This window comes from Pezoporus flaviventris, unplaced genomic scaffold, assembly GCF_033815535.1.
Source record: "Pezoporus flaviventris isolate CSIRO_AGI_PZ_B2104156 unplaced genomic scaffold, CSIRO_AGI_Pfla_v1 ptg000013l, whole genome shotgun sequence".
In the NCBI taxonomy this organism is placed as follows: Eukaryota; Metazoa; Chordata; class Aves; order Psittaciformes; family Psittacidae; genus Pezoporus; species Pezoporus flaviventris.
In genome coordinates this window covers 30,048,730-30,152,322 of record NW_026892561.1, presented here as the reverse complement: position 1 = coordinate 30,152,322, position 103,593 = coordinate 30,048,730, and the positions used below count along the sequence as shown (strand labels likewise).

Below are 103,593 nucleotides of genomic sequence, written 5' to 3'. Positions count from 1 at the left end.
TGGCTAAGGTATTATTAAAGCTTCACAGAACTGAATGTACTATCTTGTGGGCAGGGCACACTGAATAAATTCTTTAGAATTCTTACAGGTACTTCAGTCGGTAGAGGTAGTGAGAAACACATTGCCACAGCTGCTGAGGGGCCTGCTGCCATCAGCTCTGTGTTGGCCGCTTCTGCAGTGTTTTTTTTGCTAAAATCCTGACTTTTTCACCTGTCAGACCGGGTGGGTAGTGATAAAACTTGTACAGGAGTCACAGGACAAAAGGCACAGTTAATGTGTCCAGGTTTGGTTTCCTTTGTGCTCAGGCAGTAGTGATGGGTTTGGTTCTATGCCACTGCTCAAGTGGAGAGTCTGGTCCTTAGCTGCGCTTCCACTGCTCAGAGTGGCCGCTTTCCACACAGTGCCGCTGTGGTCGTTGCTGAATCTCCAGGCCTTAGAGCAGAGTCAGTCCTCTCGGTACCTAGGAAAAGGGACGAGTTTTCCACCTCGTTTCTTCTCCAAGCGTCGCTCCGGCTGTGTGAATCCCTGCAAAACGAGCCGCTGCCGCAAGAGACCCACCCCCGTACCTCAGCAAGGTGGCTCATCAACAACCCAGTACTACCGCACTGCCGACGCCACTCCCTACGGCCCTCCAGTCGCGCCGGCGCCAACGCCGGGCTGCCCACCAGCCCCAGCATGCCTCGCGGCGGGCTGTACCAAGTGTGTATGTTGAGGAGCAGTGGTGTATGCCCCTGTTCCGGGCTAGGGGAAAGGTGAAGAGGGGCCTCCGAGTGTCTTTTGGCTCGCCTAGCGGGGAGCGGCCCGCTCCGGCAGCTTCGCTACGGCAGTACCTGCTGTCTCTGCGCCGCCGCCTCCCCCTGTCCACTTCGGCGTGGAGCGTTCCGCTCCACAGGTGTGCGCAGAGTCCCACGGGGAAGAGTCCACGTAGAGCGCGTGTGCGGGGGGAGTATACAGGAGGCGTAGCGCCCGCCCTCCCGGACGGCGGAGCTGCTGACCGGGCGCGGGCGGTGGCTCCTCCCTCCCGCCGGGGAAAGACCTGTACTCCCCTCCTGCACCGTCGCGGCTCCGCGCTCACCCTCTGCCCTTTCTCTGGTGCTCCCCACCCCGTGGTCCCGCCCGGCCTGGCGCTGTGAGGAGGTGGCGGGGAGCGGCGGGGGTCGCACAGCCGCCTACCGCTCCCCCAGCACTCTTCTCGTTCGCCGCCCCGGCGGTGCCGCCTGCCGCGGGGTGGGGGATGCCGACGCAGCGGGACAGCAGCGGCAACAGCACCATGTCAGCTCCGGGCGGCGGAGGGGGCGGCCTCGGCGGGGACAGCGCCCACCAGGTCCGGGTGAAAGCGTACTACAAGGGGTGAGTGAGGGCGCGGAGCTCCGGAGGCGGTGGGAACAGGAGGTGGGGCCCGGTCAGTTAGAGAGGCGGCGGCCGGCCGGGGCGGAGCGGTGCGGTGGGGCCGGCGCTGTCCTGCCCGGTACCTCGGGAGCGGCGGGTGCTTGGCCGTAGGTCTGAAGGCGACCCTTCTCTGGGACGTGTGGAGTGGGCTCCCTTCTAGTGCGGGGTTTGGTGGGTCGAGAACGTCTCCGGCTCCCCGGCGGTGGCTGAAGCCAGGCACGGCTGCCCGCAGATTTCCGTCAGTGGGTGGCTCCTCGAATGAGAGGTCTTAAAAAGGAGTTTTTCGGTGCACTTACTGTAATTTTAACATTTCGAGTCCTGGACATGCACTTACTCGTAGGGGAAAGAAGGAAGAGGGAAGGGGGAAAAACGCCTCTTGATAATAAAGAGTGCGTTAAAATGACTTCCAGTGCTGCTCTGAACCTGGGTGATCTGGAGGATTTGTTTGGAGGAGCCTCTCCTGGGGTTTTGGGTGTCAGCGGGGGCTGGGGGCCCTGAGCGCCGGCACAGCCCCTCTCCTGTCGTGGTGGCCTTGCCGGTGAGGATGGATGTACCAGAGGGGCTTCTGCTGCCCTGCTCACCCCGCTTTCATGCACCCCAGGGTTCTAGTTGTTTACCTCTTGTCAGTAATGACTACATATTCGTTCATAACCCCTTATTGCAGAACACATGCCAAAATTCCTACTTGAGAAAATATGTTCAGGGTTCAGCTTTGGTCCTGGTCCCTGTGCTTTAGTTGATATTAAGGTCTAGAGGAAGAGGGTGTTTGGTTAAAAACCTATGTCATCAGTTTTTAGGCTGTTTCTCTGGGATTGAGTGACTTCTGAGGGAGTCTGTGAATGGTAATTTAATACGAATCTACTGTTAGTTATGCTTCCAGTGTAAAAAAAAACAAACAAACAAACAAAAACCCCAACACAACACCAAACAAAAAAAACACCCAAAACCAAACCAAATAAATAAACCCAAGCCAAACAAAACCCAACGTGCTAGAGGTCTGCACAATGCAAATCTGAATTTTGCTGGTCTGATTCTCCAACAACTATATATAAGGCAGGAGAAGCATCTGGTTTGGCATCACAACCCCCTATTAAATAGTAACAGTTATAGCACCTAACTTTAAAAGTCTTGAGTGCAAGGGTTGGTGGTGGTTCATTGGGCCATTAAGTTTGAGAGAAGGTGATCTAAGCAGAAAAAAATGTAGGTTGTGTTTTTGGATTAAGAGTGAACACATGATCCTCTCGACAGCTTCCTTCCAGTTATCTGTGTAAAGTACAAGAAATGGTTTATTGCATTTACACTATTTATTTTATTATTTCTCTTATCTCTACCTCTGTAATTTTAAGAGACGTACAGAAATCATGCTGAGTGTTTGATTTTTGTCTTGTGTCTACTTTGGGGCTTTTCTTGTCAGAAATCTCTAAAAGTTCTGTAGAGACTGGCACAGTCTGTGGCTTTAAAAGATGAGTGAAACACTGTCCAAGTCATAGTACATGAAATTCTAAACTCTTTGTTTTACAGTTCCTTTCTTAAGGATGTGGAGATACCCCTGGCTATTGGCTGGCAGAATTTTTCATTTGGTCCAGCAGTGAACTTAAAGTGGGAGCTGTTCTGGGTTAAAACCATTTATTTTTCTTCTGCTGGGTCAGTTTTAATCTTGATCATTTCTGCATGCAATCACATGAATCCTTTAGCACAGGGAGGCTGTGGTGCAAGAACAGAGAAAGCAGTTCAGGGTTGTGGGAGTGAGGAGGAAAACTGCTACATTGGACAGGAATGCTGGCTCATGACATTTTAAATATGAGGTAATAATTTCACAGAGAGGAATGTTTCTTTTGAGTCTTATCTGTTGACTTTTTATCTGTTAATGCAATTATCAAGTTTACTTTTAATAATGATACTGAGTCACATAGGGTGTTGGTTAACCATTGCAAATACCAACAAACTAACAAGCTGAATGCCTTAGTCATAATTTGTTTCGAGAGCTAAATAAATTATTCCCTCTGCTTCCTTAAAATGGAAGGTGTCATGCCACCTTCTTGGACTAGAGCTAACAAGAAGTGGGTATCAAAGCAAAACACTTCTCCTACACTTACACTGCGGCAACTTGGAGACTGAGACTCTAAATGCTGATTATCAAAGGCAGTATTTTCCCCTTTTGTGAAATAAAGTGTCTCAAGATTAGAGCTGGAGAGAGGATTTAATGGGAAATAGTGTTAATCAGGAAATGTTAATCTCTCTTAATTTCATTTTAATAGAAGTGTTTAAGAAGGTTGTAGAAGTTATTGTGGAAATCTTGACAGGAAGGGCTTTTCATCTTCCAGAAGGAGTTTCTGGTTAAAGAATAAAAACTCAGTAACTCGGAAGCACAGATTTGTTCTTGAAACAGTGGGAATCTGATAGTCGGGATACTCCTGGGGCCTGAGATGCCTGCTTACTGACTTAGAGCAAAGAGCTGAACCTGAATCCCCAAAACAGGCTTAGGCTGGCCAAGAGCCTAATTGCTTTTCTCAGCCAAGACAAAAGCTTTCATGAAGAACACTTTGAAAGGCCTTTATTTCATTCAGCTGTGCAGTGGTAATTCTTTATCTTTAATTAATGAAATATGTGAAACCAGGAAGGAAAATTTTCCTAAAATGAGCAGTGATGATGACAGTAAAGGGGTGGGGAATTCTCAGGACTTCGAAATTAAGGTGTTAGGTTGAGTTTGCCTATTTCCTTCTCTTGGGTAAGCCATGCTTATTATCTTTCTCACAGGGCTGGTTGTTTAAAATGCTGAAAACAGTGTTGTTTTAAAGAGTTACCCTAATCCACGCAGTGTATGTAATACACTGAGTTCTTACGGATTTACTGTTACACTGATGTTTACTCTACTTTTTGATGATACAGTAGCAAAGTGTAGCAGCTTCAAAGGTGAACGGCATCTATAATTACAACCATTTCAGCTTTCTGATATTATTCCAAGTTTACCTTTTGTCTTATCTCATTTCTTCTAGATGCTTTGTTGTCAGTTCAATACAAGAAGCTATTATATCATTAAGACAGGATTGCATTGTAGTAGTAGAGAGCAGATAGGAGTAATACACTGCTTGTGCTCTAGGAATCCTGTAGAATTAACACTGTTGATTTAAAAAAGAAAACCAAAACCAAACAACAAACTTGAAGAACCGTTTTTCTGTCATGATTAGGACTACTAGCTTCCATGCTTTCAGTGCCCAATGTAGATTTTGCTCTTTGCCTACTCTGTGTAGGCTGTAATGTAGGTTAGAATTTTAATATAGTTAAAGGCACAGGTTACCAGTGGTTTTCTGTTTGGTTCAAATGAAGAATGCTTCTGACAGTTCCCTCATGATACATGTTAAACTTAATTCCAGGAAATTAATTTCTTAAGAATTTTTGGGTTCACACGTCCTTTATGCTTTGATCAGTTCTTCAGCTCAATGTCTTCTATTGCTTGTTGAGGATCCGGTTCTCCATAGGAGAGTGTTCAGCTTGAGAAAGCTTTGGTCTAAGCCTGTGAACACGTTTTCACCCCTTCTTGATGTTTCAATACTGATTTGATTTTCTGGTGATAAACTTTTTCCAGAAATAGATTATGGATGCAAGCAGTTTGAGACATCTGTTTTTACAGTGATTGTTCTCTCAGAAGTTTAACCTCAGAAGTGAAAAATGAGATGCAGATACTGAATTGCATTTAACTGTTGGCATTGGTGTTTGGGTTTTTTGTTTGTTCTGGTTGGGTTTTGTTTGTTTTTGTTTGGGTTTGTGGGGTTTTTGTTTTTTCTTAAGGGATATTATGACTGTTGGATGATCCGTTAAAGAAAAGGCATGAGGAAAACTGATCTCAGGAAAGGTCAGGAAGATAGTGATGGGGTTCATGGTCTTCTAGAGATATTTAAAACTTGTTTTGTAGCATTTGTGTTTAGATCTGTCATTTGTATTTTCTCAGTCTTCCTGTGATTTATCCTCTACTAATTTTTAGATTTGCAGGGTAGGGATTCACACAGGCCTTTCATTAGTGTGAATAAAATGATCCTTTATTAATATTCATGGAAGATATAAATGACAACGTGCTAAGTGACAGTAATTCAGGACAAGTGCTCTCTTGTTTATTTGCATGTTTCTTACTCAGAAGTCCCTGATTAAGACCTATTATAATAGTCCTAAAACAAGTTCTAAAAACCACATCCAGATGTGGTGATGCAAAGGGTGTGCTTTAATCAGATTTTCTTCTAATTCCTCATGTGTATCATGAGAAGACAAATAAGGATATTATGCTTTAGAACAGCTTTATAACAAACATGTTTATTAAAAGCAGCGTATAAGCTTATCTTCCTAAGAAGGCAAGGGCTGTTGTCAAGATTATGTTTGCCCATGTCTTAGTGAAGGAAAGCATTTTGTATTTTTTAATGCAAGGCAGCAGGCTATGGTCTGCACTAACTTTCCTTTGTTCTTTAATTTGGCCTCCTAATTTTTGTTTAAAATGCCAAATTTTTTCTCAGTAGAGTTTTGACTTTGTCTTAGCTTGAATGAATGCAGTTTTGTTGGTTTTTTTTTTTTCTATTGAAGACATCATCGGTGTATTTTTCTGGTGCAAGAAGAGTGGAAAACACCATATTATGCAAAGGTGTGGTAATAGAACTACTCTGAAAGTGAGACCTGCCTCAGTAGAAAATGTCAGTGTCATCAGTGTAGTTAACATGGCAAAATAAAGCTCATAGGAAAACCTGTAATCTTTCAGTTTCTGTGTTATGGAAAGCTGGCTTCACATCTCTGGGAAAAGGGTGCTACATGTTGCTTGTGGAGCCTTGTTCATATTCATATATTTATATTGCTATTAGCTGGAGATCCCTGAAAGCCTGATTAGTATTTGGTGTGACAGAGATGATAACATCTTCCAAATGGGTTTAATAACTGTCCTGTGTCCTGTAATTTAATACATGTCCTGTCAGAGGTATTAGAGTAGTAATTTAGGGAACTTGCTTAAATTCTGAAATATCTGAACTTTCCTTTTACTCGAAGGGCAACTATTTTGCTCCTTAAAAGTAGCAACAAGTAGCAAGAGGTTTTTTTTTCAGTTTCTCCTTATAGATACAGATACTGAGCTGCTCACTATGTGGTATGTTGTGACTTTTTCTTCACTGAAGTACAAATAAATCTATTTTAAGTGAACTTGAATCATCAAGTTTGAAAACCTGATGAATAGACTTTGTTAATATATATACTTTTTAATCTTGATTTTTGCTAGAGCATCAGTGATGACAGTCTCTTGAGATTATGCTCTGTCACCTAACTCTCTTTGCTTGTCTGACAATAAATAAGTCATGTAGTCACCACTTATTTTAACATACCCTTTCTCATTATATACTAGTTCAACCACAAAATGAACTGCAGTAATCGAAATACTTAACTCTGACTTCTCAGTGCCCTTCAGAACTTAACTTTTGTTTAAGAAAATATTCCAAAGTGAATATATCTGCACTAAAATATAAATAAATGAAGGGATGGTAAACTTTAGCACAAAATCAGTGAAGCTACTAAGTAAGCAGTGCCTCATTTCCGTCCCTGAAAAACAGGAAATACAGGTTAAGACTTTGCCTCCTAATAGGCCCTCGTGGGTTTCTCTTTGGTTGATGCCTGTGTGTCGGTAACAGTAACACACTGTTAAATCCACCTCTGTTCATAGAGACAAATGTTGGCATTGGGTTTGCAGTTTGTGCATTTTGATAGGGCATGTGAAGGGAAAGCTTTATGAGCCAGCACAGTTTGCCTTGTGGGATGGTCGCAGTCAGGTGTTTCAAACAAAGCCCAGTTTGCCCCAAAGTACTGTACTGTGTCTAAATATTGGGATCCAAATACTGGTTTGTTTTGCATTTTCTCTTGTGTGAAAAGAGGAGGAGCAATTCCTTAACCAAATACCTTAGCAGCTTTTTGACTGCCTTAACCTAGGTTATTGAAGAGGGGTCATTTCACTGCCCTCCTTACTGGAGTCTTTCCTGTAACTACACTAACTCTGATTGTGCTCTTAAATCCAGAAGTAGGCTCGCTGTTCTTCTTGAGTGCTTAGAAATTGCTAGTTTGTTTTATTCATGCTGCTGAACTTAAAGGAGCCTCAGGCAGGCATGTTTATCATGTGTGTTCTCGGCACTCTTGAAAGTGGTTCAGGTTCAGTGACCACAGCATGTCATGTTAAGTCACCACCTTGATACCAGTCTGCCCAACACACAGGATTTGAAGGTGTTTAACCTGCTGTATATGTGTACTTGAGCCTGGCAGGAATGTTGGTGTCAATTTTGACCAGATAGAAACTTTGCCAGTTGCTTCAGTATTTCCCCTCCCATGTCTTACCAAATCAGTGGCTGGCTCCAACTGAAACAAAACCCAACTAGCTGAGCTTTTTATGGGCAGATTAGTCTCATAGCTCACATATTTGGCTTATAAAAGATGTTTGCAGAGTAGTGTGGTAAACAGCCTTCTGCCTCCCTCTGCACTGTATCTCTGAAATCCTTTGTTTGAAGGACTGAAACCCTGAGTCACCTGTTTCCCCCTTAAGGCCAAGCAAATACCAAGACAATAGGTCAGCATTTTATGTTAACACATTTTAAACACCTGGTTAATTCAGCTTTTAATCTTAATTATAACAGAAATACCTATTCTGCATAACAGTAAAGTAGTAGATTTTTAACTCTTCCCCATCACTGCAGTGAAGCATTGTGGGTTCCTTTTTCTAAAGGCACTTTATTTGGAACATTCCCTCAGTCCACTAGGAAACCTGTTTAATGATTTTCATTAATTTTTTTACGACATCTACATGATCAAAATGTAGCTGAACACATGTACACTCTTAACAGCATTTTGCTAATGACAAAATAACTGTTAAAGCACAAACCCAGCTATTATGTGCTAATCAGGTCCCACAATTTTGTTAGCATTTCATTCTTGTTTCCATTGGTATGTAATGTATCTCATTTATGTGTGTGGTTAATATCTGCTGCAACTCGCTTCAACTATTTCAACATTTAAATCTTACTTTTTCTTAAGCATATACCTGGAGGATTCAGTGTCAAGTAGTTGGTAATAAAAACCACCTGGAGCCTGACTGCTGTAGGAAGGGAACTTATGTGCTTGACTAATATTTTTCTAGGGGCTGCAGCAGGGATGGGTTTTATATTAGTGGTACATGGCAAGTGTTATCGGTGATGATCAAGTGCTGCATATTACAGAAGTTCACTGATTTATTTTTCTCTTTCTCAGGGACATCATGATAACCTATTTTGAACCTTCCATATCATTTGAGGGACTATGCAGTGAAGTTCGAGATATGTGCTCGTTTGACAATGAGCAGCTTTTCACCATGAAATGGATTGATGAAGAAGGTAAATCAATGCTGATCAATGTGTTGCTCAGCCATCTAGCCTTCCTCTCTTTGATCTTTTCCTTTCCCTCTACCTTTGTAAGATAAAGTTACGAAATGTATGTCATAAGTGTATTTTTTAGAAACAGTATAACTGACTCCAAAAAGAATGGTTATCCAATGCCTCTGTAAGTATATCTTGATGAAAAGGTTGTGGCTTCAAACTGTTTAGTGTATAGCATGCTGTTTTAATCAAATAAAACCTCAGTGACTATCAAAATGTGAATTCAGTGTTAGGATTTATTATGAGAGGATTATACTACTGAAGATGACCATGGTTCCCCTTAAGTCTCTGAAAAAGATCTAAACTAACCTTAAATTATGCAAATTACAGTATTTATCTAAAATATTGATACAATTTAATATATAGCCAAATTGTACGTGTAAGCAAAACCATTATATTTTGAGTGTATGAGTTGTTACTTTAGCAACCTAAAGTCTGTTAACGCATAGCTATAAATAAAATTCTTTGAAAATATTAAAAGAGAAATTACTTGTCCAAATGATACATAGTAACTTTTCATCGAAGTGCAGTAACAGTCTTGGTTGAGAACTTTTGTCATCTCCAGCATTAAAGTTATCCATGTAAGAGTTTACCTCAGATGAAAAAAGAGTTGGGAGTCTGTTCTCCCTTTCTCCTAACAGATGTAGTCCAGCTGAGCTGTATGCATACACTAGTAATTTTTTTGAAAACAGTATTTGTAGTTCCTGTTTTCTTTGTGGAATTGGTGTATTCTATATGCAGTTTTGAACTACATGGGAGAGACATCTAAATTATGAAATAGCTGTTGGGTTATTTTAGCATGCTAAGTACGTGATGCAGTACATAAAAGGCCATAATGTGCAATGATTTGTTGGCAGTGATTAGTATTTGTGTGCAGTGATCAGCATAAATGGTGCTTATAGAACTGTTTCCTCCCCTTCTCAGGGCTTTCCTAGTCAAAATTGAGTGACTGCCAGCTTATTCAGAGCTTAAAGTTAAACATGGACCAGGACTGAGTTTTTGGAAGTGCTATATGGGCAGGTGTGTTGAAGATCACGTACTCTTGGGAACCTGAGCAGGTTTTCCTTCTTTCTTTTTGCCTTCCATTTTTTTTTTTCCCCTTCTTTATTCCCCTCATCATTCCAAAGTTATTTATACCAGGCAGATACAGTAAAGTAAAATAAACTGTTTATGACTGAACTGTGTAGTGGTGCTGTTTGGGTTGAACATTTACTTCACAGTAATATGTAAATAGTAAATAAGCTGGCTGCTTTGTTTTATCTCGAGGAGGAAGATAGACTCCTCACTGAAGAGTCTGCAGTGTCAGTCATAGTAAGAAGCACAGATCTTGCTTTAATAAAACATTTACAGAAAATTTTGTGTGGAGTCAGTAATTTACTCGAAGCAGCAGTCTGTTCTGTCTCAGTTTCTGCTCTATAATGAGAGATAGGTTTTTTGCCTTTTTTTTTAAAGGAACATTGCAGTTTGTGAATACATGAAAACAATGTAGTCATAGGATTCAGTTTTCACAAACAATCCGTGTCTGCCTTAGTCATTGACTTCCAGTTTAATGTCAGTGGAGAAAAAGTTAATCTGGTGACAAGGAGCATGTTTAAAAAAAAAATCCCCCCAACTTTATTATGAGTCACTCTTGCATCTGCAATGTATGGCTTCTTGCCGAGACCCCTGCCTCGTCTTCCTCTCTCACAAATTCTCTTCAGTGTTTTCAGTTGGTATTCTTTCTAGAAACTCATAATTGTCTTTCTTGGAGAGTTCCTGTGGTACATCCTCTTTGCTAAAACTGAAGTTTACTCTTTAGTCGTAGCACAAAGAAATACGTATACTGTGGACTAGTACTTGTTATGCTACTACCTGTGCTTCGCATAGAACAAGGCAAGCAAGATACAGGGTCTAGGCCATCTCTTTGTTAATTCCTGACTAAACTCCTTGATCAGACGTGTGATGAAACCATATTTACCATGTCATCAAGGTTTTTATTTGTCATATGCTAAATGTCTGTTTAGCCTTTGCAAGATGCAGAGCATCATGAATAACTACTTTTATTTCATAGAGGAAGTGACAAACAAGGCAGATCTAATTTGAGTGGAATCACTTCAAAAAATGCTCAAATGCAACTGGAAAGTAGAACAAACTGGATTTGATTTTAGACAAATTTCTACTTTACTTGTATGCCGTCAGTCTGTCTTACCTGTCTTCTAAAATGGCCTGTAGGATGGACACTAGCCTTATGTTTGTGTTCAGTCTGTTGTTTCTTGCTGTATAACTGGAAAGTAAACGTTTTCCTATGACACTTCTCCCAGCTGTCTTTGGCTGCGAAATTCGTCCTACTATTCTGCCCTTATTGAAAGGGTATGTCTATAAACCTCCTGCTTCTAGTTTGAAATATGGTGTGTGTTCTTGAGAGCCTCCTTTTCTTCTGCCAGAGAGAAACAAAAAGCTGTTTGCACAGGTGTCGGAAGCAAATGAAGAAAAACTGGTTTGTTGATTCTTGTAGACAGCCTGGATAGATACAACTGTTCCTTCTCCTCCCCCATGCTCTATGCTATATAAGTTTGTGCAGTGGGTAGGCAGGTTGATGTCCAGATAGGCTAAATTGTAGGGGGGAAGTGGTATGGTGAAAAATGACTACATCTGCCTTCAGAGATTCATTTTGAGGATTATGACATGCAAAAAAGAATAAAGATAGAATGTTGCAAATGGGTACTTTAAAATTATTACTAATATTTTGGCAATAGAAAAGAATGTATACATTAGAAACAAAAATTAACTTAAAAAACTTCCCATAGGATGAATTTTAAATGTTCTTCCTGCCTGCTAAGGGGGTGGTTCCACTGAAGCCTTAGCAGCACCTGTATTAATTTGGTATCTTGTAGTACAAAACAAAGAGAATAGTTAATAGACTGTTTCTAGTTAACTTCCAAACCATGATTTTGTCTAAAGACTCAAAGTGGTAAAACTTTCACATTGTATCTAGTTCAGCTGAGATGGAAATTGTTCTGCTTCCTCCAATTCAATTACCCACAACCAGTTTACTACTTAAGGGTGTGGAAAGTAGTATTTCTGATAAAAACTGGAAATGCTATATGAAAGTTAACTTGTTATACGTGTTTTTGGCTAGAAAGAAGCTTGTTCTGCTGACATGCTGGAGTACGAGCAGGCAAAGAGAAATCCCACAGACATCATCTTGTGTAGGTGGATGGAGGAGGGAAAGTTGAACCGATAGTCAGAAGTATTTTCTTTCTTTGGGCCTGTGATAATTCAGATGCAACAATTTTTCCCCTGCCTTAGTGCCCTTTCTTTAGGGTTTTTTCCTTCAGATAGTCCTGTGAGGGTGAAAGTAGTAGTTAAAAATCAGAAAAATGGGGTGTTTTCATTTAAGTTACATGATTTGCCAAATGCCTTGATTGAGGTTTGAGGAAAGACTGGAAGCCAAACTGCTTTTGCACCTCCTCATTAAAGTTTTGGCAATGTTGAAGCAGCTGTGAAAACAGAAGTAGACTCAGTTCCAATTAAAAATCCACAAAATCCAATGGAATCTTAGAAGGATTTCAGGTGCAAGAAGATAACCTGCACCTCCTATACTGAAACACTGTGTAACCATTCTTCTAGCAGATCAAACCAATGATGTTTCGTGATTATGATATGCTTGCCTCTTGGGAATATCTCATATTTTTATTTTCCCTGAAATCATTCAATATGACTATATTTTCAGATTCTCTCTGAACAGCATTGAAAGTAAATGCTACCACACTTGAGAATATTGTTCTGTTTTGCTGTGTTAATTATCTTGGATCCAACTGTGAGAGAAGTGTTGAGTAATACAGAACTAATTGGATTGAGTTTTGTATTGTTCTCTCTCCTTTCTACAGGAGATCCATGTACAGTTTCTTCTCAGCTGGAGTTGGAAGAGGCCTTTCGGTTGTATGAACTAAACAAGGATTCAGAGCTTCTAATTCATGGTATGGTGACATTTAATATATTGCTTCTCTTGTTTCTACCGTGAATAAGTGGAATTTTTACCTTGACTTATCTGCATCTTTTGGACAGCTTCCTTGATGAAAGCCTGTCATGGCATTCTGTCAAAGAGGATGCTGAAGAGCGTGCACTGTGCTTTTTCTCTGTCAGCACTCTGTCAATGTTCTTTATTAAATTAAGGGAGGAAAAAATACTTCCTGTTAGTTTATTAATGAAAAACAGACCCTGTCTCTTTCATTCATTCATCCCAAGCGCCTTTGTATGCTTGCTGGCAATGAATGGTGGAAGAGATACAGGACAGTGTCCTATGCTTTGTTGTTAAATGCTTTAGAGCAGCACCTATATTAGCAAAAAAAGTGGATGAGCTCAACTTGTGATGCCAGATTAGTCACAAGTTTGATTTTTCTAAAATTAAATAGTTTTGAATCTAGTAATACTGTGCCCCTGTTTTATGTGTAATAGTTCGATTTTTATTTTTCAAGGTTATACACCTGTTTTGGTAGCTTCTGCAGTATATTTTTCTTTCTGTTTATACCTTTTTACAAGTAGAAGATAGATTTTTGTTTAACAGAGATAATAGCAGAAAAGCAGAGGATCACTCAAGCATGTTAGTGGGGGCGTTACACTACGGTGTCTTAACATGGTCCTTCTCTAAAAGGATGCAAAATATCTAGTTCACAATCAGCTCATTGTAGTAGGAGGGACAGCTTTTCAGCTATCCACAGACTTTTAAGAAGTGGAAGAAGAATGTAACCTTTTGCTCTATATATTTCCACTCTTTCTGTGTATGTTACGTCAGCATGCTTTTTGATCTGCCTTTTCTCCATTTATTTTTGTGTCTGATAAGCTTCTGATTAAAATGGCACCAGGGTGCACTCTGGCCAGTTATACTGCTGAACCTAAGTAAACTGAAATAAAGAAAAAGGCTAATGTAGACAAGATCATATGTAGCTGTTGGGACACTGTAATATAGTAAGTTTATAGTCAAGATTTCCAAATACTGACTGTGATGACTGGTCACATGAGAAGCCAGAATGGTTACTTTTTTCTAGTTAATTTCCTTAGGAAAGAACTTGGTTTATTCTGCTTCTTGGTTGTATTTCTCATGTATGTCACTGTCCTGTCCAGCAACAGGGTTTTGTGGCAGTTTTTCAGCTCACCTGCTTTTGCACAAGGTTTTGTTAAAACACAGTATGTGCTGAATTCCTGAATGGTTGAATGCCTTTCAGAAGTGTTGTATTTAACCTAAAGATTTATTTTCTCTCAGAAATAAAAATTAATCAGATGCTAATGTCTGTCTTGCAGTATTCCCTTGTGTACCAGAACGGCCTGGCATGCCTTGTCCTGGAGAAGATAGTAAGTAGGCTTTTTAGTTAAAAAAATGGAAAATCAAGAATTCAGATTTCCTTTTTTAAAAATGTTTATGTTCTGTGTTGTTTTGTCCTACACTTAGGATTAGTAATAATCGAATATCTACAAATTAAGTATTTAAAAGGAATAGAAGTCTTGCTAAACTTAAATGTTGTTTATCACTTCTGAATCGTTGTTAATAAGCACTTCACATTCCTGTTAACTATCCATGTCACTCTGCTTTCCTTGCTTTTGCCTCTTCTACCGTGACAATTTTTTATCTTGCTTCTGTCTTTGGTAGTTACCAGATTGCTGGCTGAGTAATGTGAACAGAGGTTTGTAACCAGTGGTAATCATTTGTTGTTTCACCATTTAAAGATCACTTAATTAATTATAAATTGATGTCTAGGTACTACCAGGAGTATTCTCTGGAAACCTCTTAGGTTACGTTAGCTGGTATAGGTAGTTTTCCCTCTGTCTTAAAGTTTTGTGTATGCTATGCACACACACACATCTGTAAGCTTGACATCCAAGCCTGATAAATGTAAATGTGCATGCTTAAAAGTTAACTTCAGCAGTATGGGTAATGCTGCTTTTTTGAAAAAGTGAGGCTGCAGGATGAATTAGAAATAGACTGGCAGCTCAGTGTAGTTTTGTATATTGTAGTTTTCAGTTTTGGTTCCTGATATGTCCCTACTAATAAAGAGTAAAAATCAAAACCAAACATTGGCAGCTGTGAATCTAAACCATTGGAGGATTTGTGCAAGCAATCTTGTCAATGAGGGCATGCTGCTGAAATGCACATTCTTTCCTCCTTCCCCTAGCTCCTCCCCAAGTTTAGCTAAGGCAGGTGCATACTTTGCACACAAGTGTTTGTATTGTTTGGGCAGTTTCCCTTCTCTTCAGTGGCTATTACTTTTAACTTTGGAAAAGCAGGATTAATTTTGAGTTGATAGGGTTATTCTGCTTTAGATTTGCTCCAAAACTTAAAAAATAAAAAAGATACTTGGAACATTACTCTGTGTTTCTGTGAAGCGCAGGAGTGAAACTACTCTGCAAATCACTCTGCACAGAAAACTCCACGAGAAGATGTTGTAGTTCTGTATTTATATTTTTATGGATATAATCATATGTTTTTCCTCTTAGAATCCATTTATCGCCGAGGCGCCCGCCGGTGGCGAAAGCTCTATTGTGCAAATGGTCACACTTTCCAAGCCAAACGATTTAACAGGGTGAGATTCTTGTTGGGTACTTGAAAGCATGATACAGGGTTGTCTTACTTTTGTAATTACAATGTCACTTCCTTGAAAAATTCTAAGGTATTTTTATTCTCATTTTTGTTGTTTGTCTGTAGCAGCTACACTTTTGGTAACCCTGTAGTTTCAGGAAACTTAAGTTCCTGATAATTTAGTAATGATTATAATAGAAAAATAAATTGGTTGTAATTCACTTTACATATACTATGAGACCATGATATTGATTATACAAAGGCTCCTGTGTTCCCTTAAAGTCTTTGCAGAGGTCAAACTTGAATACTGGCATTAGATGGCTGTGAGCTGAAAATACATTTTCAGTTCTTTCAGTTCTGGGCTTAAAAACATCTGAGCTTGCTTACATTGCACAGACTTTTCTTTCATGATGTTTAGACTATAAAATTGAGATGTTTGTCCAAAGAGCCTGCTTGTGATGGCATGTAGTCAACTGAAAATAAAAAACTGTTTGTAATATTTTCAAGAAGCAATGGTCAAATACAATTAGCTGATGGCCAAGAAGGCTTAAGGAACAAGGAAAAGCAAACCCAAAATACTGGAATAAGCCAGGTTCCTTGACAGCTTCAATAATCTTTCCTTATTTTCTGAGCTTAGTGTATTGTGTGCTTAATGCTTGAGATTGCCTCTACTGAATTTCATCTTGAGCATCCTTCATATCTAACTTCTAAGCCCGCTTCCTCCCCCCCTCCCCTTTTTGTTTTTTTTTCTTTTTTAAACTCTTTCTGGTCAAAGGCTGTCAAGGCACCATAGCTTAATCACTTTCTACTCTTGCTTTCATAGGCACCCTGTTTTCATAGATCTTTGAGTTGTTTTGTGAATGTCCTTCAGTAATCTTCCCATGTCCTATTATCTGGTGGTTTAATGTGTCAAAACTTTTGCTCTCCTGCCTTACTCTGTACAAATGTAAGGACTCATCTACACAGATGAGGAGATGCATAGCAAATTAGCTCGGTCACAGCAGCCTACTGATTCAGCTGCATTGTTCTGACTTGGAGTTGATTGGCTCATGCCTCCCTGGGGCTGTGTGCAGCAGAAGAGGCTGGCCATGCCTGCACCTGTCCATGTAGATGCAGGCTTTCTGAATAGCAGTTGCTGCTTATTGTTCAGTTGTAGTTTTTGAACTCCTATGCATTGTATCTGCATGTTTGTTCTCAAGGTTTTCAGATAGACACTCTTGATGTAGTGGCAAGTTCAGCAGGGATCTCTGATCTCCTATCCTATGGGTTTTGTTAATGATAATCTGGCTGATTAGTTTTTATTGTTTAGTTTTGCTCTTTAATTGGTTTTGTTGATTTGTCATTCTAGAGAGCTCATTGTGCCATCTGCACTGATCGAATATGGGGCCTGGGTCGCCAGGGATATAAATGCATCAATTGCAAACTCCTTGTTCACAAGAAGTGTCACAAACTTGTCAATACTGAATGTGGCCGACATACACTACAACCAGTAAGTAAAACAAAAGAAGAGTTGTCCTGAAAAAAACAACCACCAATCAACCAACCAAACCCCATGTTATATTAACAGTTTTTGAGCTACAGTCTGCAAATGATCACAGTAGATGAAACATCATTCTTTATGGTTACTGCAACACTTTGCAAGTAAATGTGGGATTCACATAGCAAAAGGCAGTTTAGTGGCAAGACAGGAATCTAATTTTCACATCTTGTATTTTTCTAGTGTCTAATATAAGCCTAGAAGTGATGTTTATCTCATTCTTCGCTGCTCTGTTACATCACACATTATATATATACACATGCATTAGTGAAGAGAAGTACAGGTGAAGTAAATTCTCTAAATATCTGTTAGATTATTAGATTATTTCTCATTTTACAGAAAAGGAAGATGAAGTGCAGAGGTTTTGTCTTTTCTCCCAAGAAATCCAATCATCTTTAGTTCTTAAGTCCCCAGAAAATTTTAGATGATTATTGCTCCTGGCTTAATATTAAAAGCAGACAACTACAGGTCTACCTTTTGTGAACTCATTTGACTAATGCATGTACTGCTGAAGTACTTGAGCTTTTCTGTCTCATTTCTCATCTGCTATACTTCTTTTCTCTGTTGTCCTAAGTTGTCACTTCACCAGCTTCTGGAAGCATGTTGTAACTTCCAGAAAATTGGTAAAATAAAGCCTGCAGTGGTTTCTTTTATTGAGTATGAATTAGAGCAGTATGTATGTTGATTAAACAAGTTAAAAAGTAGCTCACATTATATTCCTTGGGGATCATTTATTGTCTCTAAAATAATGTCTCTTATACTTGGACAGTCTAATACAAAAATCCTGTCTGTATTTGCAGGAGCCAATAATGCCTATGGATCAGTCATCAGTGCATCCAGATAACGTAGAATCGGGTAAGATGAATAATTTTTCTTCTTTAAATTACTGTAAGTTGCTGAAACATGACCTTTGGGTTTTAAAATGAAAAAAAAAAACTTTAAAATTATTTTTAAAACCATTCTTTTTTCATAGAACAAGAAAAATAAGACTTGTATGCTCTTCTTAATGATAAGGGGAATATAAATACAAAAATTCCTGTTTTCCATGTCCTACCAGCTTAAGAAACCTGGCTAAAAAGGAAGAATTTAGGCTGTCATAATTTTTCCATCAGTAAGCCATATACTTTAAATGCTCTGATCAAAAAAACAAAACCCCTTAGCAGAACTAGCAGGGCGTCTACTGGATTTGTAGCCAAACAAGTTCATTGTTGTAGCAATAAGAGTGATGGGCCTAATGTCTGAATTTGGATATAGAAGATGGTCAGTTTAAAAAACAAACAGACCACTGTTCTGCACAAGATTCTCTGTGTGTGGAGTTTGAAGAGATCTCCAATTATAATTACAAGATTTTATATTAGCCATAACTGATTACTAATGCAGTATTGGGAAAGAGTGATTATGATGGTTTACCCTCCTGCACTTAAAAAAAAACTCAAACCCAGCAGTTTTGAATACTTATAGTAGAAGTATTTAAACTGTGTATCTCTCTGAGCTTTTGTCACATTGGTCTAACAGGTTTTTTTTGCACCTTTAGTTATTCCATATAATCCCTCAAGTCATGAGAGCTTGGACCATGTTGGTGAAGAAAAAGAGGTAACGTATCTTAACTATGCGATGTGTATTCAGAGATCTTAAAGCCTGTGTCTGTCAATTTCAATATTTTACTAATTTAATTTGTCACAAACAAACAGCTTACAAGCTGTTTTATTTTGAATCTTGAGTTGAGATATGCTTTATTAAGGAAGTCTTCCAAAATCCTTCAGTCTCTTATGTTTTCTACCTGCCAAGTCTCCTTTGCCTCCTTTCTTTCCCCTCACATTCCTCTCCAGGACAAAGCAGTTTTAAGAATAACAAGTGTTAATTGAATTACATGCTTATATTAATTTTGCTGTTCTGTTTGAAATGCTGACTTTTGCAGTTGTTAAAATTGGAAAACCTGCTTACTCATTTCAAAGTATCTTTACCAATAGGCAATGAGCATTAGAGAAAGTGGTAAAGCTTCCTCCAGTCTGGGTCTTCAGGATTTTGATTTGCTCCGAGTTATAGGAAGAGGCAGTTATGCTAAAGTACTGCTTGTTCGACTGAAGAAAACTGAACGCATTTATGCAATGAAAGTAGTGAAGAAAGAGCTCGTCAATGATGATGAGGTAGGCAAGCCTTTTACAATGAATCGGGCAGCTCTTCCAAAGAGCTTCAGTATTTCCCTCAAGTTGGGAGATTAGTGGGAATTTGTCAGAAATTGCAGTATTAAACTGCTGAACACATGCTGTTACCAAAGATTTCCCTTGTGTTCTTTAGGCTACTCTGAAAAAGAATCGAGTGTCTGTGGTTTGCTATCCAAGAGGTTTTGTATTTACTTCTCTGTCTACCATTGATTTGCCTTTTTTTTTAATGCTACTTTGCATTTGTCTGCACCTGTTTCTTTTATAGATGAGTGTGTTTTCATTCAAAAGTATAGTCACGTAATGAGGCTAAAAGTATAGAATGCTTAAGACAAGAAAACCCCCCAGTATTCTGCATTGTCTTACTTCACACTGGAAAACTGTATATTTAATTTCTTTTGAGTAAAATGAGGACAGCAAAACACTTGAATATCTTTCTGCTAATTGTCATTAATACATACTTGACTTAAGAAAGGCAACAGTCCTTTTCTGAATGTCACTTTTCTTAAATAAATAGGATATTGATTGGGTTCAGACAGAGAAACACGTCTTTGAACAGGCTTCAAATCATCCCTTTCTTGTTGGACTACACTCTTGCTTCCAGACAGAAAGCAGGTAAAAGTCATAAGATAATAAGAAGATAATCTTATTTGAAAAATACTTCATACTGTTAGGCATCTCAAAGGCCTATTTAAATCATTAAGTGTTAGGCAGGTAGTGAAAGACAATGTACCATAGTATTTTACGAGCAAAAGGCCATGTTCATCATCTAAGCTTTTCAGATTGCAAAGATGCAACAGAATGCAAAGTACCGATAGGTATGATGGGAAGGATTCTGGACAGGAAGAGAGGTGCAGCTAGCATACAAAAAAAAAAGGCTTAAGGATATAAGGTAGAAGACAGAGCCTGGAATGAGTGGAAGAAGAAGTTTAGGGAGAGAGAAATCAGAAGTACAAAAAATTACTGGGATGGACTGTGTGACGGTGAGACTCTGAGCAAGACTCAGAAAATAGTATCTGAATTTTTAAAAGGAAAACAGAGTAATAGAGATGAAAATTATTATTATACTATGTGTTTATTTTTGTATATATAAAATATAGTTACATATTTAAACAATATCCTTGCTGTTTGAAAAGGTGACAAGATAGAGGAGGGAAGTGAGAAGAAGGAGTGTTCGTAATATACCAATAGTATTAACTCTGAACAAAGAAGATTAAAGGGATAACGATGGAAAATTGGAAAAAAAAATCTGGTTTGTGCACAGAAACTTATGTGAATCTATTTATATCATCACATATGTAATAATGGCAAGGAGTAGCTTTAATGAATTAGGAATGGGAGAAGGTCTGCTTACTTTTCTTTTGCAATAAGGGAATTACCTAGAGAAACTCCATATACTTGATTTTTAAACTAGGGAATTTATTCAAAGGGAGGCAAAATGCTGAAACTGGCCATGTTACCAGAGAGATGGGAGGAACTGAACTGACATTGTTCAATAATAGATCTGTAACATCTCAAACCTCTTTCAGCCTTGGAGAATATAATTTATATCAACCCCCTGTGTTTCAGGTTATTCTTTGTTATAGAGTATGTAAATGGGGGAGATCTAATGTTTCATATGCAGAGACAGAGAAAGCTGCCAGAGGAGCATGCCAGGTATGTCTAATTTCAGATTTTTTTTGCAGCAAAACAGTTTGTTTTCTGGCACAGTGCAGTAGTGAAGAGATTATGATGATGAGCTAGCAAATCCTCTCCAGATGTTAAGGATTTAGGAAATGTGATACTGCATCCTCATTTTAATGTTGCAACCTATGATATTTTTGTTTCAAGGAGGAACTGTACTAGGAAGCACTTCGGTATTGCTTGCCTTAGCATTACCCTACATGACTTCAGTCTGATTCTGATTTTTTTTTTTTTTTTTCCCTAGAAAAACACTTCTGTGGTTGTGGTTGCTTTTTTTTTGTTTTGTGGGGTTTTGTTTTTTTTTTTAATTTCTAATGATTTGACATCAATGTGTTTCTCTTAGAACAACCACTACCAGCTGTCCCGGCAAATGCTGAGGTTTTGGTGCATATGCTTCATCTCAGATGGTGAGATGAAAGGGATGATTGCAGTAGACACTAATATTAATTAAAAATAATTTTTGAAATGACTGTGGATGGAAACATTTGTATGATTATAAGCAATTTATATACTTATCTGATGAAAAATAACAATACATGTGATTATATTTAGAGAAGTATCATACTACAAAGACTGTTGTGGTTTGGGTTTTAATTATTTGAGTAATCAGTATGTTCTTTCTACACTAGGTTTTATTCAGCTGAAATCAGTCTAGCCTTGAACTATTTACATGAACGAGGGATAATCTATAGAGATTTAAAACTGGATAATGTACTACTAGATTCTGAAGGGCATATTAAACTCACAGATTATGGCATGTGCAAGGTAAGCTCTAGTTCCTTGCTAACAAATAATATCAACAGTTAAGAAATTGTCATAAATTAAAAGATGTAGATGCTTAAAAATGTAAAATTTCAAGGTATTCATTTATACACAATGTAGATTGGCATTTTTCCTTCTTCCATTTATAGAAGTGAAATAAGTATACAGCCTAAATGCAGACACTAGATATATATACTATTTATGATTTTTATAAAGCAGCTTTATCGACTTGACTGAGAGGGGTAGGCTAAAATAGAATCATAGAATAGTTTGGGTTGGAAAGGACCTTAAGGTCATACAGCTCCAACCTCCCTGCCATGGGCAGGGATACCTCACCCTAAACCAGGTTTCTCAAGGCCTTGTCCAACCTGGCTTGGAACACTGCCAGGGATGGAGCAAGACAGCTTGATTTCAAGAAGAGCAAGAGGTTGAAATGTATCAGTCGCGCTTGCTCCCATTGAGAATGTATGACACTTCCCCTTTTTTCTCAAAACTACAAAGACACTGGAGCACAGGCTTGACTGCCATGAATTGCCATTATGCTGACCTGTTAGAACTATTTTAAATGCTATAATTTGGCTAAGCAACTGAAAAGCATAAAGTAGTACAGGTTGGAAAGGGCCTTGGGATGTCTAATCCACCCTCCTGTGCAAAGCAGGGTAAGCTGTCATATCAGGCTAAGTTACTAAGGGCTTTATTCAGTTTGTCTGTGAAAACCTTCAAGGATGAAGCCTGCAGAACTTCTTTGAGTAACTCCCTCCTCATTCTGCATCCCATGCTCTTCTCTGTAAAGCTTGTATCTGTCCACTGCAACACCTCAGTCATGTAAGCTCCTCCACCATGCCTTAGTTATTCCCATTTCCCTATCACTGGAGATGTGATGGAGCTTACTACTGAAAACCTTAAAAGATGTTGTCATCAATGTGTGCCATCCTCCTGAGACTTTAGATGAGTATTTACTTTTCTAGTAAAGCTATAATATATAAATAAACATAAAATATGTAATATATAAATACACAAAAAATTGTTTAATTTTGAAAAAACAAAAGTTTATTCTGGATACTTAATTCAAAATCAAGTTCTCAGCAGAGGGGGGAATGTGTGATCCTTGGCTAACTGTAAAGTATTTTCTTTCCCCCTTTCTTAAAGGAGGGCCTGAGGCCTGGTGACACAACCAGCACATTCTGTGGGACTCCAAATTATATTGCGCCTGAAATTCTCCGGGGAGAGGATTACGGTAAGCTGAATTTTTCACTGCTACCATGTAACTTTTACCTTGTCTCTTACAACTGACTCAAGCTGCTCAGCAGTAGAAAGTCTAAATCTCAGTTAGAAACGTGATCATTCTTAATTAGGCATCCTGTCTGGAAAACTAAGTGAACCCTTCAAAGGAAAGGCAGAGAACATCCCTTTAATTGTAAAACCTGTTAACATCTTGTTCCATTTAAAAAAATCCCAACAACCAAACAACAAAACAAAACCCCAAGAACACAAACAAAAACCTCAAGACAACAGAAAGAATTTGTTTAAAATCTCGCATTTTATTTCTGTGGGATGTCTCTTCCAGACTGGCTTCACATGTTCTTTCCTTATCACAAACTTTCTAGGCCAACCAGACTGTATCAGTCCCAGCCTAGCTACTGGAATACTTCTCTAGCAGTGAATAGCAGAATAGCCGTGCTTAGCTCCATAGATGACTGCCTTGCTACCATTAAGAATCACATACTTCCCCCTTGTCCCCTGCCCTGGATAATCCGCTGTTAGTAATGCCTAGGCTTAAATATTACCTAAACCTTTGATAAGGTCCTAATACCAACTTTTAAACTTCCTGCATTTCCTTTTCTTTGTACAGCATCCCCTCCTGTAGAGCATGTAATGAACCAAGTAATGCCATGTACAGTCATTACCTCTTTAGCTGGATAATCAGAAAACTGGCAGTACTTAATTTTTTTAAATCATTCTTTTTTTCTCAAAACATGCTTGTCTTTAGCCCCAGAAGCACTGGCATTTTTGCTTCAAAATGCTTTCAGTGGCATTTTCTCTTCTGACTTCTAGGCTTCAGTGTAGACTGGTGGGCACTTGGTGTGCTTATGTTTGAAATGATGGCGGGCCGGTCACCATTTGATATTGTTGGGAGTTCTGATAATCCTGATCAGAACACAGAAGACTATCTCTTCCAAGGTAAGTACCCTGAGTAGCGTTTCTACTTAACTATAATCAAACTTTAAAGATGAGAAGGCTTATAGGAACCTCGTTTTCTTACAGTAATTTTGGAAAAACAGATCCGAATTCCCCGATCCCTCTCTGTTAAAGCAGCAGGTGTTCTGAAGAGCTTCCTTAATAAGGTAAGATCCAGCTGCTATTATTTGAGACTTCTTAAGAGCAGCTAATTTGTTTTGTTTTGGTTTTTTTAATCAGTTGACTAATTGATGTGTAGGCATCATACATAGGCAGACATACTCTATCTGGGTAGGAAAAAAAAACAGGTAGAAAAGGTGTGAGCTTAACGCAGACTTTCAGTGGAGCTGGTAGACCTATTCTAGATACTTGTGTTGAAATCTAGATTCTCCGGCTGGGGTTGTGAGTAAATTTCAAATTGAAAGGCATAGGAATATTCCAAGTGATTTCTTTAATTTAGGGAACTGGACAAACTTACCAGGTTTATCTTGTTTCCTAAAGAGAACAGCAAATCACTCTGACAACTTCTGATGACTTTGTCATGGGAACTGCAGAGGCTGTATACACTTGCGGATAGTCAAAAGGTGCATATGTGGTAGTGGACTAGTCCTAGCCTTTATTTAGTAAGTGTAATGTGACTGGGGAGAAGGAGGCATGGGAAAAAATAGATTTGGTTATATTATTTTAAGGAAGTAATATTTTCAAGAATAGTGCTTCAGTTTTAATTCCTCAGTAACACGTGATACATGTACGTGGAGGCGGCACTGTCTTGTTAAAATGATCTTCTGTCCACTGTATTTATCAGTAACCTGCAGTTACTCCTCCAGTGTGATTGCCTGGCACAATCAGTCTGCTCAGGGACGGGCAGGGAAGGAACACATTCACTTGTAATCTAACCAAGTTTGCTCTGAAAGATACAGTATGTTTAAACAGGTCTGAGTAAAAATAAAGAAAGATAGCATGAGTGTTCATATAAATTTCAGTTAACGGCTTCTATATATTCATGCCTATTTCAGACAGTAAATTGAAAGAGTTTCCAAAATAAAAAATTCTAGCTCAGTTCTTCAGTGTCCCTTCTAACTCTAGTGTTTCCTTTCTCATTGAGTCTGTAGCATTTGCATGTTATTCATGTGTAGGCCATGGCACTCATTTAGAAATATTTTCTTCCTTGCACAGGATCCAAAGGAACGTTTAGGCTGCCATCCTCAAACAGGATTTGCAGATATCCAGGGACATCCATTCTTCCGCAATGTTGACTGGGATCTGGTGTGTGAATTGGCTTATTTTCTTCATACGCAGTGATGGCTTAACAACTTGTTTTGAGATCAGAGATGAACTTAAGCTCAAAAACCTTAAGCTCTTAACTTAAAATGTATCACAATGATAACACAGAATCTTTTAACCCTTTTGCACACAGTAAGTACAGTAGACTAATAGAATGATTGTACAAAGTATACAGAAGAAAACTAACAGTAACTTCCAGCCTTGTTTAAAAATAATTCCATATGTTGTAGCTCATTCTTGGTGTCACTAACTGCATTTATTCTTAGATGGAGCAAAAACAAGTGGTGCCTCCTTTTAAGCCAAATATATCTGGAGAATTTGGTCTGGATAACTTTGATTCCCAATTCACCAATGAACCTGTACAACTCACTCCAGATGATGAGTAAGTAATAGAATAGAATAGAATTTAAGAAGTTCTGATAAGCCAGTGAAGGAGCTGTAAAACTTCATTTTAACAGCTGTACTTGTAGCACATAGAGTATACATAAAGTAGTAAATATAATTTTCTTGAGTTAGTTTGGAAAAAAATCTATTATGTCTTCATGATAGACTTAGCATGGCTGGATTAAGTCTTGTACTCTAGCAAGATGTAAAAAACAATTAACAGTGGGAAAGTTGCTATAAAGAATCTTAGCTCAAGGAAAGGTGAATAAGTGTTATTTTACAAGTTTCAGTGGTATCTTCTGCAAGAAATGAACATGTGAAGGAAAAGACCTTTTTTGTCAAATGGTTTATTTTTGCAGTACTTTAAGCCATGATATTTCTAGAATATTTGGTTTAAGTTGAGTTCATCTGGGGTGTTCTGAACAAGACCTGATGCTTTGTTTGGCTTGTTTGGGTATTTTAAGTTATTAGTTAGCCAAGTGAGATTATGCTGGCTGATAAACCCTTGATAAAATGCATGATAATGCATTTGATTTAGCAGTGGATTTGTGGTTCCTTACTTCTGAGGGGCCCAAATTTGGGATGAGAAGGGAAGTACCTTTCTAGTTTGACTGAGCCACTTGTTCACAATTTAGGACTTTTTCTAGGGTTTTATATATTGTTCATGTAGCACGTAAACACAAACAGTGAAAATAAAATGTTAGCTACGTACCTTAGGTCTGAGATCCAACTTCCTTCTTCATCTATTCAAATGCAAAATGTACAAACTAAATTGAGATAAGTTGCTGATGCAGGTACAGTGTCTATCACATTCTATTCAGCTTTTTACGAAAATTACTGTTTTAGAAGTTTTAAAATGGCAAACTTTGTAGATTGCTTTGGGGGAAAAACAGGGACAAAAAATAGATTTTCTCAATTGCAATCTGCTGTACTGGTCTAAATTTTAAGACCAGCTCACTTAATACTGTCATCTTTTTAGTTTTCCTGAACTAATGACTGTTTTCTAATCTTAACAGTGACATTGTGAAGAAGATTGACCAGTCAGAATTTGAAGGCTTTGAATATATAAATCCTCTTCTGATGTCAGCTGAGGAATGTGTCTGAATTCTCCACTTCTGGACTGTGCCAATTGTTACTCTGTTTCTGCATGGATAAACATCTCTTCATTTGGATGCACTTGCATAAAATGAGAAACTGAACATTTTACCCTTGCCACATAGTGTGAATTACTCACTAATTTCCTTTTTGTATTAATTTTCGTCCAGGACACTTGTTATGCTGAACCGTCAGCTGCCACATTTTAAATGTTCAACTTTCCAACAGTCTTGCCAAACTTGAACTTTAAGATCAAAGTTGGTCTCTGGGGCTCCAGACTGCACAACAGGATAATCTGCCAATACAGTGTTCTGATAAAGGAAAGCTTTCTTACTATTTTAAGAACACAAGTTGCATTAGGGGATGTAGTAAAATATCATTAAAGGACTTCCATTTTTCCAGCAAGAGAAGTAAGACCTTATGACTTCTGTCATTCTAAATCTCTCCTCTCTGATATCTAATTTCCTGTTCTTCTGGACTTAGAGCTGTGTTACTGCCCTTTGAGTTGAAAAGACAGTAAGGAGAGCAGGTTTTAAACTGAATAGGTCAAGAATGGCTGCTTTCACAGGGTGTATTGATCCTGTTCTAAAGGATATGATTATTAGAATCAATAGACTTTCCTCCAGAATTACACACTAGGAATTGCATGCTGAAACGCAGAGTGCCTTTCTGAGCCTGTCGCTTTCAGTGAGGGTTGTCCACAGTATAAAGTGTCAGTTTAAATAAATGGAATTCACTTAATAATTTCAAAAAGTTAAAATCTGTACCGTGTAGGTTAGTGATAATGGGCAGCTAATATTGACAGACATAGAACATCATGCTATTACTTCTTGCTTTTATACTTCCTGTCTGCACTGTGTTGGAGCTGCACATTACAGCCACCGCCTACATAAGGGCATTGTTACCTTTTGTTAATCTTACTGCCATACTTTTGGAAATTCATTCCACTTTGCCAGTGGAAAAAACACATTAGGGGGGGTAGAGGGGGAAAGGTGCTGTCCGTAATAATTCCCTTCACTTCTCCACTTGCAGATGGCGATTTGTGATCACAATCAAACCTTGAATGTTGGTAATAGACTCAAAGTTAATAGGAAAGCAATTGGAATCAGTTGAAAGTACTGTTCAAACTAGGACTTTTGGGAGATGTGATTCTTAGATTTCAGGTTAGTGGACAGTGTAATATACAGCACAGATGATTCTTATTTTTAATGCTTGAGGAATAGTTTTGGATGTCTTAGGCTGAAGAAATGCCAAATGTACCACTTTCTTATTATTTTGGGGAAAAGGGATTAAGAGACACTGAAGAAAAGCATCTGTGTTACGTAAGTAAGAGCTGTAAGGAAAGCTGAGTGTTACTGTAAGCAGATCTAAGTATCTGTAAGCACAAGTTAGCAAACCTTACCTAAAACTTCTAAGAAACCTGCTTGCTCGTTGTGTCTCCTTGAAAATCCTTGTATGGCCACACTGTAAATCCATGGCACAAATCTTGTGGTGTATGTTTTTTCACTTGCATGTTAGCTTCAAGGAGAGAGATTGCACAAATGAACATTACTGTCATGGTACATAGTATTTAGTTCATATTTTTCTTTGCAGTGTGAATGGGAAACTTTAAGTATCAGGCTGAGTTTTTCAAAACTGGGAAGTGATTGGAGGGGCCTCAGTTTCAGGAAAGCATTGACCCTCCACACTGTTAAAAATCAGGTTCCCTTAAATTCAAGTTATATATTTTCAAATGTAAAATATTGCATTAAACTTACTTCTAAAGAGCAGCTAATAACTTCAGCACATTTAATTCATGTCAAGTGAACTGCTTATGCGCAGGTTTGAAATTGTGATTGTTTAGCCTCTGACTTCTGCACCTGCATGCCTAGTTTTAGACGTCAGGACTTAACACTGGATATTAAACTTGGAAGTTATTTAAAGCAAACAAGAAAAGCCTTGTCTCTACAGTGGCTTAATTTCATATGGGGTACTGAGTAAAATGGCTTTACATAAGGAAGGGCATTTCTGCTATTCATCACAGCAGAGTAACGGAGTAAAACACTGTCTTCTGTGCTTAAAGCAGAAATTAATTTTTTTTTTACAGATAATGTCACAGAGGATATACTTTTTCTATGTACATGTCTAACCATTAAGAATGTTGCTAAGTGACAGACATCTTAAATGACTGTATATCCATTTTTGAACCTTAATTTTCTCCAAAGTGCCATGATATTAACGGTTATTTTTCATTGTTAAGTATATAGCAACAGTCAGAAATATTCAGAAGGGACATTGAGTGTAAACAGTCCAGTGCTGTAGACTTTGTCTTTTGGAGAAAGTGTCTGCATCAGAAGCATGATGTATATATGTGGATTTACCTCCTTTTTGTATGTGAATTGGATTCTTATGGGTACTCTGCTAGTTAATATTGTCACTACTATTTTCCTGTTTCATATGGAATATGGTCTTGAATGTTGTTGTGTAATCATTCCCTTTATTTGTGCACACTTTTTACTTTAAATAAAACATTTGTATTAGGCCTCTGTGTGTTAACTTCTAAAACAAATAGTGTGAAATGCTGGGCTTTGCTTGTCATCTGACCCTTAACTATCCAAGTCACAGGAGAGTTGTTCTAATCTTGTCATTCCTTCTAGAAGATGGCACTGGGATGACCACAGCAACCTAAGAAACATCCCACTCAGCCTACGTTCCCCAAATGTATCTTAGAATGCGGGTCCCTCTCTAATGTGGATTGCCAGCCTTATGTTCATCATGCCTAGTAGGTTCTCTTTTGTTCCAACAGCAGTGGTCAGAAAAAAACAGCAAGGTTTCAGTCAGCTGCATAGATACAGAAAGCTTTCAAGTAAAACATTTGTAGCTTGCTTGACCAAGGACCTCTTTCAGCTGGAACTTGTAAAACATCATCTCAGCTGCCAGAGCTGGGGATTTGGAGCAACATTCTCCTCTGCTGTGCTTACTTCTGCATGATTTCTTTCTTTGTTTCTTCAACTCTTTCCCCTGCATTCCCTCAGATTTCTGACACGGAGGGCAAGGACACTTACCATATATTTCCATCTATCTGTATTTCAGTATCTGTGTATCTATATTTTAAAAGAGATTTCCTCTTGCAATCTGGCTTGTTATTAAAAGTGTGTATCGGCAGTCCTAGGCAAATGCTGCAGATGGTTGCATATCTTAAATGCTTAACCTCCCCCCACGCACGCTTCTTGTTTCTGCTCAGTTTGGTGGCCAACTGCTCTCGGCTCAGTCTGAGCAATTGTTTATGTTAAGACACTCTCTAAAAGAAATTAATAGCTTGTGTAATCTATATATATACTTGATACCTTAACTGCTAAGCACGCATCCTCACTTCATGATGGATGGTATAAGCAGTTTAAGCAAGGAAGTTATCAGAAATTGCCTTTAGATTATTATTTTCCTGGAAAGAAGAAAGTGGAGTAGGAGCCCCTTTCGGAAAAGGGATTTTATCCTATCTTGCATCTTCTTGTGAACAGTTCTGTTAAGAGTTTTAAGACTTTTTTTTTTTTTTAATCCTGTTTATGATAAAGGGATCTGAACTGTATACTTGAAATGTGTGATCCTACTATTTAATCACCACCAATTAACAGCAGGGAAGCATCTACCTCCTAGATCCATCTGGCTTTTGGAGGTGGTGGGCTTTGTCAGGTGTAAATAGAAGCAGAAACCTGTTGTGTCTGCATTTGACTTCTGAAATTAATGAAGTGGGCTGAACCCCTCCTGCGTTGGACAGTGAGGTGTCCAGCTGCGCAGCTGAATTTGACTGTGATTTCAGATGTAAGAGATACAGTACAGTTCTTCATTAGCTGTTTTGTACAGACCTGCTTCTAAAGTAGCTTGTTTTGTAAGATGCAGCACATGCTAAAATGTATCAACCCTTTGTGCGTATAAGATCTGTGATCAGGTATCTAATACTGTGTCTTATCTATGTTATTTGATATCAAAGGAGACTTCATAAGCATTCTCCTAAGTATTACAACTTACCATTAAGAACTGCCACAGAAGTGGGTTTTTTTTTTTTTGCTTTATCTGGTATCTTCAGAGAATAAAATGCACAATTCTTGTTGTATGGTCAGTGTTAAATTGGGCTTTTCAGCATCTTCAGAGTGTTTTTGGGAACAGCTTAAAAAATAAATAAATGAATGCTTCTTTCTGTAGACACACCCCCCGTGTTCATCAATATGCAACTTGAATTTTACTTCTAAAACTGTGACAAAATTCTTTACGCACTTAGCGGTTTGATGAACAACTTTGTGTCTATGTTAATCAGCTCAACTGAAAGATCATTTTACTTTATTTTTTTTTAACATGGTATTTGGCACTTCACTGTGAAAGCAGTAGTTCAAAAGAATTTTTTATTTGCACTCAGAAAAGCAGATTAGTCTGCCCCTCTTCCTAATGTGCAAGTAGAAGAGGTATCGGCCCCAGGGACTGTCCGAGGTGGTCTGCAAGGAATTCAGAGGGGCATGTGTGAAGGGAGGGCAGGAATTACTTGTTTTTTAAACACCTGTTTTTTATTTCATGGTATTTTGGAGGTCTGTCTTTGAGTGTGTCCTGCTTGGTATTATTTTGGAAATACATGAAATAAGTTATATACATTCCTGAATATTTTATTATTTTATCCCTCATTTTTTTGTTTATGAATGAAACTTTCATAGTCACTGTTTAATTGTAAAGTTAAAAAAAAAATTTAATTGTAACTCTTTTTCCTTAGAGCTGACTTAAAGGCAAAAGTTCAGTACAGGCTGCCTTGGTGTTAAACCTAAAGTATTAAAACTTAGCAGTGAAGGTGCCATTTGTGCATTACATCTTAAGACCACCTTAAATGTTAATTTTGTATGCTTTGAAAGAGTGTCAGCACCTCTTAAAAATTCAGGGGTGTTAATAATAAAAGAAAGATTCCTCCTATGCTCTGTTAGCTCAACTTATTACATCTTGCAAAGGCCTGTAACTTGAGTTTTAGTTGCACAGTGTCTTTGGAGCTGCTTTTCACAGTCTATAGTAGAAGTTGTAGGCAGAGTTAACATCTTTTTTTAGACAATCTTCTACCTACCAACTTTGTCTTACATTGCCTGATTATTGTAGCTCTATAGCAACACTATCATTATAGCACAATAGCTACCAAATTTGCAACCTGAAATGGATAATGTGCAGCAGAACCTGAACCCCCTAAATTAAATAATACTACTGAAAGCTTCTATGACCTCAGTAGGCGTAATAAAAGATTTAATGTATCTGCCTACGTACATTGCTTTCCCTACATCCATAGATCAGTCCAGCTCTGGTGTAATAAATCTTGTGTTTTCTTCAGTAAATTAAAAATAGAACTAGAACATAGTATGTTTCACTGACTGGCATTTGAAGAGAATTTTTTATTTGGATCCTAAACTCCTAAAGGTTGAAGAAGAGAGGAATGTCCAGAAAAGAGGATAGATGTAGATTAAATACTAGGAAGAAGTTCTTTCAGGATCAGCTCCAAAAGCTGGTTGGTGGATCTGGAACTCATTTTACTTGGCTGTACTGTTGTGGCCTTTCAACAAACTGGGTATCTGCTTAGTAAGTGTGTGCTGCACTTTTCCATATTCCTGTTGATGCCTGATTTCCAGGAAGACTTTCCTGTGTCTCCCTGCCCTGCACAAAAGCAGTTCATGTTTTCATGCATGCTAGCAGCTGTACTGAAACTGCTTTGCCTTGTGTTGTCTGCTTAACTATAAATGGAGAAAAAAACAACCCAACTCAGTCTTTCTAAGATTCTTCTGCAGTTTCTGGGATACTTTTCTCTCTGCATTGGCCTACATGGATGGGAAGGAGTTTATGCCTTTCCTTAATTTTCTGTGAAAAGAGAAGTTATGGTTTTTTTTTTTTACAGGCATTCTATGAAATGTTAATTTCAAGCAGCTTAAAAAAAAAAAAAGTACACTTAATTTCAGGTAATTTGGAGGTCTACATCCCTCAACAAAATTAAAGTTTCTTTTTGGTACCCCTTCATTTATAGGAAAGCCTTCTGCCTGAGTGCTGCAATATGGCAACAGTAAAATGAGAGTCCTTACTCACACACCTTCCATTGAATATAAAGATTGAGGTCGTGCTCTATTTCAGCTTTGAGACTCCTTCAACTGTAGCTGAATTCTTTCGTAAGAGAAAGGTCAAGTGGTTTTCTTTAGGTTTTAAAAAATAACTATAACCATTATTGTCTTTGCCATGACAGAATTATCATTAAAAGCCCAGGCACTGCTATTTTTATTTTACATATATATATATATATATATATATATACACACGTATATACACACTGCTATTTATATATACTTATCTACATTTTCATATATATATATGTTCTGATCTCTATTATACTATTTAGTTGTCAACAGTTCATTATTTTTGCAATATAAAGCACCACAGGTCCCCAAGATTGCATGAGCTGCTGTGCAAACAGAGGATAACTCCTACCTGCAAATGTGACCATCTAAGGTTAGCAACAAGGGGAAAACCTGTGCACAAACCAGCACCAGCAAACCCAGATCGCTCTTTGTCCAACCATCATCAGAAGGAATGCAGATACTGTTAAATACCACAACTGATGTAGTGTTTTAAAAGCAAGTTAAGAGATGACTCGCAAAGCAGCTTTGCAGTGATTCTCAACGGCCCCTGCATCAGCAAGCGCTGAGGGAATCTAAGTGTATCAAAGGTGTGAAGTCACGCATTATCAAACCCCTCTCTCGACCAGCAGCAAGGCAGGTTTTGTGTGCTCTGTGGCAATCCTTCTGGCATGGTGTTAGGAAGTGGCACGGGAGTGAGCTCACTCCCTGGGGGCTGTGCTGGCCAGTGTTAAGTGGTGCCTCGTGGTTGTGCAACTGCCCCATTTTCATGTGCTATGCTTTTATATTTGTATCGCATCAAAACATGTAACTACGGGGTAAAAGGCAATGGCGAATTGCATTGTGCCTTAATCTCAGCTGAAACGCTGTCTTCACAAAGACGAGGTAAACCAAAAAGCTTTACGCTTCTTGCAGACAGAAGAAACTTGTAATACGTGAACTATTTGTACTAAGCAAGCCCTTACGAGCATCTTCCTCCTCCAGTAACAAGACCGAAGTGGAAGAAGCCCCTCAAGTAAATGCCTCCGCGCAGAGTTGGTTGTACTGTTTCCCAGCCAGGCTCTGGAATGTTTTTCTGACACCTTCCCCTGTGCTTCACCGTCTCCTCACTCGCGATGCTGCACAATGAGCCTGCGACTGGAAGGAGAGGTCTGTGAAACTGTTTAGGGAACAGACACCATCATGTTCACCCACTTTCCCCCAGCAGTGGGGTGTCAGAGCGGACACCACCGTTCATGGAGACTTCTTGCCGGGAGGCGTTCAGGGAAGGGCAGTCACTGAGGCATAGTCACTGAGGGCCCCTCTCTGGGGCAGGCACCGAACCTCCGCTGAGGGACGCTCGCCGCGCCTCAGGGAACCGGTTGGCCTGACAGCTCCCCGTCAGCTCCCGGGCCTCCTCCCTCCTCTCCCGCCGTGGCTCCTTCCCTCTTTCTGCCATGGCTGCTCTCGTGTCCCCCTTCCCTCCCCGACCCGGCTCTCGGCGCCTCGCCGTCTCCCGGGGCGCTCCCGGCCCCGTGCTCCCCCTGGGGCTGTAACCGCGGCAGGGCGGCCGGGGCTGTGTCTGGCCCGGGTGGGCTGAGGTGCGGCTGTGGGGCTGCGAGCTAAGGTCGGCATGAGTAACTCCTTTATTGTATGTTCTATGGTTTTCATGTCTCCCTTTCCTGCCAGCGGCAGGGCAGGGCCGGGCTGGGGGGGGGGGGGGGAGTTGTTCCCGGTACTGGGGCTACAGCAGGCGGGGGAAGGGCAGCCGCTCCCGCCGCTGCCCCAGACAGTGGGCGGAGCTACGGCGGCGCCGGCGGCGGGAGGGGGAGGGGGCGGTGCTCGCTGCCGGCAGTTCGTGCCCGCGCGCCGCCGCCGCCGTCTCGGTGGTTGTCTCCGCCGCCGTCTCCGCAGTGAGGTCACGGGTGGGCGGTGCGTGCGCGGCGCCTGCTCCGCTCCCCCGGTGCCGGAGCCCCGCCGCGACGGGTGAGGAGCCGGGGAGTTACCGGCGGGGGAGGGAGGGGGTACAGAGGGGGCGCTGCCGGCCCCGCGGCGGGGGAGGGGCGGGAGCGCCTGAGGGGGATGGGGCTGCGGCGGGCGGAGGGAGTGGCGGCGGCGGGCTGGGGGAAAAGGGGGTGCAGGAGATGGAGCGCGGGGGTGGTGGGGAGAGGGGCGGCGGAGCGGGTCGGGCTGTGCCCCCGGGGAGCCGGGCTCGGCGGAGCGGCGAGACCGGCGGGAGGGGGAGGGAGAAGGAGAGAGCCCTGTCTGAAGCAGTGCCGCTGGGGCTGAGGTGAGTCAGGGCGCGGGAGGGTGCGAGCGGCGGGATGCGGCGTCCCGGGCCCTTCCGGAAAGGGGCTGCGAGGAGAGGGTCCGGTTCCCCGGCGGAGGGGAGGGATGGAGAACGGCTCTCGTCGCTCTGGAGTCCCCGTCCTTGCAGAGTGTGCGCGCTGGGAGAGAGCCGCCCCGGTGCCGCCCCTCAGCCAGCCCGCCCGCAGCTCGCCCAGCGGCGAATGCGGCGCCCCGGGAGTTGTCTGCGGCAGGCGCCGGCAGTGCCGCTCCGCCGGGGTGACGGTGGGGCTGAGGGTCTCGGAGGAGAGCTCCGTGCGCGCTGGTCTCCCGCGATTACCTGGGAAACTGGTATCTCCTCCCTTTCGACCCAGCAGACTCGTGTTTTGGAGTGGCTTGTGCCTGACCTGTTCCCTTTTTCACAGGCTGGCCGGAAGGACTGACCTCTTCGTTAGCACCAGACATGCACTGAGCCGATGGCCGGGATCCTACCTCTATTACTAATAACGTGGGGTGGGAAAATTCTGACACAAACCAGTGACATCTGTGCGAAAGGTGACTCTCGAGGGACGTTCAGTTTTTGATGACGATTTGGACCAGTCTTTAATTTGGGGATTTATTTGTGAACTGCCATAGTAACTCTCGTGGCAGCGGTGAAATCATGAAGTTGGCAGCACAATAAAGCAAACCCTTAAGGTTGCATTTGATCTCCAGGAACGGAAAGTGCCGAATGAAATTTTCATCCGACTTAAACTATGGTTTGGATCAGCTGTGTTAAGATCGGCGTTCTTTGAACCAAGACCATTTTTCTACTTTAATGTTTAAACAGGGACGTACTTGAAAAGGCAGTATATTTTTTACAAAAAAAAAAAAAAAACGATCAAGGATGCACACTTGCTTCAACACGTTTTTTACTGAGTTGCTGTACTAGCCTACTGCGTGAAACAGTGGGAAGGGTATGAAGGGAAGCTTTTTTATACATATTGCAGTGGGGTTTTTATCTTAGAAAACTGAACAAATAACTGTTCAATTAGAAAAAATTGCGCAACCCTCCATTATTGATTTTATGGTACAGTGTGCAAAATGTGTTACAGTTTTTACCGTTGGAGGTTGAAGAAGTAACATTTTACTGAAAGGGGTGCAAAACTTGGTGTACTTGAGCTTGGTAGTCAAGAGCACTTTGGGATTTTTTTCATGAACAAGCAGGAAAATGCACATTCAAGACTTTAATTAATTAAAGTTCTGGTGTTTAGCAATGGAAAGCCCGCGAATAAACTTCCCTTTAAGTCTAGTTTCAGACCAAAAAAGGAGTGGGATCCAAGAGGATGGGAGTCCTCCATTAAAAAAAGCAATGACAGAGATGCATGTAAATGGCAGAGTTGAAGTTGTAATGAATAAATTGCCAACCATAAAGAAGGAAAACTTGGACGAATATGATGAAACTCCTGTGGAGGCTGATGGGGAAACTGCCAAGCCAAACAGTACTTCGCTTTCTGAGCCTTTGAATTTAAATCCAGGTTTGAAACACACATTGGCACAGTTCCACCTCAGCAGCCAGAGTTCTCTTGGTGGACCAGCAGCCTTTTCAGCTCGTTATTCCCAGGAAAGTATGTCGCCCGCTGTCTTCTTGCCTCTTCCGTCACCACAGATACTCTCTGGTCCGCTGCTCATTCCTCCGGACAGCTCCACGGAACTCACCCAGACTGTTCTGGAGGGGGAGTCCATCTCTTGTTTTAAAGTTGGAGGAGAAAAAAGGCTTTGCCTGCCTCAGGTGTTGAATTCGGTTCTCCGAGATTTCTCACTGCAGCAGATCAACACAGTGTGCGATGAACTGTATATATACTGCTCGAGGTGCACTTCTGACCAGCTTCATATCTTGAAGGTTTTGGGAATTCTTCCATTTAATGCTCCATCCTGCGGGTTAATTACACTGACCGATGCTCAGAGACTATGCAATGCTTTATTGCGTCCTCGCACTTTTCCACAAAATGGCAGTTTTCTCCCTGGTAAGAATACCTTGGCCCAGTTGAAAGAGACTGGCAGTGCCTTTGAAGTAGAGCATGAATGCCTGGGGAAGTGCCAGGGGTTGTTTGCACCTCAGTTCTACCTTGCGCCGGATGATCCATGTATCCAGTGTTTGGAGTGCTACGGGATGTTCTCACCCCAGACATTTGTGATGCATTCGCACAGATCCCCAGACAAGAGGACATGTCACTGGGGATTTGAATCCTCCAAGTGGCACTGCTACCTGCATATTAACCAAAAATACTTGGGAACGTCGGAGGAGCAGGAACTGAAGCATCTCTTGGAGGAAATGAAGGAGAAATTCAGTGAGAAAAATCAGAAAAGAGCTCGGTCCAAAGTAAGTTCACTTACTCTTGTAAAACTCCTAAATCTCTTTTTGCTCACATGTAAATACTTGTTTTGGAAGTGCCTTGCAAGTGGGAATACTTGCAAATCAAGCCTAAGTTGAATTTGTGGGAGAGCTTCACCATGGAAATACTTTGCTCATTAAAATGTGCAGTAATTTCTTTCGGTTTTGGGCTGTAAGTAACTTCATTTGAGCTGGTTTGGCTTTGTTGGTGCTTGTTCTAAGGTACACGGTCTCTGGAAAATTCACATCTATTGTGGATATTTTCCTTCTCCCATTTGACCTTTGAGTGTGCTTTGTGTGGTATGTGCTGCAGCAGCTGAGCAAAGCAGAAAGGAGCTTGAAAATCAAGTATTAGGAACTAGTTCTACATTTGTCATTTTTACTCCAGACACGTATGATGTATGGCGACCTGGCTTGCTAGCCACCCATTTCATGACTATGAGCAGGGTGATGCTGCATTGATAAGTTGCTGTTTGGAAGCCCAAAGTCTGCTTGTTCAGCAGTAGCTTTCTGTTCAAACTACTTGTATAGGGAAATAGGCCCAAAAGAGGGAGTTTTAAGCAGCCCAAGTAATGAGCTGTAGGCTGGTATCTTGACAATGGTTAATAATAGATGTCATGTTTTTTTCCTAAAATGCTGCTGCAAGTCTATGCTGTGGTTCAAAAACACCACATTTCCCTTAAAGAGCTTCTGCTTTAAATAATAAGTACCAGATAAATGTTGAACATCATACATGTTTCCATTCATAGAAGGTACAATCCTTTGGGTATAGTCTGAATGTAAGAGGATTTTAAGTGGTTCTTGGCCCATGATTGTTTCTCTTCAGTGTATTTGGCATTTATATGTCTGCTTGGTGGCTACTGATTTGATTATATATCAGTTTTGCCTGCAAGATGTTTTGTTGTTGATTTTGAAATAGCAGCAAGAGCAGTCCAGGTGGCTGAGCCCAAAAAGCTGTGCTGTGAGTTTACACCTTTCAGGGTATACCTCTGAAAAGTTAGTATTGCAGAAAGGCTTACAGTAGTAACAGGTATTTTTACAGTTGTGCCAGTCCTCAGGAAGGGATTTCAGCAGAAAATTTTCATCCAGGTTGGCACGCTTCCATATGCTGAATCAGTTGAAGGTGCAGATAAGTTCATAGCAAGGAGACTTTGCTTTTCATCTGATAAAGGCATGGCAGTCTTTATCCTTGCAATGCCAGTGTAGGTATTAAACTGTAGTATGGTGGATGCATCAGTGAAAATAGGTTTCCATATTCATACTTACAATCCCACTTCCCTTTTCACAGTAGCAGATTTCAGCCTGCAAGATCTCTTGGTTTCATCTGTACAGGTGAAAAAAAAACAGCTGAAATTGGCAGTAGCAGTGCTTTGGACTGGAGTGGTGCAAATGAAAGACAAAAACTTGCTAGTCTTCCATTGCAGAAGTATAGTTCTTTTTTACAAAACAGCATACGAAATCAGAATAAGGGAAAACTCTGAAAACTTGAACAGAGATGAAATGGTGTGAGAGGGTTGGTTTGTTGTTGGTTTGTTTGTTTTTTTTTTTCTTTCTTGTCTCATGAATATGCATCTGGAAAGTACAAAAGAAGAGTTTAATAGAGCAGTGTAGGAGCACAGCCTCTGTTTTCTTGTCCTGGGACAGCTTGGGCTGTTTCAGTCAGCTTTTCTGTCCTTCAGTTCTGTGGTGTGAGAGAGGTAGCAGGTGCAGTGTGTGGGAATTCCCTTTTCTTACACTCCTAGCAAAGTTTATTTGCAAGATGTGCTGTTTGCTGTTCTATCACCTTTTTGTCACCTTTGCTTTTACCACCTTTACCAGCCTCTGAAGGGCTGCTGTATCTTTGAGGTTATGGTGGAGGGCTCAGGAAGAACCGTTGCCCTTGGCTATGTCTTTGTCTATAAAGTAATAATAAATTATCAATTAAATCCGTAGTCTGTGGAGCATCCTAAATCTGTGCCTTGCCTTTCTCCTTAGCATTTCACTGAGTTCATTCACCTCACAGTGCAAATATGCTTTTGCTCTCAGTGTTTTAAGAGCATACAGTGTACTTGCCAGGTTAACTCATTTCTGTTGTGCTAGTAAGAAAGCTGTAAGCTGTATACTTGATTGGCACCGAGTTTCTCATTTTTGGTTGAGTTCTAGACTGCAGCGTAACATCCACCTGCTCTTGATGGAACAGCTGTTGTGGTTGCTGCTAATGTCTGTGCTGTCAGATCTTCATTCCCTTTGACTTTGTGACAGTTTCTGATAATTGCTCTGTACTAAAACTTTGCCTTGCTTCTCAGACTACTTCCTTGAGTTGGTCACTATGCATGGGGAAAAGTTCACAGTGTGGATAGTTAACATTTCTTCTGAGCATTTTTGTAAATCCCATCTCTGCTAATACTACCGGCTTAATGATTAGCTGAAACCACTACTTACCCTTTTTTCCTTAAACAACAGCTTTGTTCAGCTAGCTTAGAAGAAAATTAAGACATTTTTCATGTAGCGCTTCCAGAGAGTTTGGGTAGAAGTCATTTGATTTAACTTGGTTATATTCTGTTTACAGAATTCTTTAAGAGTATCTACACTAAACAGGTTGTTAGCTAATGTAATATACCTGTATATATTCAAGTAGATGCTTTATTTTATTAACCTGGATGATGGGGAAAGAACAGACTTAGAAAAAGACTTCATGTTTATTCATGGTTACATTTCATTTCCTTTCCTAAGTAAAAAATTGGCTTCATGTTATGAAATTCATTTGCAAAATGCACACTAATGGGGAGACAGTAAAGTTAGTTTCCATTTGAAATAGGTGGGAATGCAAAAATCTGATCAAATAACTTGAAAATAGCAATTACCCAATAGATAGTTTCAAATGTAAATGTATAAACGTGTTAAATGGACAAATGTGATTCAGAAGTAAAAATTGGGTTACTGTGTACTAGCTACAGGACAAGTAGAACATGTGTGCATTATTAAAATTATTAGAATGATCTGAATAAGCAGAAAAACTTGAGAAGTTTCAGGATGAGGCAATTTTTCTGAGATGATTAACTTTATTTCAAATCTTTGTTACTTAAAAGCTTATGAATTTACTGTTTTGGAGCTTAACTTCCTTGTACCCTCCCTCCTTTCTCTTTGTTTTGGAACCCATTTGAGGAACTGCAGGGGTGGAGTTAAATTTCAGTTTCATTGCTACTCAATTTAGTGGGCTGGAAGTTTTGACCAGAGTATTGTAGATGTGATTTGGTCTCTCTTATAGTCAAGTGGGGCTTGATTCTACAGATTTTGGTACAAGTCACACCTGTGTAGCTGGGAGCTCTCTTGCCTCCCAGAGGTGAAGTTCTGTGACAGTTTATTTCAGTGTGCATAAATACAGACTTTCCTGGTAACATATCTTTGGTACAGTAAAGTTTTGTTGTTATTGTTGTGGGGGATTTTTGTTGGTTTGGGGTTTTTGTTTGGGTTTATTTTTTAGCTTTATAGGCTTTTTTTTTTTTTTTTTTTTAATCGACTTTCAAAAAGTACTGGTTTTGGCTGGAATGGTGTTAACTGTCTTTGTAGTGGCCTGTGTGGTGCTGCAAAGAGATACTATTAGACTGTCTTTATCTTGACCTAGGAGCTTTCTTGCCTTTGTGAGGGAGTGGCTGCATGGGTACTTAGCTGCTGGCTGGGGTCAACCAAGCACACCTTAGTCCAAAACCTGCTTCCCAAGGCTATTTTAATACAGTGAAATTAAATTTCTTAGCTATGTGTCGTGTTTAAGTATATGACAAAATACCTTTCACTTGAAATTAAGAGTAACTTTGCAGCGGGGCACAAGGTATCACTAGTAACTTTGACTGAAGAGTAATTCAAAGAGTATTTTTGGAGACAAAGAGAACAAGAAGTGCTATCCAAATACAAAATACACAAAAGTTTTTTAAGATCATGTATTCTGATGCAACTGAATTAATTTGTTTGTTACTGCAAAGGGAATGGAGTTGTCATGTTACTGCAGCAACTTTGCCCAGTTCTGTCATAAGAGTAATAAGTATTTGTGACAACTGAAGAAAGTTCTGTGTCTGAAACACCAGTAATTCTTCCATTTTATTCACAGGTTTCATTTTGTAATAATGTATCTGGCAGGTGTTTACTGTGGTGTGGATATCTTATTGCAGAAGGCTCCTACTACCTTTTGGGAATCTTAATTTCTGCTGTTTCTCCCAAACATTTTTGGCATGCCCTTGGCAGAGTTCTGGAAACTCAGCAGGGCTTTTATATATGTTTGTAAAGAGATTTTCTTTTAATTTTGTTGCTACTTTGCTTAACATGGGAAACTGAAGATCGAGAAACTTCAGTGGTTTGAGTCACCCTGCATCTATGCCAGAGATGCTCTGTTTTCTACTATCCCAAATCTGTAGTGTTTATGTATTCATGGTGTAAATGCCATTCCACTGAGGAGCCTTTATGAAAATGTAGGTAACATGTACCCATCTTCTACTTACCAATTTATTTTCTTTTCTTTAGGCGGAATCACAGCAGACCCTGGAATTATCCCAGTGGTATCCAGTGATAAAGCAAGAAGCAGAAACTGATCCTCAGCCACCCTCCTTTATCCATCCAAGGTAACTCAGTTTCCTGTGTAGAGCTATAAGCAGTGTATGGACAAGTATTTAAATACTTGTGGCTACTTAAAGATAATTCAAAATGAAAAAAATGTACTTGCTCCTAAATTGTTAGGAAAACTCTTAAGACATTTCACAGGAGTAACTGCACCCTAGCTTTTTATGCATTTCTTAGTGTAAATATTAATGACCTGCTTATGAGGAGGGTTTTGGTACAAGACTCAAGCTGTGATCTGAGTGTTCTTCAGTAGGCAGTATAATTAAAATGTTACAGTTTCCCTTTTCAAAATAGAAATGACCGAAGGTAATTTTTGATCTTTCATATTATAATACAATGCATGCATGTGGAAATATGCATAGGGCATATTTACCATTAGTGCAACTTAATTCCCTTTCAAAAAAAGACTTGTAAAAGGTGTTTGAAGGCTTTCTTCACACTGGAATAATGGCTGTGGCTGAGTTGTCTGTTGATTAGTTTCCTGGTTTTAGAAACCAAGTGCATTTCCTTAACATAGTACACAGTTTGTCATCTGCATTAGCAAGGGAAGTTTTTCTCAACATAGCTCTTCCCCTCCTCCCTGTGTGGTTGTGCATTTACCGTATATGGGTGAGATCAGACTCTTGGCTAGCAGCATGCATCAGAGCAACACACACACATCAAACCAGTTCCCACGCAAGCGCGTGAATGGTGGAACTTCTGTCATGGTCCTTCAGTTCTCTGTTTCTGTCGGTGCCTTCCTTCAGAACTAGGAGAAAGGGAAGCTTTGAACGCAGCAATGAGGACTCCAGCATAATGACACTGATTGTTTTGGCCCTAACCTTAGCACATTTGGTGCTCTTTTCCCTCTCTACTAGTTAAAAGTTAGTAAATAGGTTAGGGTGGTATAGAAGGATGCTCCCAGGATTCCAGGAGCTGTGAAAATACAGATGTATTGCTCAATATATGTGGGAAAGGAGGTCCAGCATTGGTCTCAGATAATACCCCAGCACTGTCAGTATACAACTTTGCTATTTAGAGTGTCATTCCCAGCACACTGATCACTTCCCCCATCCTCCATTGCTAATACAAGGATTATGAAAGTGCTGGAGAGTCTGGACTCTCCAGACAGCAAATTTCACCCTTTGCATTTAAATGAAGACTTTGCATGATTTTCCATACAATTTTTTTTTAATCAGTCATGTTTGGAAAATCCTCTTGTTTGATAGCCCCAAAACCTTATCTGGATAGTCTACTCAGTAAAGATTAAGTGGATCGTTAGGATTTCCTTTTGCGTAGGAAAAATTTAAAAGGGCATGCTTATTTTTCACTGAAGCTTTTAGAGTTTGAAATTATGTAAAGTTAAATTTATGCTCTCTACTAGTCATAATCTATTATGTTTTACCTTTCGTTCTTAATTTTACTGTTCTACTGTTTCAGTTACTACCTTTATATGTGTGATAAAGTGGTTGCCCCAAATGTATCTCTTGCGTCGCAATGTAAGGATGTTGCAAAAACAGCAGTCAGAACTTCAGAAATAATTAAATCCTCACCTGGACAGTCAGAGAGAAAGTTCAGTAGTGGAAAGCACAAAAAAGCTGCCTCCTACCCAGACCTTTCTCTGGAAGAACAGGAAAAAATTGACTTGAAAGCAGGTGTGGAGCAGCATAAACGTTTAGGTGAGTAGTGAAAATTTCATTGGAGTCTTCTTTTTTTATACCATACCATTTTGGAAAGCTCATCATCAAGCTATTATTTTGTGATGTCACTTCAGTTCTCCAAAAGTTGTTTTGACCTTTTTATCATCTTCTGTTTTCTTCGCTTTTTCTTCACTCTGGAAGTTTAATTTTCAGTGATTATTATGCTGTGTTGTTCTTTTATCTGCAGATCCACCCGTGTCAGCTCGTTCTGCAAGAGGTGGAAGATCTGAACGTGTTTCTTCCAGAATCACCCGAGACTCTAGTCGTATTGAAGTAGGTAATGATGTACGAACCTTGTCCCCTACTCTCATGAAGGACATCAGTTGTGAAGATGACAAGGGAAGGATTATGGAAGAAGTAATGAAAACCTACATCAAACAGCAAGAAAAACTAAATACTATTTTACAGAGAAAACAGCAGCTTCAAATGGTACAGTGACAATATGAGTGCATTTTGGTTTTTTGCCTTTGACGTCAGAAAACTCATGTTAGCTGGCTGGTTTTAGATTGATATCACAGATTACATTCATTTAAAAACACAAAGCACGCAGATAAATTCCCCTCCAGCTTGAATCCAGACACCAAATCTTTAATATCCCCTGTGCTCATAAGATTTGAGTCCACTAATAATTGATGTCTTTTCAGTTTGCAATGGTGTTCAAGCAGATCTTTCTTTTGTTTTATTCAAATGTAAACCACTTCTTTAATTTCAGAATGTTTCTCAAGTATTTAAGTGTTTTGGCAAATATAGCTTAACTCCTCTAAAGTTTCTCAGTTTTCAGGATTTTAAAAATGCAGACATCAGTGTTCTAGGAATGGTCTTATTGCTGCCCTGTATAAAAAAAAAAAAAATAAAATACCACCTTCCTCTTTCTATTCAATAAGCCCTTGGGTTTAGGGGGTTTTTATTAGTCTTTCTTAATGGATGACATTAAAAGCTGGTGTTCATTTGTGATTCTGCCTCCTTTCTGTTTTCTGGATTAAGGTAAACACTGTCTTTGCTTTTTACATTCATACCAGAATCCTCTAGAGCTGCTACTTTTAAGTTGTTCTGCTGCTGGAGGTAAAGCTTGTAAATAAGTTAAAAAAAAATTAAGACTTAAAAAAAAAATCCCAAGATGCTAATGGAAAAATAAACACATTTATTCTGTTTTCTCATGATGCACTTCTTACATCTTCAAAGTATATTCTAGTAAATCAGTGCTTCTGCTTTCTGAGGTTCATTGTTGGAAGTTGTGAATCTGTTTCTAGAAGTCCTGTCTATAAGTAATTTCTTAAAAGTGAAATGCTTGGTACAGAATTCCAGGCTGTCATCAAGGAGATCCCTACCATTATCAGTTTATTGTTATCAGTAGATAAATGTGCCCTTTTTGGCCTCATTGTTTACAGATACACATTTAAATGCAGCTTTGTGCTTTCCTGATCTTGGAGCCAAGGTGTATATGATCCTGGTTTTTCTTGACAGGAAGTGGAAATGTTAAGCAACTCTAAATCTATGAAGGAACTAACTGAAGAGCAGCGGAATTTACAAAAAGAACTTGAATGTCTGCAAACAGAGCATGCTCAAAGAATGGAAGAATTTTATTTTGAGCAGAGAGACTTGGAGAAGAAACTGGACCAAGTGATGAAGCAAAAGTGTAGCTGTGACTCCAGTTTAGAAAAAGACAAAGAAGCTGAATACGCAGCACAGGTGAGAAGGGAAAGTTGCTTCAAACAAAATGGCATTTAATGTATCAGGAAATTGTGAAGCTGTTGCTCAGCCGCCTTCAGGTTTCTTCTCCTCTGTGTGTTTTGATACCATAGACGAATACCAAAATAGGTCGCAGTGACAGCAATATTTATTTCCCTGTTCCTTGACTGAAACCGAGGTAGAATGCAGCTTGCAAAAGTACGTGCTGTTACTGACAAAATAGTAATCTTTAACATAAGGTCTGTTAACTCCTCATTTAAAACAAATTGTGTTTTTAATGTGTGTAGTCTTGCCTGTGTTATAGAGTTAACCATTCTCATTTTAGTTACAGAAATAAGCTATTTCTTTTTTTTCTTCCTTGTATGTTAAAAAACAAATCCAAACTTCTCAACCACCTTTTTGTCAAGATCAGTAGCATACCTTGGTCTTTTTCTGATCTTTGATGGTATAATCTTCTGCTCTGTCTGATAGAGCCCCCATCTGTGCTCTGTTAAAGCATTCAGGCAAGAGTTCTCTTGGAAATTAAATTTTCCATTTTTTTGTCTCTCATTCCTGCCTCTTGGGGTTTATATGTCAAAACCTGTGGTGATTGTTTCACTTTTTTTTAAACTTTTGTTGCTGCTTCCAGTGTAAGGTGGAGATAATTCATGCTATTCCAATGGGAAAAATATAGTTAATGCCCAAGGGAGCCTTGGAATGCCTCTTCAAAATCAGTTGCAATTATGATTAGATGTACAGTGATGTTTTGTATACCATGTCACAGGAAAAGAGTCTTCACAGCTTTTCAAAAGTAAACAAAACTAAAACTTAAGCTCAGGAAAGCTTTGTGGTCATTTGATTGTAGCTTTGTGTGTTTCCTGTTCTTGTTGTCTCAAACTAAGAAACAAGCAGTACTTGAGAGACAGGTTTTGGTATTTTTGGGGAGTAGGGCAGAGACTAGCATCGTAAATTCTTCTCATTAATTTAATTTGATGACATCCCACTCCACAGATTCGTGGCCTTCCTGCCAGAAATAATCCTCTCTAAGGCCTGATTTACTAAACATCTGGTACAAGCCCTGTTACTGCAAGTAGCAACATGTTCTAATTTATGAAGATAATCATGTATAGCATGTTTTATATGGCTTGTGTAGCTTACTTTCTTCAGAGGGTAAAAAGCCATACATTGTTCCCCACAGAGATTGGTTGATTGTTTCTTTTGAAATTAGACTTTGGAAACTAAATACGTTTCTTTCAAGGAAGTTTACTCTTATTACCTGTGTGGTAGAGCTATTGGAAACATATAATGTGGGACTTTTTCTCTGTTTATCACATCTTACAATAGATTTTGGACCCTAGGTTCCAAGCAGTTGTCAAAAATACCCAAGTTAAACAGTGGTCCTGGCAACAGGCAACTTCCCCAAGCTGTGTGTACAGCATTTTAAAAAAGCCTTCATCTAATGTCTTCTTGAAGCAGCTGCGCAGGCTGCCTTTTCTGCCTGAGAACTGTGAACTGGGAGGAACCCTGTCCTACATTAAGCAAAATGAGTAATTTGGGGTTTGCAACTTGCTTAAATGTCTGTTCTTCTTTCTAGGCCTGTCTGAAGATGCAGTGTCCTCTCCCCTTTCTTGACTTTTTTAATGAATTGTGTAGTTTAGTTGTTGCTTTACCCTGTCAATTGAAATAGTGTAACCACAACTGAAACCTTTTCTTAGAGCTGGAAATTGAAACTCAAATCAGAGACGTGCTTATCTACGTGTTGCAACATGTAGGCAATGGGCATTATTGTACTGCAACAGTTTACTTCATCAAAGTGGTGGAGTCAAAAGACTTGCATTAATATCTAAGAACTGCTTCAATATTTCTGGTTAGATGAAGAACCATTTAAATATTTTGGATGATACAAGTGGAGAGGAAGGTTGCTGAATGCAGTATTTCTCTAAAATCAGCGCAGCAGTTCTTTTGCCCAGCAGTTTTACAGCAGTTGGTGAACACCAGTGATCCTGTGCACTCCTGCATCTTTCGTTCTCATGAGCTTAGTGATGATTTATATCAGATAGATACCTATCATTATAAAGGCAGATGAATTTTTAGATTCAGTGAGGCTTTTTGTCTTTTTTTTTTTTTAAGAAATAACTCCTTAAAATCGGTGGTAGAGAACTGATTTCCAGTCTCCTCCCTGTTTAACTGCTGGTAGTATATGGATAAGCAATTTGACAGCAACTTTCCCACACTTGAAAAATTCATCAGTTATTTCCAGACCTCACTGTGAATAAGTTCTGATGACACTCTAGGAAGTTCAAGTTTTACTGTACTCCAAAGATGAAAAATACTACTTAATTTTTGTGTTTAAACACAAAACATTTCGCCAAAAAATGTGCATGGACTCATATTTGAGCACACATATAAATGCACAGGCGTTATGTTCAAGGTTTTCTGAATGTCATTTATGGTAAGTCTGTTTCATTTAGACTAAAGGGTACTGAAACAGTGTTGGTGGTTTTGTTTGTTCTAGAAGTGCATTCAGCCTTTGAAATAAAGGAGTAATACTTTGTCAGTAAGAGAAAAGAAGCTGATAAATGGAAAAGTGCTCTTTATTCCGGGATTTGTGAAACATCTGATTCTGACATAATGACAGTCTTCCTAACAGATTGTATGTGTTATTACATGGTCTAGTGTGACAGTTAATATAACTACAATTTATATGTATATGATGTTTATGCAACTTTACGTACTGATGTTATTTGCTAATGGTGTAGTATGATGCATGATTCTTGACAACAGTAGAAGAGGAGCTGATAAATAACTGGTGAATGAAGTCCTTTCATCTGATGCATAGGGTAGTCACCAGTGGTGCCTTGAAGTGAATAGTTGATGTTACAAATAAGTTCACTAAAATTTTCTCTGCCTCTCTTTGTCTTTTTTACAGCTAGCAGAATTGAGACAGAGACTGGATCATGCAGAGGCAGATAGACAAGAGCTTCAGGATGAACTGAGACAAGAACGAGAGGCAAGAGAAAAGTTAGAAATGATGATAAAGGAGCTGAAGCTGCAGATCTTGAAATCTTCAAAAAATGGGAAAGGAAAATAGAAATTGAAAGAGGAAGCTTGACTGAGTCCTTCAAACAGGGTGTTTTCATTTTTAATGAATTTTGAGCAGTTTAGTGTGATGAGAAGTATTCTCTGCAGATTTCTATTTCCCAGACAAGTCCAGATGAAGATATATATAAATAAATATAGATAGGCATACATTTTTAGATTTTCCTAACCAATGAAAATCTGCATTTATTTGTACTGGTGTTTTTCTCAAACAATGAAAAATGCAAACCTCTTGATTTAAGGTGACCGGTTCTGTCTATTTCTAATGCAGTCTTGAGGACTCTCTACCTTTTAATATTGTCTGTTAAAATGTATGTGGTGATCTTTTATTTTGCTCTCAGTTGCACATCCAGCTATAAAAGTACATTTAAAACATTTTGAGTTCTTCAAGGACAAAAGTAGTTTGGGTTTCAGTGTAAATTATTCATTCTTGAACTGGGGAAAGTAAAGGCAGTTTTCCATCTGTAAGGTAATAGTCAAAATTTCCACAGAGACAAATGATGGATCATCAAAAGTGATTTAGCAGCATGAGTTTTTCCCATAATTTCATTGTGTGAAGTCAAGCTGATATTTTCAGTATTTTCTATTTAGGAACTCATTAATAATCTAAAGAATTTTAGAGCCAGCATTTGCTTGCCTTGCTGGAAGAAGAAAATGTTAGGGTGTTTTTGTAAATGAAAAAATCTACAGTTATTATGGAATCTTTGGGAATTAAAAACTCGCTTTTTTTTTCCTTCTATTTAGTAGGTGTGCAAGCAATGTTAATAAAAAGCTTAGAGGTGGGGCTTTTCCTTCTAGAAACTGAGGAGGCTTGACTTAACTAGTTTTCAGATAGTAAAGCTTTCAAGAAAAGTAATATTTATTAAAAAATATGTATTAGTTTCTCTCGTACCATAAGCCTCCGCACTTTGAGCTTCTTGCCAACTTGTGGATTTTTCTTCCATTACATAGAACAGGCCTTAACTGACATTGTGATAATAGCTTAAAAAATAAACTTCTGACATATGGCACTTTGAAAACCATTTTGATAGTCTCTGTATTTGAACGGCACGGTAGTGTTACCATGAATTAAGAAATTCAGCATGTTTGTTAAGCTATAACATTTGAAAGTGTGTGATTGTACAGAATTGCTGTTTTATGTATATATAATGTTTGAGTACTTCAGAAGTCTGGTTCCTAGTGGATTAAACGCATGACTACAAAGTTGGATGAAGAAATACTTTTTGCACTTCTTTCCAAAAAGTTTGATACAGCTGACAGACATTAGCTGATTTATGTCAGTGATTAGGAATATTTTAGTAATTCTAGCATTTCACTATGTAGTTTTAACCTGTGCTTTGGCTTCTGTTTTTGAGGTACTTAGGTTTATTATTCTTGTAATAATTCAGTTAATTTGGGATGAAACCACTAGTAAAAGCCTACATTGGTATTTTTTTAATTATTTTTTAATCTCCCCCCTAACTAGTAAAACTGAAAACTTTTGAGTTCACTTTTGTTTCTCTTTCAGTGGTATGACAAGAGTGAATATCACAGAGAAAGATAAAATTGCACAACTCTTTAAAGTGGATGAGAAATCAGGTGATAAATTCCCATGGAGTCACAGAATAATTCTTTTATAGCTGTGTACAGTTTTGTCTCTGAGCTCTGTGTCATATATACGCTGATGATTAAAACAGGTTAGATGGAAAAAAAACCCAGACCATTTTCTTTGTCAGTGTTGATCAGAAACTATTACATTTTTTCCCTTCATCTCTAATTTTTTGCTCAAAAAAAAAGAAGGGAAAAAGCCTGTGTTTGCAGCATGGTTTGGCAGGAAAGGTGCTGACTGTAGATGGTTCCGGTTGTTTACACGCCACTTGCTTTAGAAACACAATGTTTTACTGTAACAAGCACCAAAACCATGGTTATAGGGAGAGTAGGCAAGAATGGTGATAAAAGTGATTGTTAGGGAACGGAGCTTGAAGTAGTCATTGGTGGACTGAACGTATGTTGGTTTACTTAGATGGGCAAGAAGCAAAATGCTGTCCTAGGAAACAGAAAAATTTCAGCTGAGTGTTACTAAAGGAGCAAAAGAGAGCATTTCTATTTGCTTTAGCAGTGTTTTGAACCAGCCTTGTTTGTTTGTCAGTATAGGTAAGGCCATACAAACTTGTTTAATACAGGTGCAGTAACTAAATTACCACAGTATTTATATTTTAGCTGTTTAATTTATGGAATCCTCATGGAATTATTATATTAGAATACTGTACAGTCTGTTTCCATTCAGGTCTTGTCTGTGTTACGTAATTTCTGCTCAAATTTCCCCTTTTGCCGCTGGTATATCTTCAGCAGTGGCAATTCCAGCAGAGTGCTGGTGTAACTTGGGTTTACTTTGTGTCAACCAGCTGTTAACTGGCTTACGCTGTAGACTATTGAAATGCTGGTGTCCATAATTTGTACTAGCATTTTCACTGTTTCAAGAACTCAAGCAGCTATATGAACTTTTAGCAATTCCAGCTACAGATGTGTCCTCCTAATAATTTAAAAACATCTGGCTGAAAAAGCTGATGGAACATTTATTAAAATAACTTTAAAAGTAGCTTTGTAAATACTCCGTTTAGTTCATCTAAAGTTAGAATGCATTTTAAATTATTGTAATCCTCTTAAAATTCTTAAATATTACTTTCAGGCTCTTTAACATAAGCAATTTTCATATGTGTAGACTTAATTTTATACTGATTTTAAGTAATAATGTATACATAAATGTGCCATAGATTTTGCGTGTTCACAGCCTTTGAAAGATAGTTTTTTAGTAAATTGTAAATAATGCTGTATCAGTTCTAGAACAAATATGTTGACCTTTTTTCACTACCTTATGCTAGTTACATTGAATGGTTTATTTTACAGCCTAATATAGGAACTCAGAATGCACATTTAAGGGCCCTCATTTAAGTGCACACTTAATGGTAGAAACTAATTCTGTCATTAGGTCCTCCCTTTTAGTCATAGCATGCTCATTTTCTGTATTAATACTTGTTTTGTCTTCAGTTACTGCTTGCTAATCTTTCAGGCAGGAAGTAATTTTCCTGGATAGTTGTGATGTGAAACTTGTAGGAAAAAAACTCCTAAAATTGTCTATAATCTTGAAAGTTGCATTATTAAATACCCAGACTGAGATCAAAGTTGCTAGTGTACCTTCTGGAGCAAAGTAAGTAGGATTCAAGGTGAATAGCTAGTTTCCCCCTATATTTCTTTCAAAAGAGAACTTTCACGTTGCTTTGTGTACGTCAATCAACAAGAAAACCTAAGAGCTGAAAGAGTAAAACTCCTGCAATTTAGGCAGTCTGAAAGCACCCTCTTTTGCAGCATAGTGATGTATCCCAAGACAAAAGAGATTTTTATCTGAATCTCCAAACTTAGTCTGTGTTTCAGTTTTTATAAAGCATATTGTTCAATTTGAGTATTTAGATAAATGTAGTTATGTTTTGCGTTCTTAAACTTATTTTATTCTATATTTAATATATTGATAGCTTAGGTGTAAAATCACTTGTATATAATAAAGGCATAAAGCAATTAGTGAAGTAGGAGAAGTTGAGTGGGAGCATAAAGCTACTGGTGGCCTGAAAGAGTAAGTCTTGGCCCATATTTTAGAAGTCACAATGTTTCCTTCATACAGTCTTGTTTTCTGTTGGGGAGGGGATAGCTAGAATGTGTTACGAGATTTTTGGAAAAGTTTCCTAGCATTAGGTATGAAGTTGGCCTTGACATGCTGACATGGTTAGCTTCCTGGAATTCACTTGTTTGTAGAATATATATTTTGATTGTCAGTTAAGATAATGACTTTGTATTTTTTCTGCACTTAATTCATGTATTTGACCCGCACAACAGTTCTCTATAGTGTGGTGAAGTCAACAAAAGACATAATTACACCTATCTGTTAATGTGTGCTTACAATATTTCAGTAATTTTATTTAAGCTGTCAGTAGTAAGCAGAAGAAAGCTGCAAATTTTAATTTTCTTTTTTCTCATTACATTGGCAGTTTGAGTAGTCATCAGTTTTCATTACAGAAAATGTGTAGAATTTTCAATTTGTTGCATATTTCAGAAAGACACCCAATTTTCTTTTAGCTTTTGTGAAAGCAGTTACGACTTGCGCGACAATGTTGTATTGTGTCTTCATTACTTGGAAAATTGTGTATTTTCAGGGTTAGTGGTTCAGTTGGAAAATGCTTGAAAAATGAGTTCTAAGCACTTCATCAAGCACAGCAAACAAATGGTATAAAATTTTGCTATTTGAAAATTGATTAAATGTAATAGTATCAATTGATTTTTTTTTTATTTTTTCCTTCGAATATAGATACCTCACTTAAAGGAAAGCACAGCTGTACTGTATTTAAACTAATTCTAGGAAATAATAAAAAATCGGTCTAAAATACTTTGTTGCTGTTACGTTGCTTTCTGTGATTGACAAAATCTGGTTTTGTGTTTTCATACTCTTGGAACGTATTGATGCTGACATGCCGGTATATAATTATCTCAAATTACAGAAAGTAGCTGCAAAACAACAGTTTGTGTTAGCGCAAGGCAACAGGTTGGACGGCTATTCTGAAACCATAGTAAAAGCCTGTGAAAAATGATCAGTGCATTCAACAATTTTTAGTACTTTGCCAATGATGTACAGTCGTATTGTTAAGAGTTGCTGTGGTTGCATTACATGACACACAAAACTGTCCTCTACCTCACGTGAGATTTAACAGATATTTTATATGGTTTTAGTAAACAAGATGCATCTATCTGGTCACTTAGTTTACAAATTTTAAATTGTATTTATTGAAACATGACATACTGTGCTCTTAGCTTATACCTCAATTGTATTTTGTGCTGTTATCCATTTTCATGCTTTGTAAATACCTGTATAGATTGTGGATTCAAAAAAATAAAGAACTGTAATGTCAGAACACTTGTCTGTGATGTTTTTAAACACTGACTTCTAAACTTGACTTCTTGGAAGGTGTTTAACAACACAGACAGACTCTTCCTTGCTTTGGGGACAGTAAATTAAACCCTGATGACACTGACCTGTTTGCAGAGCTCCCACTGCCTGCCAGCAGGTCCTGGTCTTCTATAGGGTATATTTACCAAAATTGACAAGACAATGGCCTGCCCTCTTCATCAGTCCATTGAAGACTCCTAAAGCTCTTTTGACTCCACAAAGAGATTATTGACAGTAAGATTTCTGTGTATCTTGACGTAAATTTGGTGTGTATACGTGTAAGTACAACCACTTGCATGTTTGGGTTGTACTCTGGTGCTCAGCTTTTGTTGCTACTTGGAAATTCCAGCTGTGTTTGAGTTGTTCACACCTTTAATAGCTTAGTAATGAACAAGATAAATCACACATTACCAGATAAAACGCTGAGACTATACAAACTTAAAAATCGGAGATGAGAATTCTACTGAATTGGCTGAAAAAAGACCCCTGGTAGAAAACATGCCCGACAGTGACTCTCAGGAGTTCTTAGTTTTTGTAAATTATGATTACATTGCTTAATATTTCTGTGTATCATCAGGGAGCCTAAATAACAGAACATTGAGAATAGGAGAGAAGAGGCAGCCAGTAGGAAAGTGGGAGCTGTTCCTATAAGCTGCATATGAATGGGACTTCCATTTAGGTTAAGCTTCCACCACTTACAACAGCAAGCTATACTCTATTGGTTACTTAAAATCCCCCTACATCGTAGCAAAAATTACAACTTTTACTACAGATATTTTGGAGATTTTTCTGTGTTATTTTGTTCATACAGAAAGGTTTTTCCTGACAGATACGCAACTGTGGTCACATACAAGAGATTTTTTTCCTTCTCGAATTAGAGCAAAACTGCTTTGTCCTTGTTTCAAGGTACTGCTCTTGCACGTAGGAAATCCTGCTTATGTTTCAGATTATTGCAAACCCTTAATGCTACTATGTACTTGCCTGTATTTTATAGCTGAAGAGAGAAATGAGTGGAATGAGCCAGGCTGAAGATGAATTTTGTAATGTTTTGATGAGCTCAGCCCCTAGTATGGAAGAAAATTAATAACTAGCTGTATCATTTAAACATGTTGACTTCAGCATCCCATGTTGTATTTTTATTCTGCTGTATTTTCAAGTGAGGGAGAAACTAACAGGGTGAAAAACCTGCAAAAACCAAGTTCAAGGTGAGTCATTTCGTATGAGAAAAAGCCATAGGGTGTTGATAACTTGTGTAAGTATGACTAATTGAAATGCATATCATTTGTCAGAGAAAACAATGCTGCTGATCAAGGGAAATCTGCTGGAGTGACAGGGTAGAAAGATTGATGTTTCAGCTGTTCACACTTGCCAAAACAAATAGCTTTAAAAATGGCAAATTTTAAGGGTATTTCCTTAAGTGTATCAGTTTATTTAGCATATAGCTGGGAAGTCATTCTTCTTTGCTTCTTATTTTATTGATCTTGTGAATCATTGTTCACTTGTAGCATACTTCTATTCACTTAAATATCAGTGGTATTTGTAACAGTGGCAGAATAGTAAATGTTTCCTGTCTCTAGCCATGTTAACAAAATACTTCAGACTGGGCACCAGGTTGAGTACTGTTGAGTTATTCTAGCTACTAATGTGTAAAATTTACTTTTTGCCTGTTGAGCTGCTACACGCTCTGGCAAATAAAATACATTTGTGAAGGAAAACATGGCAGTGTTAAAAGCTTTAGTGGTTAATAAAACTGTAACTGTAGGGGTCTGAATTATGGTAGAATGTGCCCATGGCCTGCACCTTAATATCTCTCAGTATTTACAAAAGTCTTTTTTTTTTTTTGTACATTAGGATGTGCTGCACAATCACCATGTGAAATGCTTCTCATTTCAGCTTTGGAGTGAAATGGGATATCAAGATGTTGCAAAATTTTCTGGTATTTTGAAGAAATCGAGAATGCTTTGAAGTATGTTCACACTAAGTGTTAGTGTGATTTCAGAGAATATGCATGGGTTTTAACTTCAAAGGACTGTGTGGAGACAGTCCTGTTAGACAACAGAGGTTGGTATTGCTCATCCCAAAGTGGTTAAGTATTCTTATTTAAAGTTAGGTGAATGAAATTCTAGACTTGAAAAACTGTGAGCTATATTAGCAAAGGAGAGAGGCAGGAATGTGTCTGTTTGTGTATTCTCCTTACAATATACTAGTATATCTCCTGAAGAACAATTAAGCAGGAATATTGTTTGGGGAAAGATTCAATCGATCTAGAATCAAACCCTTGACAACATGAAAATGGTGGTTGAATGTAAGGAACAGCAGGCTTCACCTGAAATGGCTGCAGTGGAAGAATAAGCTTCGTAGAAAGATGGAATCACATTGGGAAAGTCAATGAAAGGCCAGCTGGCAGCAAGACTTCACAAAAATACCATGGGCCAGGTAAGGAGTAGCCCACAATATAAAACAAAAGTAACAAATAAATTTCTATTTGTTACAAAAGCTATTCTCCAAAGGTAATTTTCAGCTATTTGTATTGTAACTCCAGCGTTCAGGTAAAGCTTTGACAAAACAAAACTGTGGCCTCATGTCCTTGAATTTTGAATATAAGGAGTATGTGATGGAGCTCAGGATGATCCTGGTGATGTTTTTCACTTTATTTGCTAAAGAGTGGGATAAAATACAGTTGGATGAAGAGCAAGATAGTTTTCTTTCCCAGCACTTGGAGTAGAGTAAAAACCAATAATAATAACAATATCTTGGTGTGTTGCTTCCGGTATTTCTCTCTCACCAGCAGCTCTAGGAATGAATCAAATTCATTGTTCTCTCGTTTTCTTGCCCGGTTTTGCCCTTCCTCTGTGCAGTGGGGACAGCTCTCCACTAGTGGTCTCTCCAGGCATGTTTCATCTGCATAGATCCGAGGTTCCCTTCACAGAGTCAGAAGCGCTGGAGGACAGCAGTGACTAGGGATGTGTTGGCACACACTAACATATATGTCTGTGAAAGTACAGATAGGAAAATACCCTGCCTGCCTATTTCTCCTGATGCAGAGCGGGCTGTGAAGTTTCTCTTTTGACATTTTGAAGTAGCTGTTCCCTGTTCCGTCAGGTAGACTAAAATTTACACCTATAATGAATCCAAGTAAACAGCATCTCATTCTAATTTTAGCATTTAGAAGTGGAAATAGGTGCTGTTAAACACATATTTGAGAGTCCATGAGTGTTAATTAATACTTCTAAAACCCCAGGCAGAAGCAGAGTACAGTGATGGGTCTCATCTTTTTGCAGTTACTGAAAACATCAGGAAAGACTCAAGACTGATTTTATCCTTTTACTGCAGCCATGCTGATGGCTTTGATGAGATTATCAATTCCACCTTTTGAGTAACTTTGTCCACTCTATTTCTTGCCCTATATTTTTTCCATGAGGAGGTACCAGTGTGGTCATTTGTCTTCAACTCAAAAATCCTGCTTTATTTTTAGTCCCTCGATGCTGTATTTTGAATAGTCAGGCTGTTTGCATTTGAATAAAGCAGCCTGGTTTGTTTTTCAAGCATGGGTGGGTGTAATTCTGCATCTCCTCCTCTCCACACCCCTCTTACTCTCTTGATTAACTGGCAGAAGCTGGGGCTCCCTGCTCGCTCCTCCCATGTGTTATAGGGTTGGAGGCAGCTCTAACCCCTCCCAGGGACAGAGCTGGGCAGAGGCAGTGAGTGCCTGCAGCACATCAGAGACCTCATCCTACCAGACCCCCATCCCTCCAGCTTGCAGCAAGTCCTAGCAGACCGGATCCACAGCAGGACACTTGCCAGCCAGCTTTGCTGAACCCCTGCAGGTGCTCTGCTGTCCAGCTTGCCCCAGCAAGGGATCGACATGGTGGCCACCTGCCTGCACCTGGCCGGATTTGTCTGCAGTTTCATAGGGTGGATCGGGGTGGTTGTGGCAACAGCCACCAATGACTGGGTGGTGACTTGCGGCTACACCATCACCACCTGCAGGAAAATGGATGAGCTGGGGTCCAAGGGGCTGTGGGCAGACTGTGTCATGGCGACAGGTCTCTATCACTGCAAGCCCCTTGTGGACATCCTCATACTGCCAGGTACGTGTGCCTGACCTCCCCTTCTCTCCCGGAGGTGAGGAGCAAAGTCTTGCTCTGAGCAGCGCAGGTCCTACTGCTGGAGGAATTGATGGCGAAGCTCCTTCAACTTCAGCAGCTCAGGAGATGGTTCACAAAATACACTAAGGAATGTGAAAAATAGCTTTCAATATGATTGCCTTAAATTAATACTTAGTTTTAATTGTACCACGTATCATGAGTTATCTGTGGCTGTTAAGGTCCGGCTGAAGTTTAATCGTTGCTCTTAGGTGCTTGCCTTTTCACGTCTTGTAGCTATAGATTGCATTGCAAAACATATATAGTATATTGAGGTATAATGGAGTATTTCAGGTTTTGCTTTTAGATTATTAAAAATGTGAAGGTTCTATTCCTTAAATTGATCTTGAGTATAATGAATCTTTCAGCATCTATTATTAATGCTGCTATGGCTTTTAATCTTTTGGAACATCGTCATTAGTCTTTGATGGTCTTGTGCTTCACGCGTGTTCTAAAGCAAGACATTACTTTTACATGGCAAACAGATGTAACTCTTCCTCTTTTCTTGATCTTTTCTAATTATATAGTAATTTCTATGTAATTTACTGCAAAGCAAAAATTAAGCAAGGTGTTTAATCAGTATGAACGCATCTTTTGAGCCAATTAAGCATGCCAAAGTCTTGTCCCTGTAAGTTTAGTTAGTGATCTCACCTGTTGCAATCAGTTAACTCTGCAGTGCTTCTTCATTTTGATATGTTTTAGATTGTACCTCCTCTAGCATGTCAGAGATGCCTCTTCCAAAGCTGACAGGGTAGAAATAACCATTCCTTGTTGTCTTCTTTAATGTTTCTTTGTTTATTTGTTTAAACTGCTGTGAAAATAATTTCACAAGAGCTTAGAAAGATTAGTCCCGAATTTTTCTCTGTTAGAGAGCCTACTCTGTGTCATAGAGTGCTTAGCAATATTGAATGTCTCAGACTAGCTCGTGTTCTCCCTTTCTGTGTGTGTGTATACTTTTATTTCAGTAGGTTTGCCTTCCTTGTTGCTACTGTTGCTCAGTATGATCCAGCAGAGAAGAAAGAGAAAAAGCTTGCCCTGAAGAAACAGTTGAATGAAATTTAATGAATAAGTAAACAGGTCTTTCAGCAGCAGAAACAAATCTCTCCAGCAGAAAAAAATCACAAGACAAATGCTTGTGCTTCTAACCTATTTGATACCCACAGCTTTTCATGAAAGGGAGATTTATCCTGGTGTGCCTGATAGCTGAAATGTATTTAGTCTTTCACTGCCTAAGTCAAGCTTTTAAAATGGATGTTTGTATTCTCTTCTAATGGGGGTTGATTGCACAGGAACCATACTGGGCACAGCCACCTCCTTCGTTTGAGGTCTCATTTTTTTTTTGCCCTGAACTTCTGAGGTAACTTCTTTTGTTAAGTTTCCTCTTGCAAAAGTCAAGCAAATATTCAATATACGCAGAGTCTATATTTCCAGGAACAGTAAAATCCTCACTCCTGGTGCCTTACCTGCATGTCAGTGGGACTTGCTTGAGGCCACTCTTCACCGGTATTGTTTGAGGCACCACAAAACTCCATGTTTGCATGTGGCAGCTTCATTTTGTTAGTGAGAATTGAAACAGACAGCATACTCTCTTTGCCGAGACTGTCCTGAGAGTTGGTGGAGGCTCACCAGGCACTGGAGCAAATCTGACACTTGCTCTTTTTCTTTTGAACGCAAGTAATGACCTGTTCTTGTTTATTTATATATAGTTTATAGATACTATATAACTTTTCTTTATATAGATAAAATTTTGTATATACATTTATATAAAAAAACATATTTTAAATGAGACATTATTATACATAGACCCTCACCGAGTGGTAGAAACATCATGACCCTGTGCATCATGGTCACAGCCCCTGGGTCTTGTAGCTCCTTGCTGCCTTGTGACAGGCTGCTATTGCTGCTCAGGCACAGGCAGGAGAGAGGCAGTAACTGATGGAATGCCAGGGGATCCTGTGATGTCTGTAGGGACCCAGAGGAATAAAGTGGCCCTTGGTTATGGCAACCCAAGCAGCTCTGCAAAGTGCAGTCGTTTCTTCTCTCTAAGGAAGAGCTAGGCCAGTGATTGGCTTGAGCCACCTGTCTCCTCTGAAACCCCGCTGCCAGGCTGGACTCCTGAGGTGCAGCACTGGCACGTGGCGAGTGTCCCTCCTCCTCCCAGGTCAGCAGTCCTCAACTTCTCAGGGCAGCTACTGGTGGTATCTCATGGACCTGATTGTTTCTGTGATTAGACTGTAACTATTCAGCTCTCTGGATGATTGTGGTCCTCCTCTGCTCACAGCAAGCTGCTCTTGAAGTCTAAATTCTTGTTATTTAATCAAAGCCCTCTCCGTGAAAAGATACAGGAAATCTCCATCTTAGCTGTTTCTCCTGCTTTCCCTTCATATATATTCCAGCTCCATGATTTCTCAGTGTCTTGCTGGGAGAGCTTCTGTTTTTCAGGCAGTGCTATTTGTTCATTGGAAAATTTTGATCCTGCACATCCTGTGTTCATGCACTACCCACTGCACTGCAGTGTCATTGCCTATGCCTAGGGAAGACTTAATGTTTACACAAAGGATTGAACCTGTTCCTCATACTCTATGCAAGTCTTGGGAGCTAATCAAATGGGAGCCTTTCTCCAGAGGTCTCCTTCTCTTGTGCCAAATAATCAATATCCTCTTTCCTTGCTTTGCCAACAGGGTATGTCCAAGCCTGTCGAGCGCTGATGATCGCTGCCTCTGTCCTGGGTCTTCCCGCTATCTTCTTGCTGATAACAGTCTTGCCCTGCATCCGGATGGGCCATGAGCCTGGAGCTGCAAAGTACCGGCGGTCCCAGCTGGGAGGGATCCTCATCATCCTCTTGGGTAAGGTGCCTCTGCGTGTGGAGGGCTGGAGGTCTTCTCTGCCCCAGGAGGGTGCAGTGCAAGCTGGTTGAGCATGTTCACCTAAAAGGATGGCTGTCAAGACTAGGCTGATCCTGGAGATCTCCGGCAACACTGCAATCTGTAGCGTGAACAAAGGCATGAACAGGAGTGGGAGGGCAAAGACAGGGAGTGAAACAGGGGCAGGCTGTGAACCCTTACTGTGTATTGTCTTGTGAAGTCCCCAGGCAGGGCCACAGGCACTGGTTTTGCTGGTTTGCTGTGGAAGCCATGTTATATTTGGAAAGGGTCTAAACTTCCAAGCTGCTTGCAGGGAACGGATAGACTCTGAATTCCCCGGGCATCACAGATGCAGCCAGGTCAAAGTGGAAACAGCAGAGGAGGGAGCAAGGATGTGGCACGGACCTGGGAAGAGGGATGACATGTCCCCTGTGCCTCCCTACCCCCCTCTGGCCAGCCTTGCTCTTGGCCTCCAAGTTCCCCTGGGAATTTCTTCCCGTCAATAATGCTTGTGGAGGAGCTTGTTTTGAGCAGCACAGACTGTGGAGCTCATTGTCCCAGCGCAACACCTGCATGTTCTTGAAGCCTCGTCATCTCAGCAACAGGCTGCGGTGCCTTGTTTTTACCCGTCTGTGTGGCAGAGGAGGAGGGGTGAGGGAAAGTGGCCTCTTTGTGTGGCTCTGCTGGTCTCTGGCGGCCAGCACTGACATCATGCCCATCTTCTTTCTTCTTCTTCTTCTCCTTATTTTTCTTCAAGTGGGCACTGGATATAGCTGCGTGCTCAGAGGGGCTGTCCTCTGGATGCTCCTTCCTTGCAAGCGGTACCTTGTCTGGCATCTTGGTGAGAAACAGTTAGTACGAGTCAGTACATCCGAAATCTAAGGGGCTGAGACCAAGGGGCCCTTTCAATGCCAGTGAGGTGTAAGGGCACATTGCCAAACATTGCCAAGTCCTAAAAGTCCTAAAAGCAGCTTTATAGAGCCTGACGTCCTGATCATGAACAGCCATGTTAAAGAGCTGTTGGAATGTGACTATCCCTGTCCCAAAGCCTTAAGTCACATATCTGGGCTTGGCAAAGTGAAAGAAAAAATGGAGTTTTTTTCTGTCTGTGATTGAAATTTTGGTGCTGGAGGAGTCTGCTCTGCTACTGGGTAGATTCTGTGAGGGAAGAAAGTGTGTACTTACAGAGACATTGGCAAATGAATGCTCTTTGGGTTGGATTTGGACTTCTTACTGATTTTTACCACTGTGAGTGGTATCATTCTAGATATGAAGTGATTTGCTCATGTTCCTGATGTCCTGAGAGATCTGGGCTGGGAACAGCAGCTCGGTCACAATGTTTTAGTCACAGTTGTAGTAATTTTCTGTCAGTCCACAAACGAAAAATAAATAAGCTCCTTTTGCTCTTAAGGGCTTTTTTTTTTTTTTTTTTGGGTGTGGGGGGGGGGGGTGATGAGGAGGGTGTTCTTGTGTGTGTGTGTGTGTGTGTAGGTTTGGTTTTTTTTTCTGGTTTTATTTTCCTTTTTTCTTAAAAACCCCAAACCAACCCACATTTGTTTTTACAACCCCCAGATTTTTCCAGGCTGATCAATACAGCCCCTTTGAAGAATAATGTGCAGAGCTTTGGACTTTGACATTATTTAAGCTGATTAATGATCTGTTATTTGCAAAATGAGGTGCTACCATTCCAGAGCATCTAACAAGCATGAATCAGGCTTCAAAAGACATAATACTGACTTAAAATTCATTATATTCTTGAAGTAATATGCCCTGGGTTACTCTTATTTACCCTCTGGCCACTGAACTCTCGTTCATGGTTTTTCCCAACCGCATGAGCTCCAGGCTTTTCCTCTCAGTGGAGACCAGCTCTCAGAGTTCTACTTAAATGAAAACAAACCCCAAAACACTAACTAACACAGCAGAAATGGGGAGAGGAGATGTGATCAGGGGAGCTGGCCCTGTGGCCAACTTAACTGATTGCTTAGGGGAGGGGTGGTGGTTTATCATTGAAATGTATTAAAAAGGAAAACAGGGGTTAAAACACAGCATGGAGGAAAAAAAAAAAAAGAAAAAAGGGAAAAGGAAAAAAAAGTTGAAAACTTGCCAGGAAAACAGTGGTCTCAGATATTCCATTGATTTTTCTGTCCACTGGTAACAGCAGGCTGCAGAGAGCAACCTGTGTGCAGACTCTCCTATCCTGCCTGCTGATGTATTTGTGTCTTTGCTTGATCGTATCTGTCCGAGAGAACTGATTTATTGCCGAAAACAAGCATGAGCAGAGGTTTGCTCTGAGCTGGTATGAAAACATTTCATACACTAGTGTTGATGGAAAAACCCTGGCCCATCCTGTGTTGTTGATACTAATCTGGGAGGACCCCTTGCTGGTAACCAAGCAGGCACTTTCCTAATGGAGGTGAAGGACTCGAGACACTGGAAAACACAGATTAAAAATATGTTAGTTATTGGGAATAACTGCTGCAAAGCAACCATATTAGCTATCGTAAACTAAATAAAGGATATTTATAAGGTTTTCTGGACACTGCATGAGATTTCCTTATAAAACCATAAAGATAAAAAAAAATGTCTTGAACATAAGGAAAAATGTCATGGATATCTGTTATTTCAACCAAATGCTTTGAAAGAGAAATCAGTGTGACTTTGAGTCAGCAACTCAGAATAATTAAATGTAGCTGTGAAAGAAAAGTATTCTTCTGCAGAAAGCCTTTTACTTACTGTTAAGGAATTTGGCAGGGCCTCACTGTCCGCTGAGTTGGAGTAATCCTGCTCTATCTCCCCCACCTCCCCAAGCACTTTCTGTCCTTTTGTGTGTGCTTCCTTCTGATTCAAATATGCCTATAATGTAGAACATTCAGAGTTTCAGATCAATGGATTGAGCTACTGCAAGTCTGTGGTCAAAAGGACTTAGAAATGCTGGAAGCCTGAGATGTATCCCTGTAGATTCACAGTGATCTGACGGAGCAAGGTTAACCTGAAATTACTTTTGCAGGTAGAAGCAGTGGCTTTTACAGGATTGCCTACTCTAGCTGCATAAAGTAGGCAAGCTTTACAGTATGTGTGTGCCCCAAACCATGCCTGGTTTTCCAGCTAACCTTCTCTGTCTAATAGAAAATATTCCTTCTGTTTGCAGACCTTCTCTTACTCTTCTGCTAGACTATATTGACTACAGGAGCTCTACTACCTGATGACATTCTTAGTTAGAGAAAGGCAAAGGGTGTCTCGGCATTAGCACAAAAGAGAAGGGGTAATAATTTCTACTCTAACACCTTTTCCATGTAGGCAGCTATTTTAGAACTTGAAACTTGCCCTAAAATGCCTTTTCTAATCCCTTTGTGTTTCCTGGTGAATCAACCTTTTTTCAGCCTTCCTCACTGATACAGCTAGACCAAAATTTGAGTTCACCAAGAACTATTGCAATTGCAGACTGTCCTTTTCACATCTTCTCGGACAATTTACAGCCCAATCTAATCTATGCAAAGCGATGAAATCTGGTCCTGTTTCAGGGCATTCCTCTTGCTGAGCAGTGGGGTCACTGGTGACTGACGGCAGCTGGTAGCCTCTGAAGACAGAGGTCAAACTAACCCATGCAAAGTCCTCTGCTTGTGTTTCACAGCTTTCTAGTGTTGTCAGCATTAAAATAAAGTGGTTTTACATGTAGCTGAGCCACAGGCATAAGAGATGCCATTGTGTTAGTACACCTGAGAGCTCCTTGCACTCCAGTGTGTTTTCTTTGATCCTGTGTTGTGGGGGAGAGTCTGGATAGATAAGGCTCTTATAGTCTGTGGATGTAAATATTAATATATATGTATTTATTGCTGACAGAAAAAGAAAAGATGATTGTGTTTTTCTGGGCAACAAAGAAGCTCTTTTCCCGGAGCCCATAAGAATGCTTTGTGGCTTCCCAACTGATACATTTTTTGTTTAAATTGTTTGATGCTCATGAACAGTTTGCAGAACTGATCCACACGCAGGGGAAATGCTGTTGTCTCCTCCCTGCCTTCTCCAGCAATGACTTCCAAAGCTGCGGGGCCCTTACTTTGAGGAGGTCCCAAATTATTACTGGCTTTATTAGCATCCTTCAAATGTTCTTCTCTTTTCCATAGGAAAATATTTTCTCTCACAATAACTGCAGCTATTGGGGATGGGTTTTCTGCTGTACCTGCCAGGAGCTCTGGTTTGTTCTCTGCTTTAACTAAACAATTTTTAGTTTTAATCTCATCCCTTTTTTTTCCTCTCTTGCAACCTTAACTTTTTGACACTGCTTCCAGATACCTTTTAACGCGGTCGGTGGAAATCTGTAACACTGCCACAGTCCTGTTATTGTTTTGCTCTGATTCTCTGATAGCCACAAGGATGGAGTCCTGCGCAGCTTGTCCTAGAGGCAAGTAAATATTGACAGATTAATTCTTCTCGGATGTACAGGCCATAAAGGAGTATTGTTTTAGGACCTGCTTCTGTGAGGTGATTAACACCATCAACTCCTGTTGCCCTCAGTACATGTGGGGACTTTGCAGGATGGAGGTAGGACCCGTGATGAGGGTAGCGAGTGTGACCTTGTGTACCACAAAGCAGGGCATGTGTTTTCTCTCTGCTTGGAGCAAACTGTGTGTGTGCCACACGCTGAAATACTGCTGTTCCTAGCCTGGCTGCCTGCAAAGTGCTGAATTTGAACCTGCTTTTACTGTCCTAAGGGTTTCTCTTTCACGTGTCACCTGCCTAACAGTCCTCACAGCACCACTGTGGCAGCCTTCCTGCTTTTCATGGAAAAAAACTGTGGAATTTCAAGCAGTATTTGAAGTCTGCAGTCACCTTTCGACCTGCTGTTGACTGCAGGTAGTACACCATTTTCCCTTCAAGTCCCACTTCTATTCAGTTCCGTAGGGTTCTGGATAGCATTGCTGGGTTTATCCCAATTACTTGGTATAGAGAAATTTTCCATAGGGAAGTGGAGTCTGCTTTCCAGAGTCGTAAGACATTTCTTTCTCCATACAAAACACCCAACAATGCTTGATTTTTATTTTGTCCCTGCCCATCTTCTACTTGTATTTTATAAACCCTGCTCTGCCTAGCTAAGTTTTGGGATATTTTGTTGATGTTTATGCAACCATCCAGTAGAGCAACTGCAGTGATGCTGATTGACATGGGCTGATGACATAGTATGTGAGTTCATGCAGAAACAGTGATTTAAACCAGTTGACTCTGAGCCGCAGATTTTACTCCCTGATGCATATGGCTTTTGTGATCTTGCTTCGTATCTGATCTATTCCTAATTCTGCAGCTCTTCAGAGCATCGTTTTCAGGGACGACTTTCATTCTTCCCTTTAAAGATATTTTTAGGGAACAAATCTGTTTCCCTTGTAATAAATATATCAGCTTGTGTCAAGCAGCAGTTGTTTTCACTTCTTGTTTGTTGGTGTGTGAGAGAGATGACTGTTCTCACTTGATCTATCCCCTCTCTGACCAGATTCCTACCTTGCCTCCTGCTCAGGGGTCTCATTGACCAACTCCTGATGCTGATGCTCCTGAGTCCCACCATGAGACTAGAAGGGAGGAGGGATAGGCTTCCACTCCGTCCCCTGTCCTGCAGAGCCTTCCTTACCTGTTGGCATGCTTTATGTCCCCATGGTGGGGTTACTTCATGGCATTACCTTTCCTTTCCCTCTCTCCCCAGCCATGTGTGGTGTTGTTGCGACGATCTGGTTTCCCGTGTGTGCCCACCGTGAGACCACCATTATGAGCTTCGGCTACTCCCTGTACACGGGCTGGATTGGCTCTGCTCTCTGCCTCTTTGGTGGCTGCGTCATCGTCTGCTGCTCGGGAGATGCCCAGACGTTTGGTGAAAACCGCTTCTACTATGCCTCGGGATCCAGCTCCCCTACCCATGCAAAGAGCGCACACGTGTAAGCATCCTGGGGACGTCCCACGGCTGCTGTCGGATGCTTTGGCTTATGGGTTGGTGTGCCCTGGGTCTGCTTCTACTGACACATGCCGCTGTCAGGCTCCCAGGGGAAGATTTAGAAAAGCAGCACAAATGTCTGGTAGTTTGAAGCATTATTCTCCCCATCTGTTCCCCCCTTCTCTAGAAAGAAATCTGCAGCCAGCCCTACCTCTTGGTCCTCCCCATTTTGTCCTAACCTCCTGCCCCATCTTTTTGCAGCCAGGAAGACTCGGATGGTTTGGGGTTGTCTGGGGGTGTTAGGGCTTTTATTTTATTTTCCAGCTTCCCTGATAAAAGGAGAGTTTAAAGCAATAAAACAGAAATGAGAGAGACACTTTCCCATTGTTAGAAGGACTCTGGGAGTTTCTCCCACCATGTCAGTATTTGGTTTCCCCTGTTCAAGGTCACTGCTTTGGCACGGTTTGGGTGAGAGGGAGGAAGGCTGTACACTCCAACCGCGAAAATGTTTCTCTTTTGCAACAAGAGTAGGGGGATTTTTCTGCCTTTCTCTGTAAATACTTTTGTATGAGTTTGATCATTTTAGTAACAGTTTTTCCTCCAACCCCCACGGTCATCAGTATGAAGGAAACAGAGCCCAATGGTCCTAATTACATGGTAGATAACAGTGCCTTTCTATATAGTTTTAAATGACTCTGGGGGCTCTAATCCCCGTACTCTGGTTTGGTTTTTCCTTTTTTTCCTTTGTACAGATCAGTTACTAAAAATGTATTTTTACGTTCTTTTTGATTTCTTCCTCTAAATTTGTGTTCTGTCTTGCACCATTAAAGTAGCACATTTTAACACACATTGTAATGTACCTGTTACAATACAATTCTGGTGAATACTGATGATGCCTTTGTACTTTCAGTGAAACACTGTACAATAAATAACAGAGTATGTGCAATCACTGGCTTCTTTTTTTCCTTCCTTCCTGTGTGGTTCCATAGTTAGCTTTTCCATGGCAGGGGTTTCCCAATGATTTTGAATATATATATACACACATATATATATGTGTGTATATATATATGTATATGTATGTATTTAATAGCAGCTCCGGTGACAGATTCTGCTTTGCTGTGGAATTAAGTTGGCCTTTTGGTTTGTTCTTTTTTTGCTGTTAAGTATTTAAAATATGATTACTCTTCCTGCATGGTACTGACCACTGCCTTACCCATTCATTCTTTCAATGTTCCCAGTAGCAGCTTACAGCAGTGGTACTGACTTGCAGTACTCTTCATACTGGGGAGACCTAGAAACCCACTCGGGTGGTGGAGACGTACCCCCAGCCCTGCTTGGGCATGCTGGACAGAAATCATATTGCCAGGAGTGCTTTCAACAAAAATAAGAGTCTGATCCACGGTCATCGTTCGGATTAAAACTGTGTAAGGTCAAGATCTAACCCTGCCTTTATCAGAGGATGTAGCAATTTAATTACATTGATACAAAATCCCATCTGTTGCAGGAGATGTTAACTCAGTTCAAATAAATTGTGTACACCAGGCTTCAGGAGAAGGAAAAGAGGAATAGCTGCTCTTCAGGTGAGGACAAGGGGGATGGGTGTAGAAGGAGAGGGGATTGAGCGAGCAGAGGAAAAGATCTACCAAATTGTTTGGAGTGATGGAGAAGAATTTGAAAACAAGGCTGCTAGTCAAGCCTTGGTGGAAGGTCTGCTTCAGCTGGAGAATCCAAACTGAGCAACACATCCCTGGGCAAGGATACCATAGCTCCCACATCTCTCCTTCTCCATGTGGGAAGCTGAGGCAGGAGCATTTAAAAGGAGTCAAAAGGAGGATGGCTGTGCTCCTCAATGGCCCTTTGCCTGCACGGACAAGGGGTGGGCAGCAGCCCTAGCATCTGCCTTTAATACCGAGCAGTCTTGAACGCGTCTCTGTTGTGTGAACTTTGCATTGCTGCTGTCCTATACAATGTACCCAAGGCGGGCAGTGGCGCGGGGCCGGTGGCAGGACACTTGTGCCCATTACATCACAGGCAGGGCACAGGCAGTTGTTGTATGCGCTGGAGGGACGCTGTAAGTGCTGCCATTGATGTGGGGGTGCCACGGGCGAAGGGGTGGCGCACAGACGTGCCAGCTTGTGCAGGCTGCCTGGGGATTGTGGATTGTGCTGCTGTTGCAGCTCCGGCTGGGGAGCAGCTCTGGCTGTTAACCCCGGGACCGACGGCAGCATGGGAGACCTCAGAGCAGAAAGCTGCTGAAGCACTGCCTGCGAACAGCCCTGAGCAAACTGGGAGAGAAAAGCACAGGAAAACCCGTGCCTGAGGATCTCTTTTCGGCAAGGTGTTGGTGCCACTGGTGGGACCCAGGCAGCAAGGCATGGCCTGACGGGGGATGAACTGCACTAGGCAGCATTTATATGTTTATACATATTTATTACCCGTTTATACCTTCAGGTACATGGGTCTGGGGGCCCTCGGCAGGGAATGGTGCTTGCTCTGCCTGTGGTCACAGTTATTGGCAGCCAATCCCTTATCCAGCATTTAAAAGACCCTGGGCAAGCTGCTCAGAGGAAGAAAGAAGCCATATTTCAGGGAAGATAAGAAAAAAAACCAAAGTGAAACAACCCTGGAACAGCCGTGAGGGAAGCAGACATCTGCAGCTGTAGGGTGTGAGGAGATGGAGCCAAGAACAGGACAGGATATTAGTGCTGGCACCACAGAGGGGAAGTGTTTGGAGGAAGCACAAAGAATATTAAACTTTTCTAGGTTTTAGATGATCAAAGCTAAATACCTGCTCTGCACCACCCCCCCACACACCCTGCTCTCCTGTGGGGTTCTCCTGGGCTGGGTTGGCTGAGGCGCTGCTGGCTCTTAAAGGCTTTTGGTGCTTGTTTGCTGACCCAAAGCCTCAAAATGGAGTCAAATATAAATCTCTTGCTGCGGGTGGTGGATGCGAGCTGTGGTGGTCACCCTGGCATGGAGGTGATGGTCCCTGATGTCTCAGTGGAGCCCTCCCCAGCTCCATTAGGACCTCTCTCCATCACAGGGAGTGTGCCTGGCAGCCTTCCCATTCCCCAAATAACAGGAGGGAGCCCATATGGGGTTACTGGTGGCTCTGAGCTCCCTGAAGGGGAAAGGTGGCCATGGGCCCACGAGTGATGTCTGCCTCTCTGCAGCCCCAGTGCCTGTGCAGGGGGGTGATAGTGCTGTGACACTGCAGTTATCCTGGGGAAAGGCAGGTGCCAGCAGCACTGTGAGCAGAAGGGAAGACATTGGCACTGCCCAGGGCTTTGCACTGCAATAGCCAACCTGTGGTCATCAGCTTGAGGGGTTTGCTCTTGTCTTTTTATTGTATAAACTCATAACCATTTTTTTCACAACAGTGTAAGTATATATCAAAGTCAGCCACTGAAATGGATCTTCTATAGAGGAAATTCTGAAGCACTTAAGGCAAGATTTGTTCATCTCTTGCTTCAGTTTAGCACTGAAAAAATATCAAATCTCCAGGTACTGACTGGCTTCACAGGACTTATATGGGAATTTTTTTCTTACTATTTCCTTGTTTAGTTTTTAATTTAAAAGATTTACATTATTATGGAAACTGATAATAAGACACATTTGTCTCTGGCTTCCTTTAAAAATCCCTTTCTTCCTCTTTGATTTTTAGATGTAAAGGCACACAATAAAGCTTTATGCATTTATTAAAATATACAGATTTTGGTAAATTTAGACTTTTTTCCATAGTATTGGACAATATATATATATAATATGTATAACTGCCAACAACACAATCATTTGAAAAGAAAACTCACTCCATGACATATCTGCATATTTTTTTCCTTTCTCATGACACACTACAATATCCCATTGTACAATGCACCAATGGGCTTTTGGAAACCACAAAAAAAATTTAATAGAACAAACTGTTTTTAACAAACACACCAATTTCATACCAGAACTGCAGAGAATTGTTACACCAGAAAGTACCACCCGCAAAAAAAGCAAGATATACATCAGAAAGACTGAACAGACAAAGTGGAGATCATTTACAAGCTGGATTTACAACATCCCATGTCATTCAGTGCGTGATTTCTCTGCCACGTGGAGGATGCCGGTGTGCTGGAACTTGCACTGAGCGGTCGTAACTGTGCGGAGTGGATTTGTGGAGGGATGAGATCTTATAGAGTCGGTCTGGAAGAGTTGAGGTATTTATGCTCCATCAGTATCATGCATTGCCCTCCCTGGTGTATGCCCTGTGGAGGACGGTCAGGCGCAGAGGGGCTGTGTGCCTCTCATGCAGCACGGTACCACTCTGCCTGTGTCCTCCTGGTGGGTCAAAGGTGTGGGAACCTCTCTGAGGGCACCCATGTGGAAGGCTAGATTATGGGGTTACACCAAAACACGCACTTGCACCTCTCCCAGTGTCCAAAACCGCTCCTGGTGCCAGTGGTGCCCAGAGGTGATGGAAATGCCTGAAAGTGTTGGACTTTGCAGCTCTTGCTTGTCCCCATTGAAGACCCTAATGCCTGCTGCAGGGGAAAGCACATGAGCTCCCAGATGGAGGCTGAACCCACACGTCTCTCAAGCGCTGCCGCCCAGAGCAGGCTGCAGGAACCCCGCTACAAACCGGCCTCCCTGGGCACTGGCTGCTCAGCTGCCAGCAAGCACAGGCCAGACCCAGCCTGCGGCTCTGCTGTCTTCTCCTTATGCACCTCTGTTAGGTGGGATGTGGTGGGCTCGGGAAGAGGGTACAGCTCTCACCCCTGACACGGTAAGGACTGATGGCAGCCCACCCACATCAGACAGTGCCAGACAGTGCCATGGCATCAAACACTGTTTTCCAGCAGTCCTGGGAATAAGGCGCAGATATCCTGCCCCGGCACTTCCCTGGGAAGTGGAAGGGGGATGCGTGAATGGGAACAGGAGTAGCTGAAGGGCTTCACTCAATACATGGATCCAACGGAGAGGTTCTTAGAGACACCAAAGAGCAAGGGATCAAGCCCTCATCAAATTATACAGAGTAACCAGAGAGGACATGACAACAGACACTGGTACTGGTAACTGCTCTGTAGCAAGAGATTAAGGCAGGCTGCAAAAGGAATAACAGACTTTGATTCAACAGGGTACTTGGGCACAAGTTTGTGGTTCAGCAGATGCCTAAATACCATGTGGAAGCAGGACAAAGACAACTACCTTGGATACAGTATAGTATAAGAGCTGGTAGGAAAATAGCATCAATCTTTCTCCCTGAAAAGGTAAAGCCAGACCTGTGAGGTGCCATCTCTCTTGGGTACTTCTAAGGCATTGAGGACAAGAGCAGTTAAGCACAAGTGAGAGGTGACCTTTGCAAGAGGTGCTCAGCACTGCTGGAAAGGTTTCCCAAGCTGGTCCGTGAGTGGTGCGCACACTGCAAGCAGATTTTCGGTGGAACACACTCATCATTTCTGACTGTAGAAGTCTGGCAGGGGCGGGCAATGGAAGGAGGTGCCAGAGCGAAGCTTATGAGTCCTTTTGCCAAATCCTTGCTCTCATTCTGAAGCCCTCACAGAGGTCAAACTTCCCTTGGTTTTCTGGGGCACTCTGGGTTAAGATCTGCAGAATTGGATGCTCTTTGCTGGGAAAAGGACCATAGTTTGTTACCATTTGGAACAGAAGCTGCAGGGAAACTTCCTCAGTCACAGGAAGTGCCTCTCCATTGAGCCCCTGAGCCCCAGGAGTGATGTGGATGGGCATGGGTCCAGGCACCCTCTGCACCCAGCAACCCGCTTGCCCACAGAGGGTGCTAGGCAGGCTCTGCGCTGTGTTTTCGGGGGCTGAACCTCATTCAGTGAACCAAAGAGTTAATGGCTCTCAGCATCACATGTTGAAAATCCTACCCCATGCCCCATCAATGTTAAATTGTCCCCTAGGACACTAGGGGCAGCCCCTGCTACTGGGGATTGGTCTGGGCTGTTCCAGGGGCGTCCCAAGGATGGATCTGGCTGCAGCTTTCATCAGCTGGGTAGAGGGTGGGTGTCGCTGTCTGATGGGGTGCTTATGTAGTTTTTATTTATTCAAAAAGATGTTCCTCCGCTGCAATTGCTGACTCAGCAGTGCAGTTGTGGTGCCTGCAACCAAGCACCATCACCATCGATGGTGCTGTGGGGACACTGGTGGCAGAGAACCTGATGGCACTTCTGGGAATCATGGCCATCTTTGAGCCATACTGGGGGGTTTGAGAAACATCTACGTGCTGACTACCTCTGCACCATGAGCCACCAGCTCTGTTTGGTTACAAATTGAAATACAGACACTTATAGAATGCGCAGTGTTTCAGTGTTTTTTTTCATACAGAATCCACCAAGCCAGGGTCAGAAACAGAGAAAATGGTACAAGGTGGAGACAGCAGCAGGGATTTCAGCAGCCAAGTACCCTCTGCTTGCCATATGTGGCCCACCCTGCCAAGGTGTGGCTGACCCATGGACACTGCTACTTTGCAGGGGCACAGGTGCATCCCTGAAGCATTGGGGCCAGAGCGAGCGCTAAAATGTGCTCGGGGAATTACGGCACAGTCATTTCTGTAAAAGACACAATATGGTGGAAACAGCACCCAGCCTCAGCCTGGTGATGCTTGGAGAATTGGCATCTGGCCCTCTCTGGCCATTCACACAAGGTGGATTGAGCCAAGAGTGGGTCACAGCCATCACTGTGACCAGAAATGGGACCAGGCTCCCAGCCACAGATTTGGGATGTTTGGCTGTGCTGTGACTTCAGGGTTTGATTGAAACGTGGACCAATTTCGAATGACAGTGTCTGGGGTACTTGGATTCAGGAATGACACTGCGGTGTGCACTGAGTGCCTTTGCAGAGAACAGGCTATGGAAACACTGTGTGATGTAGGACCAGCATCCCTGGATCCATCTCTGAGCAGCTCCCTTGAAATGCGTTTGTCCATCTCCATTCTGCACCTACCTACCCAGCTGTCCCACTGGCTCAGCTATTACTTCTAGGTGGTTCAAAGAAAAAACACATGTGCTAAGAAAGTGCCAAAAATGTAAGAGAAGCACCCCACTGCTGCAGCCACTGGGTGGACATTCCCCAGGGACTTGTCCCCTCGTGTGTCCACCTCTCAACATCCACCCAGTTTGGCACATCTCCCACTTCACTGCCTCCATGGCGTGGCTGCTGCTGGAAGATCAGCCAGTGCCAGAGGAGCAGCTGGCACTCACCAGAGTGAGACCTGACCAAAGGAGCCAGGACAGGCCACAGGTGTGTTGGTTCAGGGCCAATGGCAATCACAGAGCATGTCCCAGGGACCAGAGGTGAGCAAGGGGGGTGGTGGAGGACCCGGGGATGGTAGGACAGGATGGGGGAACCATGGGGACCCTTCCTCATTGGCTGGGCGGTGCAGCACCCCACTGTCCACCCTGCTACTCAGGCGAGTAGTCCAACTCATCGTTGGCAATAAGAGCCTCTGACGGCTGTTTGTGCCTGCCTTTGCTTTTCGACCTGCCACTCGTCCAATGGCTTTCCTTTGCTCCTGCCATTTGCTGGTATGAGAAGCCCTTGTCCTCGGAGGGACCCCAGTCTGGGAAGCCCTCACTCTCAGTGGCATAGGAGAAGCCATCATCCACAGAGAAGGGATCGACATCCACATCATAGCGCTGATAGGTGCTCTGGTGGAGGGCCTCCTCCCGAGCGCTGATCTCTAATGTGCTGTTCCACATCCCATAGCCAAAGTATATGAGCAGACCTGTAGCGGGTGAAAGGGAGAGGGTTGGACACCAGCTGCTTTGATAAAACACCATGCCCTAGAATGGCACCTGACCCCCAAAACCCACATCAGGTGTGGACTGGGGATGCAGCCCAGCTCACCACCGGCCTCTTCCACCTACACTGGGCTGGGTCCAGCTGACAATTAAGTGTAAGTAAATATACCTCTGTTTTTAAAGCCTAGTGTATGCTGTAGTTGATGTCTGCTCTTTGAAGCTGCTGAGAGTGTGTTTTGAGGCTGCCAGCTGTGACCTGAGAGCTGTATGTTTTAAACATCAGCTGGGATTGCTGCTGGCCATGCTATCATGCCATCTGCAGCCTCGGTAGGACCACAGCTCCCAGCAGATGTGTGGAGGCTCCCAAGTCCCAGCAACCCACATCTCCACCTGCTATCCTCCTGGCTATCTTTTTCTTCTTGGAGTTTTCTCATGCTCTCAATCTCTCTCCTGCTGGTGCTCACAGCCATGTGTGCCCTGGGGCTGTCAGGATGGGTGTATTTGGTATTAAACCAGCTCTGAAACACTGTCCTCTTCCCCTCAGTAATTTCATTTTGTCTTCTCCCACCTGATCTCACCTTTCTGCATCAATGCTTTCGCTGGAAGCAAATGTAGCTGGAGATCTAATTTCCAGTGCACCTGGGTTTAACCTACACCAGATATGTGCATGCAGAAACCCAGACTTCTCCACAGGTTAGGACTGGCCATGGGGAACTGCTTCTGAGGTTAAATCCAGAGTCTGTGTGGCAGGACTGCACATCTCTGCCATAAAGGCAAATGGGATGTACCTCCTCAGCAGGCAAGAAGTCACGGATGGGACTGGTGGAGTCCATTACACATTAATGGTGTGGCTTAATTGACTCACTGCCATTGCTGGCAGCTGGGTCTGTTGTCTGCAACTGTTGCCCCTGTGGGCTGCTGAAATACATATGTTTACCTCTGGGGTTATCATTTCTCTGTAAAGAGCCCCTTGGCTTGGTACTGTCTTGTTGCTTCAGTTCTCTATAGTACAGGCTTGGGAGCCTTCAGGAGGAGCAATGAGAGCTGGTCTTTTTCTCTTGGGTTTGTGGAGTAAGTGGGTTACAATGTAAAGCAAGGGAAATTATGAACCCAGAACAACATGCCAAGCTGTGGCCATGTTCCAGGAAGACTAAATTTAGCAAAAAAGTCTACAACAGAGCCTGCAAGTCCTGAGATCCCCCTCCCACAGAGTTAAGGACTTAGACCAAGAAAAGGGGATACAATCCACAGATCCCTTGGCTGTGATTCTCCAGGGCTGTTGGGGTTGTGCAGCTCTGGGCTTTGGAAAAGCAGTGCTGAGATGTTGGTGTGGGCTGCTGAAGAGCTCAAGTGGGTGAAATAGCAAGAAAGCAGGCAGATTTCTGTAGGAACCCTGCCTCTGAGGCAATCTGCAGAACCCACCTACTTTGCATCAAAAGACTCATCAAAACAGTCACCTTTGCATGGAGCAGTTTACTGCCATCAAGCTGACATTTTCTGGAGGTGTAATTTTCTATTGAGCTGTGGTTCAGGGACTTGATTAACTGAGGTTTCTAAGAACTTCAGGATGACAAGGTACAAATGAAAAGGACTGGGTATGTCCCAGGTGAAGAAGAATTGCCTAAGCACTCTGATTAGGCAAGTTATTCTTAACACCCTTTCAAAAGAGCGTTAGATAGAAGAATAAAACAAATGAACCTGGGACTCACCCACAAAACACCATACGGCAAATCGGATCCACGTGACTGTGGAGAGCTTCAGCATGAGATAGATATTCACCAGCATAGCAAAGGCAGGGACAAAGGGCAGGCAAGGTGCCATGTAGGGCAGCTTCTTGGGGTTTTCTGGCTGCTGCAGGATCACAAACACCAGCACAATGATGAGCAGGATCATCAGCACGACGAGGAGGACAGCCCACCAGCTCTGCTCGTAGATGTAGTCTGCCCCAAAAATGATGAAGGAGCAGAAGATGAACATGAGGACGAAGAGCAGGAGCACGCAGGTGGTGACCGTGTGGCCAGTGGCCACTGTGGGGCGGTCCATTTTCCCTGGCAGTCCGAGGTGGATCCGCATCGTGTAGTAGCGAGGGCCAATTAACTTCTTCAGCTTGATGAGGTAGATGTTCTCAGACTCATCTGCCTCTATCCCTGTGGTCATGTCTACTGTGCCGTAATTGGGGTGATTCACACTGTAGGTGGATTTATCGGATTTCCCGATTAGCATCTCGTTGTCCCCCAGTGATGGAAGATTTTTGGCTCCACATGTGTTGGTTGGTGGGCCAGCGAACTCTTCTCCTTCACTGCCCGGGGAGCAAGCCTCCTTCTCACAGTCTGCCAGGATGCCCTCCTTCTTCTTGGTGTGCTCCTCGGAGAGGAATTTGACAAAGCCATCAATGTCACTCTCGGGCTGGTATCGGAGGAGCAGGACACAGACGGAGACCAGCGTGTAGGCAAGCAGCGTGCCGATGGACATCATTTCTATCAGGTCCCGCAGGCTAACCAGCAAGGAGAGCAATGCTGCGAGGAATCCGGAGACGATACAAGCCACTACAGGGGTTTCCGTGTAAGAACTGACGTGGGACAAAAATCTGGAGTGCGAAACAGTTGCATAAGGTTAAAACTGCAGATCACAGTGGTTCCCTGTTTCAATTACCCTTACCTGAGGCCAGGCTCAGAGCTGTGGTCCCTGCAGCTCTCGCTGCTTCTTGAAGCTTAGACTCCAGACAGCTGGGGACTGGAAATATTGTTGAGGCTGGATCTGGAGTTACATCTAGGTCTAACCAGCAATGAAATGGGCATTTGGACACTTGCGAGTAAGTGCCAAGATTTTATGCATATTAGCTGCTCTTCTTTGCAAGTAACTCTTGAACTGAGCTCTCATCCTCGCATAAGCTGAGCCTCTAGGTACCAGCACCAAATGAGAAACTTTTGCATAGATCACTCCTAATTCCACCCCCTACACACCATGATTTTGCTTTGGTGTGTGCCCCATTCTGCAGGCACCGAGTCTGTGCATGACCACTGCTCCCTGCAGTGATGCCACTGGCTTGTTAGGGCACAGGAGAGACCCCCTCCCCATAAAACCACTCCTTGGGGTTCCAAGGGGGCAAAAATGAATGCCAGCATGAGCATGACTGACCTGAAGAGCAGTCCATCACCAGCCATGGCATAAATGACTCTCGGCATTGGGAAGAGGGATCCCAGCAAGCTGACAGTCAGGCCAGCCACAGACCCGATGGCAACAATGAACTTGGCAGCATTGAAGCCGTGAGCCACGAACATTTCCATCAGTGGGGACTCTGTGTCGATGGCATCATAGGGCACCATCAGTGTGAGGATGATGCTCACCTGGGGAGAAGACAAGAGTAGCAGGACACAGGTATCAGCAGCAGTGTGCAGGGGCTGCTTCTCAAGGGTGGAAAGCCAAAAATTCCCAGTCTAACAGGGACTGCATCCCTATGTCCTCTGAGGAGGGGATGTAAAATGCTGGAGGCAAGGCCTATAAACACTTTGCTATTACCACTCCTGGGTGGTTAATCCAGGAACTGTGGGGCCTCAGACTGCCACCACAAGGTGACACCTTGAACCTTGCTGCTGTGGTGATGCAGGAGGCTGGTGGGACTGGGAGAGGTTAGTTACACCTGCACTGGCCATGTTCCTGTGCAGGGACAGCACTGCCCGAGTCATGTACTCCTCATGGGTCATGTGAAAACCCAAGACATCGTTGCTTGGGGCTACACTCTGATCCTATTCGAGCCAAAGAAATTGGTTTTGAAGGGAGGGCACCATGCTGCAGGAGGGGCAGTGGGTGAGTTTAATTGAAATGATCAGAACAGTGTTTTTTCTCCTTTGTGACTCAATTTTGCTTTTTACAAGGAAAATCCCTGAGTACAGGCATGCACTTACAGGGATGCAGAGCAGCTGGGTATCTCTGGCATGGATATCCCTGCCCACCCTCCCACTCACGTGAACCCTCTCCCATATCTCCATCGGAGGCAGTGCTGCTTTCCCCCAAAACATGCAGAAAGTTGCTGCAGGGCTGCTGCTCCTGTTTTGCTGCACTTACGGAAGCAAAAATAGCTGTGGATCAGGATGAGGGGTGAGGACAAAGCTGGCTGCCACCATCTCCCTGCAGCCAGCAGAGGGATCTCGGCAGGGTGTCGGGAGCCTGAGAACAAACTGGGCTGTGGCCGAGGTGAGCCTCGGCAGGATGATGCAGACACACGGAAACACAGCTGATGTCTCAGTTCCCACCACAGAAAGGGCCCTTGTCTGAGGGTCAGACCGGCGCCCTGGCTCATGGGGAGGGCAGCAGCGCAGATGCCCAGAAGGGATGCACTATATATATAATTTTTTAAAGAATATACATGCATAAATACATATTCATGTACATTTACATATGTACAACTAGTACTTACTGACACATATGCTGTCAAGCACATGACGAGTGATGCCGTGATGGCGTAAGGGATGGAGGTGTTGGGGTTCTTTGCTTCTTCTCCCGTGGTAGCAATGATGTCAAAGCCGATGAAGGCATAGAAACAGGTCGCAGCCCCTTTGAGCACCTGCGTGGGGGATCAAGCATCTGAGTGCCAGGGAGGGGGGCTGGCACACAGCCAGGGAGAGGGAACCAAGCAGAAATGAAGGAGCCCCGTTCTGCCTCCTTGGAGCTACAGGGTGAGTGGGGCAGATCAAGGGGTGCACACATATTGCTGGGCATTCCCATCAGGGGACTGACCCTGGGAACACCCATAGCATAGTGATCTGGCCTAGGGAAAAGATTCCAACATGTGGCCTGAGCCACTGGGGGCGTCTGCAGCTCACTCGTGGTGCACCACAAACCTGAGTCCATGCAGTGCCCAAATCTGCTGGGAGATCCTGGCAGTGACAGAGGAGACAATTAACCAATTTCAGGTTTGCTTTCACAATCCTCCACCTCGAATCCCTTTATATTATTAGGGATTTACAGCATGTTTACATGCTTAGCAAGATGTCTCATGTGGCAGCAAGGTCTGCTAGCAGAGGAAGCAGAAGAGAGCAGCAACAGTCAGATGTACTCCATTTTCCAAACAGCCTTTGTTTTGCTTGGAAGCTGCAGACAGGTTAGGAGCACACATTGGAGCACATGAATGGGGAATTATTTGTACTGTTTGGTTATTTTTTTTAATATGATTTTTAAAAATATACAATAGTAGCAAGGACATTGATAAGAAAGCAATGCTGGAGTAGGCTAAAGACTGTGTGGCTGTGAGTGACCCTTTGCATATGTCTAGCTAGTTAGCTGGGTATCACATGTTCTTCACATTGCTGTCACCTCAGCTGTCTAGTGATGGAGCACACAGTAACACCTCTTTCAGGAGACTACCTTTTTAAAGTATCCCCTATGTTCCTGGGGATCTCACGCTTGTGCTTTGGTGGATTTACTTTTACAAACAAATAGACAAACAGCCAGCTGAAAATGGTGGGAAGACCCTGTTAGTTTTGACGTGGTTTGGATATGTATTTATTTATATCTGTGATTTTTTTGCCAGGAGATATTTGGTGAGTTTGATTGGAGCAAACCAGCTGTTTTCCATTTTCTCTTTTTCATTCCTATTGTATGGCATAAAAAGCCAAGCACAATGCAAAGGTAAATATAATCCCTGCTCTTGAATGGGCCTCAGTGCTCTTCTCACTGTTGTTCTCTGGCAGGGAGGTATTGATTTACTAAAGGGAGGTGCAGGGACTGTAAGACAGCTTGGGACCCTTTCAATAATCAAGACTCTTGGTTTATTTTACTTTCTTGCTTGTTTTTCTGCACAAAACCCTGATGGAGTCGAGCAGTGTAAATCTGAGAAATTATCTTGGGTTTAGGCCAGCTGTGATATTTTCAGTCTCTGTTCATCTTTGGATAAAAACCAGTGCAAGCAATCTAAAAAAGCCAAATATGTCCAAATTCTCAGTAAGCTTTAGGGGAACATCCATAAAATAAGTACTGCCAGGTGGCGTTATGAAGTGCTCAAAACAAATGCTTGAGAACATTGTTGTTGAAAAACAGCCAACACAAGTATCTCCCCCTCAGCAGAGGCTGAGCCAGCTCCTCCTGAGCACTCTGTCTTGGATGGCCACTGCATTTTGCTCCACTGCCAGGCAATTAGTGGCATTTCCTGGGGTACACCTTCATGTGGAGTTTGGCTCTTGAGGAGGACGTTTTGGGACAATTTGTTGGTTTTTTTTTCTAAGAGATATGGGTAAAGCATTGCCGAACTCTATGGGTCTGGTGGAGTGAGGAGGCCAGGATCCGAGCCTACAGTGCTGGAAGTTGGAGGTCCTTGGCCAGCACACAGGTGAGTTTAGCAGGATTGAGATTTGGGGACTGCAGTGGCGGTAGGGTGTGCATGCCATGAGGAAAGCTGAGTGGTATACACCACCACAAAGTGTGCCTCTGCTGAGGTGCTGTGTGTCCCTCCCTGTGCCCAGGACTTACCCCCGGCCATCCAAATGGCAGGAATTGCCCTTCAGCCCAGTTGTCACTTTTAATATAGAAGAGACCAGCAATCATGATGAAGATCCAGACTGCCAGGTTAATGACGTTGAGCACGTTGTTCAGCCCCACGGAGTTCTTCACCCCTATGGCTACAATGATGGTGACAATGACAGCAATGACCAGAGCAAGCAGGTCAGGGTATGACTCCTCTCCTTTCCCTAGGTAAAAGAAAAGAGGTGTGTAACCCTCCATCCATAGCTGCAGACAGCACCTTCAGAAACTCTGTAGGGGCTTTTTTAAACACTTTTCAGATCCTGAGGCTTTGCAGAACCCCTTGGCCTCATTGCAAAGGCAGGCTCCAGATGCTCCTGCCTCTGCTAGCTAAATTTGTTTTATTAAGGCAATAAATCTTGGTGCCTCAAGACACTGTTAGGAGCTTTGTAAGGGCAGAGAAGAAACAATCAGATCCCAGTTTGCATAACGTGTCTGCTTAGTACTAATTAAAAATCAATCAAACACCAAGTTTTCATGACACAGGTACAGGACAGCTAGCTGTTTTACTTATGGGTGGGAACTATGGACTGGAACTGCTGTTCATACAGGACCATCACAACCCTGAGTTTCTATATGGTGGTACTGTAGACACCAGCTTGTACTCTCTAACAAGAGAGTACAAGCGTGTGCCTTTAACAGGACCAAGCAGAGTGCTTGCACTGGATGAAGTGCTCCTGTACTGTTGTTAGCCTCTGGCATTTGACTAATTTTTCTGGGTGCTTATTCTGCTAAATGCCAGCTCATCCCAAAGGGGCTCAAAGTATTGTGTACCCCCTTCCCTGAATCCCATCTATGAACCAGACTGCAAAGGCAAAGTACCAGAGTCAGACGGATAGTAAATAATGAATGAAGCCTAATATCCATGTCTGACTTCTGATGAGCTTCCATTTACTTTTTGAGTGATTGGGAGCCTATGCACAGCATGACACACCTAGTCCGTTCAATGTCCCGACGCTGTTGATCATCCAGTGGCTGATGGTGTGGTTGGCCAGCGAGTCAAACATGCTGCTGAGGGCGCTGGCACCTGCGGCCGTGCCGATCAGGTACTCCAGGATGAGGTTCCAGCCAATGAAGAATGCCACGAACTCCCCCACTGTCACATAGCTGTAGGTGTAGGCAGAGCCCGTGGTCTTGGGGACCCGCACACCAAACTCAGCGTAGCAAACGCCTGGTTAGAAAAACGTGGAACAATGTAAGGAAAATGTGCTTGGAAAAGTTGAAATCGAAACCGCCTTGGTTTCACCTGCATGGAGGTTCCAGGAAATGCGCAGGGCTGTAGTCAGCATCGGGAGAACAGAGACATCACAGGGGGCTATGATGACCCTCCCTCCCCAGTCATTTGGCTTAAAATCCAGCCCAATTTTCATTAAAATCAAGCTGTGATTTTTTTTCTTTTTTCTTCTTTTTTTTTTAAGGCTGCACAGTTCAAAGTATCCAAACCTTTACAGCCTGCTGCAGAAAAGCCTTGCCACAGGTGTGTGCCTCTGATCTGGGACCTTTGGCACGGCCAACTGCAGCCCCCCCCCGACAGAAAACCAAAGCTGGGAACAGAACTGAGCACCATGGGTGGTGTGGTCCTTGGAGCCCTGTTTCCCTGAAATAGCTTTGATGATGATAGGTACTTTGTCTTCCCCATCCAACCGTGACACCATAATACGATTTTTGCTGGTTTTCATGGGATTTTATAAAATGTTTTATTGTGGTATCCATGTTCTGGTAAGCTCCCAGTGCTTTTGGCTGCAGAAACCATAATAGCCCTGGGGCTTGCGGGGGAAAGGTGGTTACAGTGAGACCTGCCAGAGGACAGTGTTTATGTTTCTTTGAAGTACTGCAGGGCACAGGGAGGTCAGGGGTGCTTCCAGTCATTGTGTGGGATCCTGGACCACTTTTGCCCAGCCTTATCCTAGAGGAAGATGCTACAGGAGGGCTCATGCAAGCCTATACCTCTCCTTGTCCTGGCTGTGCAATCTCCTAATACCTATCTTGTGTTACTGCTATGAAGATCCAGGCATGAGAACTGTCCTGCTCATCCCTGATTTAATTTGTACCCATGCAAGAGGAGTTTAAAGCCATCTTACATAGAGAACAAGTTATTTTGACACTCAAAAATGTTACACGTCTCATTCTGAAGAACACTTGCAAAACTGACTTTGTAGAAGAAGAGAAGCAAAAAAGTATTTAATAGGAACACTTTAGGAGGCAATTTCAGTGGACTTTAATACTTTCCAAACTCCTTGTGTACTTACTATGTCAGGATACTATTCAATAAAAACTTGACCCTGACACATTGATGTCTTAAAACAACCATTAGATTTTATTTAAAAGGAATGGATGGACTTAGTCATAAATTCCCCAAATATTAGTCAGAACAAGTCCTGGAAGGGCACACTGTGTCCTGCGTGTTTAATGCTGATTAAGACCTTGCCCCAAAGACTACAGTTCAGCTTGTATGGGATAACAGGTTAGGGCTGTTACTATCATTGTGTGAACATGTAGTAATTGGTGAGTTCTTGATCAACTACTATTTTCTATTTAGAAGATAATAATTGCTTCAAATTTGCAATCAGTTCAATATAGAGAAAGGAATGAATAATTTATAAAAGAGTTAAGAGGTTGCTGCTCACACTGCTAGTGCAGTATTTACGCAGAACAAACACAGAATTATTGAATCCTTAAGCTGAATTTGGTGGTGATTCTTTTCTTGGTATTGGAGGATTTTTACATTCCATTCACTGTTAACTTGCATGCACAATGCTGGCAGTACTTTGCAATGGGGGTCTTCAAAGCCTGATTTCTGTAAAGCAGGCCCAACTACAGGAGCAGCAAGACATCCTCATCATCCAGCCTTACAGATGGTCATTATTTAAAGCTGATGAAAAATGCATGCACTCAGCAAAGGTAAGACATTCATAGATAACTACAGGCCTGAATGATTTATGAAACAGGTGCTCTGGTGGGGAGAAGTGTCTAGTTTCTCTCTTTGATGGCCTTAAAAATCACATAATATTTCTTGGAGGCAACTCTACTTTTAGCCAATGACAAAATAAGGGTTAAACATGATTGTTATTGATACAGATGATCATGGCAAAGCAAAGATGTTAATATGTATAAAATGTTTGATTTTTCATTTACTTTACTAGGATCCCAAAATAGAACATCAATCTTTCCCTGTGCATTGGGTACAGCAACACGTTGTGGCTATCTGCATTAGGTATCAGCATATATTAAGAAAATAAACTACTTTGTATCATAGCATGCAACATCCAGTCCGGGGGTACACATGATGCAAGATCTGTCAGCCACCCCTGACTGCCAACGGCTGTATCGGCTGCCACTGATCAAATCACTTTACTTTTTGGTGCTGCAGGTCCTTCATCAGAAACAGGGTTCACAGCACATCCCTCTCTGCTTAAAAAGGAAGAAAATTTCACAATTTATCAAGGTGCAGACTTTATCTCACTAATCTCTACTGTATCACTAGTGTATTATTATTATTATTATTATTACACTACAACTGCATAATAAAACTCTTAGTTACTTCTTGTACTCCCCTGCTATTCAGCACTTCATCCCCTGGTACCCAGAGAGGTGCAGTTCTGCCAGTGCCTGGCTCCAGGTCTGAAAAGGATGCTGGGATGTCTCTCTTTGATTTTGAAGACAGATTTCCTTTCCCTCCCCAGTCAAATGTGTTTGCAAATTTTTGCAGAAAACAAACCAACACAGAGGTTGTTTAGAAGAGCAGTCTTTTTACATTTCTTTTCTCTGACTATCAGCTACATTTGTAACTGCTGTGATGGTCATAATGCTGATATAATTACACAATTATTGCCATTATTCAGCAAGATGTAAACACAGCTGAGTGATTTGGTCCATGACATTGGTCCTTCCAAGATCCCATCTACAAAACCCAATTTTTCAGATTTAATTGACCTCTCCATTCTCTGGTTTATCTTGTTTGAGGGTAGGAGGTGAGGCAACCAGCAGCTTTGCGGACAGTGCCAGTATACAGGTCAGATGTTTCTGTGTTAGCAGTGGCTTGGGCAGCGGCATCCTGACCTGCTCATTGGGGACTTTTGCTGGAGAGGTATCTAGAAGACTATCCTTCATTAACCAAAAGCAACCGATTTATGGAGGCAGATGTACAGCAAAACCCTAATTTCAGAAAGCCTGTCCATTGTGTTTCACAATCATTGTGTGCAGATATATAAAAGGCAGCTCTGTAAAGAAAGCTTCCTTAGAAAAAGGACTCCCAGCTCTCCAGCAGCACGCAAGCGACCCATGATCAGCCTCAGCTGGAGCACCTCATCCTGGCCCTCATCCTGCAGCACCTGAGACACATGCTCAGCTATCCCCAGCTGTACTGTGCACCAAGGCTGTTGCTGAGCCTGCTCCCACATGCATACCAGGTAAGAGCACAGCAGTATGCTCCAAAACTGTGTAGCTTGGTGCTTGAAATCCCCATCAAGGGTTCCTGGGATTACAGAGCAGTTCTCATGGGAGAGTCTCTTCTTTCATTGCACAGTCTGACACAAAAGCTTATGGAATTTTGTCACAGAGAAAGCTATCCCACACCTGTAACCATCATGTGGGAGGACCTAACCCTTGCCTGAGCTCACAATAAGTGGTTTGCAGAGTGTGCTCCATGAGGTTTTATTAGTTTAGGAAAGGAGATCACCAAAGGCACAAACAATGGCTGGTGGCAAAGGCTGTGGAGAGGGCAATGGGGTTGGGTAGGATGCTGATTTCTGCCAACAAGCAGTTTTGGTTAGACATGGAGTTAAGAGTGGGGAATTCCATTGGTCACAGCTTACGAAGGGAACCTGTGGTGTTCCCTGTGCTGAAGGCTTTGTGAGGGGAAGTTAGGCAAGCATTTCTGTTTGACAGCTGAATAAAAGGCTTTCCAGGGAGAGAATAAAAGAGATTGATTTAATTTATCAGCTTAATCAATTATAGTCTGTCTGTAAGTACCCTGATGGAGCACATGCTGTTTAAACCTAGGGGAAGGCATAACTGCAGTTTGTCTGGTAGATGAAGTCAGAAAACTCCCTATCTGGGTGTCCTGGGTTCAGCAGTAGCAGTCATTTTTCTCCTTCTTGGTAGCTGGTACAGTGCTGTGTTTTGACTTTCAGCCTGGGAACAGAGCTGGTAACAATGATGTTTTGGTTTGGCCAAGGACTTTGTGAGCCTCATGCTCTGCCCGGGAGGAGGGGAAGCCGGGAGGAAGCAGAGATAGGACACCTGACCCAAGCTATCCAAAGAGGTATTCCATACCACAGCACGTCATGCCCAGGATGTAACTGGGAGTTACCCAGAAGGGCTGGGAGACTGTGGGGTTGGAGGAGGTATTGGTCGGTGCTTGGTTGGGCTGGGGGGGGACGCGAATTTTCGGTTGGCTGGTGGTGAGGTGATGTATTCTCTTCCCTTGTTATTTCCTTTATCATTATTATCATTGGTGGTAGTAGTAGTGATTTGTGTTATACCTTAGTTACTAAACTGCTCTTATCTCAACCCATGGGAGTTGCATTCTTTTTGATTCTCCTCCCCGCCCCTCTGGGAGTAGGGGGAGGGAAAGAAGTGAGGGAAGTGAGTGAATAAGCTGTCTGGCTGGGTTTAAACCACCACACTGGGCTAAACAGTGCATAGGGATTTCTTACTGGCAGGACCTGCCTGGTGGGGTTTCACTGTGGTTGTCTCCAGGAACCCAAACGGCTTTCTGGAAGGGGCATATTTTTAGCCAAAACCCTTCTAGGCTAACTTAAAAGAGAGTGGGATCTGACTTGGTGATCTGTGGTGCACCAAGGCAGAGAAGGTGATCTAGTGCTCCCATCTGGCCTTAAAACTGTAAGAAGTTCCTCAAAATCTGTCTGTGCATATCTGCCCAAGCTCAGTGCCTAGCCCACCAGGAGTGACCATGACGCAAGAGCTGAAATAGTGTCCCCAGTGAGCCCAATAGCCTGTTCAGCTCCCAGACTCTTGCTTGGTTTTACTTGCCAAAAATGTGTTGCTGTTATAAGCAACAGCAGCGTCAAGGATGAAGTGAGGAAGCAGCCAAGGAGACTATCAAAACACTGCATCCTTTGCAAAACACTTTCCCAGGGCTACAAAAGCAAGGGGAGATGAAAGCTGAGTGGGAAGCAGTGCAGGCTCCTGTGGGCAAAGGCAGAAGAAGCTCCTTGCTGTGGGGCAGGGTTCATGTCTGGGGTGAAAAAGCCCCTTTTTGGAGCACAGCGTGTTTTTGTTTGATGAGACCCACCCAAGCTCCGTTTGCTCTTGGTTTGCATCATAGCCAGCAAAACCCTCGTAGAGGACAGAAAGCAGGCAGTGGTGAAAGATAAAGATACTGATGCTATCTACTGTCTTGGTTAAAAAATGGGCATTTTGGTTCATCTGTTGTGTTGAGATCTCAACCAAGGGATCTCACTGCACTGAGTTCTCAGCTCTTGTTCTAGGATAAACCAGGGGTATATGTGTCTGAGATCCTTGTCACTGTGATCCAGCTAGTGAGTGGGGATCTGTGAGTCTGTGTGGTGGTCCCTAACCAGCATCACTTGGTTGGTCCTCCCTGGCATAGCTTTGGAGAGAGGGTGACCCCCATCCCCATGCTGTGCCAGGGCTGTGTCTGGGGTGTAGAGATTCAAACTAGCATGCATTTTGGTAGGATCTCCATGGAGCAGCACTACAACTTCCAGGGAAAGAGCATGATGTGCTTCCATCTCTCCCTACAAAAATCCAAAGACTTGAAGTTGGGTCACTTTGTGTTTGCTGTTCCTGTCTTCTATCAAAGCCCTTTGCCATTTACTCAGGTTTCCTTATCCAACCTGCAGATAAAAGCTGGATACCAGACTGACACAGCGTGCAAGGTCCTCTGAGCAGGGACATCACATCATCGTATTAGCACTGATCTGGAAAGGACAAATGCTAGCAGTACTGGCTTCATGTGGAAACCACAGCTCAAGCCATATGCTCAGCTGGGTTCCTACAGAGGAGATGGAATTCATTGGCTTTTTACTAAAGTACATAATTCCTCTGTTTTTGCAGTTGTTTGTTGGGTTTTTTGTTTGGAAATTCAAACAGTGATCCTGTGTGTATAGGAGCCAATAAAATCAACTCCAAAAACAACAGAGGAGTTTTTTTAACTGTTATCAATGTTGATAGCAAAAGAAACTGGACCCAGTGATAACCAAGCCATGACAGCCTTCCTGTTGAACCAGGGTTTCCCACAAGCCATGTTGCACTCCTGCTTCAACGCTGTGGCTTGGCCACACTCTCTGCCTTGGACACACACTGCAAAACTTTCAACTCTTTGAAAACATATTGACCACAGGCTCCATCCCTGGGGACGCCATCAGCAGCTCATCGGGGTAATTACACTTAGGCTGCTGGCTCCCAGGGCATTAGGTTTGGTTTGGTATTTGGGCAATGAGACTCAGTGCAGCTGAGGTGGTAAGCCCACTGTGAAAGGGTTTTTTAGTCTATGGAGAAGTTGCTACTTCCTTGTAGCTTGTGCTGCTGAGCTTGGGTCCTCCCAGGCGTCCACCTGCAAATGGAGCCAGAGGATGCACGTAATAACTTGTACTCATAAGGCACGCACATGACTCACCTGACAAGATGGAGGCGACGGCAGCGATGATGAAGGAAACGATGACCCCGGGCCCTGCCATCTCCTTGGCCACCAGGCCAGACACCACGTACATGCCTGTGCCCACACAGCTCCCGACGCCGAGGGAGATGAGGTCAAGGGTGGTGAGCACCTTAGCCAGCCTGGCACCCTGGGTGGCAGTGGTCCCCGTGCCCTCCAGCATTGACTCCACTGGCTTGGTGCGCAGGACGCGGGTGCGCAGGGCATGGCCCGCTGCCCCCCATGGCACCCGCCGCGGGTCCAGGCGTGAGAAGAAGCCGCTCATGGCTGGTGCTGGGCTTGTGGAGGTGGATCACAGATGGTTCTGGCAGCACCCGCTCAGGGCTGCGGCTGCATCTCCCTCCTCCACTGGCGGCCTGGCTGCAAGGGAGGAACACAGTTGTTAACTGGAATAGTAGAGCAAGAGGGATGGGTTCCACACAGAGGAACCAAAAGGGCCTCCTGAGCCGGTTTCTGCCTGGGCTTCAGTGCTGGGAGAGCCCTGGGGGCTGAGGGGAGCTTTGCTTTCAGTAGTGTTGCTTCTCTGAAGAAATTGCCTTTCTTCATCCCAAGTGTTTGATACAACAGAGATGCTCTGTCCCCCTTTTTGTTTGTCTGCATAGTTTTAGTCCTAGTTACTAATGCAGCCCCATAAGCAGCAGAGCTCCGATACCCTCCAAGTGCCCATTACATGGCTTAATTTCTACCAGAAGCGATAACAACTATGCTGGTGGCCACTGTGGCACATTGGGTCATGGTGGGGAGCAAGCCTGACTCCAAGCTTGGCAGTGCCACAGCGTATTCCAGCAGCAGGGATGTTCCTGCTAGCACCATGTGTCAGCCCACCATCACCACATTCCACACTGTGGGACATCCATGCCAAAAGAAGAGTCTGGGACTTTAGCTTTGCTCCTGTAACCAGTGTGTTGAGCCTGCTGCCTGCCTGGGCCAGGCTGTGGCTGCATATGGGGATTGATCACTGCAAATTTGCACTTACAGGGACATATGATTATTTTTTAGTGCTATAGAAGTTGCTCCTTGTTGTTTTTTCTGTTTGTGTGCTGCTGTTATTCTCGTGAACCCAAAAGGGGAAGTTTTGAAGGGTGCTGCTTGTTCAGGTCCTAATGAATCATATGGTTAAAAAGAGTCCTTGGTCTGGTTTCCTCATTCACTTTATCATTTTATTATTGTAGTTATTGAATACTGGTTCAGGAATACATTTTAAATTTATTTATTTATTTATTGATACAGTTTTCTGGTGTACCTGCACCATGCTTTGGGGTCTGGCTTCTGTGTTGCTAAGACAACCTGGGAGAGAAGCTCAGCAGAAGCAGTGCTGGCTCTACTATCCACTGGAGAGTGACTGGCCAAGAGCATGGCTGGCTGCAGCTGTTTTTAAGTACTTCTAAATGATCCTGCCTGAACCCATCTACTCTAGGGTTGTCTTAAAAATTATGGCATCCACTTGTTTCTCTGTGCTTTTTCATCTCAAGTCATGTTTTCAGGAACTGCCATCCTCCAGCTCTTTGTGCTGTTCTTTAGCAAACTGTGTAGTTCTTAAGCGACATCCTAATGCCAACAACAATGACTTTCTAGTGACACGTGATGACTTCTTGACTTTGAGCAAAATAACAAGAATTGATGGTCTCTGCATGCTAATGTAACAGAACAGGAAAAAAGTTTATTAAATATGAATTTTAGCCTGATAGCTTCTTGTTAATACAGATTTTTTTTTTTATTGCCTTGAAGACAAAACAATTATTTTTCCATCTTTACATCCAATACAAATCACATCGTGTCCACCAACCAGCCTTGTTTTCTGGACTTTATTAAATGAAACACAGCTTTTATTTCATGTTGTGGTTAATCACAGTTCAAATTGCTGATACTTTTCCCTTGGGCAGCCACGGGCTGAAAGCCTGGATGTCCTGGCTAAGAATAATAAAATAGTTACTGCTCTTTAGAAAATGTGCATTTTTGGGTTGAGAATAAAAAATGGGTTTGGCTTTGGGTTGCTCAAGGTATCGTCTGTTTTGTAGCTGTGTCTCAGGCTAGGTTTTACTTTCTGATTTAGTTGAAGGTTTGTGTTGGAAGGGGCAGCTGAGCCACAGCAAGCTGGGATCTGGCAGAGCAGTCCTCAGGGCAGTGTGCTCATGTGCTGGTAGCTCTCCTTTGCCAGGGCTGTGTTTCAGCCACAGGGAAAATAACTCCTCTAAACAAAGTGATCACCACCCAGAATTCACCCTCGTTTTATCCAAAACACAATATCTCTGAAACATGGGCTGCCAAAGAAGTCTTGCTGCACTTCACCCAGCCAGTTCCCATTATTTATTAATTATTTTCCTTGGAGTTTTTGAATGCTTCTAGTTGAATTTGCAAGACTCAGATTGCTATCCTTAGGATTGTGCCAAATTGACTTAAATTAGCCTAGAAGCAGGGCGGAAGTTTTTGAACTGTTTTTTTTAACTGTTACAACTCCCATGTTCTTATCCCTGTGCAAAAGATATTTTCTTGTACTGTAAGAAAATATCTTTCCCAAGTGAACCCGTCCTTGGTTTACTCATGCCAAAAACCTGTTATAAGGTGAAAAACATAGATACTGAAAAGTCAGCTCTTAACTCTTGTAAGGAAAAGCATAGTGGGAATCAGTGGCTGGATGTTGAGGATGGACAAATAAAAGTTGGGTGATTAACTATGGAAAGAAATGGACACTGGGAAGAAATGATTTGTTTCTCTTGATGTCTTTATACAATATCTTTGTGAAGACTGTGCTTGTCACAGAGGGGCTGTTGGGCCACCAGAAGAGATAGGAATGGAGTTGCTGAGGCTGTGGGCTGCTCCTTGCTCCCATCACCAACATTGTGCTTTGGCCTGGCAATACCTACCCTGTGTTTTAAGGAGGTTGGGACAGATGTGGTTTGAAACCTGCAGTTTTTCATCATCTTGTCTGCAGTGTCTGTGGTAGCCGATGAAGGGTTTGGGAAGGGTGGCAGGGAAGGGTTTGTGAAGAAGCTAAGGGGAAGGCCTGGCAGCCTTGTCTAGGAATAATTATAAATTGCTAAAATTTTTTTTAAATTTTAATTTAAAAAATAAATACTTTAAATGGTTTAAATTTAAAGCAGAAACTGGCTGGTGGGTCTCTGGTGTGCCCAGATTTAGGCTGCTGAGCTGTTCCAGCTGCCTGGGGTTGGACTGAGACCAGGGGTGCTTCTGCATGGCAGCCCAGCATAGCCCTGCAGTTCATACAGCCCCTCCTAAGTCAACAAGGAGAAAAAAAACCCTCCAAACCAAAATAACTCTATAATTGCTGCTGTACTGAATTAAAGCTATCATTCAAAACTATTCCAGATGTTTAAGTGAGATCAGCATATTGCTGCTCTGTAGCTTGGAAAACATCCTTTCACTCCATTTGAAACCATAAAAAAAAATCTCATGGATGGCAACCTTTACATGAGGCAGAGACAACTTGCTTCTGCTCTGCTCCACTAACCCTGCCTTGGTAGAATCACATAGCCAGAAGGAAGGAATTTTTAATTGTGGCTATTTATTTGCTCTCAGCATGATAAATCTGGGAAGATGAAAGGAGCTGTGGCTTGGAGAAGACAAGCTGGACTCGGGGAGCTGCAGCCAGGTTTTGGAGCTGTGCAGCTCTTCATCATCAGGCAGCCTGGGTCGGTTTTCCTTGGCTGCCGCCTTGCCGGCTGGCACTTCCTACTGCCACCACGTGCTTGTTAGCAACCGCTGTTTGTACCGAAACACTCGTCTTCATTAGGGTAAATTAACTAAAACAGCAATCAAGTCAGAAGGAGAGGCCTAGGTATTTAGAGGCATGAATATTCCTTAGTGTCTGGGTTGGTGACAAATTATTCCTATGTAAAACTCATTTCTGCTGGCTGCTCCATGCTGGTGAAAAGCAACACAGTGTCCCCCAGCTTTGCCCAGTCCTCATCACCCTCCACAGCTCCTTCTTCCCCAGATGAGCTTCCCCATGCCTCGTCTGTGCTTTGGGATGGCTAGTTTGATTTTTGTTAATGACTACTCCCTGTTCAGGAGTCCATAGCAGTATCCTTAAGCAAAGACCTCTACTAAAAACACTGGGGATGCAACAAGAAACAGAACATTGACAGTAATGAATGAAAAAAAGAGAGCTCCTGTTGGTATATTGATGGAAAGTCAGGAAAGGGCACTCATTAAGAGGAAAAGGTTGTATTTCCTCTGGTTTTCGTGGCTCACAGAAGTAATTACTGTAGAGAAGAACTTGCTGATGCCCCAGCAGCAGCAGGGTTGGCATGGTTCCGGCCCCAGTGTGCAGGACAGCAGTGCTGAGTTTGCTGCAGCGGGTGATGGGGAAAGCTCTTTCCTCCTTGCCCAGGGAAGATGTGCCCCATAAATGTGGGATTAGAGCAGGTTACTGTCAAACCCTGAGGCAGTGCCTGTTGTGGACCTCAGAAATAGTAACACAGATGTTTGCAGCGCAGGAGCAACAGCCCTCGGACTCCCCTTCCCGCTCTGTGTAGGGGCTGTATGCCGAGTTGGGATACAGCATTGCCCCTAAGAGACCCAAAGGCTGAAGGGGGTGTGAGAGATGGCTCAAGATTATGCAAGAGGCAGCTCCTGGCAGTGAACCCACTGCAATCCCAGGTGAAGGACAAGAGAAAGAGGAAGAAACACGCTAGCCTGACTACCCTGCTCCCATTCCCCTTTCTTCTCTAATTACTAGCTCGGTAAAGGTGAGGCAGACTTGTATGAAGAGACACAAGATACTGAATCTCATTACAGCTCCTACAGCAGGGAGAGGAATGACGTCAGTGGTGCGATGCGGTGGGAGGCAGGCAGCCGACCAGAGGGATGCCTTCTGCCGGGGCTGGTCGTCACCTTAAGGTTTTCATTACGACTGAGATTTGATTTGGAGTTTTATGTGCTTGGTTTTACAGTGTTGATCCCCAGCTGGGCTGGCACTGTAAAAGCTGGCTCTATCTCCATCATCAGTTCTCCTTAAAGGGATTTAAAAGCCAGGCACAGAGCTGAGAGCAAGGGCTGGTCCCTGCCAGTCCCAGCATTGCTCACGTGGGTTCATCTTCAGCAATCTGGCCTTGAGCCTTTGCTGTTAATTTCGGGCTCTTTTTATTTTTAATCTTTCCATTTTTACCTTTGCTTGAGCAAATGGAGCTGTGGCTAACTTAAACGAAAATTCTTGCTAAATTAAACTAGTGATATGTTTCAGGTTTAAGACCAACTTTCTATGTTGCATCAAGTAAAAAAATGGGTTCAGAAATTCTTATTTTTGCTTGTCTTCATAGCGAAATGGAAATGAAGGGGTTGAACAGCACTTTTCTATATTACTTCCCCTTGTATCACATTAAATGCCTTACCAATATTAGCCCTGCTATAAGATGGCTTTTTTTTTTTGACAAATAAGCAAGTTAAAGGAGGAAATAATTAATTCAACCAAGGATATAAAGCAAGGGTGCCATGCATCCAGAGACAGCCCCCAGGAGTCCTTAAACTTTGTGTTCTAGACTCCAGTGTGAAAGTTAAAAGAGCATAGACATGTAATCCAATAAAATAAGTAGCATGTACATAGACAGTACCCTTTTTGCCCCTCTCCAGCCTTCAGAGACTGCCCTGCCTGAGTAATCGGGGAAAAGGCAGAGGGAAGGATGAGAGATGTCAAAGCTCCTTAGTGGTGGACTTGGCAGTCCTGGGGAACAGTAGGACTTGATGATCTTAAAGGTCTTTTCCAACCTAGTTGATCCTATGATTCCATTTATCCTGCAGCTGGTGGGTCCCATTTCTTAAGCTAAATAGCTAGTTCAGTGTTTGAGTATTGATCTTTGGGCAGCGTGTCTGTGAAGGTGAGCAATTAGGAGGGTTAGGTGACTTGAGTGCTCCTCTTCCTGCCTGGGTGAGGTATAGGTGGGAGCTGAAGTAACACATTCAGAGGTAAAATTGGAGCTAGCTGTAGTGAAGGTCAGCAGATGCCTTGACATTGTGTTGTTCTAAACTTTGACAGGGTTAATTACATGCCAACCTCACCAGCATTTGGTCCAGGCCGTCAGGGTCCCTTGGGATCCTCTGGAGCATCCGGCTAATGAGAAACAGCTATGGGGCTGCAAGGATCAGTGTTTTCCTCCTTTCCAGAGGCTGAATGCATTAGGAGCACCTATAGCTCTTATTTATAGCCTGCAGGGCAAGGAAACCAAATGCACCATTCTCCCTTTCCGAGATGCTCATGGGCATTCCAGCAGGCACATTCCCTCCGCTTAGACAGTAAGTTCACATCCCCAAGACATCAGTTTTTCTGCTGTCCTTCTCCTTTGTGCCTGCAGGAGGCAGACCTATGCCTGACACTTGTTTTCTGTCCTTCTTGTACGGGAGGCAATGATTCCTCATGGTGCAGAGTGGTGTAGGGCTGAGTGCAGGCAACTTATAACAGATATGTCTGTGAGTGCCAAGCTGTAAGCAGTGCAATATGCACGAAGTGCTCTGTGTTTGCAAAAAAAACCTATTTAATCACCAGAAGGGAAAAGAAAAAAAAAAAAAGAATTACAGAGAAAGAGGTATAATCAATTTGCACATTTTCCAAAAGGTCTAGTTTGTCATTGTTGTCTTGAGATGGCAAAGTAAAAGCCTTAAAAAAACATAACGACACTGCTAATGCAGGGAAATGACAAATCAATAGATGGGTGAGCTGAGCAGGAGATGGGCAACCAGGAGCTTCTTGGAACTGCTCTGACAGATTCCCTCTAACAGAGTGATGAAACCGCATGAAATTACTAAATTTGTTCCTCCATCAGTAAAATGGAGAATTGTAGGTACCTTGCAGAAGTGGATGAGTGGTTAATCCAGCTGGGTTTTTTAAGGAAGTGGAAGAAAAGCCATGTTAAAAACTGTTAATGCTCCCTGTCATGGTTTAAGCCCAGCCAGCAACTCAGCCATGCAGACTGCTCTCTCACTCCCTGCCCTTTCCTCCCCCCTGCTCCCGGAGGGATGGGGAGGAGAATCAAAAGAACGCAACTCCCACGGGTTGAGATAAGAACAGTTTAGTAACTAAGGTATAACACAAATCACTACTGCTGCTACCAATAATAATAATGATAAGGGAAATAACAAGGGAAGAGAATATAACCGCTCACCACCCCCCTACCAATACCCAGCCCAACCCCAGCAGCAATCTAGCCCTTCCGGGTAACTGCCTCCAGTTTATATAGTGGGCATGATGTTCTGTGGTATGGAATACCTCTTTGGCTAGTTTGGGTTATATGTCCTGTCTCTGCTTCCTCCTGGCTTTCCCTCATCCCTGGCAGATCATGAGACTCAGGAAGTCCTTGGTCAGAGTAAACATTACTGACCAGCAACAAAAACATCAGTGTTATCAGCGCTGTTCCCAGGCTGAAAGTCAAAAACACAGCGCTGCACCAGCTACTAAGAAGGAGAAAAATGACTGCTACTGCTGAACCAAGGACACTCCCTTAGTTGTTCTTTGCTGAAAACAATATTGCTCTTGTACCTGCCAAAGGTTGTGTTCAGAAGGACCCTTATGGCTCTATGCACCTTCAAATGCACATTTGTGGCAGCTGCATGGTTTTGCAATTGAAGTGCACGTATTGATACCAATGCTTACAGCTATCGGATACGGCATCCCCCATCCTTTTGCAGACACGAGCCATGGCAATGTTGAACACATGAAACTCCTAAAGGAAATGTGGGCTCACAGGTCTGGGTCCTCAGACTCTTTCAAGGGCTGATATGCTGACCTCTGAAATTCAGGTGTTTAAAACATCATGAGCTGAGTGCCCAGGAGCTAAGATTAGTCTCATATGCTGGCACATGTTTCTGCAGCTTTGCCTCTGGTCTTGATAGTAGCAGCTCTAGCCTCTGAGCTGTCACAAGAGGAAAAAGCATCTCCCTGATAGTATGGTATCTCCTCCAAATCTTAGTGAGTTTCCTGTTTGCAGCACTAGGTGTATATTGTCCTGGCAGTATGATTGCCGTTGGCATCAGTGGGGTGGTTGCAACCTTGTGTTTGCAATGCTGGGCTTTTTTTTTTTTATTTTGGGGTAGTGGATTATACTTTCATCAGCCTTTGAGATGCACACTTTCTGCAGTGAATCTCACAATCAGAATGGACAAGGGCTGACTTTGTATCACTAAATGTTTAGACCTGGATTATCAGACAGTCTGTTCTAGAATATTACTAATTAAAGAACTTTGCTTTAACAGCATGCACGTCTGTAATTACTCAGTTGTGCTTGCTTTTTTTTTTTTTTTTTACCTCTGTGGATCCATCCTTTTACACCACAGAATGAAAGTTGTCATGCTTTGCTCCAGGCCAGCCATAAGAGCATTTTTCAACCCATGTAATTCACAGAATGGGTTATTTATCTAAACAAAATGGATTTTTACTGTTGTGAGAGTCTGGCTGATGTGTCATTATGACAATTTATTTCATTTCTGGGTAGCATTTTGAATTTCAGTGGCAAAAACACAAATTAAGTCTTTCAATAAAGTACCAATTTGTCTGGCTTCGTCATCCTAACCAGAACAAAAAAAAATTACCTGTGTATCAAATACAGGATCTGAAAATTCACTATTTTTAAGCTTCTACTTTTGTTTTGAAGATAGCTGTTTTTATAGAGATTCCTTTATTCCCCACTAAGAAACTGGGGTGTTTTTTCCTCCCAATGCTGTATCTCACTTCCCAGCAGTCTTTCCACCTTTCTGTAATAGTTTAGTAGGATTCTGAACTGGTCTTTTACACTGTAAACACATCAGGCTTACAAATACGGTTCACCACTTGTTGGGCTTTAAATGCATTTCTCTTTTGTGCGTGCACATGGTCTCATTAATTAGTTATCATGTTCCATCAGTGGATATACAAATGTAGTCGACTATGCCTCGCTGTCCCATTTCCATGATTTTGGCTGTCACCTGATTAATGCAGGAGAGGTTCTCAAAGAGCTGCTTTCCTCAGAAGAAGCTGGAATGACATATTCTTCAATCCCAAGCCTACTAAAGGCTCCAGAAGAAGCAATAGTAGTATATACAAAACAATGGGGTTTTTTTTGCATATGAAAAAGGGAGCCTAGAGCTGTGAGCTGGTTGTAGCCTGTGTCACTAGGTTCCTCAGCAGAGATATGAGGTAGATTCAATGCACTTCAAGGAAGTGAATAGCAGCTCCTGCTGCTTTTATTACATTGGCTGCTTATCCTTATTATTCACTGGGACAAAACATCTTTGACTTACATGAGTAATTCTCCTGCAATTTCTACACAACCCATTATATGAGTAATGTGAGCACAAGTTGATCAAACAAGATGATTTAGAATAGGGTTTCTGGGTTTAGTCATTTATCATCACTTGTAGCAAGGTATGTGTCGGTCTCTTCTCCCAAGTAACAAGTGATAGAACAAGAGGAAATGACCTCAAGTTGCACCAGAGGAGGTTTAGACTGGATGTTAGGAAAAATTTCTTCACCACAAGGGTTGCCAAGCATTGGAACCAGCTTCCCAAAGAAGTTGTGGAATCATTATCCCAGGAGGCATTTAGAAAAGGTGTAGATGTGGCACTTAGTGACGTGGTTTAGAGGTGGACTTGGTATTGCTGGGTGAATGGTTAGACTCAATGATCTTAAAGGTCTTTTCCAACTTAAACAATTCTATTATCATCAGTTAGGCAAATGCATAGCAACTCCTATGTGGTGTGTAGTGTGAGTAATACAGGGCACTGTGGCATGAGGACCTTCTGACATTTCACATTGAGTTACAAGACTGAGTCAGCATCTAGGATGGCACCAGTAAAGAAGAATTAAATGAAGAACTGTATGTTCTTAAAAATGCTAATAGCATATAAAATTAGGGTATTATAACATTCCTGAGTGATGCACACACATTGCCTGGAGATGTCCTTGTGTAGCACAGGAATCGGCATGAGCCAGCATGCTTACCTTTAGCTTAAAATTTCCTTGCCATTGAAGTTCTGGTAGCTAAATGCATACTTGCTCTTAGCTTCCCTTACTGGCAAGGCCCCAAACCCTAACTTCTTTCCCTGAGGCAACACATTTTGTCTCACAGCTACAGTACATGCAGTGTCCTCATGGTGTGCTGCCCTGCCTGGCAAGTGTAACTAGGCTGGTGTGCCCACACATAATTAAGAGGAGAGAGCAGTATCACTGAAACGTGATTGCTGTAGTTCTTGTTTGTGCTGGAGCTCTTGGACAAAGGAACTCGACATACTGCCTCTTTCTGTCTCAATTTACTGTGTGCAGAGCTGGTGATCCTAGTTATTAATTGCACATTCTTGGTCCCTGTTGCTTCCACAGCCTGTTAATGAGTGGAACACACCTGCCGTTGCCCATGTGCCTTAGACAAGGCACTGGCATACCCAGATGCTTCCCAAGCGCCTTGCTGCAGGGCTGGAGCAGTGTGAGACCTGTCACTGATGCTTTCTGCCTGTTCCCAGCCGAGGATGAAGGACAGGCAGGAGAAGGGTACATTTCCTTTACTACTATACTAGGGTGTCCAAATGTCACCTGGAAGCCACCCTGGCATTGCTGTGCTCCACAGAGCAGTTGCTCATTTAGTATGACTCAACAAGTCCATCATTAAAACCTGGTTCAATAATGCTCGAGAACATGTTTAAAGCTAAGCTTTAATTGTGTTACTGGGAGTGAATGTGCCCAGTGGTACAAGTGGCATCTTGGCACAAAGGGGTGTCTCTATCCCCAGGTTTAAAAAACTTTGTTCAGTAAGACCCGGTCTGCTCTCAGGGAGCTGAGGACTTGCAGGAAGAGTGGACCAAACCACTGGCTTAGGTAATGGTCACTGATAAGCAAGAATCAGTGGCTGCTTAGAGGGGCTGCCCTCAACCCCCCACATTTGTTTTTGTAGACATTTACCTACATGTAGACATTTACCTACCATTTATCTTTGGTACAGATACTTGCAGCCATACACACTTGTAGCCTGGCAGCAGTAACGCATTTCCCTATAGGCAGCAAACTACTTGCTCCTGTAACTCTGTCCTCTCAGAAACAGGATGTGGTGCTTGGAAAACCTGTGCCACAAAAGCTCTTCTTTTGTTCACGTGCAAGGTAGATTTAGTTTATGGTACTGTGTCTTTCTGTAAATTATTGATACAGTTGCCATGCAGAGGAAGGGAAACAACAGAGTCATGTGCTGCATGGCTCCACCTCACTGGTTTTGTTTCAGAAGTGCCTGGGCTTCACTCTGACAGTTTTATTGCAGGGAAAAAAATCATTTTCTCCTAGTCCCAGCCTGGTGACAGGAAGGGATAGGCTGTGGTGGCAGCATCAACGCTAGCTGGAGCACCCAGGCCTGTGCCAATGACCACGTAGTCTAGAGGCAGGGCTGCTGTTCAATGAGCCAAGCAAAGGTACGCAGGAGAACAGTTGCCTGGTACTAGAAGGCAGTTTCCATTTGACAGCCACAGCTTAGCTACATCTCACCCTTGTAAAGCAAAAATGTTTTAGGAATCTCTGTGGCTCATGGATCTAATTCAGAATCTGCTGCTGTTTGTACTGTGGGCAGTTCAATGAGTTTGGCAGAGTCAGCCTGGACTGAGGTGAGACACTATGGGAACTAGCTTAAAATGCCTACTGTATTTCTTGACCCTAGACCATTTTGCAACCCTAGATACACTGTCTCTCACAAGAATGAAAAGTTCAGACCCATCCATGGCTTTGTATTTTATAGAGAGCACCAATCTGGGAGTGTGTTTTTTTTAATTATTTCCTTTTTTAATGAATGTGAAAGACACACAGGCTACCTTTCTGCTGATGTTTTTGTGTGTGACCATGGATCCCGCTACCACACACATGAATAAGTATTTGATTCTTTTTTACATTCTTACGTCCTTATTTTTAAAATGTCTTAATAAGTCAAAAAGCAACATGTTGCTTGAACATACATATTACGATGATCTTAATAGCTCAGGAACTCTGAAAGCAAAGACTTGATTATTTGAGGGCTAAGAAGTCCAAGAGGCTAAGTGTATTCTGTTGCAGATTATTCTGTTATCCTCTCTATATTTTTTTTCCATGCAGAGCCTAAGATCATATTTATGTTTGTGTAAGTTCTTGTTATTCTTGCTTTTTGCTTGAATGTTACAGAGCTTCACAGGAAATCCACTGATTTAGGCATTGAGCAGTTACCCTGTTCTCACTGAATTTTCTAGAAAAACTCCTGTTGCCTTCAAGGAAAGATGGATGAAATCTTATTACACGTATGTGATTTCAGAACTGAGAAAACAGACTGTCTTGTGCTCAAGAAGGAAGTAGCATCAAGTCAGCCTATAAATATATCCTTTAAAATATTTTGGGCTGGAATCTTTTCTGATACAATTCCATCTGAGACTCTGAAGTTCCATTAAGAATGAATTTTCATCATTTTCATATAATCCTAAAAACTTAGAAAAGGGTAAGATATGTCTTGACATGGGAGTCATGACTGACTCCCTAAAGAGAATGATTTCTCTTTTAAATTGCTTCACTTTACTGAAATATTCAGAAAGAAAGTGGTTCTTTTTAGGGAGAGTTAACTGATGAAACAAGTTGGGAAATTGTGTGATTAAAATATAATTTGGTCAGGCATTTGTTCTGCTCTTGGTTTGTGGTCGAAAATCTCACCTGCTGGGAATGTTGTACTTGTCTAGGGGGAAGCTGGGGCACTTAGGAGCAAAGTTGTACATCTCTGTACCTAGCTCAAGGATTTAAGGATCAAAGGTACCATTAAGTGCACCAACTTCATTTGGTCTGAATCACAAGCCATTAGCTTTCAGGCAATTACTCCTGCGGGGAGCCCAATGACTTGCTTTGGCTAAATCTTATCTTGTGGGAGGACATTGAGTCTTGACATCGACAGATGGAGAATCCAGCAGGTTTTCTGATAACTTCTTCATCAGGTCATCAGCTCTCCACTGTTCAAAAATGTGATCCCTCACTTAAATCAGAATGCTTTGGCATTTAGCATCTCGGCACTAGCTCATGTTGTGCCTTTCTTTGGCAGACAGAGGAATAACTCAGTGCCTAGTAATTTATATAGAGGCTCTTAGATTCAAGAAGCAAGTCACCTCCCACCCTTCTTTTCAATGAAGTGAGTTGCTCAAGTCCTTCATTTGCAGTGGCCTTTCTCTGCCCCTTGACAGGCTTTGGCTTTGCTTCCTTTTTTTCTTACTTGCAATTTTACTGTATTTTTTGTTGATGTCTCCTGTATTCCAGCAGCATCAGTTTCCAAGGACTCAGGTAAAATTTCCTCCTTGCATCTCCTCTTACTGAGCAGCAATTGAACAAGGTTCCCCCCCCCCCCCCCCCCCCCCCCGCCCCGGTTATATTCAACGTCTTTTCCTATTGCAGATATTACTTCCAGATGTACTGTACATTGACTTTACTTTGAGAGGACCCAAGATTCTTTGTCAGTATCATTTACTATTCATCAGTCTCTGTTTTGTCAGCAGAGTTCAGCACCTTTGACAGATGAGGGAAATAGCACTTTGGTCTTGGACCTCTGCAGGACCCCCTTACCTCTCTGATCTCATGGAACAAGGCTGCCCCACTCAGCGGTACATTTTAAGAATAGATAATTAGTCAGTTTAATCTAGGTAAGTTTTCACTCTGGTATTGTTTTGGTTTGTTTGAGGTTTTTATGTTTGTTTACAATATGTTGCTCAATTACTGTAACTCATATGCCTTAGCAATGTGTACTGATAAAATGAACACGTGTAAATATCTTTAGCAATCAGACTTCCAGTCTCATGACAGTTTTGGGACAATTAAACAAATGCCTTAGCATGCTAAAATGTACTTGCCTGCCACTTAGGGACATTGTGTGGATTTATTAGCTATTATGCTAGATTAAATCAGCCATGGCCCTTTTGAGCCAAAAGTCTTCTCTGGGGTTGACCAGAGTAATACTACTTTCTACTTCTCCCCAGAGCCTGTGTTGATTTAGGTAGTCCTACATTAGAGCGTTCTTGGTACAGCTTGTGACAGGAAGGCACGAAGTCGATCTGTATAAACTAGCATTTAATAGGCCACAAGAACCTGAGCTGAAAATCAGTTCTGAGAAAAGCAACCAGAATTTTCAATACCATGATGCTGAAGCACACCTACCAGGGGCTGGGGTGAGCAGGCGGCTGGTATTAGGCAGTTTGAAAATACCCGTGTGGAATCAATAAACAGCACCGAGTCAGGGGTGACGTAAAGAGGAAGCTTAACTCCATTACCAGCGTCTAAGTCAGAGGGAGTTTTGCAATCGCCGGCGGGAGGACGGAGCCGTAAATCGGGCTCCTGTGCGTGGGCCAGCCGCGTCCGTCGGGGGGAGGCCTCGGCGGGGGCCTGAGTCTCCCCGTCGGGGCTTCAGCACCGCGGACAGCGCCAGCCCGGAGCTGCGCGTGCCCCAGCATCGTCCCGCGCGGGTCTAGCTGCCCTCGCGTCCTCCACCGATCTCTCTCCTGCTCGGGTTCCTCTTCTGCATCCTGCCCCCCTGCCCGCCGTTTCCCCACCTGCCCCTCGCGTGTTTCGTAAGGTAACCTGTAGCTAGAGCTTCGTCTCTGTCAGACCACCCGGTACTGCTCCTCGCTCCTCTTTTTCCTTCTTTCCTATCAATCCCTGACGCCCCTAGCCGCGGTGAGTGCCCCGACACTTTGTAAACACGGGGCCTCAGCTCAGCCGGGGATGCACAAACGGGCTGGGGTCCCCCGGGCTCGTTTCCCCATGGCCCGGAGGACCCGGGGCGCTCCCCTTGCCGTGCCGGCCCCGAGCAGGGTAGGAGCCAGACCCGTGTGCGTGGGAGGGCGGGGGGGTGGGGGGGGGGTGGTAGCCGCCGCGTTCCCGCTCCCAGCGAGGGGCGCCGGGCCAGCCCTCGCCCGGGCTCACAGCCTGCTCCCTGCACCCGGAGAGGCTCCGAGCCACTCACCCCAGGCGGGGGATGGCAGCGCCTTCCCACCCTCCCTCCACCCCGCTTATCTTCCCCGGTGCCGCGGGGCACTCACCGCCGGCGCGGAGGGCAGCGGGCGGGCGATTCTGCGGAGCAGCACCCCGGCGGGGCGGCTGCGCTGCTGCAGCCGGCGGGTCTAGGGGGGGTTTGCGCTGGGATCCGCCGACCCCGGCTCCCGGCAGCGCACGCAGGGCGGGGGGAGGGAGGGATGGATGGAGGGGGAGGGATGGATGAAGGAGGAGAGAGGGAAGGAGGAGGGAGTGAGGAGGGCGCTGCAGCTCCTCAATTATTCAGCGCTCCCCCTTCCCTGCTCTCTCCCCGCCTGCCGCATGTGACCGCCCGGCAATACCCGTGGGTCGATCCGAGCCGGGCCGGCCTCGGGAGACCGGCCTGCGCGGGGCTGCACCCCCACGGCCACGTCCCCACCCGCCGAGTCCCTCCCGCCTGCTCAAGTGGCCTCAGGGCTGAGGGCGGCCTCCCCCATATTGGCCGCTGCTGAAAAATAACTCTCCCGGATGCCTCCTCCAGAGCGGGGCTTTCCTCACCCCAGGGCTGGAGGCTTTCTCCTTGAGCCACACTGTGAGATTTGGGGTACTAATGCTGTAATCCTGTAACAGGCAGAA

The 103,593-nt window shown here is 42.5% G+C and overlaps 4 protein-coding genes across 7 annotated transcripts; 3 read left to right on the top strand and 1 right to left on the bottom strand.

Annotated features, from left to right (window-relative positions):
- The first annotated feature begins 1,081 nt into the window (after positions 1 to 1,081).
- On the top strand, positions 1,082 to 28,966 carry PRKCI (protein kinase C iota). 3 transcript variants are annotated; one of them, XM_061452563.1, is made up of 18 exons: positions 1,082 to 1,350; positions 8,644 to 8,765; positions 12,677 to 12,766; positions 14,088 to 14,138; positions 15,279 to 15,364; positions 16,709 to 16,849; positions 17,698 to 17,752; positions 18,432 to 18,490; positions 18,868 to 19,044; positions 19,577 to 19,674; positions 20,629 to 20,715; positions 21,372 to 21,507; positions 22,654 to 22,741; positions 23,560 to 23,685; positions 23,770 to 23,849; positions 24,859 to 24,948; positions 25,233 to 25,348; positions 26,367 to 28,966. In XM_061452563.1, exons 1-18 carry the CDS (start codon positions 1,235 to 1,237, stop codon positions 26,452 to 26,454), a joined length of 1,806 nt encoding a protein of 601 aa, XP_061308547.1. In that variant the 5' UTR covers positions 1,082 to 1,234; the 3' UTR covers positions 26,455 to 28,966. The 3 variants fall into 3 exon arrangements, with proteins under 3 accessions (XP_061308547.1, XP_061308548.1, XP_061308549.1); XM_061452564.1 differs by lacking the exon at positions 1,082 to 1,350 and adding an exon at positions 5,223 to 5,242; XM_061452565.1 differs by lacking the exons at positions 1,082 to 1,350; positions 15,279 to 15,364 and having other exon boundaries at positions 8,728 to 8,765.
- Positions 28,967 to 34,368: 5,402 nt separating this feature from the next.
- SKIL (SKI like proto-oncogene) lies at positions 34,369 to 53,191 on the top strand. The gene is made up of 7 exons (XM_061452557.1): positions 34,369 to 34,529; positions 35,255 to 37,191; positions 41,698 to 41,795; positions 43,213 to 43,451; positions 43,660 to 43,901; positions 44,937 to 45,161; positions 48,070 to 53,191. Exons 2-7 carry the CDS (start codon positions 36,085 to 36,087, stop codon positions 48,229 to 48,231), a joined length of 2,073 nt encoding a protein of 690 aa, XP_061308541.1. The 5' UTR covers positions 34,369 to 34,529; positions 35,255 to 36,084; the 3' UTR covers positions 48,232 to 53,191.
- Positions 53,192 to 56,999: 3,808 nt separating this feature from the next.
- CLDN11 (claudin 11) lies at positions 57,000 to 67,080 on the top strand. Its single transcript, XM_061452556.1, has 3 exons — positions 57,000 to 57,302; positions 60,038 to 60,202; positions 65,910 to 67,080. The coding sequence occupies exons 1-3, from the start codon at positions 57,077 to 57,079 to the stop codon at positions 66,140 to 66,142; spliced, it is 624 nt and encodes a 207-aa protein (XP_061308540.1). The 5' UTR covers positions 57,000 to 57,076; the 3' UTR covers positions 66,143 to 67,080.
- Positions 67,081 to 72,213: 5,133 nt separating this feature from the next.
- SLC7A14 (solute carrier family 7 member 14) lies at positions 72,214 to 103,182 on the bottom strand. 2 transcript variants are annotated; one of them, XM_061452554.1, is made up of 8 exons: positions 103,026 to 103,182; positions 87,999 to 88,397; positions 81,334 to 81,566; positions 80,345 to 80,566; positions 78,297 to 78,443; positions 77,018 to 77,226; positions 75,589 to 76,466; positions 72,214 to 73,863 (listed from the first exon to the last, which is right to left on the bottom strand). In XM_061452554.1, the coding sequence occupies exons 2-8, from the start codon at positions 88,300 to 88,302 to the stop codon at positions 73,541 to 73,543; spliced, it is 2,316 nt and encodes a 771-aa protein (XP_061308538.1). In that variant the 5' UTR covers positions 88,303 to 88,397; positions 103,026 to 103,182; the 3' UTR covers positions 72,214 to 73,540. The 2 variants fall into 2 exon arrangements, with proteins under 2 accessions (XP_061308538.1, XP_061308539.1); XM_061452555.1 differs by having other exon boundaries at positions 87,999 to 88,393.
- Between the last annotated feature and the right edge of the window lie 411 nt (positions 103,183 to 103,593).

Bases quoted from the DNA above. Each gene is read 5' to 3' on its own strand.
- PRKCI (XM_061452563.1), top strand. From the start codon at position 1,235: ATGCCGACGCAGCGGGACAGCAGCGGCAACAGCACCATGTCAGCTCCG. The intron at 12,767-14,087 runs GTATGGTGACAT...TCTGTCTTGCAG, and splicing joins TTCAGAGCTTCTAATTCATG to TATTCCCTTGTGTACCAGAA. The intron at 19,675-20,628 runs GTAAAAGTCATA...CCTGTGTTTCAG, and splicing joins TGCTTCCAGACAGAAAGCAG to GTTATTCTTTGTTATAGAGT.
- SKIL (XM_061452557.1), top strand. From the start codon at position 36,085: ATGGAAAGCCCGCGAATAAACTTCCCTTTAAGTCTAGTTTCAGACCAA. The intron at 37,192-41,697 runs GTAAGTTCACTT...TCTTTTCTTTAG, and splicing joins AGAAAAGAGCTCGGTCCAAA to GCGGAATCACAGCAGACCCT. The intron at 45,162-48,069 runs GTGAGAAGGGAA...TCTTTTTTACAG, and splicing joins AAGCTGAATACGCAGCACAG to CTAGCAGAATTGAGACAGAG.
- CLDN11 (XM_061452556.1), top strand. From the start codon at position 57,077: ATGGTGGCCACCTGCCTGCACCTGGCCGGATTTGTCTGCAGTTTCATA. The intron at 57,303-60,037 runs GTACGTGTGCCT...CTTTGCCAACAG, and splicing joins GGACATCCTCATACTGCCAG to GGTATGTCCAAGCCTGTCGA. The intron at 60,203-65,909 runs GTAAGGTGCCTC...CTCTCTCCCCAG, and splicing joins GATCCTCATCATCCTCTTGG to CCATGTGTGGTGTTGTTGCG.
- SLC7A14 (XM_061452554.1), bottom strand. From the start codon at position 88,302: ATGAGCGGCTTCTTCTCACGCCTGGACCCGCGGCGGGTGCCATGGGGG. The intron at 78,444-80,344 runs GTAAGTCCTGGG...TCCCCCACGCAG, and splicing joins TGCCATTTGGATGGCCGGGG to GTGCTCAAAGGGGCTGCGAC. The intron at 73,864-75,588 runs GTGAGTCCCAGG...CACCCGCTACAG, and splicing joins TGCCGTATGGTGTTTTGTGG to GTCTGCTCATATACTTTGGC.